The sequence below is a fragment of the Salvelinus namaycush genome, chromosome 1 (assembly GCF_016432855.1).
Source record: "Salvelinus namaycush isolate Seneca chromosome 1, SaNama_1.0, whole genome shotgun sequence".
In the NCBI taxonomy this organism is placed as follows: domain Eukaryota; kingdom Metazoa; phylum Chordata; class Actinopteri; order Salmoniformes; family Salmonidae; genus Salvelinus; species Salvelinus namaycush.
The window spans coordinates 34,723,407-34,848,794 of NC_052307.1; the positions used below are offsets into that span (position 1 = coordinate 34,723,407).

Genomic DNA, 125,388 nt, shown 5'->3' on the forward strand with positions numbered 1-125,388 from the left:
TCAAAACTATGAAATAACACATATGGAATCATGTAGTAACCAAAAAAGTGTTAAACAAATGAAAATATATTTTAGACTTTAGATTCTTCAAAGTAGCCCCCCTTTGCCTTGATGACAGCTTTGCACACGCTTGGCATTCTCTCAACCAGCTTCATGAGGTAGTCACCTGGAATGCATTTCAATTAACAGGTGTGCCTTGTTAAAAGTTAATTTGTGGAATTTCTTTCCTTAATGCGTTTGAGCCAATCAGTTGTGTTGTGCACAACTGAGCAAGAGGACAAGTACATTAGTGTCTAGTTTGAGAAACAGACACCTCACAAGACCTCAACTGACAAACACCGAATGCAACAAATAGTTCTGTGCACAAGCGTGCAACAAAAGTGACCAAGGTGAATCATAGCAACTTTGGAACGTTGTTGGGAAATTACAGAAGATGCACTGTGATTTCGATGCTAAATATCATATCTTTGATTAAAGCGGAACTGCAGCCGCTGATTTAGCCTTGTTTTTTGGCGTGCTCCTCAAGAAATGCTGGCGGCCATGACAGAAGTATAATGTCAGTTGGCTTGGGGGTGTGGTTTGATGTGGGTGTTTGTTGGGTGTGTCCTTGCCACCACTAAGACACACCCATCTGTCAGAACCTTTTCCGCAGCTGTTTCCCCCCACTCAAAATCAACAAACAAACCTCTACAGGTTGAGTTCAATAACTACCTGCATGTGCATGGTGAGATGTCGGAGTAAGTTTGAATAGGTCAGTAGCCTACAGAGTAATATGAGAAGAATGCAATTGCTGAATTTTTGTAGATTTTCTAAACAAAGTGTTTTGATAACTTTCAAATGTTGTAATGGGTCAGTAGAGAATAAACAACCATTTAAATAATACCATAGAAGTAGCATTCTGCTAAAATAACAATGGGCACCTTTCATCTTTCATTGTCATTCCCAGCTGATAAAGTTACTGTGCCTATCAGCATGTTGTCTGGTGGTAATTGGGTTAAATTGGCAAACATGTCAGAGTGGTCATACCTCCCTGTGTGGTGTCCCGTATACAACATGAGTTCGCTGATCATGCTGCAGAAACAAAGGGTTTCTCCGTCCCATATTGACTGATACCATTCAATTCAATAATAAAAAGGCAATAAAGGTAAAAGTTGTGTCTAGTAAAATGTTTGTGACGAGTGCCAGGTCTCTCTCCATTCAGAGACATCAATATCAAGCCCGTCTGTCAGTCTGGACTTCATCACATCCTCTTACAGGTCTCCATGTGCTGGCTCCATACATGTTTCTGTGAACAAATACCAATGGCATTTAGGATAGGTAATATCTGACACACAAACAGATACTATGTTGAAGTTTGAACATGTCAGACTAAACCTACCTAATTATTTTCTCCCTATTGATGACCGTTGATGAGCAGGCAAGAGGTGAGGCTGGAGGTGAGGTCTTTGCCAAAGCTAACTGGGAAAGACCTCAGCAGCATAGATCAGCTCCTGGCCCCTCATCAAAGATACTGGTTGCACACATACAAGCACACAGAGCAGTGATTGCATTATCAATGGTGATTATTATTAGCCTGGTGGAACCAATCTAATCCCTGTGTTCACCTTTCTATTTCACTTCAGATATCATACAATGTGAAGTGAAATAGAATGGTGAACACAGCGATCAGGCTGGTTCCACCAGGCTAGGTTATGCCCTGGACATTATATGCATCTAAGAAGTAGAAAATAAACAACAAATAATGTCAGTTTACATAAATGAGGTTTCACAATTGGGTTATCAAATGTATCAAAGTAATGAAGTGGGTTGCCTTCTGTATTTGTACAAATGATGCGCTTGTGAAAGCTGTTGCCGTTGACAGGTGAAGGTTGCTTGCCGGATACTTGCCAACATGTGGCTGACTGTTCCATTCATAGGAATGCTCACAGCTAGGGCATGTCTGCATGATGCTGATGAGGCCCCCCCCTGCTGGTCTTATCTATGCTGCATGTTCGGCTGCAAACTGGACATCTCTCAAACAACTGCAGCAGGCAATCTTATGAGGTGTTGTTGACTGGGACGGCATGTGACACTGTGATATAATAGCATTTTGTTCTAAAGAAAGGACAAAGCTTTTTGATGATGCTCTTCACAACCAAAATGACTCTACTAGTTGTATCTGCTTGGCTGGGGAATTTGCCTACTATTTTATCAAGCAGAGTATTTTTTTATACTTTTCACATTTCACCTAACACACATTACCTGTTGTTGTTGATGAAGCCATCTGTGTCCTCAGGGCAGTAACTCGGGTCACTATCAGAGGCCTCATGATGGCATGTCCTTTTCATAGGAGTCGGGGAGACTCTGGCAACAACAGAGGAGGCTTAACACGGGTTCTTGTGTCGCATGACACACTTTTATTCTGTGGTTTTGCCTGACAAGCTGTGAAAATAGCAAGTGAACAGTGAATAAAAATATCTTTGGAGGTCGCTAAACCATTGTAATCACATTGCTGGACATGTTATGAAACCCACCTTTTCTCCTTCTGATAGGTCCCGGCAAAAACAATGATTGTCAATGATTGTCATCATCCCTCAATTATAATCATAGCTCGAGAAGTAACGTAATCTCGTTTGGAAGCTAATTCTATGCCTTACAGATGTAGACTGACTGGCTCCAGATTGGATTAGATTCAGGCCGGTGACGCGTTACACTATGCAACCAACTGTGACATGTTTTGCTATGGTCTTGGGTTAGTTTGAGTTTGTTGCTGCTAGTTAGTACACTGTTGTAGTCAGACATGAGTTAGCTAGTACCATGATAGCTGCATCCAATATTTATTTGTGCCCTAGACATGGGTTGTACCTTTGAGGTTAGTGACTGTTTTGTCTAAATTACACTAATTTAGAGTGGCATGGAAATACGATTACATTGCTAAGGTAGGCATATAATTTGTAGGAAACAACTTTGCTATATTATGTCGTCAAATTTACTTGAGAGAGATGGCAATGTTCTCATTACTGTTACTAGCAAAGTTCCTAAAAAATAGCTAGCAATGCTAATGTTAGCCAGTTAAAATACAGTGGTCCCCTCAATCTAAGTTAGCTGGCTAAAGTTATACTGCATCTAAAGTCAATCTGGCGACATCACAATCATGGCAAAAGGTTTTCCTGCTAATTATCTGCCTTCTTTTGAAACACTCACACATTTGAGATACCTTATGTGTGTGGGAAACATTTGCTAATAACTTGAAAGAAAATAAAAGGCTGATACTGGCAAGAGCAATGTGTGGGTTTATCTTTTTCATAAGACAATTCCATGTTGAAGGATACCAGATTTTTTTACTTCTACAGATACTGTACATGCCATCTTGAAATGGATTAGTGCAAGCCCTATCCTTGTAATGAAGGTAGGCCATAAAGGGTAGGAAGCATGAGTTTTTACTCACCAATGTAACAACACAAAGTGGTCAAATACTTAGTAATTTAGTTGTAGTCACGATCTGGTTACCTATAAGTAAAAACATAGTTATGTTTTGGGGTAATTACATATTTATGAACTTATTAACAAATAACTTCTAAATTACCCACAATGTACTTTTTCTCAACGTCATATGGAGGATCTAATCTGTGCTACCAAGTTCGTATTCTAGCTAGCTTGGTAGCTAGCTGGCTAATGTTAGCCACACCTCATGCTATTCACAGACTTTGAGGCTGTGTAATCTAGTGGGAACCCGTTAGCACACCAGGCTCTGGTGCTTTCTTGCCATGAGCTCAAAATTTAAGAGAAAATTATACCTCCATGCATATATCCTTGTGTGTGTGTGTGTGTGTGTATCCTTGTGTTGGAGGAAAGGTTACAAGCCTATGATAATATTGTAATATAATGGTACTTCAATGGTAAAATAAAATGCATTAAAACACAAAAAAATAAATCATACCTACTTGCTCTAATTGTGCAGTACCTCGTTAGTTCTCCTTTTTGTTTCGTAACGTTTTCTGCATGTTCTCTTTAAATGTAGTCTACTAGACTTTTGTCACTTTTTCCACCTTGGCTTAGTGCTAGCACGTTAGCTGACGGATATCTGAAATCTATCTATTTTGGATTTCGGCCCTGTGAAGCGCCCGCCTCCCCCTCGCTTTGTAACTAACTCAGCCTCTTTTAAAAGTTTTACACCTGCCAAACTATTCCATTCCTACCAGCTCCAGGCCATCTGTGACCACAGATGGAAATTCATAGATACTGTATCTTTGTGGTGTTTACAGGCTCAGTACATGATGCCTATGTACTGAAGCACAGCCCTGTCTACCTCCGCAGCCTCTATCCACCACCAGGCTGGTGTCTCCTCAGGGATGGAGGATATCCCTGCCTGGCAGAGCACATCTGTCTGATGACACTCTACAGGCAGCCAGAGATGGGTGCAGTGGAGGCCACTAACAATGTCAAGCATTCCAGGGCGAGGAGTGTGGTGGAGCAGTCCTTTCGGGATAATGAAGAAATATACATCTAAAAGAAGGATACAGTTGATATTAACTTCATGAACCAAATTGCAGAGGTGTGATCAAGTCACCGCTGTCACGAGGCATGAGGTCCAAGTCGTAAGTCAAACTGGTCATGTCTCAAGTCCCACTCCTAAGTCTCAAAATGGCAAGTCCCGTCAAGTCACAAGTCAAGTCACTAATAGAAAAGTAGTAAATGGATCTAGAGAGTTGAAAGTCAACAGATAAGAACAAGCTTTGATTAAAATAAAAATATAAACAATTCCACTATTTGCGTATTTCGGAAAAACCTTCTAGGATCTTAAGCAGGCTACCTTCCCTCTTTCTATTCTCTTCCTCTCTGCACTTGTTTTCTTCATCCCTCCACTGCTTTAATTTATTTCCTCTGCTCTCTCTTTAGGTTTTCCTCCTCTCACATGTCCCTCCTTTTCCAGCTCTCCTTCTTTTGCTCATCCTTCTCTCTCTGTTCCTTCTCTCTCTGCAATGCATCTTGCTCCATTTTTCAATTTCCTTGGTTGACAAATCTCTGTCTCCTCATCTTTGTCTTGCATATCCTTCAGCAGACCGACTCACTCCGGCTCCCTCTTCCTCTTTGAAGACAGGTCATCTCTCTCTCTCACGCTCTCCTTCTGCACCTTCAACTTCTCAGAGACCACTACTACCTACCTCCTGGCTGGCCGAGGGAAAGACGACATGCTGTGTAATGGAGGGCCTGCCGCCTATCACCTCGTCCGTTTTAGCATACCATTTCCAGGAGACAGCAGTGGTCTCTCCTCCCTCTGTCTGGGCACATTTCAAATGGAACTCATACATGTTATGTGTTGTGAGCTGAAATAAAAGATCCCAGAATTCTTCCATATGCACAAAAAGCTTATTTCTCTCAGATGTGCACAAATTTGTTTACATCCCTTATAGTGAACATTTCTCCTTTGCCAAGATAATCCATCCAGGTGTGGCATATCAAGAAGCTGATTAAACAGCATGATCATTACACAGGTGCACCTTGTGCTGGGGACAATTAAAAAAAACATTAAAGCCATTTTTCTTAGTTTCACTGTTGGCGTGGTTACTGCGTTTTACCTTTGTAGGGCAGTATAGAGATGAGATTATGTTATTATTTCATTCCAATTCCTCTCATAAAACAAATGTAATATAAACAACTAAAATATTTTATTGATTAAATGTAAAAAAATGATGGTTAAGTGATAAGCAGTAATGGGTAGTCACTACCAACATGGGACTTTTATTAATTGTTTTATTTTGTGTTACAGCGTTCAACCCACATAATGCATTTAATGTAAAGGAAAATATTTGAAATCAAAATCGAAAACCGTGATTATTTTTTATAATTGAACCGACCTCAAAAAGCACTAAATCGCTCAGCACTACTTCAGTGTTGGCATTATGTACAACAGTAGATGATAGGTGAGTAGTTCAGTATCAGGTATGAAGGTAAGACCCAGATGCAGACAACGTCGAATTAACAATGGTTTAATAATCCAACAGGGGCAGGCAAGACAGGTCAAGGCAGGGAGGGGTCAGTAAACCAGAGGTGGGGCAACGGTACCGGATGGGTGGCAGGCTCAGGGTAGGCAGAGGTCAATAATCCAGAGGTGGGGCATAGATACAGGTCGGCAGGCAGGCTCAGGGGCAGGCAGAGTGGTCAGGCAGGCGGGCTCATAGTCAGGACAGGCAAGGGTCAAAACCAGGAGGGCGAGAAAAGAGAGACTGGGAAAAGCAGGAGCTGAGAACAAAGACGCTGGTTGACTTGACGAACAAAACCAACTGGCAACAGACAAACAAAGAACACAGGGGATAATGGGGAAGACAGGCGACACCTGGAGGTGGGTGGAGACAATCACAAAGACAGGTGAAACAGATCAGGGTGTGACAGTACCCCCCCCCCCCCCCCCCTCTAGGGGCGCCACTGGAAGTCGGCGATGAGGGCTGGGTCCAGGATGTCTATAGTGGAGACCATGTCGGAGACCATGTCCACCCGGAGTCCGTGAATCCGGGAGATGTGCTGCATCATAAGCTTGGCGGCTTTGGAAAACCGTTCGACCACAGTCAGGATTGCAGTGTTGCCCTCAGACGGGGGGAGACACGTGATGAAATCCATGGATATATGGGACCAGGGACGGTGAGGGATAGGCAGTGGTTGGAGAAGACCAGCCGGAGCTTGTAGAGGAGTCTTGTTCTGTGCGCAGACCGTGCAGGCGGCGATAAACGTGGCAACATCCGGAACCATAGTAGACCACCAAAAGCGTTGTCGCACGAAGGCCAGAGTCCGACGAGAGCCCGGGTGACAGGCAAGCCTGGAGGAATGGTTCCACTCCAGGACCACGGAGTGGACAGCGTCAGGCACAAACATCCAGTTGTCTGGCCCCCCCCAGGGTTCGGCTGGGACTGTTGCGCCTCCCGGACCGGTTTCCCTATACCCCAGCTGAGTGCCGTCGCCAGGCACGAGGTTGGAAGGAGTGGTAACCGCGGCGAGACAGGGCATCCGGCTTGACGTTCTTGGACCCCGGCCGGTAGGAGAGAGAAAAGTTGAACTGGGTAAACAGCAGGGCCCATCTCACTTGCCTGGAGTTGAGGCGCTTGGCGGTGTGGAGATACTCGGTCCACACAATGAACGGATGTTCCGCCCCTTCTAGCCAGTGCCTCCATTCCTCCAACGTCATCTTCACCGCGAGAAGCTCCCGATTCCCCACATCGTAATTCCTCTCTGTGGCGTTGAGGTGGTGGGAGAAGAAGGCGGAGGGACGCAGCTTAAGGTCCAGGGCAGAACGTTGGGACAGGACAGCCCCCACTACAACATCCGAGGAATCGGTCTCCACCAGGAACTTACAGGAAGCGTCAGGATGAACCAGGATAGGAGCAGTGGTGAAGTGGTATTTAAGGTCCCAGAACGCCCGGTCAGCGGCAGAGGACCACGTGAACGGAACCTTGGTAGAGGTGAGTGCAGACAGGGGGGAGGCCAGGGTGATGTAACCCCAGATAAAACGGTGATAAAAGTTGGCGAACCCTTGCAGCTGCACCCTGGACGTAGGCAGAGGCCAATCCACCACCACTCTCACCTTATTGGGATCAATCTGGACACTCCCAGCAGAGATAATGTAGCCCAGAAAGGGAATGGTGGAGCAATGGAACTCACACTTTTCTGCCTTAACAAACAACCTGTTCTCCAGATGGCGCTGGAGAACCTGTCATTTGTGGAGCAGGTGTTCTTGGGAGGAGCGGGAGAAGACGAGGATGTCATCAATGTAGACAATAGACGAACTGGTTCAACATGTCGCGGAGAACATCATTCACCAGAGCCTGGAACATGGCAGGGGCGTTGGTGAGGCCAAGGGGAATGACCAGATATTCGTAGAGGCCGCTGGTCATGTTGAAGGCGGTCTTCCACTCGTCCCCCTCTCGTATCCGCACCAGGTGGTAGGCGTTTCGTAGATCCAGCTTGGAGAAAACAGTGGCCCCCTGGAGCGGCTGATGAGTGGTAGCGAATAACGGTTCTTCACATGTAATGTCATTGACTCACTGGTAGTCAATGCACGGGCGCAGGGTCTTGTCCTTTTTCTCCACGAAGAAGAACCCTGCTCCAGCGGGAGAGGAAGAGAGACAGATAAATCCTGTAGCTAGGGAGTCCCAAATGTAGGTCTCCATAGCCTTGGTCTCTGGTCCCGAGAGAGAGTAAAGACATCCCCGGGGTGGCATTGTGCTAGGGAGAAGGTCAATCCCACAGTCATAGGGGCGGTGTGGCGGAAGGGAAGGGGCCCGGGTCTTGCTGAACACGTCCCGGAGGTCCTGGTACTCCGCGGGAATGGCGTAGAAGTCCGGAGCAACTTCCGAGCCCCCAGGAAGACGTCCCGGGGCAGGTTGCGCCGGGCTCAGAGTCAGGACAGGCAAGGGTCAAAACCAGGAGGGTGAGAAAATAGAGACTGGGAAAAGCTGGCGCTGAGAACAAAAACGCTGGTTGACTTGACGAACAAGACGAACTGGCACCAGACAAAAAGAACACAGGTATAAATACACGGGATAATGGGGAAGATGGGCGACACCTGGTGGGGGGTGGAGACAATCACAAAGACAGGTGAAAGATCAGGGTGTGAGTCAGTGCACCCAGCCCAGTCATAATTCTCTCCCTCCCTATGTCATGTAGAATAGATTTTTCTGAATTACAAAAAACTGTCATGGGTTAACACATCCATAGACAACATTCTGAAAATATCCTGACAATGTTGTTTCAACCTCCTGATGTGGGGAGGATGTCATAAAAGTCAACACGATGTAGGTAATTAGGCTAATTCGCTATAATTGAATCAAAAACATTGGACTACTTTAGTTTAACGGTGATATGGTTGCCATAGTGCCGTGAGGTAGCCTAGGCAGAATATATTGTAAATATTTAATTGTTTTTGAGTGTTTTTTTATTGCATTTTTCAACTTTTTTTTGTTTTTGATCCCTTTTTGAAAGATTTACTGAAATATCTGGTGGTGACTGATTATGGCAAGTCAGTTTATATTTGATTATATGATTTGAATGATGCAGCATCACCAGATCAACATTATCGGCTTTTTGGCCCCGTGCCCCAGTTCCTAGAGGGAAGTGGACTGCGGTGTGAGGGGATGTAGAGGCTCGCTTCGTAGGGGGCTTTTCTGGACCACTGCTGAGGTGTGGTGCTCTAACTGGTACTTTTACAGTTGCCGAAGCATCACAGAGGTGGGTGCTATATTTTAGTAGTGGACGATCCAGCCTACCTACGGAGTAGGGGCTGTGACTATCGAAGATAACGAGGTGCCCAACAACGGCCTCTCTACCTCCCTGCCTGGCTGTACCATCTATGCTCCCTCCTCTCATCATCTAAAGCTGTGGAGGACTAAGAACAGACAGATCTCTACGTTTCTTTTGTTAAATCGTTTAGGTCATTTTGTTTTTAAAGGAATTTAGAAATTGTACTTGTAATGAAAAGTGCTATATAAAATACATCTATTATTATTATTATTATTATTGTTATAACTGATGGTTTATTTGTGTGTGCATGGCCCAAGGGCAATTAGTGTTAGATAGAAGTACATCTCAATCATTGATGGTGGAATTGGCATCCAGTGTTCAATTAAATGTTATAGATTTATAACTGATGATATACATATGGTGCATTCAGAAAGTATTCAGACCCCTTGACTTTTTCCACATTTTGTTACGTTACAGCCTTATTCTGAAATGGATTAATAGTTTTTTTCCCCTTCATCAATCTACACACAATACCCCATAATGATAAAGCAAACCCAGAATTGCAAATGTGTTAAAAAAAAAAAACGTATATCAAGTTTGCAGAAGTTTTCAGACCCTTCACTCAGTACTTTGTTGAAGCACCTTTGGCAGGGGTTATAGCCTCGAGTCTTCTTGGGTATGACGCTACAGAATTGGCACACCTGTATTTGGGGAGTTTCTCCCATTCTTCTCTGCAGATCCTCTCAAGCTCTGTCAGGTTTGATGGGAAGCGTTGCTCCACAGCTATTTTTAGATCTCTCCAGAGATGTTCGATTGGGTTCAAGTCCGGGCTCTGGCTGGGCTACTCAAGAACATTCAGAGACTTTTACCCTCTCTGGGATAGCGGGACGCTTGCGTCCCACCTGGCCAATAGCCAGGGAAAATGTAGAGCGCCAAATTCAAAAATATTATATAAAATCAAACTTTCATTAAATCACACATATAAGATACCAAATTAAAGCTACACTCGTTGTGAATCCAGCCAATATGTCAGATTTCAAAAAGGCTTTTCGGCGAAAGCATAAGATGCTATTATCTGATGATAGCACAATGTCAACAAAGAGAGTGTAGCATCTTTCAACCATGCCGGCGCTACTCAAAACGCAGATATAAAATATAAAACATGCATTACCTTTGACGAGATTCTTTTGTTGGCACTCCAATATGTCCCATAAACATCACAAATGGTCCTTTTGTTCGATTAATTCCGTCCATATATGTCCAAATTGTCCATTTATTTGTCCCGTTTGATCCAGAAAAAACAGCTTCCACTTTGAAGAACGTCACTACAAAATATCTAAAAAATTACCTCTAAACTTTGCCAAAACATTTCAAACTACTTTTGTGGTACAACGTAGGTATTTGTAAACGTTAATAATCGATCAAATTGAAGACGGGTCTATCTGTTTTCAATACAGGAGGACAACAAACTAATGCTACTTTTCAAGTCTTGCACAACTCTCAAACAGTACACATGACGTTACTCTACTTCCTGATGGCCTTCTTCTTCAGTGCACACATGAATATCCTCAACCTATTTCCTAAGACTGGTGACATCCAGTGGAAGCAGTAGGAACTGAGAACAGGGTGATCAAAAATTTTGTATATCAATGAAAACTCATTGAACAGACAGTGACATAAAAAAATAAATGGTTAGTCCTCAGGGTTTTGCCTGCTACATAAGTTCTGTTATACTTACAGACATGATTCAAACAGTTTTAGAAACTTCAGAGTGTTTTCTATCCAAATATACTAATAATATGCATATCTTATATTCTGGGGATGAGTAGAAGGAAGTTGAAATTGGGCATGCTATTTTTCCCAAAGTGAAAACTCTGCCCCCTATCCTAGAGAAGGTAACGAAGCCACTCCTGTGTTGTCTTGGCTGTTTTCTTAGGGTTGTTGTCCTGTTGGAAGGTGAACCTTCGCCCCAGTCTGAGGTCCTGAGTGCTCTGGAGCAGGTTTTCATCAAGGATCTCTCTGTACTTTGCTCCGTTCATCTTTGCCTCGATCCTGACTAGTCTACCAGTCCCTGCCGCTGAAAAACATCCTTCACCGTAGGGATGGTGCCAGGTTTCCTCCAGACGTAACACTTGGCATTCAGGCCAAAGAGTTCAATCTTGGTTTCATCAGACCAGAAAATCTTGGTCTGAGAGTCTTTAGGTACCTTTTGGCAAACTCCAAGCATCCTGTTATGTGCCTTTTACTGAGGAGTGGCTTCCGTCTGGCCACTCTACCATAAAGGCCTGATTCCCCCTTCCCCAGATCTGTGCCTCGACACAATCCTGTCTTGGAGCTCTACAGACAACTCCTTCGACCTCATGGCTTGGTTTTTGCTCTGATGCACTGTCAACTGTGGGACCTTACATAGACAGGCGTGTGCTTTTCCAAGTCATGTCAAAATCAATTGAAGTTACCACAGGTGGACTCCAATCAAAGTGTAGAAACATCTCAAGGATGATCAATGGAAACAGGATGCACCTGAGCTCAAGTTCGAGTCTCATACGAAGAGTATGAATAATTATATTTTTATTCTTTATGAATTTGCGAACATTTTTAAAAACCTGTTTTTGCTTTGTCATTGTGGGGTATTGCGTGTAGATTGAGGAGGACATTTTTTTATTTAATCCAATTTAGAATAAGGCTGTAACGTAACAAAATGTGGAAAAAGGGGTCTGAATTCTTTCCAAAAGCACTGTATGTTATGCCCTGGTCAGCAAAAAGGCACAGTATGTGTGTGAGTGAAGAAATTCCCATGGTCACATGTAGAATAGTCACATAACTCATGAATGTTGATCAGTCAACCCTATCACCAACCAAACCAGCCCCAATACCAGTTGTCCTGTTATTGAGCCATCAGAGGGGGAGAGGGCAAGGTTTGAAAGAGAGAGAGGGGGTTAGGAAGAGAGGGTCAGAGAGAGAGAGAGGGTGCGAACTGAGAACAACTTTTCCCCATTGTTCGGTTTGGTGTTGTTATAGTTCATTCGAGATCCAGTGATAGGCTATGGTATCATTGATGCATTCCTGCAATTAACAGAAGACCTCTCTTTCTCTCCATTTGCTCATTTCAGGCCAGGAAACTACGCCAGGTAAGACACCTTATTGTACATATATTAACCTGTCTTCCAGGTGTAGTTTAGTACGGTTCCATTTGCAGAATCAAGACTCCCCTGCTGGAGATGGTAAATAGAAACAAACGCAACTCGGGCTGTTACTTCTTGCTGAAATATAGAGAAGCGATGATTTCCTGAAGTCTGTATAAATTGTTGAAACTTGATGATTTATGAAACGCATTTTGGAATAATGTTTTACTTGTAGACTTTGATTTCCCAGCATATAAATATACACTGGCGTCTGTGAATGTATCATATCTTTTTAATGTTCTTTGGGAAATAATGTTTGAACAGAAAATTGTTCTGAAGCAAAACTTCTAAAGCAATTTGGTTTAATGGAATTGAATCGCTGCTAACTGATTAAGAATGTACTCAAAACCATTTTCATCTCAATTACTAAACAGGCCTTATGAAGCAGATTTTATTTATTGTAATATTGTAAGCACTTCTCATGATACTTTTATTTTAATATTGTAAGCTCTTCTCATGATACTTTTTCAACAGAATTTTTTTCGGTGATAGGTTTGTGATTGTTTCAGAAACAGACATTGTAATCTGTTAGGCAGATGTGACAATTGAATGTACACCAGAGAGAGGTGGGGTGAGATTGGAGGGGGGAACTGTGCGTGACAGGACTGTTGTGTGTGTGGTGCACGTGTGAGAGAGAGAGGGAATGATAGAGAGACAACGATAGACAGAGAGCAGGAGGGCGATAGAGAGAGAGCGAGAGAGAGAGAGAAAAAGAGGGGGAGAGAGAGAAAGACACATCGTTACAACACTGTACATATACAGTACATACTGACATTTGAAATGTCTTTTATATTTTTACACTTCTGTGAGTGTAATGTTTACTGTTAATTTTATTGTTTTTCACTTTTGTATATTATCTACTTCACTTGCTTTGGCAATGTTAACATATGTTTCCCATGTCAATAAAGCCCCTTGAAATGAATTGAAAGAGAGACGAAGGGAAAGAGAGGCAGAGGGATCGAGAGAGAGAAACAGAGAGAGAAGGGGGGGGGGGGGGGGGGGGCATAGAGAGGGTGAGTGAGAGAGAGACCAAAGACCTACTGTTTGTATCTATCAGTGTGGCTGCATGTCCACATTAAGTGGGTTTGCAGTCCCATCGATCAGGCTGGCAGAGAATTGAGGTGATGGCCTGTAGGTCCCACTCATCCTGCCCACTGGGTGTGAAGGACACTGATGTGACAGAACTAATTACACACACAGGAAGCCAGCAAAAGCAAGAGCCACACAAGCTCAACACAGCCTCAACACAGCCTCAACCTCCTACGGCCATAACAAAGCTATTCCCCTAATCCACTTAAAAATGATCTTTTGGCATTTGTTTAATTCGTCCACTGTTGTTACATTCCCAAACTGTTTTGCATGACAACAATCAAGTTTAAGATATAGGACTTTAAAAAAAGCTAAATGTAACTTGCCTTATCATCGTGATAATGCAAAACGCATCATCATAATGATGTGGCATCATGATGATGTGTTCTCTGGGAATACTATGCCACAGTAACATGAGTAGCCTAAGTATTGCAAATAGCTTTCCCAGTTTACCCAATATCTAGTGGTCTGTCATGTGCTGAAGTACTCTGCTTATCTGTTTTAATTATGCATCTTTCCATTGAGTTGGCCTCCAATTTAATTATTTCCTCATTGATCTGTGATCATCAGCAGTCAATGCAGCTGGGTCTCTCTCTCACACACACATGCACGGACACACACACAATAGTAGTATACACACACACGCACACAAACACAATAGTTGTACACACACACACGCACACAATAGTTGTACACATACACAGACACACAAACACAATAGTAGTATATAGTCAGTCACAACCGGACACTCTTCTATATATACAGTATCTACACTCCCCTCCATAAGTATTTGGACAGTGAAAAGTTATTTTTTCAATTGTCTCTATACTCGTTAGATGCGTTTGCAGTTTGTTGTGGGTTATGTTTTGTGCAATAGGAGCTGAATCGTGAACGATGACTTAAGTCATTTTCTTTTTAAGTAAGTAGATAAGATGTTTCTGAGCACTTCTAAATTAATCCTGAGAATGCCATGATTAAGAAAAATCATGAATTCATAATGATGTGTGAGAAGGTTACAGAGGCTACAACAAAACATGCTAACCTCTCACCATTACCAATAACAGGGGAGGTTAGCATTTTTGTGGGATATGATCTTTGTGCCTCTGTAACTTTCTCATTCATCATTAATCACTATTCTTTCTTGGTAATCCAAAATGTTCCAAAATATAATATTCTTACTTCGAATAAAGGTGACTCCAAAATTAAACCAAAATTAAACATTATTCACCATTCAGTCGCTATCGGGAAAAATATAATCTGAAACACAACCCAATCAAAATGTAAATGCATCCAACAAGTTTGTCGAGTCACAAGCTTGATGTAGTTATTGAGTGCAAGGAATATGGGACCAAATACTAAACGTTTGACTACTGTAATGCATTATAAGTGAATTTGTCCAAATACCTATGACTTCACATGGGGGGACTAGATACAAGTGCATTCATTTCTAAACAGGACCACAGATATGTATGAAAAGAACCTGAAATAAAAGGTGACATTCTGTACTTTTGCCTCATGAAACACTGATCTCAAATCCAAAATGCAGGAGTATCTAGCCAAATTGAAAATGTTTTCTTCACTGTCCAAATATATGGAGGGGAGTGTATATAAAAAAGATATATATACAAATATATGTATATATAAACTCAGCAAAAAAAGAAACATCCCTTTTTCAGGACCCCGTATTTCAAAGACAATTTGTAAAAATCCAAATAACTTCATAGATCTTCATTTTAAAGGGTTTAAACACTGTTGCCAATGCTTGTTCAATGAACCATAAACAATTAATGAACATGCACCTGTGGAACGGTCGTTAAGACACTAACAGCTTACAGACGGTAGGCAATTAAGATCACAGTTCTGAAAACTTAGGAAACTAAAGAGGCCTTTCTACTGACTCTGAAAAACACCAAAAGAAAGATGCCCAGGGTCCCTGCTCATCTGCGTGAACGTGCCTTAGGCATGATGCAAGGAGGCATGAGGACTGCAGATGTGGCCAGGGCAATAAATTGCAATGTCCGTACTGTGAGACGCCTAAGACAGCGCTACAGGGAGACAGGACGGACAGCTGATCGTCCTCGCAGTGGCAGACCACTTGTAACAACACCTGCACAGGATCGGAACATTCGAACATCACACCTGCGGGACAGGTACAGGATGGCAACAACAACTGCCAGAGTTACACCAGGGGTGATGGTTGGATTCCCGTTTATTGTCGAAGGAATGAGCGTTACACCGAGGCTTGTACTCTGGAGCGGGATCGATTTGGAGGTGGAGGGTCCGTCATAGTCTGGGGCGGTGTGTCACAGCATCATCGGACTGAGCTTGTTGTCATTGCAGGCAATCTCAACGCTGTGCGTTACAGGGAAGACCTCCTCCTCCCTCGTGGTACCCTTCCTGCAGGCTCATCCTGACATGACCCTCCAGCATGACAATACCACCAGCCATACTGCTCGTTCTGTGCATGTAAGACAGGAATGTCAATGTTCTGCCATGGCCAGCGAAGAGCCCGGATCTCAATCCCATTGAGCACGTCTGGGACCTGTTGGATCGGAGGGTAAGGGCTAGGGCCATTCCCCCCAGAAATGTCCGGGAACTTGCAGGTGCCTTGGTGAAAGAGTGGGGTAACACCTCACAGCAAGAACTGGCAAATCTGGTGTAGTCCATGAGGAGGAGATGCACTGCAGTACTTAATGCAGCTGGTGGCCACACCATATACTGACTGTTACTTTTGATTTTGACCCCCCCTTTGTTCAGGGACACATTATTCCATTTCTGTTAGTCACATGTCTGTGGAACTTGTTCAGGTTGTGTCTCAGTTGTTGAATTTTGTTATGTTCATACAAATATTTACACATGTTAAGTTTGCTGAAAATCAATGCAGTTGACAGTGAGGACGTTTCTTTTTTTGCTGAGTTTATGTACATTTTTGTTAACATAATGGTTGTGTAAGCTGTGCTTAATATACACTGTTATTTTGCTAATCTTTCCCTTAGTCTTTTTTGTTCTCCAGGATGGACCATGAGCGAATGGGAGACCGGGGAATGGGGGGCATTCACCATCGATATGAGGAGGAGGGTGAGTGAGATACAGTACATCAGGCTTTCATCCTAATCTAAAAATACATTGCTGTTCCTCTTTAAAACAAACATGTATATTGTACAATAGGCCTATCATGATGGAATAGGGCAAACTTTTTCTTGCTTACAAGAAGACATGAGAGATGTTTTAAAAATAAATCGACAAGACAGTTCAGATCAGTTACAATTTGTTTTTAATTGCATAGCATTCATCATTTTACTGTATTTAAATATCTAATGTATATTTATTAGATCAATCATGTGTAAATGTGCAATTTATCTCAATGAAGAATTCATTATGTTCTATGTGATGATAATTGGCAATAACAAAGATTAAAGATCAACATGATTGGGATCGGCATTGGATACCATTTTATATGCAAACATGAATTTGCATGTGTGTGTCTGTGTGTGTGTGTGTGTGTGTGTGTATGTGTGTAAACCTGTGTGTGTGTTTGCATGTACTTTCAGTTTGGGTCACCGTGTCCTGAGCAGACCCATGTCTATCAATTTGCCAGCAGGGATGTGTGTTGTTCCAGCAATGATCTCTCTGTATTCAGCGTTGCACTGAGGATGTCACCGAGTTAGTTAAGACTAGGCCTCGCATGCTAGGATCATTTTTCTCTAGCTTCCGGGCTCCTTCATGCAAATAATATTCCATTATTTCAACAGTTTTTTTTTGTACCATTGGTTTAGAACAATGTTCTAATTGCCAATAATGTTTTATTGTAGTTCTTGCCTCAAGTGAACTTGATCATGCACTGATATTCAAAAAAGCAGCCCATTGGAAAGCTACAGTACAGTCGCCATCAAAGTAATATACAACAACACAAAAGTTGACATGGTTGTGGTTTGTAGCTGACAGGAAAACATGGCAAAGTATGTCACTTAGGAAAGATCATGTGCAGAAGAAGAGGGATCTTTTACAGTATGCAAATCATTAATAACAATGCATTTGAGTTGTCATTCATTATGTAAGTGAGTGGCTTTTTCATTAGAGAAACACACACGAACACTGTATCATCATTTATTCATTGTTTGTTTCAATGACTGAACATTCATGGAAATGCTCCTTTGTGTACCAGGGGTTAATGAATGATGTGATGGGACTCAGTTATTATGCGTTGGTTGTTGCTGGGCTCTTCTAGGTATTGTACTGTACAACTATTATTAGGCTTTGTTTGATGGATTTTTAATGATGTTCTGTTTCATGTTAATGTAACTTTAATACCGTTTGTTTCCAGACCATTAGTCCAACTGCATTGGTGTCCCAGTACCCAACTTTGTTGTTAACTTAGCATTACCGTTCATCCACAGACCAGCAGAACATCTACATCGGTGTCCCGGTGCCTCGTGGGTACAGACGGAAGCGCCGGCGAAGACGTTCTGCAGGGGGCCATGAGGCAGGGAACATGGAGAGGGGGGACAGTCACTATGACCAGCACAAACAACATGACCACGAGCATGATGACAGGGACAGATACAGAGACATTGAGGAGGGACTCGTGGACCCACACGACATCCAAGTCCCTCAAGACATCAACCGCACAGGTAAGTCATGGTCTGCATCCCAAATGGCAACCCTATTTGCTATGTAGTGCACTTATTTTGATCAGGGCCACAATCACATTACACTCCAGTGCCTATGCACCATAACAACCAATGGTCAGAGGTGATTTTAGCATGTAAATCTTGGTGAGGCAAACTCTACTTTTTTATTATCATGCATGCATGCCAGCAAAGCCACAACACAACACTAAACAATACATGAATTGCACCATAACGGTGGCAAACGGTGCCCACAAACGGTTATGGCCTACATAAAGTTGTCCCAAAAGCAGAGCTTTCTTTTCAGCACCATGGAGTGAATCCTTACCACTGCTACACCTGGCTATCAGCGGAGCCTTGTCTGGCAGTGAAACTGTCCATTCAGCCTCATTTAGTGACTTTCTAAAAAACATACTGTAGCTGACATTTTTATTTATTTAACCAGGTAGGCTATCTGAGAACAAGTTCTCATTTACAACTGCGACCTGGCCAAGATTAAACAAAACATACAGTCAATAACCCAATAGAAAAAAAGTATATATACAGTGTGTGCAAATGAGGTAAGACATGGGAGGTAAGGCAATAAATAGGCCATTGTGGCGAAATAATTACAATTTAGCAATTAAACACTGTGTTAAACACTGATAGATGTGCAAAAGATGAATGTGCAAGTAGAGATACTGGGGTGCAAAGGAGCAAAAAATGTAAATAAATAACAATATAGGGATGAGGTAGTTGGATGGGCTATATACAGATTGGCTATGTACAGGTGCAGTGATCTGTGAGCTGCTCTGACATCTGGTGCTTAAAGTTAGTGAGGGAGATATGAGTCTCCAGGTTCAGTGATTTTTGCAATTTGTTCCAGTCATTGGCAGCAGAGAACTGGAAGGAAAGGCGGCCAAAGTAGGAATTGGCTTTGGGGGTGACCAGTGAAATATACCTGCTGGAGCGCGTGCTACGGGTGGGTGCTGCTATGGTGACCAGTAAGCTGAGATAAGGCGGGGCTTTACCTAGCAGAGACTTGTAGATGACCTGGAGCCAGTGGGTTTGGCGGCGAATATGAAGCGAGGGCCAGCCAACGAGAGCATACAGGCCGCAGTGGTGGGTAGTATATGGGGCTTTGGTGACAAAACGGATGGCACTGTGATAGCAAAATTGGATGCAGTCTGAGTAGAGTGTTGGAGGCTATTTTGTAAACGACATCACCGAAGTCAAGGATCGGTAGGATAGTCAGTTTTACGAGGGTATGTTTGACAGCATGAGTGAAGGATGCTTTGTTGCAAAATAGAAAACCGATTCTAGATTTAATTTTGGATTGGAGATGCTTAATGTGAGTCTGGAAGGAGAGTTTACAGTCTAACCAGACACCTAGGTATTTGTAGATGTCCACATATTCTAAGTCAGAACCGTCCAGAGTAGTGATGCTGGATGGGCGGGCAGGTGATGGTAGCAATCGGTTGAAGAGCATGCATTTAGTTTTCCATGGTTTACTTGATTAAACCTCTTAAGGATCCGCCCCTTTTTTTCAATTTTCGCCTAAAATGACATACCTAAATCTAACTGCCTGTAGCTCAGGCCTTGAAGCAAGGATATGCATATTCTTGGTACCATTTGAAAGGAAACACTTTGAAGTTTGTGGAAATGTGAAAGGAATGTAGGAGAATATAACAATAGATCTGGTAAAAGATAATACAAAGAAATGTTGTATTTTTTGGTACCATCATCTTTGAAATGCAAGAGAAAGGCCATAATGTATTATTCCAGCCCAGGTGCACCAACTGAGAACTCTGGTAAAAAAACAAGGTTGAATCATGACGTCAGTGATCTTCAAGTCGGCGCTCTAGAAAGAGGCCTGAGTTCCCGACTTGGAATTCCGAGTTGGATGACCATTCAGAACGTATTTTTCCCGTCGTAGCTCATTTTTTTTCCCCCCCCAGAGTTCCCAGGTGTCTTGAACTCACTGAAGTCTGAGCTTTCCCAGTTCTGAGTTTCCAGTTGTTTTGAACGTGGCAGAAGTCATGCTGGATTGACAGCATGGCCAATGTATTCAACCTTTTCTGGCCCATGGCGTTGCATGTGAATGTTTATCCTTTTAAGCTTGGAAAAGAGACCCTTAAACCCAGACTTGGACCACACACCCTCTCCACTGAATAGCAGGCTAGTGATTGCTTTGCAAACTTGCAGTTAACCACTGATTCGTTCCAAACCACTCATTGTTGAATTTGCGATTTTCAACTTGTGTAATATTTATGTCCAATAGCCAATGAGCACCGATACGTTTTATCTCTAATTTCTCTTCATATGACAACTGCAAGGATTTGGCAGTAGATTGTCGACTTGATTCATGATAATGACTGCTTGTCTATATTGCTACCTAAGATTTTGAAAGTATGATGTTGACATGATCAGTCCAATCAAAGCTACGGTAGATATAACGTGATTTGATGTCATTTTATCTGTGGCCAATGACCTTGAGCCTTCTTGGATGGGCACTTCTAATGTAAATCTATGGCAGCACCCAAGGGGTTTGAATTTGAGCTCTCCCTGTAGATTTTGCAGTGACGTATTGTTCCCATGAGTGACAGAACACTGAGCCAATCACGGCGCAACTAGAGAACATTACCAACCGCTACGCTCAGTATTTTTCGCTGTCTGGCCCACCACCACAGAAAACACTAAGCTAAGCTGAAACACCTGCATTTTGGAGCTGCATTACTCAAGAAAGCAAAAAAGAGACCATGTTTTCCCCACCTGTCCTGAACGACGGGTCGTCATTGACAATGATGTATATGTATGGGCAATTCCATGGTAATGGAATTATGCTGAAACTCCGGATTTTTCACTTACAATGTATACCAAACAACTTTTTAATCAATTTTTAGCAAACCATACAAGTCTATGCACAATGACTACTTTTAACAATTTACACTGAACATTTTACAAAAACACATTTATTGGAAGAACTGTGCATATGCGAAGTGAGTGAAGTGGATTTACACCCGGCAACGGAATTGTGGTAACGCAATTTCATCATGGGTCCCTGATCTGTACTACACAGAAATGCATAATTAAAGATATGAATATCATTCATATGGTTATGTATCCTAAATAGATAGGCACACAAAAATGTATGAATACGCATTATCCTCCTTTGCATATTTGTGTATTATTCTACACAATGGCTATTATTTTAATGAGCTCTGTCCCCAAACAAGACCCAATTTGGTTGGTCTGGACCGGACCAAATCTGAACCAATCATAGACGTGTATGTTTCACAAGTTTGGACATCAACGTACAGCACAGTAAGGCTCTGTAGAGTCCAGCATAGTAGAGTTCAGTTCAGTACAGTAGACTACAGTACACTAGTACAGTAGAGTATAGTTCAGTACAGTAGAGTTCAGTACAATAGAGTACAGTATAGTGTTCTCAACTCGTGTGCTCTACTGTGTACAGTACTGAACTATTTTTAGAGTTCAGTGAATCCATATTATGGCAAGAACAGCTCAAATAAGCAAAGAGAAACAACAGTCCAACATTACTTTAAGACATGAAGGTCAGTCAATCCAGAAAATTTTAATTTTTGCTTATTTGAGCTGTTCTTGCCATAATATGGATTCACTGATCTCTAAAAATCATCAAGCGCTATGGTGAAACTGGCTCATGAGAACCGCCACAGGAAAGGAAGACCCAGAGTTACCTCTGCTGCAGAGGATAAGTTCATTAGAGTTAACTGCACCTCAGATTGCAGCCCAAATAAATGCTACAAAGTTCAAGTAACAGACACATCAACAGTTCAGAGGAGACTGTGTGAATCAGGCATTCATGGTCGAATTGCTGCAAAGAAACCACTACTAAAGGACACCAATAAGAAGAAGAGACACAAGCAATGGACATTAGTAGCGGTTCCAACCGCCATGTCTTCGTGAGATGCAGAGTAGGTGAACGGAGGATCTCCGCATGTGTGATTCCCACTGAAGTATGGAAGAGGAGGTGTGATGGTGTGGGGGTGCTTTCCTGTTGACACTGTCAGTGATTTATTTAGAATTCTAGGCACACTTAACCAACATGGCTACCACAGCATCCTGCAGCAATACGCCATCCTATCTTTTTTGCGCTTAGTGGGACTATCATTTGTTTTTCAACAGGACAATGACTCAAAACACACCTCCAGACTGTGTAAGGGCTATTTGACCAAGAAGGAGAGTGATGGAGTGCTGCATCAGATGTCCAAACCTCCACAATCACCCAATTGAGATGGTTTGAGATGAGTTGGACCGCAGAGTGAAGGAAAAGCAGCCAACAAGTGCTCAGCATATGTGGGAACTCTTTCAAGACTGTTGGAAAAGCATTCCTAATGAAGCTGGTTGAGAGAATGCCAAGCGTGTACAAAGCTGTCATCAAGGCAAAGGGTGGCGACTGAAAAATCTAAAATATTACATATATTTTGATTTGTTTAACACTTCTTTGGTTACTACATGATTCCATATGTGTTATTACATATTCACTATTATTCTACAATGTAAACTTTTGACTGGTACTGTATATAAAGTGAATAAAACACTAGGCCTATAGGCTATGCCTACACTGCGTTGGATGCTTTGAGTAAATCTGAGCTGAAAGACATTGTAGGCTATTCCGTTAAAATAAACTAGAGCCTATGAACACGTAGTAATAAAAATTCAAATCTTAAATTGGCACATTTCAAACTATCCTTTTGTGAAGCGCAGCAAGGGAACCAGTTCTGTATGATGGCAAGTGGTGGGGTTGATAAAACAGAATTGGAGGATCCTCTATCATCATTTAAATCTCCAGTTTGGGAAACAGTAGCACCCAAAATGAATTGAACTTAGGAGGTAATCAACTAAATGTTTAGAATTTATTAGAACATAAGATGATAGGACATGAATGAACAATATGCATAAATTTGTATTTTCTTCTACTTTCTGAAGAGGCAACAGCGCGGGAATGACCCATCTGTGTGTGATTGTTAGACTGCCACTACAGTGCATTTGGAAAGTATTCAGACCCCTTGACTTTTTCCACATTTTGTTATGTTACAGCCGTATACTAAAATGGATTAAATAAAACATTTTCCTCATCAATCTACACACACTACCCCATAATGACAAAGGGAAAACAGGTTTTTAGAAATGTTTGCAAATGTATTAAAAATACTAAAGTATTCATAAGTATTCCGACCCTTTCCTATGAGACTAGAAATTGAGATCAGGTGCATCTTGTTTCCATTTATCATCCTTGAGATGATTCTACAACTTGATTGGTGTCCACCTGTGGTAAATTCAATTGATTGGACATGCCTTGGAAAGTCACACACGTCTATGTAAGGTCCCACAGTTGCCAGTGCATGTCAGAGCAAAAAACAAGCTATGAGGTTGAAGGAATTGTCCGTAGAGCTCTGAGACAGGATTGTGTCGAGGCACAGATCTGGGGAAGGGTACTAAAACATTTCTGCAGCATTGAAGGTCCCCAAGAACACAGTGGCCTCCATCATTATTAAATGGAAGAAGTTTGAAACCACCAAGACTAGAGCTGGCTTCCCGGCCAAACTGAGCAATCAGGGGGAGAAGGACCTTGGTCAGGGAGGTGACCAAGAACCTGATGGTCACTAACAGAGCTCCAGAGTTCCTCTATGGAGATGGGAAAACCTTTCAGAGAGACAACCATCTCTGCAGCACTCCACCAATCAGGTCTTTATGGTAGAGTGGCCAGACGGAAGCCACCCCTCAGTAAAAGGCACATGACATCCTTCTTGGCGTTTGCCAAAAGACATCTAAAGACTCTCAGACCATAAGAAACAAGATTCTCTGGTTTGATTAAACCAAGATTGAGCCCGGACTTGAACACTATCAAACATCTCTGGAGAGACCTGAAAATAGCTGTACAGCAACGCTCCCCATCCAACTTGACAAAGCTTGAGAGGATCTGCAGAGAAGAATGGGAGAAACTCCCCAAATACAGGTTTGCCAAGCTTGTAGCTTCATACCCAAGAAAACGCGAGGCTGTAATCGCTTCCAAAGGTGCTTCATAAAGTACTGAGTAAAGGGTCTGTAAATGTAATATTTCATTTCTAAAATCCTGTTTTTGTTTTGTCATTATGGGGTATTGTGTGTAGATTGATGAGGGAAATCCATTTTAGAATAAGGCTGTAACGTAAGAAAATGTGTAAAAAGTCAAGGGGTCTGAATACTTTCCAAAATGTCCTGTATGTATCCGTTAGCAATGATGCTCATGACAACGCCTTCTGGTAGATGAAAGGCTTTCCCAAAAAACTTCTAAATTATATGTTAACTACAAAGTAGTCTATGCATACCTGGCTGAATGATATCATGATTATTTTCATCGTTCCAGGGGTGATTTGTTCGGCAAACTCTGCAAATCACGTGTGCTTCAGAAACATCACTAACCAAGCAAGGCTCTTGCCTTGGTAGCACCTAAATTAAAAAGGTATCTACACCCATAAATCTACATTTGAGATTCTTCCCAGACCTAAAAAACAAAATGGTCTCCTGATGTGGTTTAATCATTGTTGTGGACTTAGAACCTCAAAATGAGTTGTTTTTCTTTTTTAAAAAGTGTGATTGAGAGTGAAAACCTGAAACAGGGAAAATCTGAAACCTGGAAAACCAAAATGGAGAAAATGGAATAATGCAAAAAAATACAAACAATTTTATAGGGCCCTACAGCATATGGCTCAAGATCTATTCCTGGGTTAGTTTGACATCTTTTGCCAAAACAAAAATTAACTACAGTAACTGTTGGCATTTCATTTTCCCACTGTATCGAAACCGAACAGTAACCCCAAAACCACAATACGTACTGAACCTTCGGTTTGGTGAACAGTTACACCCTTAGTACTGAACTATACTCTACTTTACTTTTCTTTATTGTATTCTATTTTACTGTCCTGTACTGTGCTGTCCAAACTTGTGAACCCAACTGTGGTTTGTGACTGATTTTCCATTGTAGCCAATTGAATTGCAAAAATTGTTACCAATTTTTTGGGAAATTCTGTTACCAATTTGTTTTAAATCACTTAATAGTTCATAAACACAATTTATATCAGTATAAACACTAACTAATTGATATGTCTACCTTTACTTGGTACTTCTGTGAACTGTCATTATCCTTCTTTCTCATGAAGGAGAGAAATCAGAAAATATCATAAAGATGTGGGTTTCTGGTAACGGAATTAAGGCACACGGCAATGTTTGTTAAACTTACAGAAGGCACAAAATGTATCCAAAACTAAATATAAGTGTTGATAGTTGTTTAAGACCCCTTTTCCATACGTTTGACCAGAAATCAAAGCCTTTGTTAATTTCTCATTTTTAGGATGGAAAATAGTTATGCCTTAATTTCTCAAAAATATAGACTAGTAGCTTTTTTCATTTGACACCCAATTTGACATGCTCCTATGAACTTCACGTTGGTGCTCTTGGGTACTTTTACATGGAAATGTCTGTATGTCTAATCACACATTACATCACAGGCAAGTCATGATCACAAACACATTGTTTCCATTTGTTTGATACCATTCCATTCACTCCACAAATGAGTCCCATCACACTCCAGTGACGCTGAGCGCGTCATAACAACGCTAGCCAGCTGTTATCGCCTATGAGAAAGCTGCATGTGTTGTCTTGTTTGGGGGAGTGGATCTGTGACTCTTACAGTAACCAAAATAGAGAGTCTAAAATATATCATAAATCAGGTGGAGTTTGAAATGCATCCCTTACCCAGAACCCTCAGCTAGTTGAATGGAATTGAGGTACTCGTCACTATGTGAGGATGTCCACATGGCTCAATGTGGTGTAATTGAGTTCAATGCAGCACAATAGCTTGAATACACAGTTGTTGTCACGGCAGTTGAATGAAGTGGACCAAGGTGCAGCGTGGTGAGCGTACATGTTCTTTTTATTAGAAAAGACGCCGAACAAAACAATAAACACTACAAAACAAACCGTGACGCTTAATGCTATGTGCCACAAACAAAGTCTACTTCCCACAAAGACAGGTGGGGAAAAAGTTCTACCTAAGTAAGGTTCTCAGAGACAACGACAGCTGTCCCTGATTGAGAACCCTACCCGGCCAAAACATAGAAATACAAATAATAGAACACCCACCCCAAATCACACCCTGACCAAACCAAATAGAGACATAAAAAGGATCTCTAAGGTCAGGGCGTGACAGTTGTTATTTTCAGTCAGCTTGTTAGCTGATTTAAGAGGGCACCTACACAGCTGCAATCTTAGCAGAGGGCTATTATACATACAATAATAATAGGAACACTAAGTTTGAATATTTGAGAGAGGAAATACGAAGACCTCCAGGACAATAAAGTGTTAGGAGATTACATTTTATTTAACTAGGCAAGTCAGTTAACCACAAATTCTTATTTACAATGACGGCCTAGGAACAGTGGGTTCAGGGGCAGAACAGATTTTTACCTTATCAGCTCAGGGATTTTATCTAGCAACTTTTTGGTTACTGGCCCAACGCTCTAACCACTACGCTACCTGCCACCCCTCAATGAAAGCTTAGAAACCTTAAATAAAGAAAAGTAGAATCATTTTGGGAAATAAAGCAACGTTTTAAGAACTAGACCCATTGATGTCCCCAATTTCCCTTGTGTGAATTAAACTACTATTTTATATTATTTATATGTTTTTTATTTAACTAGGCAAGTTAGTTAAGAACAAATTCTTATTTACAATGACGGGCTAACAAAAGACAAAAGGCCTCCTGCGGGGACGGGGGTTGGGATTAAAAATGTAATTAAATTAAAATATAGGACAAAACACATCACGACAAGAGAGAAAACACAACACTACATAAAGAGAGATCTAAGACAACAACATAGCATGGCAGCAACCCATGGCAACACAGCATGGTAGCAATACAACATGACAACAACATGGTAGCAACACAACATGATAGCAGCACAAAACAGGGTACAAACATTATTGGGCACAGACAACAGCACAAAGGGCAAGAAGGTAGAGACCCCCATAAATCACGCAAAGCAGCCACACACTGTTTGTAAACTCTTTGTGTCAACAAGTTTCTTAGAGTTGCTTACAGTTGGTTAGGGTTTTTCAAAGTAATATATGAAATTAAGTTGACTATGTTGTATCAAATGTCAGTAGCTTACTTTGTTCTGCCTAATAAACGTACCTAACCACTTTGTTAAATGAGCCCTCTAACTTCTTAACCTTGTCCAATGCAAGTGGATAGAGAACAGAGCACACATCCAGGACCTCTATACCAGGCGGTGTCAGAAGAAGGCCCTAAAAATTGTCTAAGACTCCAGCCACCCAAGTCATAGACTGTTCTCTCTGCTATCACATGGCAAGTGTTACCGATGCACCAAGTCTGGGACCAACAGGACACTGAACAGCTTCTACCCCCAATCCATAAGACTGCTAAATGGCTTGTTAAATAGTTAACCAAATAACTACCCGGACTATCTGCATTGACCCTTTTTCACTAACTTTTATGACTGATCACATAAGCTGACAATACAGTGCCTTGCAAAAGTATTCACCCCCCTTGGCATATTTCCTAGTTTGTTGCATTACAACCTGGAATTAATTAATTTATTTATTTGGAATTCATGTAATGGACATATACAAAATAGTCCAAATTGGTGAAGTGAAAAAAAAAAAAACTTGTTTCAAAAAATTCTAAAAAAGAAAAAAACAGAAAAGTGGTGGGTACATATGTATTTACCCCCTTTGCTATGAAGCCCCTAAATAAGATCTGGTGCAACCAATTACCTTCAGAACTCACATAATTAGTTAAATAAAGTCCACCTGTGTGCAATCTAAGTGTCACATGATCTGTCACATGATCTCAGTAGATCTGTTCTGTTCCTGTTCTGAAAGGCCCCAGAGTCTGCAACACCACTAAGCAAGGGGCACCACCAAGCAAGCGGCACCATGAAAACCAAAGAGCTCTCTAAACAGGTCAGGGACAAAGTTGTGGAGAAGTACAGATCAGGGTTGGGTTATAAAAAAATATCAGAAACTTTGAACATCTCACAGAGCACCATTAAATCCATTATTAAAACATTTAAAGAATATGGCACCACAACAAACCTGCCAAGAGAGGGCCACCCACCAAAACTCATGGACCAAACAAGGGGGGCATTAACCAGAGAGGCAACAACGAGACCAAAGATAACTGAAGGAGCTGCAAAGCTCCACAGCGGAGATTGGAGTATCTGTCCATAGGACCACTTTAAGCCGTACACTTCAGAGTTTGGCTTTACAGAAGAGTGGCCTGAAAAAAGTCATTGCTTAAAGAAAAAAAATAAGCAAACACGTTTGGTGTTCACCAAAAAGGCATGTGGGAGACTCCCCAAACATATGGAAGAAGGTACTCTGGTTAGATGAGACTAAAATTGAGCTTATTGGCCATCAAGGAAAACACTATGTCTGGCGCAAACCCAACACCTCACATCACCCCGAGAACACCATCCCCACAGTGAAGCATGGTGGTGGCAGCATCATGCTGTGGGGAAGTTTCCTCGGCAGGGACTGGGAAACTGGTCAGAATTGAAGGAATGATGGATGGCGCTAAATACAGGGAAATTCTTGAGGGAAACCTGTTTCATTCTTCAAGAGATTTGAGACTGGGACGAAGGTTCACCTTCCAGCAGGACAATGACCCTAATCATACTGCTAAAGCAACACTAATGGTTTAAGGGGTAACATTAAAATGTCTTGAAATGGCCTTGTCAAAGCACAGACCTCAATCCAATTGAGAATCTGTGGTATGACTTAAAGATTGCTGTACACCAGCGGAACCCATCCAACTTGAAGGAGCTGGAGCAGTTTTGCCTTGAAGAATGGGCAAAAATCCCAGTGGCTAGATGTGCCAAGCTTATAGAGACATACCCTAAGAGACTTGCAGCTGTAATTGCTGCAAAAGGTGGCTCTACAAAGTATTGACTTTGGGGGGGTGAATAGTTATGCAATCAAGTTCAGTTTTTTTGTCTTATTTCTTGTTTGTTTCACCCCCAAAAATCTTTTGCATCTTCAAAGTGGTAGGCATGTTGTGTAAATCACATGATACAAACCCCCCAAAAATCAATTTTAATTCCAGGTTGTAAGGCAACAAAATAGGAAAAATGCCAAGGGGGTGAATACTTTCGCAAGCCACTGTATATGCTTAAGTCCCATGCCATTATTTTATATTGTATGATTTTATAGTAAGAACATAATTGAATTTAGCTGAATAAATTATATTCTGGAATTTGTGCGCATATGAAGTGGCTGTTGATCTTAAAAGGGATAATTTAAAACAGGCCCTAAATGCTACAGTGAATTCATAAACTATCAGACCATTTTACTTTTTCTACATTTTCTTACTTTACAGCCTTATTCTAAAATGGATTTCAAAAAAATGTTCTTCATCAATCTACACACAATACCCCATAATGACAAAGCGAAAACAGGTTTTCAGAAATGTTTGCAAATGTATTAAAAATACAAAAACAGAAATACTGCATTTACATAAGTATTCAGACCTTTTGCTACGAGACTCGAAATTGAGTTCAGCTGCAGCCTGTTTCCATTGATCATCCTTGAGATGTTTCTACAACTGGATTGGAAATTCAATTGATTGGATATGATTTGGAAAGGCACACACCTGTCTATAAGGTTCCACAGTTGACAGTACATGTCAGAGCAAAAACCAAGCCATGAGGTCCAAGGAATTGTCCGTAGAGCAGAGACAGGATTGTGTCGTGGCACAGATTTGGGGAAGGGTACCAAAAAATGTCTGCAGCATTGAAGGTCCCCAAGAACACAGTGGCCTCCATCATTCTTAAATGGAAGAAGTTTGGAACCACCAAGACTCTTCCTAGAGCTGGTCGCTCGGCCAAACTGAGAAATCAGGGGAGAAGGGCCTTGGTCAGGGAGGTGACTAAGAACCTCTTAAACTCTTACTTAGAGTCAAATGAAGTTCTTTCAGGGCCGTCGATGTGTCTGCTTGGGGGGGGGGGGATATACATGACTGATTATGATCGAAGATAATTCTCTTGGTAGATAATGCGGTCGGCATTTGATTGTTAGGAATTCTAGGTCAGGTGAACAAAAGGACTTGAGTTCCTGTATGTTGTTATGATGACACCACGTCTCGTTAATCGTAAGGCATACACCCCCGCCCTTCTTCTTACCAGAGAAATGTTTATTTCTGTTGCGCGATGCCTGAAGAAACCAGGTGGCTGTACTGACTCTGATGACGTATCCCAAGTGAGCCATGTTTCCGTGAAACAAAGAACGTTACAATCTCTGATGTCTCTCTGGAAGGCAACCCTTGCTCGGATTTCGTCTACCTTGTTGTCAAGAGACTGGCCATTGGCGAGTAGTATGTTCGGGAGCGGTGCGCGATGTGCCCGTCTATGGAGCCTGACCAGAAGACCGCTCCGTCTGCACCTTCTGCGGCGCCGTTGTTTTGGGTCGCCGGCTGGGATCCGATTCATTGTCCTGGGTGGTGGATCAACCAGAGGATCCGCTTCGGGAAAGTCGTTTTCCTGGCCGTAATGTTGGTGAGTTGACGTTGCTCTTATATCCAATAGTTCCTCCCGACTGTATGTAATAAAACTTCAGATTTCCCGGGGTAACAATGTAAGAAATAACACATAAAAAAACAAAATACTGCATAGTTTCCTAGGAACGCGAAGCGAGGCGGCCATCTCTGTCGGCGCCGGAAGTTATACTGTATTCTATCTATTGCATCTTAGCCTATGCCGCTCTGTCATTACTCATCCATATATTTATATTTATATATTCTTAATCCATTCCTTTACTTAGATTTGTGTGTATTAGGTATCCGTTTTGGAATTGTTAGATATTACTGCATTGTCGGAACTAGAAGCACAAGCATTTCGCAACACTCACAATAACATCTGCTAACCATGTGTATGTGACCAATCAAATTTGATTAGATTTTGATTAGATTTTTTTCAGCGGCAGGGACTGGGAGACTTGTCAGGATTGAGGGAAAGATGAACGGAGCAAAGTACAGAGACATCCTTGATGAAAACCTGCTCCAGAGTGCTCAGGACCTCAGACTGGGGTGAAGGTTCATCTTCCAACAGGACAACAACCTTAAGCACACATCCAAGACAACGCAGGAGTGGAATTGGGACAAGTCTCTGAATGTCCTTGAGTGACCCAGCCAGAGCCCTGACTTGAACCCGATCGAACATCTCTGGAGAGACCTGAAAATAGCTGTCCAGCGAAGCTCCCTTTTCAACCTCACTGAGCTTGAGAGGATCTGCAGAGAAAAATGGGAGAAACTCCCAAAATACAGGTGTGCCAAACTTGTAGCGTCATATCCAAGAAGACACGAGGCTGTAATCGCTGCCAAACATGCTTCAAGAAAGTACTGCATAAAGGGTCAGAATACTTATGTAAATGTGACATTTCCATTTTTTTATACAGTTGCAAAAATGTCTATAAACCATTTTTTTGCTTTGTTATTATGGGGAATTGTGTGTCGATAGTTTCCGAATGCACTATATATTTAGAGTTATTTTGCAACGTTAGTTGTGAAAAACAAAACATATATGGGCTGCTTGATACGACTATGGGCTATTGATCATTTGATAAAGTCAGAAAAAAAAGCTTGCGCTTTGTTCCTTGCCCCAGGCTGCACAGCTGTTCTCTCATCAAGTGATCATATTTTCTATTTTGAATTTAATCTTGTCTTTGCTAATATGTCATATTAGTTTAGATTTAGAATGGCCCATTACCAAATGGGCAGGAACAGGGGCAGGGGGGGGGTATTTAATCTGTATGCACTCCAACATCAAATGGAGGCCGCGCGCTTTCCCGCCGGTCCGTTTTTCTATGATGCCAGATAGGCTACTTCGGTTTTATAGCGGAGCTGTGCTTAATGTGAGCAGCTTATAAATATAACAACACTTATTTCACTTCACACATGAGCATGCTCTGGCTGTGTGTAACGGCAGCCTTCCTCCTCTTCGTCTGAAGAGGAGTGTAGCAGGGATCGGACCAAGACGCAGCGTATTCCGTGTTCAACATATTTAATGACAGACGAAAACGTGAACACTTACAAAACTACAAAATAACAAACGTGGCTTACCGATACAGTCCTTTCTGGTGCAGACAAAACACAGAGACAGGAAACAACCACCCACAAAATCCCAACACAAAACAAGCCACCTATATATGATTCTCAATCAGGGACAACGATTGACAGCTGCCTCTGATTGAGAACCATATTAGGCCGAACACAGAAACAGACAAACTAGACACACAACATAGAATGCCCACCCAGCTCACGTCCTGACCAACACTAAAACAAGCAAAACACATAAGCACTATGGTCAGGACGTGACACTGTGCGAGAGGTGACATTCTGTATGCCATTGGCTCTCCATTCCTGTTCCTGCAGCTACCCCAGTGCTTAATTTGGGAAACCAAGTGAAATCTGTTCGGGAACATCGATAGTAACATGTTTTCGCAATGAAAATATTTCACTAAACTGTTGACTGCCCCTTTGCGTGCTCGTGAAAATGAATAAAAGAGAGAGCGAAGGAATACTGTAAAGGAGAGAGAGGAGGAGGTGGAAACGCACGGTGGTGAGATATTCTGTGGCTAAAGGTGTCCGTCCGCCTATTAATTGTGAAAATATACACATTTCCCTATTAGGCGATTCAAAATCAAATTCACTATAATTGCTAATTGTAAGCCGCCCTACACGATCAATGAACTAACAGCATCCCCTAGGGCTGGCTGTTCTCTCCCAGACTCGTGGATAGAAATGTTGAAGTATAGCGTAAGGTAACCAATCCATCCAATGTGCATAATAATACAGTCCACACTCAAAGCGAATACTCAAATTTGTTTACTTTTGGAGTAAAGGCGAGACCAAGTTTGTAGCAAAGACATCTTAAATCAGTTTTGTTGTATGCTTTTCTGCTATGCGTAATATGTTGTAGGTTATGTATTGTGTAACAGCATCACAATAATCATTTGAATTCATGTTTTTCTTTCGTGCTTGGGCTCACAAGTCTATGCATATGCATAAGCTCCAATAGGCTATGCATAAGGTGTATTTAATTCATCATCACCGTAGAAAGCGCTGTCCATTTCGTTTCGTTGTGTTAGACTTTGAAACAACATCCGCAACGACCATGTTTTTCATTCGGTTTCGACCTGCTTTCGAACTTTCTTCAAATTGATCATCACCCAATTTGTAAGTCGCTCTGGATAAGAGCGTCTGCTAAATGACTTAAATGTAAATGTAAATGTAAATCACAGTGAGGTGAGTTTTTAAAGCATTATACTTTGGCATTGCTGTCAGAGTGGTTAGAGGGACAATAGAGCACTGAGTACCAGGCCATTAACAACCTGATGGTGGTTAGGGCACTATCAATGCATGTCCTGAGTGCATAAGAGATTACCTTAACTCACGTTGAAATTTTACTGCGGTCATGACTCCTGGTGTGATGGTAATACCGTCACTGCAACAGCCCTATTCTTATGTGACCTAGTTACAGTTTTGAATAAAATTGGCTTGAAAATCTATGGCAAGACTTGAAAATGCCTGTCTAGCAATGATCAACAACCAACTTCACAGATCTTGAAGAATTTTTAAAGAATAATGTGCAAATATTGTACAATCCAGGTGTGCAAAGCTCATAGAGACTTACCCAGAAAGACTCAAGGCTGTAATTGCTGCCAAATGTATTGACATGTAGTGGCTAGGGTTCATTATTCTAAATTGCCACTTCTATAAACACCTAAATACAGGTCTGGTTCCTTATGGGTTTCCATAGATGTGGCATTTTATCATCTGGAACCTTAGCGACTACATAAGTAGAAAACTATAGCTCTACTAGGTGTCTTCCATCAAGCGCAAACACCTGTCCTAATGAGTTACTGACACCATTTTTGCCCATAACCCCTCATTCTCTATTCTTACAGGTAAACCATAGGTGCCCACCTGGTGTCACAATAACATCCATAAAAGGCTTCTAATATACATACTGTATTTAACATAATGAACAGTTTACATACATTCTTCTACAATAATATGCATTCTCAATAGATTTCAATATCTTTCATAAATCAACCCAAATAAGTCTCTAACATCGAAATGGCTCTAACACTTACGTAAATGAGATATTTCTGTATTTCATTTTCAATAAATGTGCTAACATTTCATTACGGGGTAATGTGTGTAGATGGGTGAGGGAAAAAATCAATGTAATCCATTTTGAATTCAAGCTGTAGCACAACAAAATGTGAATACTTTGTGAAGGAACTGTTTGTCAGGTCGCTGAGTTCGCCTAAGCATCGACACCTCGTGGTAGAGATCAAGTCCTCTGGTCACAGACGTTCCTGTAGGATTGATAGAAATGCTGTCAAGCTCAAGATCAGATCATTGCCATTGAAGTGAAGGGTAAGACAGAACGACAAGTTTTTACACTTGCTGATCCAATTGATCAGCTTACATTTTTCAGTTTACCATCCCTTCATCCCTGTCTGTGAGGAATTATAACAACCCAGTAAAAATTCAAATATTCAGCTTGACCTTTTTAAATATTAGGTAATGTAATCATCACCATCTGTTGTTGCCCCATTGCTTGGAACTCCCCGCTTAATAAGTGGGCTCACAGGGAAGAGATTAAGCATGTTGATATTTCAGATCCACAAAAGTCAAAAATCTCCAGAGTAAATATGAGTCTGTCAAGCAGTGATGATGTCTGACGCGTGTGTGTGTTTGTCCCAGTGTCCCCTGCGGCGGAGCGTCTCCGCTATATCCTGGGAGAGGACGATGACATGCCCAACCCCACCCTCTTCACTGAGATGGACACGCTGCAGCAGGACGGAGACGAGCTGGAGTGGAAAGAGTCTGCTAGGTGACTTCTGACCCATAGATTACACACACACAGACATACGGAAACATAATAGAAACATACGGTAAAAGCCAGCCTTGACAGCCAATATCAAGCCTGTCAGGTTCATGCCAAGAAGTTGACGGTCTATGTTATAGTTCTAGCTATGAACTTCTGAGTCACCTGTAGTGTAGGCTCATTTATATTTTAACGTGCGTATGGTGATACCAAAAATACATTTCATAGAACAAATTATCCCATTCCTTTAGCATAGACAGATGTCATTCCAGAACCCACCAATTTTGTCATGAATTTCATGTTTATTATGGCATGCATGATGAATGAATGTCTGATTGTTGACATGTGTCATTCCCAAGACAAGCAGTCAGTGTTTACATCATACCAGTTTCGACGTGAGTGATTTGTCCCTTCCAACTCATGCCCTCTTTCTGTCCCTGGACTGGGGTGCAGGTGGGTGAAGTTTGAGGAGAAGGTGGAGGACGGAGGAGAGAGGTGGAGCAAGCCCCATGTGTCCACCCTGTCCCTGCACAGTCTGTTTGAGCTCAGGACCTGTCTACAGACCGGCACTGTGGTGCTGGATCTGGAGGGATACTCACTGCCTCAGATAGTTGGTGAGCATCACAAATTCCCCTTTACAGAGCGCTAATGCATGCCAAATAAGTGTTGTGTGATTCTTACCTAATGTTTAGAGTTAGTACTATTAACAGTTAGCCTAGTGTGTGCAGTGTATTTCAGTGATGCTAGCAGCATCCAGTAGTTGACAGGAAAGGCATTATGGTACCAACAAGGACATTAACTGTTGGTTGTGAGTGATACTACAAACAGTACTAAGACAACGTTCTCCTGCAGATGAAATCATTGAGCGGCAGATAGACGAGGGCATGTTGTCTCCTGACCTGAGAGAGAAGATCAGCTTTGTCCTCCTGAGGAAGCACAGGCACCAGACCAAAAAGCCCATCCACCGCTCTCTGGCTGACATGGGCAAGGCCAGCGGTGGTGGTGCCCGTGAGTGTCCCTCTGCTCTATGGTCAAGAATGGCCATCGGTATCCCTATACACATTAGAGTACTTCCGAAGGTTTACATTTGTAGCCTACGTATACACATAAATATATATATTATGCCCACTGCACAGGCTTTCTTATACTTTCTTTAATTGCAAATTATCAACAACAAAAAATGTATGCAGTCCTCTCAGTTTTATTCAGTTGAATTAAATCAACTTTATCCCCAAGGATACATTATAGTCTATCTCCTCAAACAGTCTCCTGTCTTCCTTACTTGAATTTCCTCCTCAGCTCGTAGTCCAGGTGCAGCGGCCGCATTCAACCGCTCCACAGAGGACCTACGCATGAAATCAGGAGGCTATGGTCGTCTGCGTGAGTCTCTCTCTCATCATCTCTCTAGAGCCTGTCTGTTTCTTTTTCTCTTTCTTTCACGCTCTCTTCCTGTGACTTCTTGTAATCGCTCTTAAAGATGCACTCTGCAGAAATCGCTCCTCCATTTCCTAGTTGCTAAAATTCTAGTAGTTTGCTTAATTTCAGTTTATATGACAAAACAAGCAAGTATAGTGTAGAGAATCATTGTACCATCTAAACGCTATGAAATATATTTTCCATAACTGAAAAGATTGTATTTTCAGCTGTTTGAATCTGGTGTACAAAACCAAAAGTAAAAGACGCAAAAACAAAACTTAAGAACGGGAAACATATAGCATATAGAAACTTGCTTTCAATGAGAATAACAGATCTAGAACATACATTTCTATGTGAATTTCGTTGGGTTACCCAAAAAGTGACATATTGCAGCTTTAAATATCAAATTATTTGCCGCTCTCTTTTTAGATGTGTTTGAAGCGATATAGAATACTACAGGGTTCTCCCTAAAGAATGTAAGAGAGGCGCTGCGCCACTATGTAAAAAAGTAAAAGAAGTAAAAAAAATATATATATACAGTACCAGTCAAAAGTTTGGACACACCTACTCATTCAAGGGGTTTTCTTTATTTTTACTATTTTCTACATTGTAGAATAATAGTGAAGACATCAAAACTATGAAATAACACGGAATCATGTAGTAACCAAGAAAGTGTTAAACAAATCAAAATATATGTTGTATTTTATATTCTTCAAGGTAGCCACCCTTTGCCTTGATGACAGCTTTGCACACTCTTGGCATTCTCTTAACCAGCTTCATGAGGTAGTCACCTGGAATGCATTTCAATTAACAGGTGTGTCTTGTTAAAAGTTAATTTGTGGAATTTCTTTCCTTAATCCGTTTGAGCCAATCAGTTGTGTTGTGACAAGGTAGGTCACAACACAACAACACACAAATAGATAGCTCTATTTGGTAAAGACCAAGTCCATATTATGGCAAGAACAGCTCAAATAAGCAAAGTGAAACGACAGTCCATCATTACTTTAAGACATAAAGGTTTCATGCAGAAAATTTCAAGAACTTTGAAAGTTTCTTCTAGTGCAGTCGCAAAAAACATCAAGCGCTATGATGAAACTGGCTCTCATGAGGACCACCACAGGAAAGGAAGACCCAGAGTTACCTCTGCTGCAGAGGATAAGGTCATTAGAATAACTGCACCTCAGATTGCAGCCCAAATAAATGCTTCACAGAGTTCAAGTAACAGACACATCTCAACATCAACTGTTCCGAGGAGACTGTGTGAATCAGGCCTTCATGGTCAAATTGCTGCAAAGAAACCACTACTAAAGGACAACAATAAGAAGAAGAAACTTGCTTGGGCCAAGAAACACGAGCAATGGACAGTAGATCGGTGGAAATCTGTCCTTTGGTCTTATGAGTCCAAATTTGAGATTTTTGGTTCCAACCTCTGTGTCTTTGTGAGACGCGGAGTAGGTGAACGGATGATCTCCGCATGTGTGATTCCCACTGTGAAGCATGGAGGAGGAGGTGTGATGGTGTGGGGGTGCTTTGCTGGTGACATTGTCAGTGATTTATTTAGAATTCAAGGCACACTTAAACAGCATGGCTACCACAGCATTCTGCAGCAATACATCATCCCATCTGGTTTGCGCTTAGTGGGACTACTATCATTTGTTTTTCAACAGGACAATGACCCAAAACACACCTCCAGGCTGTGTAAGGACATTTTGACCAAGAAGGAGAGTGATGGAGTGCTGCATCAGATCACCTGGCCTCCGCAATCACCCGACCTAAACCCAATTGAGATGGTTTGGGATGAGTTGGACCGCAGAGGGAAGGAAATGCAGCCAACAAGTGCTCAGCATATGTGGGAACTCCTTCAAGACTGTTGGAAAAGCATTCCAGGGGAAGCTGGTTGAGAGAATGCCAAGAGTGTGCAAAGCTGCCATCAAGGCAAAGGGTGGCTAGTTTGAAGAATCTAAAATATTACATATATTTTGATTTGTTTAACACTTTTTTGGTGACAACATGATTCCATATGTGTTATTTCATAGTTTTGATGTCTTCACTATTATTCTAAAATGTAGAAAATAGTAAAAATAAATAAAAACCCTTGAATGAGTAGGTGTGTCCACACTTTTGACTGGTACTGCATGTTTTACTTTATTTGTTATCATATAAGCTCATCTTTTGCTCTAGATTGCAGGAAATTGCAGTTACAGGTGTTAATAAAAGAGTCCAAAGGGGGGCATTGACTCCTCCTAGCCTCCTCCCCAGCCATACTAAGCAGCACCTCCTTGTTAAAAAGATTCTGAGGAGAAATGATCATATTTAATCCTCTTCAGGTCATGAATTCATTTCATTTGAAGAAGAAAAACTCAGTTGATTTTTACACGTGTCTTTGATACATAGAACACTCTCCATATCCTCAACATTGATATGATAAATTGTTCACATGTACTGTGTTGCTTTACAGGTCATGCCCATAGTAGGAGTATGAATGACATTGCAGACACTCTGAGCACAGACCAGGTGACCCACTAACGCAACATTACAACTCAGCAGGCTCAATTCAATCAAACATCCTTGCGGAGCGAAACTGCAGGTTTTACAGAATTATTGTCTTCTAATGGTTTTCTAATCTAAGTTAATTTAGGGTAGTTACATTACTTAAAATGTGCACTTCCTTTGTGCAGAAATTATATTAGTTTTCCGCAACGATGTTTGATTGAATTGCAACCAGAGTGTTTGTAGGAATTCATATTCCTTCTTTTGCAATGGCAAAACGTGTTGAGTTTGTGTATACATACAGTATGTGTTTGTGCCGAATTTTCAAAATCCATTTAACCAGTAAATGTGCAGAATTTTACATATACATTTTAATTAAGTGTGGCAAGCAGGTGTATGCTGCAAAGGATTTGTATTGCAGTTGTATTTCATTGTTGCCATGGGAGCCCCGATGAGAGTCAGCATTGTTATAATTCTCATAAAATATTTGATTGGGTTCGTTTTAGTGTTAGTGTCACAGAGCAGTTGGGAGCAGGCTGCCTCACAATTCAGTCTTTTCTTAGGGTGATTTAAAAGGAGAATTTAAACCCAGTGAGACAGACGGTCTCTTTAAATCCAGGAGAATTCCATTGTTAGCAGGGTTATTATGCTGTGAATGATGGAGGATGGGTCAGGCGTGTTGTGCTAAGCATTGGGTTGAAACGGATGCCTCTTTGACAATTTTATGCCCAAATAATTGTCTTGAGATAATGTTCTGGACAAATATGTTGGGTTTAACTCAGTAGATATGTGAATTAATACATCTCTGGGTACTTGACTGTTTCTGCATCTATTTGGCTAGCGTAAAGCAAAAACAGACTGGCTTCCAGGCTATCCCAATGTTTTTAAACTGCCCTCACTGTTTAGTCTATGGTTGAGTGCTTTATACTACACGTAGGGGCATACATACATACATACATACATACATACATACATACATACATACATACATACATACATACATACATACATACATACATACATACATACATACATACATACATACATACATACATACATACATACATACATACATACATACATACATACATTCATTCAAATCATGTACCAGTATGCTAGTGATACCGTTGGCCACGTTTCTTTCACACATTCAAGTCCCAGGCTACATTGGATTTTAGATTTTTTTTTTTTTTTACATGAATTAGAATTGACGCTCAGAGACCAGTTTTGTTATCCAGCAAAAACATATGCTGCCAGAAGAGTAGTGAGGTGAAATGTAATTATGTTTTTCAAACAGATCATTGAGTGGATAGATAGAAGCCTAAAGGCATTGTTAGAACACAATGACAATGTCAAGAAGGATAAATCTATTATAAGCACATATTGTATGGTTTCACTGTCATATTTGAATAATTTATTAGTGTCATATAGTGATATTTATGTGGGTATATAAAAAAACTACGACTTGAACTTGAAAATATGATGCAGTTTCACCTCAAATTTGTTTTTTCAGTTATGCTGACAAGAAATCCAGTGTCCATACCATACAGTATATGCCATGATGTATCAACTATTTTTGACTCCCTTCCTCCCTCAATAGCTAAGGAATAAGTTCATGAAAAAGATCCCTAGAGATGCTGAGGCATCAAATGTGCTAGTGGGTGAGGTGGACTTCCTGGATAAACCCTTTGTAGCCTTTGTCCGCCTGGCACAGGCCACCACTCTGGGAGGACTTACAGAGGTTCCTGTGCCCACCAGGTAATGGCTGTCTGCCTGCCTGTCTGACACATTACCATGTCTATTCATATTACCCCTTACTCCTCTCTGTCTGTCTATCTGTGTGTTTCTCTCGCTCTCTCTCTCTTTTTTTCTGTCTCTCGTCTTTTTCTCCGTATCTGTTCTTATACCCATGCAAATGTATTTTGTGAGCCCTAAACCATTTTTGAGGTGTCTATTTTATCCACACTACCTAATCTAACCTTAGTTGAATGCACTGACTGTAAGTCGCACTGGATAAGTGTCTGCTAAATGACAAAAATGTACAAAATGTGGTCTGTGGTCTAACATACTTTACACATACTGTAAATAATTGCTGCCTTACTTTCTCCTTTGTATCTGTTCTCATGCCCATGTGAGCACATCTTTTGACATTTTGTGAGCCATTGTTGAGGTACCTTTTTCCCCACACTACCACAGATTCCTGTTTATTCTGTTGGGGCCCACAGGAAAAGCCAAGTCCTATAATCAGATCGGTCGAGCCATAGCTACTCTAATGGTGGATGACGTAAGTGTCTGTCAATGTTTCCTTTTTTTCTTGAATACAGATGACATGGAAATACAGGCTTGATTGTCTGGCAACTTGAGTCAGCCAAAAATGTGTGGACTTTACATACTGATAATGAGGCCACCATGGCTTGCTGTTGGTAACGGTCAGCCTCTCCTGTCACTATCATGGGAAAAAACATTGAATGTCAGACAGGCAACAGCCTGTTATTTCACCATAAAAGACAGGTGTTTTGAACAGAGTCCCACCACGGTCATAAATTAGGAAGAGTTCCCAGGGTTTGCATCCCATTACTTTATGAGGGGACAAGACAGGCCCTAATATCAGATACGTTGTGCAGTGCATAATAATAATAATAATTTATCTTTCTCTCTCTCTCATCCCCCCCCCCCCCCCCCCCCCCCCCGCCGCCCCCCCCAGCTCTTTAGTGATGTGGCGTACAAGGCTAGAGATCGAGAGGATCTGATTGCAGGTATAGATGAGTTCTTGGATGAGGTGATCGTGCTGCCGCCCGGCGAGTGGGACCCCAAAATCCGTATCGAGCCACCTAAGAAGGTGCCCACGGCTGACAAGAGGTTGGAGTCATATTTAGGTTTTATAATCTAGTTTAATCTAGGTTAGTTCCGTTACCTAATAATTTCCACACACTTTAAAAAAGTCACCTCTAAGACCCAGATATGAGGTCCTTCTCAGTATTTCTGTCATCAACACTTCTCTTCCTGTGTGTATTCCCTCTGTTTACAGGAAGTCAGTGTACTCTCTGAATGAGCTGGGTCAGCCGAACGGTACGGCGGGAGGAAATGGAGGCCACGCTGAGGATGAGGAGATGCCAGTGGCTCACGAACTGGGAGAGGAGCTGGCACACACTGGGAGGTAGGCTACTGGTTGAGGACTGGGATTGACACCTTTTGCATGTATGTTAAGAGATTAGGAATAATGATAACATGAAAGGAACTGGGTCTGAACTAGGATAAGAGAGAAATGCTACTGAGTGAATTGAAATATGAGGTAGAGTACTTGAGTGTAACTGGTACTAGAGCTGGCCTTTAAAGAGACATTGGGACATCTAAATGTGCTTGAAAACGTCCTGTCTCTTGTTAATTCACATTGGGAACATTCACCCAGTGGATGGATTAGGGACAGATCCCAATTTACTGGGGGGTGGGGGTGGGTGGGGGGGGGGGGGGTCCAAAATAGGGGAGGGTTGTCAAACTTTTTTTCTTTGCTTTGGGGAGGGTTGCGTATTTTTTTTTATTGGGCACAGGGGAGGGTAGTGTGTTTTTCCCTGGTTTACATTTGCTCCTTTGGAGGTTTTACTATATAATTTATTCCATCATAGACATATTTCCTCATCCGCTTGCATGCGCCTCCCCAATAGAAAGGAAGGTGTTTTGGTACTTCCCATATGCATTGTGCTTTTCCGTGTGCAAATGTTTACTATACCACAGGTCAGTATATTCTAACAGTCTAACGGCCTATCCTGCCCTCTATCCACCATTCATAGTGACAATAGTGGTAGGTGGATATTTGTCCAGATCTGAAATAGGCCAACTAGCAATCATAACACACATAAAAACATTAAAAACGGCATCAATTTTTTTTATATGAATCGACAGGAACAAATAGGAATAGCTGATAGGCAGTGCAGAGGCCAGGTGTATCATTGCACATGAAAGAACAGTGAAAACATAAGACACACAGCTAAAAAATCTCCCCTATTCATCTTGTTTAGGGACAATTGTTACAAAATAATAAACGAAGTCAACAGACCTGAACAAACGAACTTACATATACACGAAGAACGCATGAACAGGTACAGACGACACAAACGAACGAACAAACGAAACAGTTCCGTGTGGTGCACAGACATTTTTTTACATTTTTACATTTTAGTCATTTAGCAGACGCTCTTATCCAGAGCGACTTACAGTAGAGTGCATACATTTTATTACATTTTATTTTTTATTTACATACTGAGACAAGGATATCCCTACCGGCCAAACCCTCCCTAACCCGGACGACGCTATGCCAATTGTGCGTCGCCCCACGGACCTCCCGGCTGCGACAGAGCCTGGGCGCGAACCCAGCCCAGCCTGGGCGCGAACCCAGAGACTCTGGTGGCGCAGCTAGCACTGCGATGCAGTGCCCTTGACCACTGCGCCACCCGGGAGGCCGTGACACAGACACGGAAGACAACCACCCACAAACAAACAGCCTACCTTTATATGGTTCTCAATCAGAGGAAACGTCAAACACCTGTCCCTGATTGAGAACCATATAAGGCTAATACCAATGACCTAAACATAGAAACACAAAACATAGAATGCCCACCCCAACTCACGCCCTGACCAACTAAACACATACAAAAACAACAGAAAACAGGTCAGGAACGTGACAACAATACAATTATTCTACCTAGACTAGCCTACAACATCACAATGCAATGAATAATTGCATTATTGTTTAAAAGTGAGTACAACATTCTATAGCCTACTCTAGGCTGCAGTGGAAATAGAATTTGAATAACAGACCAGTTGTGGGTCCACTCAACAGTTTATAAGGTCTAGAAAGACACAGTAGCAGGCCAGTCTGACTGTATTTTTTACTGCTGATACTGAATATGCTGTCTGTTGCACATCATCATTCTCCCCCAAGTTGTCCTATAATAATGTGGCCACATATACTCCCAGCAGGCCCGGTTATTCAGGAAAGCTTAACACATGCTCTACCTCCTCTCCAATCCGAGCGGTATTTACACACAGACTTTTATCTGCAACAAGTCAATTTGATGGAAACACAAGTCTGATGGGAAAATGCTCCAGGGTTTCCCTTAGCTGGTAAATGCTGGCATTTGGCTGATAAAAAATAAAAAGCTGATAAATTACATTGTAGCAGGCCAAATTGTCCAGGAGAGGTTGTCTATCATAGCCGACACCCCGAATTTGCGCTTCAGCGCCATTCTCTCACGCCTTGCGTACACATGTGCCTGCTTCTGAGCAGAGAGAGAGCAAGAGAGGAGCCTTGGCCTAGGCCACTGTTGATTTCAAAGATGGAGGCCCTTTTCATTGAAGTAAAACCAAAGATAGAGGAGAAAGAGTTTGCCTATAGTGAAAAGAGGGGGATATAATATTTTAATATTGTAGTGGACTAAGATGAGAAGAATGCAGGGTACTGTACAACTCCTTATTTATGTAGGATTCAATTTTAAAACTTACATTTATTTATAATAATTCGTTTTTTATCCTTTTTATTATTATCATTGTATGTCATTGTTATTATTGTAAGCCTATTTACTGAACAAAAATATAAACGCAACATGGAACAATTTCAACGATTTTACTGAGTTACAGTTCATATAAGGAAATCAGTCAATTGAAATAAAGTAATTAGGCCCTAATCTATGGATGTCACATGACTGGGCAGGGGAGCAACCATGGGTGGGCCTGGGAGGGCATAGGCCCACCCACTTGGGAGCCAGACAGTTTTTCCTCACAAAAGGTCTTTATTACAGACATAAATACTCCTCAAATTCTTCAGCTGTCCGGGTGGCTGGTCTCAGATGATCCCGCAGGTGAAGAAGCCAGATATGGAGGTCCTACGCTGGTGTGGTTACACGGGATCTGCGGTTGTGAGGCCGGTTGGACATACTGACAAATTCTCTAAAACAACGTTGGAGGCAGTTTATGGTAGAGAAATGATCATTCAATTATGTGGCAACAGTTCTGGTGGACATTCCTGTAGTCAGCATGCCAATTGCACGCTCCCTCCTAATCCAGGCACTTGTCCTCTCTTGTCTGGACTACTGAAACTCACTGTTGGCTGGGCTACCCGCTTATGCCATCAACTCTTATGTCACCCCGCTCCTCCGCACATCTGTTGTAAAACTGCACGTTTTAGAGTGGCCTTTTATTATCCCCAGCACAAGGTGCACCTGTGTAGTGATCATGCTGTTTAATCAGCTTCTTGATATGCCACACCTATCAGCTGGATTATCTTGGCAAAGGAGAAATGCTCACTAACAGGGATGTAAACAAATTTGTGCACAAAATTTGAGAGAAATAAGCTTTTTGTGCATATGGAACATTTCTGGGATATTTTATTTCAGCACATGAAACATGGGACCAACACTGTGTTAGTGTTTGTGTTTATATTTTTGTTCAGAATATTAATTGAAACCAGTTCTTTAAATATGCAAAACCTGTTTTGTTTAATTCTGTTTAAACATTTTAATTGGCTACATTCCATCTGACCTGTCTTTTTTAATTGTGTGCCCCATATATAGTTTATGATAAGTTATAAGTAGCCTATGTCATTTGCTGGGTATGGTAGGCACTTGCCTTTGTTGGTAGCCTAATTGCTGCAATATAGCCTGTTCAAAACTTTTATGAAGGTTTAAATCAGTTCGCAAGTGTTTTGTTTCATTTCATTCTGTTTCATTCATTTTCTTTGGCCAAATTAAGTTACAACTGTAATGCTGTGTTTGCCACAACATAATAGTCTACTCCTATTTTCCCAAAAACAATGGCTTAACTTATATTTGATATTACCCTAATAAAGTTTAGAAACTTTTGTGAAGGTTTGGTGTGGCTATTATTAAGCTTTAGCTACTGCAAGCCTATGATATGAAGACAGTGTGCAGCAGTGCTCCAACTGACTCCGACAGTTGAACTTGAGGTGAGGAAGACTGTGTCAGGCCTACCAGAGTTACTACTATAATAAAAAAATATATAATGCTTATCTTTATACAAAATATTCTGATAGAAAATGTACGAATTAGCCTCCTTCTGTACGTCTCTATCTGTATAGCAGATGCAGTAGCCATCTCACATAAAGAAATGTATGTCGGTGTCAAAGCATGCTGCGGGCATATCTCTCTATCTCTGCTGCTAGGCCAGAAAAGAAATTATTAATATCTTACATTGGACACATCAGCCTATTTTAAAATTAGCCTCTGACATGTTGCATATGCTACACATGGAAACACAAGGAATGGTGTTTTTGTAATTTGTTATAGGAGGATTTTAAGTACATGTAGCCTAAATGTGGCTCATTTGGCCAATATCCCTCGTTTATTGATGGATGGTGCTGGCTGCACCAAGTCGGATCTGAATGCATATGGATGTCTGGTAAAGTTCTCAAATGTCATGTTGTCCGGCGCCAAATTTTCCCAAAGGAAACCCTGAAATGTGCATATTATTTTTATGCTGATTTTAGAATACTTGCATGAAATTCTCTGGACAACACCCTGTCGTTCTCTGCAAACATCAAAGCGGTGACCCGCTCCTGCAGGTTCATGCTCTACAACATCAGTAGAGTGCGACCCTACCTCACACAGGAAGCGGAGCAGGTCCTAATCCAGGCACTTGTCCTCTCTTGTCTGGACTACTGAAACTCACTGTTCGCTGGGCTACCCGCTTGTGCCATCAACTCTTATGTCACCCCGCTCCTCCGCACACTCCACTGGCTTCCAGTCGAAGTTAGCATCCACTACAATACCATGGTGCTGACCTACAGAAGAGCAAGAGGAACTGTCCCTCCCTACTTTCAGGCTATGCTCAAACCCTACACCCCAACCCGAGCACTCCGTTCTGCGAACATCAGGTCTCTTGGCCCTCCCACCCGTACGAGAGGGCAGCTCCCGCTCAGCCCAGTCCAAGCTCTTCTCTGTCCTGGCACCCCTATGGTGGAACCAGCTTCCCAAAACATCTGAACAGTATCTTCAAACATAATCTTAAATAATCCCCCTCCTCCTTAGCCTCTGCTAAATGACTAAAATGTAAATGTGAAATCTGTTGCCAATTGGATGGAAACCTATAGACAACCTATTATGGTGACCTTAAAGACTCTGGCAAGTTCGCTAGTTCTGTGTGACTTTGATTATGCTTGCAATGCACATCATGGTTCACCAGCAGCCCCAAACATTAAAAAAATAAGCTACAGACTAGGGTTGAATATTTTCCTGGTATTTTCAATTGTTCCATCCCAAGAATAATCACTTTTCTCACAGTAACCCGGTATTTCCCGCCCAAACCGGAAGTGTCATTCATATAAAGGATATTAATATATTAATATGTCTGGATTTGATTAGAGCTTTGATTGGGATGAACATTGAAATCTAATGCTACCTGAGCCTGATGAGCCATACATTAAATATATTTTATGAGCCCAAGCCCAAATCATTGTGCCATTATCCAATACATAGCGTATGAAATAGGCTACCGCATATTACGCACGGCAGAAAAACATAAAAGCCCATAGATGTAGCTACTGTATGTTAAAAAATAACATAACGCCGAAAGCCAGATGGTGATGTGTAAATTAGACATGCATGCAGTCCATTACTGTTGCATATGCTGCAGCAAATGTAGGGACCACAATGGAATTAAGTCCCTGACTTTATTGTGCAGTCCTGGTCACTTTTTAAAATTAATTATGTATATATGTATTTTTCTAACTGACAATAAAATCAATCAATCAATCCAAACTGTGCATCGGCAATTAGATGAACGGAAATAGACATCTGTTCCAAAACACCAAAAAGTTGAATGACAATCAGAGATTGTCAAGCCAAGCCTTCCATACTGGGTAAGCCTACAAGGTAGGGAGGGATGTGTTTTCTGTTTGTCTATTTATTGTGGTGTTGAAAACGCAACCCGTGTCGGTATGTTTTCGTTATTGGTTGTGTTGGTGGAAAATTTGTTGCATACAGTATATTTTATATAATTATAAACATGCCATCAAAATGTTGAAAATCTGATTTACCCATAGAGGTTCATTGTCTGCAACCGGCTCTGATTATGAAGTAATGAATCATGCAGGGAGAGTGAGCTCTTGTGGTGGTCGGCGAACCCTCAACCTTCTGGCTCATAGCCCTGCGTGGCATCGACTGGGCAACAAAAGCAAAGTAGATATCCACGTTTATAAGCACAGGGTCGCTACAGTTATTGTTATTTGTGGTCGTAAAACATTATTTTGAGTTAATTCTATGAAGGTGGAGGGTGTTCAATTTATTTTACAGTACAAGGTGAGGGTCATATGAAAATATTTTTGCCACTGGGGAGAGGGGTGCATTTTTTTAAGGACACCTTGAGATGGACCCCTCCTGGTCAGGCGTTCAGTAATATACTGTTAGAAAAAAGGGTTCCAAAGAGGTTCTTCGGCTGTCCCCATAGGAGAAAAAAAATGTGGGTTCCAGGCAGAACCCTTTTTGGTTCCATGTAGAGGCCTCTGTGGAAAGGGTTCTACATGGAACCCAAAGGGTTGTACCTGGAAAGGGTTGTCCCTGGAACCTCTTCAAAGGGTTTTCCTATGGGTACAGCCGAATAACCCTTTTAGGTTCTAGATAGCAAAATCTAAGAGTGTAGCCAAGATAATCTCGTCTCCATTCCTCATCGGCCTGATATTATAGTTTTAAATCATCATCGGTTCAATTGGCCCATCCTGTCACACTGTGAAACGACAGACAGACTGAAATGAAGTGAGTCCGTGTGATGCATAAAACAGGTGATAATGCATTTCAAACAGAGTATGTGCACCACCATTACCAAAGTGTTTGTGTCTGTGACAAGCACTTTGTGACAATTGCTGATGTATAAAGGGCTTTATGAAAATACATTTGATTGATTGACTGTGTGTGTGGCAGGTTCTGCATCATAACCAGAGGGTTTGTGTCTGTGCCTGTGTCTGTGGCAGGTTATGTGGAGACCACAGTGTTTGTAGCTGTGTCAGGTTCTGCATCATTACCAGAGTGCCTCTGTTTTTGTCAGGTTCTGTGGAGGTCTGTTCCTGGACATCAAGAGAAAGCTGCCCTGGTTTCCTAGTGACTTCTACGAAGGCTTCCACATCCAGTCCATCTCTGCAGTCCTCTTCATCTACCTGGGCTGCATAACCAATGCCATCACCTTCGGAGGCCTGCTGGGGGATGCCACAGACAACTATCAGGTAGAGCTGATGTAGCCTGAAATCCAGAACTGTTGTGTTAACATTCTACCCCTTGTAATCTGTGTCAAATGCCAATGAGTTTGGCATATTTACGGAGTAAAATGAGTGAAACGTTAGCACAAACAGACTGGTACCCAAGTTAGGGCTTATGACCCTTGAATTAATTAAAAATTAGTTAATTTACTGATTCAAATTGTAAAAATTCTGAGTCTGTGATTTGCTAAAGAATGTTTTTAGTATGGAACATGAGCCAAAAAAATGGTATGGTAGCTAACTCACTCTAGGTGATATATGTGTGTGACGGATGGGAACAGTGACTGCACTAAATCCATTTGTTCAGCTCAACACATACTGAAACCATTTAGGATAAGTGCTCTGGCTGGCTGCTACTGATGATTCGCACAGACTGTCTGTCAGATTGAAATATAGCATACTGCCTTTCTCTAACACATTCACAACCACTTCTCTCTGTCTGTCTCTCTTCATTTTCCCTCTCCATCTCTCTCTCCCTACTCTCACCCCTACCCTGTTTCTCCCCCTGCCCTCTCTTCTCTCTCTCCTCTATATCAGGGTGTGATGGAGAGTTTCCTGGGCACAGCGCTGTCAGGAACAGTGTTCTGTATGTTTAGTGGTCAGCCCCTCATCATCCTTAGCTCCACTGGACCCATCCTCATCTTCGAGAAACTGCTCTTCGAATTCAGCAAGTGAGTGAGAGCTCAACCCCACTTCAAAGTCAGACACTGTAGCCAAGGGGTGTCGAACTCATTTTGCCCTGGGGGGCCGCACTCATTCTTCAACGAGGTCCGGAAAGCCGCACTGGCATTTTTATATATTTCCTTGCTGTCAGAATTTTCAAAACATTGTCCTCTATCCATCGTTTTTTAAATTTTCGATGCTCCCTGACTGTTTATTGATTATTAGTGAGCTGGACAGTCAAGAAACTGTATGAACATAGGTCCATTATCATTTCTACACAGTTTCAATTTGTTTTAGTAATTTTAAAATATATTGAGTTCCCCCCCCCCCCCCCCCCCAAAAAAAACACCCCTGCTGTAGCCTATACAGTATATAATATCTTGATACATATGGTTCCTCCCTTTGATTTGAAAGACAATTCAAACACCCACATCAGACATGATATACTATGAAAGGCACAATGGTGAGATTTGATATGCCATATTGGAGAGCGTGTCCGTTCCAGCTTTGTAAAAGGACGGTCTTACCTTTCACCTTCTGCCCTATATCAATGTTCTTATTTCTAAGGAACAATGGTATAGACTACATGGAACTGCGTCTGTGGATCGGGATCCACTCCTGTATCCAGTGCTTCCTCCTGGTCGCCACGGACGCCAGCTATATCATCAAGTACATGACCCGCTTCACAGAGGAGGGCTTCTCCAGCCTCATCTCCTTCATCTTCATCTCTGACGCCATCAAGAAGATGGTGAGTCACACGCAGGCACGCGGACGCACACAGACGCAGTCACGCTCACACTTAGGCACACAAGCACACAGGCACACAGGCGCACACTTAACTGTTGATGTAATGTGCTGCTACAGATGGGCTCCTTCAAGTACTATCCCATCAACACCGACTTCAAGCCAGACTACGTCACTGCCTACAAGTGCGAGTGCCTGGCCCCAGACCCCAGTGAGTCCATCCTTGGCATATAGTATATCATTATAGTACAGTAAGAATCAAGTTAGCCAGAATTCCCAACAGGGGTCATAGTGGTTGTCATATGGTTGGAGAGGGTAGTAATGGGGAATCAGGGCCTAGTAGCTTGGGTGCCAATCTGTTTCTGCTCTCATGTCAACTCCTTATGGAATTGTCATGGAATTGTCATGCCAAACATGGCAAAAGTTTGACTTGACACTGACAGAAATGGAGTTGGCAAGAGCACAAACAGATAGGAGTATAAACAGGACCTGGCTACCTCTAAGGGATTTGGGGATATAAAGATTATCGTATGGTTTGGTAATATAAGGAGGTATTATACCTTTATGCCTCTCTGGAGATGTTCATTGGGAAATCGTTATGAGAATTGACTTAAGATATTTGAATAATGTAACTGATTTGTCTTATATTTGTTTTTGCTGCCCTCACAAATGGCTGCTGTCTGATGCGAGTGAGTAACACTTTGTATGCATGAGCTTCAACTAGTTACTTTCTCTGTTCAAGGTCTCTGTTCAAAGTCTACCTGATGAATTCTTATTCCATTTTGCATTTCTCTTGTCCCGTGACTCTGACCTCTCACTGTTTTCACTCTCTGCATCTCAATTTTTCCTTCATAACCCTCCTCTCTCCTTCTTTCTCCCTTCTTTTCACTTACTAAACAGTGGCTTCAATGATCTTCAATGGTTTAGTGCCAGTGCCAACTGATAACACCTCTAGTCTCTTTGGAGTAAGTGATTTTTTTAAATTACGTTTTTACTTTGTCATGTCTAGCAACAACAACTAGCAACAACAACTGGGACCTAAGACACACAAGGCCCCTAAATTTGCCCAAGAAAGGCAAACAAATTTCAAACCCACACCAAACTTAAAGACATGAAGCAAACCAAAAAGTGGAGAAAAGCAAAAAAAGGAAGATCAGATAAACGGCAACGAAATGAGTTAACCCTCCACATCTGTCAAGCCAACTTGTGCACTGGGCCAGCTGCTCTTAAATATCACCTGTGCCAGCACAGAGGAAATACCTTCTGACTAACGAGGTGACTACAATCGGTGTGCCGACCGTGCTAACGTGCTAACATCCAACCCCAAAATATAAATGGAAAAACCAAAGCCTGTAACACCTTCCCCCTTAAGGCAACAAATATACCCTATATTTACACTACTGTTCAAAAAATGTGGGGTTACTTAGAAATGTCCTTGTTTTTGAAAGAAAAGCACCTTTTATGTCCATTAAAATAACATAAAAATGATCAGAAATACAGTGTAGACATTGTTAATGTTGTAAATTACTATTGTAGCTGGAAACGGCATCCCGGAGTTGCCTCTTCACTGTTGACGTTGAGACTGTGTTTTGCAGGTTCTATTTAATGAGGCTGCCTGTTGAGGACTTGTGAGGCATCTGTTTCTCAAACTAGACACTCTAATGTACTTGTCCTCTTGCTCAGTTGTGCACCGGGGCCTCCCGCTCCTCTTTCTATTCTGGTTAGAGCCAGTTTGCGCTGTTCTGTGAAGGGAGTAGTACACAGCGTTGTACGAGATCTTCAGTTTCTTAGCAAATTCTCGCATTGAATAGCCTTCATTTCTCAGAACAAGAATAGACTGACGAGTTTCAGAAGAAAGGTGTTTGTTTCTGGTCATTTTGAGCCTGTAATCGAACCCACAATTGCTGATGCCCCAGATACTCAACTAGTCTAAAGAAGGCCAGTTTAATTGCTTCTTTAATCAGGTCAACAGTTTTCAGCTGTGCTAACATAATTGCAAAAGGGTTTTCTAATGATCAATTCGTTTTTTTAAATGATAAACTTGGATTAGTTAACACAACGTGCCATTGGAACACAGGAGTGATGGTTGCTGATAATGGGCCTCTGTACACCTATATAGATATTCCATAAAAAATCAGCCGTTTCCAGCAACAATAGTCATTTACAACATTAACAATGTCTACACTGCATTTCTGATCAATTTGATGTTATTTTAATGGACAAAAAATGTGCTTTTCTTTCAAAACAAGGACACTTTATCATGTAGACACTTTATCAGCCAATTGGGAATTATTTGTTTACAGCAAATGGCTTTCCTTTGAGGAGTCTGAAAAATAAGTTGATTATTTTCGGCGCCCTTATGTTCTCTTGCACTCTCTTTCCTTTTATCTTCTCTCTCTCTCTCTCTCGCAAGAAACCTCACATCCTCACAGCCATTACTCTCCCCTTCACCTTATTCTTCGACCTCTAAAAACTGTGTCCTACTCCCTGCCCTCCTACATCCCTCTCTCCTCTTAGTTGAACATCACAGACCTGGACTGGAGCCAGCTCAGTAAGAAGGAGTGTGTGAAGTATGGAGGCTCTCTGGTGGGCAACACCTGTAAGTACGTCCCTGACCTGGCCCTCATGTCCTTCATCCTGTTCTTCGGGACCTACTCCATGACCGTCTCCCTCAAGAAGTTCAAGTTTAGCCGCTACTTTCCTACCAAGGTGAGACTAGAAGGAACTGAAGAGATGTTTATTCATTGACATAGCATCGCAAATAGCATCCTGATTCAGCCACAGTTTCATTTTTTTCAAGACAAAGATGATCTATTTAAAACACTTGAGGCAGATATGATTAGGTGTAATCTGTGGTGATTTGGGGTCATCTCCATGGAGATATGGTGTAAATAAGAGCAATGACCGAAACATGCTTAGATCTAAACTTTTGTATACAATTGTCTCCCCAAACTCCTCAATGTACATACTACAGTAGATGGTATCCTGAAACTGCATGTTCCTCACAGACAGGAATATTCTATTTCACCTATATTACAGCTGAATACAGCTTCAAATCAAATCAAATGTAATATTATTTGTCACATGCGCCAAATACAACAGGTATTACTGTGAAATGCTTACTTAGAAGCCCTTAACCAACAATGCAGTTTTAAGAAAATACCTTAAAAAAAAGTAAGAGATAAGAATAACAAATTAAAGAGCAGCAGTGAATAACAATAGCGGGGCTATATACAGGGGGTATTGGTACAGAGTCAATGTTTCAATGTTTCGGAGGCACTGGTGTTGTCGAGGTAATTGAGGTAATTATGTACATGTAGGTAGAGTTTTAAAGTGGCTATGCATAGATAATAACAGAGAGTAGCAGCAGCGTGGGGGGGGGGGGGGGGGGGGCACAATGCAAATTGTCTGGGTAGCCATTTGATTAGCTGTTCAGGAGTCTTATGGCTTGGGGGTAGAAGCTGTTTAGAAGCCTCTTGGACCTAGACTTGGTGCTCCGGTACCGCTTGCTGTGCGTCAGCAGAGAGAACAGTCTATGACTAGGGTGGCTAGAGTCTTTGACAATTTTTAGGGCCTTCCTTCCTCTGACACCGCATTGTGTAAAGGTCCTGGATGTCAGGAAGCTTGGCCCTGGTGATGTACTGGGCCGTACACATTACCTTCTGTAGTGCCTTGCGGTCGGAGGCCCGAGCAGTTGCCATACCAGGGAGTGATGCAACCCTTCAAGATGCAACTGTTGTGTCATCAGCAAACTTAATGATGGTGTTGGAGTTGTGCCTGGCCGTGCAGTCATGAGTGAACAGAGAGTACAGGAGGGGACTGAGTACGCACCCCTGAGGGGCCCCCATGTTGAGGATCAGTGTGGCGGATGTGTTGTTACGTACTCTTACCACCTGGGGGTGGCCCATCAGGAAGTCCAGGATCCAGTTGCAGAGGGAGGTGTTTAGTCCCAGGGTCCTTAGCTTAGTGTTGAGCTTTGAGGGCACTAGGGTGTTGAATGCTGAGCTGTAGTCAATGAATATCATTCTCACATAGGTGTTCATTTTGTCCACGTGGGAAAGGACAGTGTGGAGTGAAATATAGATTGCATCATCTGTGGATCTGTTGGGGCGGTATGCAAATTGGAGTGGGTCTATGGTTTCTGGGATAATGGTGTTGATGTGAGCCATGACCAGCCTTTGAAAGCAATTCATGGCTAGAGATGTGAGTGCTACGGGTCGGTAGTCATTTAGGCAGGTTACCTTAGTGTTCTTGGGCACAGGGACTATGGTGGTCTGCTTGAAACGTGTTGGTATTACAGACTCAGACAGGGAGAGATTGAAAATGTCAGTGAAGACATTTGCCATTTGGTCAGCGCATACTCAGAGTACACATCCTGGTAATACGTCTGGCCCAGCGACCTTGTGAATGTTGACTTGTTTAATGGTCTTGCTCACATCTGCTGTGGACAGTGTGATCACACAGTCGTCCGGAACAGCTGATGCGCTCATGCATGTTTCAGTGTTACTTGCCTCGAAGCGAGCATAGAAGTTGTTTAGCTTGTCTGGTAGGCTCGTGTCACTGGGCAGTTCTCACTGTGCTTCCCTTTGTAGTCTGTAATGGTTTGCAAGCCCTGCCACAACCGACGAGCGTCGGAGCCGGTGTAGTACGATTCGATCTTAGTCCTGTATTGACGCTTTGCCTGTTTGATGGTTCGTCGGAGGGCATAGCGGATTTTCTTATAAGCTTCCGGGTTAGAGTCCCACTCATTGAATGCGGCAGCTTGCCTGTAATCCATGGCTTCTGGTTGGGGTATGTACGTACAGTCACTGTGGGGACGACGTCCTCTATGCACTTATTGATGAAGCCAGTGACTGATGTGGTGTACTCCTCAATACCATCGGATAAATCCCAGAACATATTCCAGTTTGTGCTAGCAAAACAGTCCTGTAGTTTAGCATTTGCTTCGTCTGACCAATTTTTTATAGACCGAGTCACAGGTGCTTCCTGCTTTAATTTTTGTTTGTAAGCCGGAATCAGGAGGATAGAGTTATGGTCAGATTTGCCAAATGGATGGTGAGGGAGAGCTTTGTACGCGTGTGTGGAGTAAAGGTGGTCTCAATTTTTTTCCCCCTCTGGTTGCACATTTAACATGCTGATAGAACTTAGGTAAAACTGATTTAAGTTTCCCTGCATTAAAGTCCCCGGCCACTAGGAGTGCCGCCTCTGGATGAGCATTTTCCTGTTTGCTTATGGCGGAATACAGCTCATTGAGTGTGGTTTTAGTGCCAGCATTGGTCTGTGGTGGTATGTAGACAGCTACAAAAAATACAGATAAACTCTCTAGGTAGATAGTGTGGTCTACAGCTTATCATGAAATACTCTACCTCAGGCGAGCAAAACCTTGAGACTTCCTTAGATATCGTGCACCAGCTATTGTTTACAAATATGCATAGGCCCCCGCCCCGTGTCTTACCAGAGGCTGCTGTTCTGTCCTGCCGTGTATAACCCGCCAGCTGTATGTTCTTAATGTCGTTGTTCAGCCACGACTCCGTGAAACATAAGATATTACAGTTTAATGTCCCTTACAGTCGTCCCATTTATTTTCCAGTGATTGAACGTTAGCTAGCAGAATGGAAGGCAAGGGCAGATTAGCCACTCGTCGCCTGATCCTTAGAAGGCATCCTGATCTCTTTCCGCGAAACCTACATTTCCTTTTCCAGCGAATCACAGGGATCTGGGCCTGGTCGGGTGTTTGTAGTATATCCCTCGCGTCCGACTTATTGAAGAAGAACTCCTCGTCCAATTTGAGGTGAGTAATCCCAGTTCTGATGTCCAAAAGCTCTTTTCGGTCATAAGAGATGGTAGCAGCAACATTATGTGCTAAACAAGTTACAAACAACGCAAAAAAATAAAGAAATTGCATGGTTGGTTAAGATCCGATAAGATGGCAGTCCTCTCTTCCGGCACCATCTTGAACAAGCTTACGACTTTTAATGCATTGTGTTGAGATGTGTTTTTTATGTGTTTGTGTATCTGCGTTTAAAGAGTTTAATTCCAAAACACCATATATCCTTTTTCAGAAATATTGGTAAATTAGCTTTTAAAAAAAAAAAATATATATCAAAGAGATTGTGTGTTTTTTCACTATCTAATCATGGCATGGGGCTATTCAATGACAGACATGTATTTGTTTAAAATCTAAAACTTGATGGTTTCATTTCAGACATACAAATATGTTTTTTTTGCAAAATGCAATATATCCGCCTCTCTCAGAGAAATAAGTAGTACTGCTAGGTTTTACAGTCAAATGTAGCAAATAACTACATTTTCTATAAAGAAATTTACAAATGGTACATTTGTGACATCAATATTTGTATATTTTTATAATTCAATACAGTAATATGAGATAAACTGTACATGTACATTTTAGTCATTTAGCCGATGCTCTTATCCAGAGCAACTTACAGTTAGTGCATTCATCTTAAGATAGCTAGGTGAGACAACTACATATCACAGTCAAATATACAGGATATGAACATTCCATTCCAGCTAATCAATGGATATAGCGTTTTGCAAAAAAACATATTTTCATAAAGATCTATAATCTTTGAATTGAGAACAGAAATATTTGACAGACATGAAGGTGAGCAATCATTTCTGATGAAAAAACAAATGTAAAAAATGTGTGAACATAGTGTTTTGGAAATAAACTCTTTGTGTATTTCTTTGAGATATGATTTATGTTTCTCGCTAGACTTATATTGTATTTTTTTTCATTTGCTTTGTTCTGTCTGTCTGTCCGTGTCTCTGTCCTTGTCTCTGTCTATTATGTCTGTCTGTGTGTCTGTCTCTTGCTCTGTCTGTGGCTTCTGTAAACAGCTGCGGAAGCTCATCAGTGACTTCTCCATCTTCATGGCCATTATGACCTTTGTGGGTCTGGACAGGTTAATCGGGCTCAAAACCCCCAAGCTCATTGTTCCCACAGAGTTTAAGGTAAAGGAACGGGTTCAAAATAGCCACTCTTTTTATTAGTTATATTCCTGACCGTACCCTGGAACAGTTGTGTATCATTATACATGTATGTTTTTGTCCTTTAACCAATGAATGGTCACTCAGACACTGTCCCTTACTGACTCCCTTTAGCCCACACGTCCAGACCGGGGTTGGATAGTGCTGCCGTTTGGGAAGAACCCATGGTGGGTGTATTTGGCCAGCTTCGTCCCTGCTCTCCTGGTCACCATCCTCATCTTCATGGACCAGCAGATCAGTGCTGTCATTGTCAACCGGAAGGAGAACAAACTGAGGGTACTTTGAGGGGTGTTTTCATTGATTGATTTGACCTTTATTTATCCTGGAAGTCCCATTGAGTCAAGGAGACCTCTTTTAGAAGTCACACCTGGATGTTCTCTATTATATCCACAGCCAAGCCTGTTATAGTGAAGACATTGATAACAAGTTTAACCTCAGCTTTTTGGAGATCACACTGGGCATCACACATGTTTGCCATAATCTCGGTTAACCCAAAACTAAAATCTTGTGTAATTTGTGCAGAATCTGTCCATGAGAGAGGATGTTTGCCACAGTGAGCAATTTATATTGTAGATAAGAGATGTACTTGTAGGGGTAAAACATAGTTCCTAGAACCTTAATTGGCCTTTGGTGTCATGTTAGGTCCTACATGATGCATAGGACAATTACCTCAATGACATCCCCCAGTGTGAGTTTGTCCTACTCTGCTCTGTGTGTCCCTCCACCTGTGTGTCCCTCCCTGGCAGAAAGGGTGTGGCTACCACCTGGACCTGTTCTGGGTTGGGGTGCTGATGGCTGTCTGCTCCTTCTTGGGCCTGCCCTGGTATGTGGCTGCCACTGTCATCTCCATCGCACACATCGACTCGCTGAAGATGGAAAGTGAGTCCAGCGCTCCTGGAGAGCAGCCCCAGTTCCTTGGTGTCAGGTGAGGGAGCACTGAGCAGTGACCGTAGACTGTGACTATGGAGGATGTACTGGACAGTATAGTCCAGGCAGGGCTTGTCTCTTGTCTGCTGTCTATTATAGATGGAAAGGTTTGCTGGTAGTCATCCCCTCTCTGTTTCTCTCTCGCTCTTTCTCTATTGAACAGGGAGCAGAGACTGACAGGGATTCTGGTGTTTGTTCTCACTGGAGTCTCCATCTTCCTGGCTCCCATTCTACAGGTCAGTAAAATGTATTCATTTCCTCTGACCCAAACAAGGATTATGGATAAAGGATAAAAAGGAGCTGCGCCCCAAATGGCACCCTATTCCCTATGGGCCTTGGTCAAAAGTAGTGCACTGAATAGTAGTGCACTGGCCCTTTGGGGTCCAGTCAGTGTGTTTTCTATACCACCATATGACATTATTAAAGGGGATCAACAAGATAATGTGCTGATGTTGTCTGTGTGTTTAAGATGTGTGTTCTCTCTCTCTTTCACCCACAGTTCATACCCATGCCAGTACTTTACGGTGTGTTTCTCTACATGGGCATGGCATCTCTTAGCGGCATTCAGGTATGTATAGACCACAAAACAACGTAGACAGCCAGTGGTTGTGGCAATTGAAAGTCTCATGGTATGCGGGTTCTTCCTCTGACATGAATTCAAATCTCCAAATGAAGATGCATTATCTGTGATGTCGTTCTCTTCCTCATCAGAAACCGTGTGTCTGGAGGGAAGGTGACTGTATTCTAGCCGCGTCTAAAGCAATTTGGAGATGCATTTTGATGAGCGCGTTAGCTAGGCTGCTCAGAGCGGAGCTAGGATTTCAGTGAAGGCTCAGTGAGTCTGTTTGTGCTCTGTGTGTGGATGCTGTTTGGCTGCACCCTGCCAATCAAAGGGAAATGTCACAGACGAAAGAGTAAAATGTCAACAGCAAGGTGAACAAACATTACAGGGTCCTATTGCAAGCCCATTTACAAGCCTATTGCCCACAATCCATAAACAATTGTGTGTGGCTCAGTTGGTAGAGCATGGAGCTTCCAATGCTTTGGTTGTTGGTTTGATTCCTGCTGGGACCACCCATATGAAAATGTATATACACATTACTGTAAGTTGCTTTGGATAAGTGTCTGCCAAATTGAATATGTTATATAGATAAAACATTGGAAATTGAGAATAATATAGGCAGTGATGAGTGTGTGTTCTCATTGTCACTCCCCTGTAGTTCTGGGAGAGGATCAAGTTGTACATGATGCCGTCCAAGTACCAGCCTGACTTCCCTTTCCTGCGTCACGTGCCTCTGAGGAGGGTCCACCTCTTCACCCTGGTCCAGATAATCTGTCTGGCTGTCCTTTGGGTTCTCAAGTCCACCGTTCTGGCCATCCTCTTCCCTGTCATGGTATTATTCCTTACTCGCTTTTGATTGGAACAAGCATTAATACAGGGCTGTCAAACCCATTCCAGAGTGTCTGCTGTTTTTGTTCTTTCCTTTCAATTTGTGTCCAATTAAGACCGAGACAACCAGCTGAGGGGAGTTTTTACTAATAAATGAGCTTAACTGATCAATCAAGTACAGTACATGGGAGGAGCAAAACCTGCAGACACTCGCCCCTCAATGGAATGTGTATGAAACCCCTGCATTAATGCATAAAAAATAATGGTCAGCTCTCACAAGCTAAAGTTTCACTTTAGCGGACATCATTTCAGCTATGCATTCAAGCACACTTCAACATACAAATGACCTGATGTGATGTAAACGTTGGTTACTTATGAAGAGTTTAACTTTCATCTTCTTTCCTGTTGAGGTTGTTTTCTTGTCATGGAAGTTATGTAAGATTGGATAATGTGCTGGTGTGGTTAACAGATCCTGGGGTTGCTGGTGGTGCGTAAGATGCTGGACATGGTGTTCTCTCAACACGACCTGGCCTGGATCGATGACATCCTGCCTGGGAAAGACAAGAAGAAGGATAAGAAGAAGAAGGGCGATAAAGATGACACGAAGAACAAAGACAAGAAGAAAGGGAGAGCAGGCGACAGCAAAGACAAGGTGAGAAACGTTAAGATTTACTGCCACCAACTGGCTGGTTTAGAGCAAAAGAAAACTTGCTAAATAATGTATTTTTGATGGCTGTGTTTTGTGTGTGTGTTTGTATGCAGGAGAAGTACCACGCTTACTCCAACTGCTCGCCCAGCTCTGAGTCTGACCTGGACCGCAGGTACTGTGTGCTTAAACTACACGTCCCCTACAGAGACCTCCTTCAGCCTGCTGATGCCCAGTCACAGTGGGCCGCTCACTGCCAGCCAGGCAAATACATCCCCTGATACATAGATTACATAAACATGAAATCAGCCTGGCAGATATATGCAGACCCAAAACATGGACGCACACACACACATGGGCGCCTGACTTTGTCTTAAAGTTAAAAAAAATTAAATGAGTTAAACGTTTTAAAAACATTTCCTGCAATTGTACACTGCTTCTTTACAGGTGGAATCTATATTTATGGACAGAACACAACAATTTTTCTTAAGTTCTGCCACAAATTATATTGAGGTCGAGTACTCAAGTGTTTTTAGAACACAAGGCCAGAAAGAAATATGTGCACATTTAACTAGGCCTATATGCCAACAGTGTGCAACAATGCCCAATTTATCAGAATCATTACAGATAGCAAATCCTAATTTCTAAATTGCTCCATAGTCAATAAAACAAATAAGTGCCATTTAAGATTTTTTTTGAAACCGCAACATCAACTGGTTATGTTATATCATGGAATACATTCTTCAAAAGGCAGTAACCTCAGCAGTGGAGCTTGCTTGTAGAAGCATATGGCTGTGCAATGGCGTATCCTTGTTTTGTTAATTTAGCAGACAAGACGCTCTTATTTCCCGAGCCATTATAACAGTCAAGACACCTATTTTGTAGTGAAAAAAACAGAATGTATTATAACAGAATAAAATACAACAGAATATTTTTCCAAATGAAAAAAGTGTGAAGTGACTTGCATCTCGCCACTCAATTTGGCGAGTTGAAAGACAATTTTTTCATTCAGATGTTCGATTTAGTTTATTCTGCCTGTTTGGAATTTTCTAAATGAACAGTTCCAGGTGACGAATTACGCCCACAACATATGTTTACAGTAGGCATAGGCCTAATGATTCTGATGAAAATACAGTCTTTGTCTTTATCAAACGAATGTTTTTGCATATTTTCAGTGTGGAACCTGTGTAGCCTAGCCCTAGACTAACCAATTCAAAGGGCACTAGCAGGTCACAAAGTAGCCAAAGCGGAAAATAGAAGGAATGCAACTGTCATCATTTGGCAAGGAATGTAGCTTGTGTATCCCATCATTTAGATACTTTTTCCTCGGCATGTATTTCTAGGCCTAATGGGAGAAGAACCGCTTGATGCTTGGCTTAGTTTATTTTTAGTTTTGCCCCGCAAATGCACACGTAGGCCTATGGAACACTAGTGTCAAAGCAAATTAACATTGTCTCAAACCACATTCCACTAAATAGTATTGTATTTCATTATTTTTTATCTGTTTAAAGATGGAGAGACTGATGCCCGTCCATACCTACCTCCGACATAGAGTTTTTTTTAAAGCTCTGTCACAGTGTCACCATGACAATGTTTAAAACTTGTCTCAGCAGCATATATATTCTATGCAACGAGAGTCAATTTTACTTACCAAGCAAAGTGGAGCTATTTTATCGGGGTACAAATATTATGTGCTTTTTAATTTTGCATTGTAACTGCGAAGTGGCCACGTGTGCACTCGCACCGAGCACTCAACCAGGACTGTTACTTTTGTAACTGAATTAAAACATTATATCTATGTGATTTAACCGATTGATGTTGAGGAAATAGATGGCAAAAATGCAGAATGGTGTTAAATACAGCTTGGGGAGAAAAATTATTTCACAGATTTAATCATGTAATATGTGCCATTGCTCAGGCGCCTATGCACACACACACACACACACACACACACACACACACACACACACACACACACACACACACACACACACACACACACACACACACACACACACACACACACACACACACACGGTCTTATACAAATAACCTTGTGGACACACATTATTAAGTCCCATTCAAAATCCTATTTTCACTAACCCCTAACCATAACCCGTACCCTAACCTTAACCCTAACCCTAAAACTAACCCTAGCTCCTAACCCTAATTCTAACCCTAACACTATTTCTAACCCTAACCCTAAACCCCCTAGATATAGCATTTGACCTTGTAGGGACTAACAAAATGTCCGCAGTTGGTCAGATTTTTGTTTGTTTACTTTTCTTGTGGGGGCTTCTGGTCCCCACAAGTATAGTTAAACATGTCCACGCGCACACACACAGCTATAAATACACACATCTATAAATACACACATAATTTATCACAGACAGTGTTCTATATTGTTCTCAGAGAATATACCTTCATACCCTTCTCTCCATTCACTTTGATACAATGCAGATCGTTTTTGCACATGTTTTTTCCCCCTAGTGCTAAGGAAAAAACTAAACGTCCACCAAGGGGCAGCCCCAGGACCGAGTTTGTGGAAACCCTGTGCTAAGCAACCTTTGCTGCTGTTTTTAAGGCTGCGTTATGAAAACTAGTTGTGTAATTTTGTGTCAGTGTCTCTCGATATGTGTACACACATCACAGGCACATGCATGTGCATAATTCCAACATGCTAGCCAATAGCCATACACTATCTCCTATGTATTTTCACTTTCTAAGGCACTGGCTTGGTTTATATTCTGTAGAAATGTTTGACATATTGGAATAGATTCATAAAAGTTTACAATTATATTTGAAGGTAGTGGATACACAGTATTTGAGAGTGAACAGCGTTTGGCCCACTGTATGTGTGCATCCCCATGCCACATGCATCAGGCTTTTCTCAGAGTATTGGTTGTTTCTTTTTCCTCCATGTGTTGTATAGTCTAGTAGCCTATCTATGGGTCCCATTCACAAACACAAATGTTTAGTTTAGTTGTGTCGTCATTCCATATAGTTGCATATTCTTCCCTTCTATCCTTTTAGTCATGCCTACCTCTGCATGTTATTTTTGAATAGGAACTATGATAACAATTCATGTCTGCATTACGTTTAAGGAAGCATAGTTCAGAATAGACTTATTGAAGATTAAGATCAAGGTCCAACTGAAATTTGATTTCTGCTTTATCCCAACCCCTCCGAAAGACACACAGGTTATAGATGTTGGACCAGGGGGCTGCCACACTGGGCGCACGTGGAGCAGTTGTTCTGGGTGTTAAGTGCCTTGCTCAAGGGCACAACGGTAGGCAATGGCATCTAGGGTTTGATACCAGCAACCCTCCAGTTGCCAGCTCACTTCCTGACAGGTTTTTCCTATTCGACGTGGGTTTCGAACTGGCAACCCTCCGGTCACTGGCTCGACTCTAACCGCTAGGCTACCTGCCGCCCATGTTTAGACCTACGTCTTTGCTTGTGGTTTTTCTAAATAAATTAGGAAAGGGAAAACTGCAAAGTAAGGACAAACTTTCATTAAGTGAAGTTTTGCATTTATTCTTCACCAACTGTACATTGCATTCATTCCCACCCCTCACATTCCACATAGGGTGTGAGCTGATCAAGAAGGATGCAATTGCAGACCGCAATTAGAAGCGTTGTCTGATATAGGCGTTTCTTGATATCAAGTTACACCCATTGATGCTCGCCATTGGTCTGTGGCCATTTTTTTCACATAGAGGACAGCAGTTGTTGGCAACTGTAGCATTGTTGCTAACCCTAACCCCTTTTCTAACCTTAACCTCAGTCTCATAACCTTCCACGCTAATTCACCTAACCTGCCACGCTAAATCACCTAACCTACCACATTAATTATCCTAACCTGCCACGTTAGTTATCCTAACCTGTTATGTAAACAAATATTTTTGTGTCGAGAAACCATCAGTCTCGCAACACCAGAACTGACCAATGGCAGGTATCAATGGGCGTTTCCTGTTATTAGGGAACTAATATCAGTTTGCAGTTTGCAATTGCACCATATTCAGCTGATCCACAGAAAGGCTTGAAACACTATGGCATAAAGAACAGCCAGCCTAACTCTCTGTCACGTTGTCTCACATTAGTTTGCCCAACCTCTCTAGTCTAATTTACTCTAAGGTACTATGCATCAGATCCATATTACATCTAACAACTGACTACCTCCCTGTCTAACCCAAGGTTACCTTACCCCTCTCCAGTCCCTCCTTCCTTCTGTGTTTCTTGCCTCTCGCTGTGTATGTCATATATTTAATTTAACAGAATATTTTATCCAAAGCGACTTACAGTAGTGCATGCATACATTCTTGTATGTGTGGCACAGCGGTAATCGAACCAATCTGAGCCATGCAGGACCACATGTATGTATGATAACTGGAACTTGCCGTTCCTCAGCATCACCCTGCATCTGAAGATCTCCTGTCCCTCGTCCCCGACGGTCCCTATGGCCCATGGCCGTGGCATGGCCTTCCCCGTGCCCCAGGTGAAGATCGAGATGGAGTCGGACTAGGACACGGACACTGATCACCCCCGCCACAGGGACTTGGTCAGCGAAACAATGCTTTGGTCGATTGACAGACAGAGTTGTCACCTGTAGGCACTGACTGCTGTGTGACAGAGCACAGGCAAACGTGGGTCCACTGCGGACACTGTACAGTACATATACGTAAAATGCTGACCCACTTACATACCAAGACTCTTCCAGAATGCCTGCAGAGGACAGTACAAGGTGGCGTGGACTAACAGCTGACAGCATATGACACCTAACATAAATAAATGAACTGGGAATACAACATGCACATGGAGCAGTACATTTCACAAAGCTGTCAATTTCAATGTGTCCAAAATCCCAGCAACAGTTTCTGCTTTTAAACTAGGAGGCCCTTTGCTGAACTGTCATGGATATCTCTGTTGAGAACATGTTGACTGTATAATTTTCAGGATATGCATAAGTTTAGAAACACAATGGAGGGATATAGGAGAAAGGTGAGTGAAGGATCTTGTCTGTGCTGTATATGAGAGTATTTTGTGTCAAGATATTTATTTAGATTATAAAAGTATATAGTATGTATTTTTCACTGTTCATACAGAGATATATATATATATATATAGTAAGTATGAAGTGTGAGGTCCAGAATAACTTGAAGTGAAATCCAGAATTTCAATGTCAGTAAAAATGGCCTGCCTTTTCATGTGATAAATGAGTTCTTGAATATCCTTCTTCAGAAAATAATTGTGTTTTGGTGTGTGTGCATGTGTGTGTGTGTTGTGAGGATGTATGGTGCCTCTTCTTGTAGCATACCAGCTTGCCTATTCCCTCGTTCCTATTCCCTCTTGTGTTTTAAAGCCACTGGGGAAAAAAGAAACAGCCAAAAAATGTGAATAGCCTACTAGACTGAATATTGTTATTTTTGAAAAATGATTGATTTGTTAATAACATGGTTGAATACAGTGTTATCCAGTCGTTCTATTATCCCATACTGCAGGGGTCATCAACTAGATTCAGCTGTGGGATGATTTCTTTCTTGAGTGGGGGGGGGGGGGGGTTATACATTTGTACTTTGCAAATTGAAAAAATACTCTGCAGGATGAAGCAAGAAGCCCAAACCAGGGTTCATACACATTTTGACATATGGAATTTCATGACTTTTCCAGGACTCTTCCATGACATTTAATCAAATTTCCATGACAAATAAATGGTGGTCTCAATTGGTGGTATGCTTAAATGTGGTATCTACACTGGGAGGCACTTACACCCCCCCCCCCCCCCAACCCCATGTGTGCATGCTTTTGATCAAGCCCTGCTCAAACACATCAGAGTCAGTTGATCAAGGTCTGGTTGAGCAGCTCATGTCTAAAATGTGGTTTGTTAGAGGGGGGTTGGAATAAAAGCCTGCACACCCAGTAGCTCTCCTGGAAGATGGTTGACCACCCTTGATGTAAAACATTGCAACTTTACAACCAAATACATTTATGCCTTAATAAAACAATTCACTCATTCAATATATCAAAGATCAAATGGCTATGATAGGCCACAAATCTTTTGAGTTGTGCTCTTGGCTTAGCCCACATATTTCTTCAGGAAATGTACTTAATTAGTTTCGTCATATTTATCTTAGCTAGGCCTACCTTATAAGTGTTTACTTTGCAGGCTGACAAGCATCTATTGAGTTGCAATGTCCCAATACATTTGATGCCCAAATCCACTGGAAGTACAGTTGAAGTCGGAAGTTTACATACACTTAGGTTGGAGTCATTAAAACTAATTTTTCAACCACTCCACAAATTTCATGTTAACAAACTATAGTTTTGGCAAGTCAGTTAGGACATCTTCTTTGTGCATGACACAAGTCATTTTTCCAACAATTGTTTACAGACAGATTATCTCACTTATATTTCACTGTATCACAATTCCAGTGGGTCAGACGTTTACATACACTAAGTTGACTGTGCCTTTAAACAGCTTGGAAAAGTCCAGAAAATGATGTCATGACTTTAGAAGCTTCTGATAGGCTAATTGACATAATTTGAGTCAATTGGAGGTGTACCTGTGGATGTATTTCAAGGCCTACCTTCCAACTCAGTGGCTCTTTGCTTGACATCATAGGAAAATCAAACAAAATCAGCCAAGACCTCAGAAAAAAATTGTAGACCTCCACAAGTCTGGTTCATTCTTGGGAGCAATTTCCAAATGCCTGAAGGTACCACGTTCATCTGTACAAACAATAGTACGCAAGTATAAACACCATGGGACCACGCAGCCGTCATACCGCTCAGGAAGGAGACGCATTCTGTCTCCTAGAGATGAACGTACTTTGCGTTTAAAAGTGCAAATCAATCCCAGAACAACATCAAAGGACCTTGTGAAGATGCTGGAGGAAACAGGTACAAAAGTATCTATAGCCACAGTAAAACGAGTCCTATATCGACATAACCTGAAAGGCCACTCAGCAAGGAAGAAGCCACTGCTCCAAAACCATAAAAAGGCCAGACTACGGTTTACAACTGCACATGGGGACAAAGATCGTACTTTTTGGAGCAATGTCCTGTCTGATGAAACAAAAATAGAACTGTTTGGCCATAATGACCATCGTTATGTTTGGAGGAAAAAGGGGGAGACTTGAAAGCCGAAGATCACCATCCCAACCGTGAAGTACGGGGGTGGCAGCATCATGTTGTGGGCGTGCTTTGCTGCAGGAGGGACTGGTGCATTTCACAAAATAGTTGGCATCATGGGGCAGGAAAATTATGTGGATATATTGAAGCAACATCTCAAGACATCAGTCAGGAAGTTAAAGCTTGGTCGCAAATGGGTCTTCCAAATGGACAATGACCCCTAGCATACTTCCAAACCTGACCCCGTTACACCAACTCAGGAGGAATGGGCCAAAATTCACCCAATTTATTGTGGGAAGCTTGTGGAAGGCTACCTGAAATGTTTGACCAAAGTTAAGCAATTTAAAGGCAATGCTACCCAATACTAATTGAGTGTATGTAAACTTCTGACCCACTGGGAATGTGATGAAAGAAAATAAAGCTGAAATAAATAATTCTCTCTACTATTATTCTGACATTTCACATTCTTAAAATAAAGTGGTAATCCTAACTGACCTAAAACAGGGAATTGTTACTAGGATTAAATGTCAGGAATTGTGAAAAACTGAGTTTAAATGTATTTGGCCAAGGTGCAGGTAAAATTGCGACTTAAACTGTATCTACAAAAACAAGTTTTGCAGCCACATAATGCAAAATGAAGACTAAATCTAATATTTTTTCCTAAAATTAGTTTTCGTGATTCACAAATGATTATTTTGATTCACATGTCTCAATTCACAACGATTGAACAGAATCCCAAGTAACACAATGGTGAATTAGTGAATCGTTCATTTCGTCAATAACATTTTCAAATATTCATTTGTGTGGCGCTTTGTATGGCTTTTTTCACAATCCTGGCTGATATGTTTATATATCTATATTTATAAATTGATAAAATATTTAATAATTGCCTAAATAAAGTACCTTAACAGAAATGATTAAATTCATTTCCATTACTTTTTCCATACTTTTCAGATTTTATCATTTTTCTAAACTTTTCCAGGCCTAGAAAACACAATATTAAAATTCCATGACTTTTTCAGGATTTTCATGATGTACAAACCCTGTCAAGAAAAAATGGACAAAAACAATCATTTCAAACCTTGATTACATTGGTACATGATCATACATGTCTCTCTGTTTATGAGTGGAAATACATGGGAATAGATTTACTAAATTCAAATACTTTTAGTCTTTTATGTCCAAAAACGGAAATTTAACAAAATAATTAGTAATAATTTTATCCGCGGGCCGCCAGTTGACGATCCCTGCCCTATTGTGTGTAAATGACTGCGGACACTTACTGAGCAGACACCTAACAATAACCCAAAGACGATGTACAAACTGTATTCTTGTGATATTTTCTTTGTTGTTAAATGTTGATCCTTTCAATATGATAGATTTTATCAACAGAGAAATGCCTGTGCATTATTTATTTTTTTGTATGTATTATTACAGAATTAGTAAGACCATAACTACAGTTATGTATTCATTATTATAAAAAAATATTTAAACACAACATGCAACAATTTCTATTTTACTGAGTTACAGGTCATAGAAGGAAATCAGTCAATTCAAATAAATTAATTAGCCCCTAATCTATGGATTTCACATGACTAGGCAGGGGCGCACTCATGGGTGGGTCTGGGAGGGTGTAGGCCCAACCCTTGGGAGCCAGGCCCAGCCAATCAGAATGAGATTTTCCCCACAAAAGCGCTTTATTACACAGAAATACTCCTCAGTTTCATCAGCTGTCCAGGTGACTGGTCTCAGACAATCCCGCAGGTGAAGAAGCCGGATGTGGAGGCCCTGGGCTGGTGTGATTGCACGTGGTCTGCGGTTGTGAGGCCCGGTTGTACGTACTGCCAAATTCTCTAAAACGACGTTGGAGGACATTCCCGCAGTTAGCATGCCAATTGCACACTCCCTCAAAACTTGAGACATCTTAGGCCCAGCACAAGGTGCACCTGTGCAATGATCATGCTGTTTAATCACCTTCCTGATTTGTCACACCTGTCAGGTGGACAGATTACCTTGGCAAAGAAGAAATGCTCACTAACAGGGATGTAAACAAATGTTGTGCACAAAACTTGAGTAATAAGCTTTTTGTGCAAAATGGAACATTTCTGGGATCTTTTCAGCTCATGAAACATGGGGCAAACACTTTACATGTCATGTTTTATATTTTTGTTCAGTATATTTACATGATTTATAAATTGTACAGATAAAAAATCTTGTCAACTTTCTGTGAACAAGAAACAGGAGCAAGGCCACTAAAAGTAAGCTATAAAGGGGAAGGCAAAAGCTCAGGTTCTCCCCCAGTGTCTATAAACACTGGCTTTTGGATATGAAATACCCCTACCTGGACAAAATACCATTCAATTCACTAGCAACACATTTTTTGTATGGACATGATGTTTTAGGAAATATAGGAATACATGTGACACTGCATAATGACGTTTGTAGTGAGGTGTTTTGTAGAAGTAGTGATGAGCCTCCCGATGTTCCTAATGTCTATCACGTTTCCTCTCCACAACTCTTCTTTGGCACATGCGATAATCTCTACGATAAGGAAACATCCAGACAATAGTCACACTAACATACACAAATACAGATGGACCAGCAGCATTAAGTTAATGCAGGACACATTATACATTCTGTAGAAGAGACATCCCTATGTCACTCGTGAAGCCGTCTGCGAAACCCTCTCCTTCGACCAGGGTGGGCCTCTTGTTGCACATGGGGCACAGTTTGTTCCTCTCCTGTGAGGCTCTCATCCAGACGATGAGGTTCCAGCGCTGGCCAGAGGAGATGGGCAGGGCACCGTGCATGTGTTGTCCTCTGTGGAGGATACCCTCCGTCACTTTGTGCTCTACTTCTGTACATGCTGTCTCACTCAGAGGCACCTGCAGGGGCAGCAAAAACACCATCAGCAACTGAGCCACACTAGACTAACAATGAGAATGTTTACTAAAGTGCTGTGGTGACTTTTGTTCATGCAACTAATAAATCGGTGCGATTTCACAACCTAAAATGTAACAGTGTGTAACCTGTGTGTAACCTGGCATGGTTTTTAAACCACAGTGTGTGTGGAATTAATGAGAGATAGTATGAGTATGAATCTAAAACAAGAGCACAGCTCCATTTGTTATTTCATTCTATATAACACTATTGTGTTATCACACTTCCCCATCTGGCTCTAACGAGGCACCTGTCTCATGTCACCAAAGTAGAGATTCCCCTCCGTGAACTCTTTCCCCAGAGACACGTTGAGAGTGACCTCTGCGTTGTCGTAGTGGTAGCTGAGGTCCAAGTCTTCATGCATGTCATATTTCACCATGAAGGCCTTGTGGCTGTCCAGGTAGCATCCCCCACAGTCATGGTAGAGCAGAGATGTGAGAGGCTGCAGATACTGCTCACGGAGAGGGATGATGAAGCCTTCGTCAAACCCTAACTCGTTCAGGAGGATCTGTGTGGACAAAAGAACATCACCAACAAAAGGAACATGAGTTACCACAGGTAACACTTGATACATTGAGCATTTTGCCTGAAGTCTCCAAATCTAATATTCTACAGATTTCTCTCATATATAAGAGGACGTGTACCCCATAGTTATTCATGGTATTCGGTCTGCCCTTGGGCGATCTAGATTGTTCAAAGTGTTCCATCTCTTCTATCAGCTCATCACAGAAGATTTTCTTGAACACAGGAAAGCGGAAGACCCTTCCCGCTTTAGAAAATAAAAAATAATGAGTTAGGCCCTAATGTGGACAATGGAATAAAAATGTCTATGAAGTTGAACAGTCATGACAGGCACCACCTATGTCAAATATGAACTCTAAGGAAAACTCACCTGCTTCTGTCTGCATTAAACTCAACAGTCCCTCTTTACTGGCCTCATCACTTCGACAATAATCCACCATCTGTTTAAACTCTGGGGCCATATAGGACTCCTAAAGAGATAGACAATCTAAGTAAATTACACTGTACAGTAATACCACAGATCAAAGGGTTAATTAACAGTATCTGTGTATGGATTTGAAGATTGCAGTATTGTATGATTCCTACATGGAGATGGTAGACATGGTCATGGAGTGGTTTATAAATCTCCTTAATGGCTGCAGCTCTCTCAGCTGACTTCACACCAAGGCTCCTGCGCCTTTCAACTTCTTTCTCAATCTAGATAAGAAACATTCAACCCATACATTAAAATATAATGATAATTCAGTCCGATTTTCACAAAATACTCAAAATACATGGGTCTACTTGCCTTTTTCAGGAGGTCCTTGAATTCTGTGTCAGTAGAGCAGCCAAGATTTCTTAACACCTGGAATGTAAACAGAAGTAAGGTAACTAACTTTACACGTATCTAACAAGACGTGACAACCTTCTGTAGATCTACTGCCTAGCTAGGCCAGATACCCACCGCTTGATAATCAGATCTAAACTGGTGCTCGGATAGAAATCTGACATGAAGTTTGAACTCCTCGAGGAAAACATTGTCAGTGCTAAAACAACTACAAGTGTAAAATGTTGCCTTGGAATCCTTGTCGTGTTGCATGACTTGTCATATAAAGATAATACAAATCAACGTATTACGGGACAATTCATAATAATATTGGCTAATATAGCAGTTAAACGTTGGGGATTTTGCCCACGGAACTGTAGTTGTTTGTTGTGATCCAACTATGTTATGTGTCCGATGTGAAATGATACTCTCAGCATTTAGTTTCCATGATTTGTAATCAACAAAAGAGCTCAAACAGAGACACATTGCTGTATATAAAATAATCAAATATCAAACGGCACTCTATTATTTAAATATGTGGCCATTTTTCTATCTGTTTGTGTAAAATGGATTCAAGAGGAAAGGTAAACTTCGAGTTGCGTTTCCGGGTCCGTCAACATAAATCGTCCGTTCGCAGAATACTAAGGAAACATACGAATCTCTCATCCGTTGATTCATTATTTATTTGTTATTTTGTCATGTTAATATTTGCTTGCTCGTACATCGGTTTCTCCTTGTAATATGTCATTTGGCTCGCATATTTACAGTGGTTTTATGTCCCTTTTTAGCTGTTGAGATGTTGAGTGTGGATTCGTTGCAAGTGGTGGCTGAAGAGGAGGTGGTGGAGTCGAGCTCAAACCGACTGGGTGACATCTACACGTTTGTGGCCGAGGGCTGCTACCCCCAGACTATGAATCCTATACGAAAGAAGAATCTCAAAAGATATGCTCAGAAATTCATAATTGATGGTAAGAGAGTGAATAGATAACAAATAACAACAAGAACATTCTTAATGGGTAGAGGGCGGTTGAAATGTGTGTTGTTGACTAGAATAGCATCTCTTTCTAATTGCATGTTGTCTGTGTGGTTTTGTTGTTCTAGAGGGTCGACTGTATTATGTGGGGCCCAAGAAGGAAGAGAAGCGAGAGGTGGTGATTGAAGCGGAGCGTAAGAGGCATATATTCCTAGAGTGCCACTTCAATGACATCGGTCATCACTTGGGACAAAAGAAGACTGTTCACAAGATCCAAAGCAAGTATTACTGGCTGGGTATTGTGAAGGACGTCGTGGACTGGGTATGTGCGTCTCTTTGGACTTCAGTGTAATGCAATAATACAACTTGGAGGCATATCATTCATTTATTCTTCTTACAAATTGTGTTTGTGCATTTGTCTGCCTTAGATCAAGGTATGTGAAACCTGTCAACACACGGAGAGGAACAAAAACATGACAAGGACTGTTCGGCCAATCAAAGTGGAAGCCCCCTGGGAAATTCTAGGGATTGATATATTTGGTAAATAAACTCTCAGGAAAATTCAACTACTCATCTAGTGTAACTGGTGTAAAATGACTAGCTAGTTAGCTGTGCACGGTAGTAGTAGCGTTTCAATTGGTGTCGTCACTTGAGCTGAGAAATTGAAGTAGTTGTTTCCCTGTTTCCCGCGGCTTATGTGGAGCGATTGGTGATGATGCTTTGTGGGAGGCAGTTGTCGATGTGGTGAGAGGGTACCTGGTTCAAGCCGAGGGTGTGGCGAGGAGAGGGACAGAAGAAACACTATTACACTAGTCTCAGAACAATAGATAAAGAGTTCAAATGTTTGTCTGACTTTGTTGAATTTGTTCTTCTTTAGAAGAAAAGGAAAAGCCACACACTAATAGCGCCGATGGCAAATGAAATATGGCAATATTTTGACAGCAAGCTGTCTTCATGTCAAGCACTGCAGGTCACCAGTGTATATAGGTTTCCATTGGACACACGCAGGTGTTTGCAATCATGGCTGGCTATGGCATGACATCATTGGTCAATTTACACATAACAATAATATCGAGAAAAGCATGAATGGATACACAATGATCGTAGCCTACAGTTACATCATAAGTAGCCTAGAGTACACAATTTAATTTACAATCAATGGAAAAATCACAAATAGCCTACATCATAAAAAGCGTATACAATTTTATTTCAAATAGACAGAAAAATCACAGGAGTTTCTGATCAAACTCAATGTTCAGACCAAAGGAAGCGAGGGTCTTTAAATTAAAGAATTGGTTCTTCTTTTCACCAGGACCCTTCCCAGAAACCCAGCAAGGTAATTCAAGTGTGGTAATCGTCACAGATTACTTCAGCAAGTGGGTGGAGGCATTCCCCATTCAAAAGAGAGATTGCCTCTCTGTTGCCAGATGTATTTCTACATCCATTTACAGGTAGCCTAATTAAACACACACACATTTCAGTACTAATTTGAATATTATCTGCAAGATACAACAATCATCAACAACATGAGTGGACATGAGATGGCGCTCAATCACCATATTTTTCCCCCCCTACCAGGTTTGGGGCAGCAAAAACAATTATCTCCACACAAAGCGTTGACTTTTGTGATGAGGTGAGAAATGATTAGCCTGTGTCTATTTACAAACTTAACAAAGTGGATAGGCCGATATCAACATTTCTCCCGTAATGTTACTTCCAGGTGACCAAGCACCTGTGTGACAGGTGGAACATAGTGCAGAGTGTGTCTGCTGTGGAGCTGAACCCGCTACACGACCGCAGCAGTGGCCTACTGAAGGAGGCCATCACTCAGGTGGTGGCAGAGAAGCGGGCAGAGTGGGACGATTTCCTGGACCCTGTTTTATATCTGTTTAGGATGACCATCGACCCCACAACCAAGTTCACACCCTATTCACTCATGTTCAGCAAGGAAGCCATTTTGCCCAGTGAGGTGATATGTTTTTTTCGTGTCACTTTGTTTGGTTTAAAAAGGCATCAAATTGTGTTATTACTATGTAATTGTTCATGTTTAGTTACTAATTTTCGTTTTCTTTTGTCAAGACAAAAGCTGCTCCTTTCATTTACGACCAAGATACGGATTTGTATCACTCAAAGAAAGAGGCCTCTGCTTGTATGACAGTCATGCAGGAGCAGCAGATCTCTGTCAAGCAGCTGGTGAGTTTGAATTGGAAATGCAATATCTTCACTTTTGGGAGATGCTGTGCTACACCACTGAAGAGAGCCCGGTGAGCTTGTTTCACCGGGACTGCCACTTAATTTCTACTTCACTGCTGACTTACTTGACTTCAACCCTCTTGCTCTTTGGGAAGCATAGTTCATCAGGAAATACTGTAGGTCATGTGTGATATTCCCATGTGAGCTTTCTCTGGATTCCATTGGAAATGGTAAATAATTGTTTGTGTTTACAGGTGATCGCCAACATGAATGCGGCCTACAAACAGGAGAAGAAGAATGCCAAGAGAAGATCTCGGAACATGCCCTCCATCACTTTCAAAGTCACCGACCCTATGTTTTGCTCGGGAGAGTCACCCTCCCAGAAGAAACTGAAACCGAGCATTTACTTGTCTTTCCCTGTAGAAACAGTCCTCACCACTAAGCAAAGCTGCTCTGATGACAAAAAGAGTGACTTGGAGTACCCCCTGGTTTCTGATGTTCATTGAGGCCTGCTATGCTGGGGTTATGGTATACAGGGTACAGAATTGAGACTTATACAGTGACTGTATTGATGGCTCAACTATTTGGCTCGCTTCAGTGCTGCGATGGAGACATTATGTCCACATAGCTAAGCAGCCTCACCTCCGAGAGAAGATTGGTAAACATAGAGGCACCAACATCAAGAATCCTGACCAAAAATATTTATGAATTATTGGGTTGGTCACGTGTCCAAATACATAGGATCTCTCTAGCAGTGCCTGATGGATTTGTGGTCTTGTCATTGCTATTGTGACGCCTGTAGGTGCTAAAGGCCAATTTGTTTTCAGCAAGAGGTGAACGAAATTAATACTTTTACACTAGATAATGTAGAATACACCTGGATCTCCACCTCTGTTCAAAATCGGATATGAGGTCGCATTGATGTCATGGAGCAGTGCACTTGGAGCCAGCATCAGTTTTTTTGGGGGCCCACACTTGGGATACCTCATATCCACAATCAGTCATTCATGAATACTTTGAATGTCGGCTCTGCTACATGCTTTAGGGAAGAAACGTTATTCATTGGTTTGGGTCCATATCAAATGATGGCTTAAAAGTTTATTGCTGTGCATGGATCAAAATTCCCCGTAGGCCCCACATTCTACTGAATAATCTTTGAATAGGGACATCACCACACAACAAAGTCTTGTTAACAGACTCAGTACCCCTAAAGTGATAAATATGACTTTCACATGGAAGTTATGAATCACTTAATGCACATTGTAATAAATAAATGCAACAGTTCTCCTATGTTTTTCCAAATGATCTCTGTCGTACATACAAAACACACACACAATCTCTGAGACCCTTTGAATAAACCTCATAATAATACACTGTATGGCTCTGGCTATTTAGTCCTGTTGACGAGACTCACGTGATTTAGCGCAGGGAGCACGGTGTTAGAAGGACTCCGAAATACTGGCTCTCTGGATTGCCCCGACAGTTCCGTCCTGGGATGATCTTGTAGGAGGAGCCTCGCACACCATTTATATTACCGGTTTCCATATACATTGCATAATGGATCACCAGTGCAGCTCAAGTGCAAACCGATATGAACTCAGAATGCGACAGAGTGGCGAGACGGCCATGTCGCCTAAAATATAATAAATTACTGTATCAAGGAAAGCTGTAAAGTGATCGAACATCCGAGAGGAGATAAGAGCGCCGCACGGTAGGTCAATGTGATACAGTAACCTTGTCGAAACCTGATGTCACGGGTGCATTTGTGATCATTGATCACGGAAGGCATTTATACTGAACAAAATATAAACGCAACATGCAACAATTTCAAAGATTTTACTGAGTTACAGTTCATATGAGGACATCCGTCAATTTTAATACATTCATTAGGCCCTTATCTGGGGATTGCACATACCTGGCAATACAGATATGCATCTGTCGGCCACAGATACCTTTAAAAGAATGGGCCTCACTATGGGCCTAAGGATTTAGTCACGGTATTTCTGTGCATTCAAATTGTCATCGATAAAGTGCAATTGTGTTCGTTGTCTGTAGTTTATCCCTGCCCATTCCATAACCCCACTGCCACCATGAGGCACTCTGTTCACAATGTTGACATCAGCAAACCATAAGCCACATGATGCCATACATGTGGTCTGTGGGTGTGAGGCAGGTTGGACATACTGCACAATTCACATAGGAGGTGGCTTATGGTAGAGAAATTAACAGTAAATTATCAGTTAAGAACAAATTCTTAATTTCAATGACAGCCAGTGGGTTAACTGCCCTATCAGATGGATGGATTATCTTGGCAAATGAGAAATGCTCACTAACAGGGATGTAAACAAATTTGTGCGCCAAATTTGAGAGAAATAAGCTTCTTGTGCGTATGGAACATTAATAGGATTTTTATTTCAGCATATGAAACATGGGACCAACACTTTACATGTTGCATTAATATTTTTGTTCAGTGTAGTTCGGTGAACTTCCATTTGGGTTGAATTCAAAACACTTGTTCGAAGAAAAAAAACGTAATATAATTGTAATAGCCTATAAATGTATTGTAATAGCAACAATATTAAAACAAAACAATAGGCTACAGTTTTAGCTTTTTGTATTCTTGTTTCTCCCCAGACTTGTTAATTCTTCACAGGACACTATCTCTCCACGGATAGACTGAAACGGAATGGAGGTCATAGGAGTGGTGAGCTGTATCTTGTTATTTATCCTGGTGGATGTTATTGTCACCACTGTCCTCTACTTACATGGTTGCCAGACTGCAATATTCACAGAGGATGTGCAGAACTTTGACATTCTCCACTCCGTCCTGGACCTCTGGGGGACTATGCTGGTCAGAGTCTGCCTTCTGCTTGGGGCCTCCATAGGGGTGTTATGGAACAGAGTGGACGGCCCATGCAGGGTCTCTGCCCTGGGGACCCTGACTCTCCTAATCTGCCTGACCATCAGCACCTACGCCTTAGCTAAGCTCCTGATGCTCTCGGAGCAGGGCGATCTGGCGCACCAACCCTGGTTCCTCAGTCTGTTTTCCTGGACCTGTGTGTCAGTGCTGGGGACCGTGCTCCTCTGGAGGCTCCTGGGAAGGTCTCCAAACACTGTGACTGACGGAGAGGGAGATGGTGGAGGAAGTGTCTGTGAGGAGACTGAGAGGCTAGTGGAGGCAGCAGGAGAGAATGGCACTGAGGAGGTGGAGGAGCAGCAGAAGCATGGGGAGAAGAAGAGGAGTAGGGCGAGCAGGAAAGGAACAGAGGACCAGAAGAACTCAGGGGCCACACTGGGGCGTCTGCTGTCCTACTGCAGTAAATACGCTGGGCTGCTCTCTGTAGCCTTCCTCTTCCTCCTCATCTCTGCTGTGTGTAAGTGGCAACTTGTTTAATTACAATGCACAGACGACTAGGGCCCTGCGTTTTTCCTGAACACATGACCTGACCAGGAACAACTCAGGGCTCTAGTTACAGACTATAACTAGGGAACTGAGGATTTCCCTGGTCAGGTCACATCAGTTATTTGGCCTGGCCATGGTCAGGAATAACTCGTGGGCCCAACAGATGACAAGTCAAGTTGATTAATGTAGAGATCATCACCATTGTGAGGCTGGCATATTACACAGTGTTGCATGAGATAGTTACACAGAAGATGTGTAATAAAGAAACATAACCAGCCTCTTGGAAGTTCTGTTTGGATCCCATGCGTTTGTATTTAAGACTTTATTACTGAACTCATAGCAGCATGGTATTGCATTCAGGGTTGCAAGGTTGCTCTACTACTCATTATAAACTGGGTGAGTCGAGCCCTGAATGCTGATTGGCTGATAGACGTTGTATATCAGACCGTATACCACATGTATGACAAAACATTAATTTTTACGGCCCTAATTATGTTGGTAACCAGTTAATAATAGCAATAAGGCACCTCAGGGGTTTGTGATATATGGCCAATATACCACGGCTAAAGGGCTGTGTCCAGGCGGATAAGAACAGCCCTTAGTTATGGTATATTGGCCATATACCACACCCCCTCGGGCCTTATTGCTTAATTATAAGAGTGACAAATTACATTAATGACTCATGTACCATGAATAAAGCATGATGGGTTTCCTGAGTGGCACAGCAGTCTAAGGCACTGCATCTTAGTGCAAGAGGCATCACTACAGTCCCTGGTTTGAATCCAGGCTGTATCACAATTTGCCCAGCGTCGTCCGGGCCCGTGTAGGCCGTTATTGTAAATAAGAATTTGTTCTTAACTGACTTACCTAGTTAAATAAAGGTTCAATTAAAAAATACTCTACCCTACTCATTTCCTTTCATTACAGACAAATCAAAATATATCTATACATTTAACTGTATTTATATTTTACACAATTGTGCTTATTATTTTTCATAACATTTAATGGTACTATGTTATCCACTTTATAGGTGAGGCCTTCATCCCCTACTACACTGGGCAGGCTATAGATGGCATTGTTATTCACAAGAGTATGGAGTACTTCACCAAGCCCCTGATCACTCTCACAGTGTTGGCCTTAGTCAGGTAAGCCATGCTGAAGTGAACAGTGATCACAAGACGTGTGTTTTGTTAACTGGTTGTCCTTGTTGTGTGCCATATCTTCTTTGATGTCTTGCACATTCTGTATATCTATTATTGATTCTACAATATATACATTGATCTTGTGTGTTTGTGGCGTGTAATGTATCTCTGACTGCGTTTCATTTCTTGCGTCTCTCCTTAGCTCTATAGCTATTGGAGTACGAGGTGGCCTCTTTAATCTAACCTTTGCCAGACTGAATCTTCGCCTGCGGAATCTTCTCTTCAGATCTCTGATGCGTCAGGAGGTGGGCTTCTTTGACTCTAACCACACAGGTGAGCTCTCAAGATTTCTCTTTATTCCTTCCCTTCATGCTTTTCCCTTGTTCCTCTGATTAAATCAAATCAATCAAATCAAATTTTATTAGTCACATGCGCCGAAAACAACAGGTATAGATAGACCTTACAGTGAAATGTTTACTTACGAGTCCCTAACCAACAACTCAGTTAAACAAAATATGGATAAGAATAAGAAATAAAAGTAACAAGTAATTACAGAGCAGCTGTAAAATAACAATAGCGAGACTATATACAGGGGGGTACTGGTACAGAGTCAATGTGCGGGGGCACCGGTTAGTTGAGGTAATATGTACATGTAGGTAGAGTTATTATTGTGACTATGCATAGATGATAACAACAGAGAGTACAGCGGTGTAAAAGAGGGGGGGTGGACAATGCAAGTAGCCTTGGTAGCCATTTGATTAGGTGTTCAGGAGTCTTATGGCTTGGGGGTAGAAGCTGTTTAGAAGCCGCTTGGACCTAGACTTGGTGCTCCGGTACCGCTTGCCATGTGGTAGCAGAGAGAACAGTCTATGACTAGGGTGGCTGAAGTCTTTAACAATTTTTAGAGCCTTCCTCTGACACCGCCTGGTATAGAGGTCCTGGATGGCAGGAAGCTTGGCCCCAGTGATGTACTGGGCCGTTCACACTACCCTCTATAGTGTCATCTGCAAACTTAATGATGGTGTTGGAGTCATGCCCGGCTGCGCAGTCGTGGGTGAATAGGGAGTACAGGAGGGGACTGAGCACGCATCCCCATCCCTTTCGAAAGCACTTCATGGCTACAGACGTGAGTGCTATGGGCCGGTAGTCATTTAGGCAGGTCACCTTAGTGTTCTTGGGCACAGGCCCTATGGTGGTCTGCTTAAAACATGTTGGTATTATAGACTCTGACAGGGAGAGGTTGAAAATGTCAGTGAAGACACTTACCAGTTGTTCAGCGCATACTCGCAGTACATGTCCTGGTAATCCATCTGGCCCTGCGGCCTTGTGAATGTTGACCTGTTTAAACGTCTTACTCACATCAGCTGCGGAGAGCGTGATCACACAGTCTTCCAGAACAGCTGTTTCAGTGTTATTTGCCTCGAAGCGATCATAGAAGTTGTTTTGCTCGTCTGGTAGGCTCCTGTCACTGGTCAGCTCTTGGTTGTGCTTCCCTTTGTAGTCTGTAATGGTTTGCAAGCCTTGCCACATCCGACTAGCGTCAGAGCCAGTGTAGGACAATTCAATCTTAGTCCTGTATTGATGCTTTGCCTGTTTGATGGTTCGTCAGAGGGCATAGCGGGATTTCTTATAAGTTTCCGGATTAGAGTCCCGCTCCTTGAATGCGGCAGCTCTAGCCTTTAGCTCAGTGCGAATGTTGCCTGTAATCCATGGCTTCTGGTTGGGGTATGTACGTACAGTCACTGTGGGGACGACGTCATCGATGCACTTATTGATGAAGCCAATGACTGATATGGTGTACTCCTCAATGCCATCGGAGGAATCCCGGAACATATTCTAGTCTGTGCTAGCAAAACAGTCCTGTAGCTTAGCATCTGCTTCATCTGATCACTTTTTTATTGATCTAGTCACTGATGCTTCCTGCTTTAATTTTTGCTTGTAAGCAGGAATCAGGAGGATAGAATTATGGTCAGATTTGCCAAATGGAGGGTGAGGGAGAGCTTTGTATGCGTCCCTGTGTGTGGAGTAAAGGTGGTCCAGAGTTTTTTTCCCTCGGGTTGCACATTTAACATGCTGATAGAAATTTGGTTAAACGGATTTAAGTTTAAAAGCCCTACATATTTCTCCCTCTATTCTGCCTTCATAATTCTGCTCCTATCCTGTCATTAAATAAGGAAAATAATTCAGAAAGAGTTTGGAAAAAATACAACAAAAAAATGTTTGTCCTGCAGGTGACATCACCTCTCGCCTGACCTCTGACACTACTCAAGTGAGTGACCTGATCTCTCAAAACGTCAACATGTTCCTGAGGAGTATGGTTAAGGGCATAGGGTTCTTCATCTTCATGTTCGGGATGTCCTGGAAGCTGACTCTGGTCACCATCATGGGTTTCCCCTTCATCGCAGTCATCTCCAATGTGTATGGGGAGTACTACAAGGTATTCACTCTGCTGCTTGTATACACACGCACAAGCATGCACACCCACACATGCACAAGCTCTCACGCACACACGTACACACATACACACTTCACCCCAACCCATGTATTAAATTGTAATAGATTTTAATACTTGTTTATTAAAAGCTTCATTCATACAGTATTTAGTTTGCACTTTTACTTGTTAAACTTTCCACGGTTCTCATCATCAGAGATTGACCAAAGAGGTCCAGACTGCCCTGGCTCAGGCTAACCAGGTGGCCGAGGAAACTGTTTCATCCATGAAGACGGTACGCAGCTTTGCCAATGAGGAACAGGAGGCTGATTCCTACTACAGCAGGCTGCATGTCATGTTTCAACTGAACAAGAAGCAAGCGTTGGCCTACGCCCTCTACATGTGGTCCAGTTGTGTAGGTATTACCGTGTACAGCAGCTACCGTCTGTAAGACCGTCAACGTACATAAGAATGAAGAATTTGTTCTTAACTGACTTGACTGGTTAAATACAAGTGAAAAAAATAAAAGACAGCTCAGATGAGGACTGAATGTTAAGGAGCTCCCTCGTGTTTCGTGTCGTGTGTTTTTTATTGCATCCAGTGTATCTGCTCGCTTCACCTTGGTCGTTGGGCACATTCAAATGTGTTTCTCGTTGCTCCAGATCTCAGAACTTGCTCTTCAAGTGGCAATCCTCTTCTACGGCGGTCACCTGGTCATTACTGAGCAGATGAGTGGAGGGACCCTGATATCTTTCGTCATATATGAGTTGGAGCTGGGAGAGTGCCTGGAGGTATTTCTCATATGACTCATTCATATACATCTCTAACTGTACACATGACAATCACAACCTATCCCTCTAATCACCTTATATTACCATAAGTAAGACAGCTACCAAGCTAATTGTATTATCCTTGTCCCCTGTCTTGAATAACTTGTGTTACAGAGCATAGCATCGGTCTACACAGGTCTCATGCAGGGAGTGGGAGCAGCTGAGAAGGTGTTTGAGTATATCGACAGGGAGCCCAAACACCAACATGATGGGAAAGAGGTCCCCGACACCTGCAAAGGACTGGTCGAGTTTAAAGATGTCACGTTTTCCTACCCAACACGGCCCGAAACAGACATTCTAAAGGTATGTGTCAGCTGACCATTAGGTTTGGGCTCAAAGCTAGACTAATGAGTGGAGCTATAGACAGAAACAATGTTGTCAGGCAATTCTGTATCGTTTCATGCCAGTAGAAAGCTTTTATATCATCCCCATGCAGCAAAGCCAGCCAGTACACTATCAATCATACAAGAAAGCTACTGTATTGATCAATGTCGGAACTGTTAGGTTCTAAGTTCTGGTACAAATTCCAGTCGTACTCCGAAAAAAGCTCATGCTAGATTTATTCGGCACACTGGGTCATACAGCTGCAAAGACAAGATATGAAGTCACAAGCACATATATTTATGACCTCCAACTAGGCCTCAACCTCGCCCCCCTTTCCAAACAGACCCCCCTTCTGTGTGTAGGAACAATTCATCTCTGTGGCTAGGCAGGTGGTGCTATCGTACCAGCTCAAATCTGGAACCTTTGGTACACCTCCACGCATCTCACGGTTTTCTTATCAGTCAGGAGAACCCTTAAGTTTAGGGAGTGCATATTCTTGCAGCCTGCCGCAGTCCGATAGATAATTATCCTTATACACAAAGAGCTATTTCTGTGAATAAGCCATCTATTCATAATATAGGGACGCAAAACATATTGAGAGGATACAATGATATAAAACAGTAAAACTATAAGACAGTGTTATAGGGCAGTAGTTTACAATCTATTAGATCTAACGTATGGCTCCTATCTCACCCTTATGGAAACTTTTTGTTTCAAAGACAGGCCTCCTTTGAACTTTACCTCTAGCAAAATACAACTGCACATAGATCATTCCATCTAACCCATAACACGCTAATCACTATTGCTAGGCTACTTTTATGATTATAAACATACTAAAACGTGCTCAGGTCAATTAGTCAGTTTCCAACAGTGCTTTTTATCATGTCTAAACTTATATTAATGATATATGTATGCCTATGGTTGGGTATATATGAACAGATAGTTTGTTTTCTTCTTCTTGGTGGTCCTCTGTAGCTCAGTTGGTAGAGCATGGCTCTTGCAATGCCAGGATAGTGGGTTTGATTCCCAGGACCATCCATATGTAACAAATGTATGAACGCACGACTAAGTCACTTTAGATAAAAACATATCAGCGAAATGGGTTTTTACATTTTTCTTAATCTTTTTCTTCTTCTCCAGAGTGTATCCTTCACGTTGCGGCCTGGAGAGGTGACAGCCTTGGTAGGACCATCTGGCAGTGGAAAGAGCTCCTGTGTGGGTCTCTTAGAGAACTTCTACGCCCCACAACAAGGCCAGGTGCTTCTGGACGGCCGGCCGGTGCACACCTACCAGCATGGCTTCCTCCACTCGCGGGTCAGTGCTCCGCATTGCTCCTCTGGCATTTTAACTCCTTGTTTACAATGTGTACAACTAAGCCTCTGCGTTAAATCACAATCACTGTTTACCTGAGAAGTTTGCCATGAAATCTAAATATTCTGTCTCGTGCTAGATAGCTTATTCCTTTCAACCACCAGAGGGCATCAATATTCATTTTAAGATGAAGACTGGTAAAGATCCCCGTGCAAAAAGACTGAGCCTGTCTCTGTGTTGTTGTTGCAGGTAGCACTAGTGGGCCAGGAGCCTGTCCTGTTCGCCCGTTCTGTAGAGCAGAACATAACCTATGGACTGACTGACATCCCTATGGAGGCTGTGGTGCAGGCTGCCACCGAGGCAAACGCACACGACTTCATCACCGGTCTAACCAACGGCTATAACACAGGTGACATTAATGCTATTGCCTAAACTAATGGTTCGCAAACTTTTTTGGTTACTGTACCATTATCTGAATTTTGATCTGTCCAGAGTACATCTGAAGTACCCCCTCATGTGCATTTTACCAGTAAGCCTATGGTCTCCTGAGTCTTTTCAAGCACCCCCTGTGGATAGGCCAAGTACCCCCAGGGGTCCTAGTAGTGAATCTAAAAAAATAGCAAACTAAAAACTGCAAAATGTTATGTTTACTGCAACATACTGTATGAACATTGGCCAAATAATGTTTTGAGTAACACAAAATAATAGCCTCTCCTCACTATTTGCATATGATTTTGCATTTCTATTTTAAGATCTCGAACGCAATGAAATTGTTCCTCGTTCCTCTCTTAGGAGTGGGTGAGAAGGGCACCCAGTTGTCAGGGGGGCAGAAGCAGCGGGTGGCCATCGCACGGGCACTCATCCGCAACCCACATGTTCTCATCCTGGACGAGGCCACCAGTGCACTGGATGCAGAGAGCGAACATGTTGTAAGGAGACAGGCTAAATCAGTGTTCTGTGACTGTGATCTGGGTTTAATCAGATCAAGTCGTGAATTATAGATAAAGATACAGTATGGATTTAGAGAGGAAGCGTGTATATTCTGTAATATGCAGCTCCTCAAGTTTCATGACAATAACCTAGTTCATTAAATGCAGTCTAATGTTATTATAATAACTCTCAGCTGCTGGTGTCCTCTCTGCTCTCCATCTTTAATCAGATCAAGTCTTCAACTATACTAGATACTATTAACCCTGGATAATCCTTTTTAGTATAACCAAACTCTCTGCATTGTAACTATGCTGGCTTAAAAAGGTCAGTATTATTATTTAATCTTGGACATATTCTCTTTATCGGTTGTCTCTAATTTGATGGCACTTTATCTCGTTTTCTGAATGCTATCTCATATTTGACTTTTAGTGTAGCTTAGGATCTACTCTCTGTTCTCTCTCCCCAGGTTCAGCAGGCTCTGAACAACATCATGCGTCAGCACACAGTGCTGGTGATCGCCCACCGCCTCAGCACAGTGGAGAGGGCAGACAACATCATAGTCATCAACCGTGGCTGTGTGGTGGAGCAGGGACCACACAGCCAACTGATGGCCAAGGGGGGGCTCTACTGCAAGCTGGTACAGAGGCAGGTCCTGGGAATCGAGACGGGTGCAGAGGTTCTTAACCCTCCAGAGGTGGACATCTGAGGGTGGTAGTCAGCAGAGGCAGAGCGGACATGATAGCAGCAGTGCCAGCGAGTCAGAATATGAACACCATGCTACTGAGAGAGGTTCTAGGGCTTTATTGGTAGCCAACACTGACTGACTGGCACTTTTGGGCATTAATTGACTGAGCAGTGCCTCGAAACCAAGGCATTACATTACCCTTGATGTTTTATTTGCACATTAGGTTGAATAGATTCAACTCAAGTCTATTTTACAGTGTTCAAAACCTTGAATAATTGTTATTGAATAATCAATAAGAGTATACATTTTGTTTGTCATTTGACCAGCTCTTCTGGACATGAATGAGCAACACTCTAATTACTTAATCCCAGTGGTGATATTACACTGAACAAAAATATAAACACAACATGTAAAGTGTTGGCCCCATGTTTCATGAGCTGAAATAAATTATCCAAGACATTTTCCTATACACACAATAAGCAAATTTATTTTAAAATGTGTTTACATCCCTGTTAGGGAGCATTTTTCCTTTTTTTCCAAAATAATCCATGCACCTGATTAAACAGCATGCTCATTACACAGGTGCACCTTGTGCTGGGGACAATAAAAGGCCACAAATGTGCAGTTTTGTCACACAACCCAATGCCACAGATGTCTCAGGTTTTGATGGAGTGTGCAGGAATGTCCACCAGAGAAGTTGTCAGAGAATTGAATGTTCATTTCTCAACGATAAGCCGCCTCCAATGTCGTTTTAGAGAATGTGGCAGTACAGCCAAACGGCCTAAACCGCAGACCACGTGTAACCACCCCAGCCCAGGACATACACATCCGGTTTCTTCATTGGCAGGATTGTCTGAGACCAGCCATCCGGACAGCTGATGAAACTGTGGGTTTGCACAACCAAATAATTTCTGCACAAACTGTCTGTGCTTGTCATCATCTTCACCAGGGTCTTGACCTGATGGCAGTTCGGCATCGTAATGGTCTTCAGTGGGCAAATGCTCACCTTCGATGGCCACTGGCACGCTGGAGACGTGTTCTCTTCACAGATGAATCCAGGTTTCAACTGTACCGGCCAGATGGCAGACAGCGTGTATGGTGTCGTGTTGGCGAGCGGTTTGCTGTTGTCAACATTGTAGTGCCTCATGGTGGTGGTGGGGTTATGGTATGGGCAAGCATAAGCTATGGACAACGAACACAATTGCATTTTATCGATGGCAATTTGGATGCACAGAGATACCGTGATGAGATCCTGAGGCCCATTGTTGTGCTATTCATCCACGCCATCACCTCATGTTTCAGCATGATAATGCACGGCCCCATGTCACAAGGATCTGTACACAATTCCTGGAAGCTGAAAATGTCCCAGTTCTTCCATGGCTTGCATACTCACCAGACATGTCACCCATTGAGCTTGTTTGGGATGCTCTGGATTGACTTGTACGGCAGCATGCTCCAGTTCCCGCCATTATCCAGCAACTTCACACAGCCATTGAAGAGGAGTGGGACAACATTCACCAGGCCACAATCAACAGCCTTCACTCTATGTGAAGGAGATATGTCGCGCTGCATGAGGCAAATGGGGGTCACACCAGAAACGTATCTGTGAACAACAGATGCAGATCTGTCCCAGTCATGTGAAATCCGTAGATTAGGGCCTAATTAATTAATTTCAGTCCATAGATTAGGGCCTAATGAATATATTTGAATTGAATGATTTCCTTATATGATATGTAACTCTTTGAAATTGTTGTATGTTGCATTTATATTTTTGTTCAGTGTATGAATATCGATAATATCATTGATTGTATGATGTACAAAACAATAATAGTATTGTGATACTCTATTTCTAATTGCAATATTAGGTGGAAATGGTAAAGTTATCTCTGTGTACATCTAGGCCTTTCTGTATCTGGTTAATTTGTAAACATATACTGTATACAGGACAGAGAGGTGCCTTCACTGGATGAGAATGTGCAGACTGTATATATTCTATGCAAATCAATGGGAAGTGCAATGTCTTGAAACTATATGACACTATCATTGCTGAATAGATTAGATTTCATGTGGATGCTGTCCAATACTTGATTTTGCACAAGTAAAAGTGAATGTACTGAATTAACAAAGACATGGCTACAACTAGGCTACTGAAAACATATTGTTTGTTGCTGCCTGTTGGTTTTATCGTAGCAGAGGCCTCTTCGACTGTATTACATTCAGTATGACGTCATATATCCCCACCTCCAATCCTGTGCCAGAGACACACAGCTTCCGGTTACAGTCCGTAGCTTTCTCGTTTTTTCAGCCAAGCTGTTTATTCTTCGGAGCGCGTGAGGGTGAAGGTGCTTCAACGAAGGGGATCTGAGGGGAAGAAATAATCTTAAAACAGATGTGACAGAAATGTCTGGTTTTTGGAACAAGTTTAGCTCCTACTCGATGACGCAGCTCAACGAAATGCTTGAAGATGATGACAAATTTAACACAATTATTCAAGAAATGGAAGAGGTAAGCCACTGTAACAAATTCTCGAATCACTTGGGTTTACTGCCGCAATGTTTAAATTTTTCAAGCCTTTTGTTTTGCTTTTGCCAGCATGCAGGGTAGGTAACGAAGCATGTAGTGAATGTCGAGAATTAGCGCGAAATTATATTGCATACTTTCCAATACATTGTTTTCAACCTTTGGTGCGTGGACAGATAACGTTAAAGTAGACTACCGTCAATGTCAGGTGTTTAAAAAAAAAAAAATTTTTTTTTACTCTGAACACCTTTTAGAATTTTGCTGTCTAACTCGAAGTGGCAAACCTTCGTGGAACTCGAGATGGTTTGCAAAAACATGTTATCTTGTATAACCAACTGCCTTTTTAGCTATAAGGAACCTTGAATGAAGTTTGGTAAAACAACTGGCTATAAAGTCACTGATGACGACAATCATGAAATTGTCAGCTGCTGAATGAACTTTGCTGCCAGGTGGGCCGAGTCATTACTTTCAGTATGGTAGTTTATTTGTTAGATTGTCTTTAATATAAACTTCTCCATTGATGCTTGTTTATTAGGGAGGCAGGTAGCCTAGTGGTTAGAGCATTGGGCCAGTAACTGAAAGGTTGGTGAATCGAATCCCTGAGCTGACAAGGTAAAAATCTGTCTTTCTGCCCCTGAACAAGGCAGTTCGTAGGCCATCATTGTAAATAACAATTTGTTCTTAACTGACTTGCCAAGTTAGATAACAAATTCCACAGACTAAGTTCTCAGAGTTCTACTCATTGGGCAGGACTTCTAGTAGCACACCTGAGACAAGAACAAGCTGTGAGGGTGAATTTACATAGTTGTTCCTCGACAATTCCATAGATCCATCTGTAGGGGAAAGGATAATTCTATGTAAGTTGTAAGGTCTTTAACTGACCTTGTAAATTAATAAAGGAAACCAGCTAGCATTGATTTGCATGTGTCTCGATACCAGAGAACTGCTTTTTATAGTCCCAGTTACGATTTTATTCCTACCTGTATCTGATTCTAGCTGCCAATGGTTTCGTTTTCCTCGCTTTGTGGCAGTGGAGTAGAATGACAAAGGGCTTGATATCACAGCTGCTTGCTGTAGGTTACCAACCATAGATCATTTTTTCCCTCATAAATCTACACAATAGCCCATAATGACAAAGCGAAAACAGGTTTTTAGAATTTTTTGCAAATGTATTAAGAATAAAAAAAAAAAACAGTATTCAGACTAGGGATGCGCAATATATCAGTGAGCATATCGGAATCGGCCAATATTAGATAAAAATGGCGACATTGGCATCGGCCCGATGTCTAGTTTAACGGCAATGTGCAAAAGTCTAGTTTAACGCCGATGTCAAAGCTGATGTGCATACGTGTTTAACGTAAGTAGATGACGTAATGACGCCACGAAAAATACAGCGCTACACAGAACAAAAGCAGAAAAACTTCCAACAAGTTTAAGTTGAGCAGTCATTTGAGAGGCGAAATCCATTAACGCCAAGATAATGTAATTCATTATGCTACTTGCTATGGGCGTCACGACTGACATTTGGACCAGCGACGTCAGCCCCATGAGCATGCCGAGTCTGACAGCACAGTGGGTCGTCGATGATTTCGTACTGAGGAAAGCCTTGTTGCATGCTCAAGAATGTGCTGGTTGTCATACCGCTGCTGCCATTTCAATGACATTTGAGAACATGTTTGAAACATGAACACACTTCTAGCGCCATTCGAACAACTCACTTGAGAAATAAGCTAATCAACTGCTTCTGCAGCAGATGTGATACCCTCTGTCATGGCATTGAAACGCCTGCTCAACAATACTGCTGACACAGACCGTGGTGTTAAAACTTACAAAAGTACTCGAGGCTGTGAACAATCGATTCGATGGTATTCTGTCTGAGCTGCTTTACTGTGTCGCCACCATGCTCTACATACGTAAATGGGGGACATAATGTACGTAAATGCCAACAAAATAACCTTTTGTTCAGTGTGGTGTGTGTGTAACCTTTATTTAACTAGGCAAGTCAGTTAAGAACAAATTCTTATTTACAATGACAGCCTTTGAACCAGGGACTGTAGTGACGCCTCTTGCACTGAGATGCAGTTCCTTAGACCGCTGCGTCTGTGTTTGTGTGTAACTATTTAACTGTACTAGAATGCTTACAAGGCCGCTAAAATAAAAGATAACGGTGCGTTTTCTTTTTTTTGGCAAGGATTTCGGTATCGGCCAAAGATGTCATATCGGTGCATCCCTAATTCAGACTCTTTGCTATGAGCCTCGAAATTGGACGTGATTTTTAAAGTCACACACCTGTCTATTTAAGGTTCCACAGTTGACAGTACATGTCAGAGCCAAAACCCAGCCATGAGGTCAAATGAATTGTCTGTAGAGTTCCAAACTGAGCAATCGGGAGAGAAAGGCCTTTGTCAGGGAGGTGACCAAGAACCCGATGGTTACTCTGACATATCTCCAGAGTTCCTCTATGGAGATGGGAGAACCTTCCAGAAGGGCAACCATCTATGCAGCACTCCACCAGACGGAAGCCACACCTCAGTAAAAGCACATGACAGCCCACTTGGAGTTTGCCAAAAATGCACCTAAAGAACTCTCAGACCATGAGAAACAAGATTCTCTGGACAGATGAAACCAAGATTGAAGTCCTTGGCCTAAATGCCAAGCGTCACGTCTGGAGGAAACCTGGCACCACCCCTACGGGGAAGCATGGTGGCGGCAGCATCATGCTGTGGGGATGTTTTTCAGCGGTAGGGACTGAGCGACTAGTCAGGATCGAGGGAAAGCTGAACGGAGCAAAGTACAGAGAGCCTTAAAGAAAACCTGCTCCAGAGCGCTCAGGACCTCAGACTGGGGTGAAGGTTCACCTTCCAACAGGACATCGACCCTAAGCACACAGTCAGGACAATGCCGGAGTGGCTTCAGGACAAGTCTCTGAATGTCCTTGAGTGGCCTGGATCTAACATCTCTGGAGAGACCTGAAAATAGCTGTGCAGCGACGCTCCCCATCCAACCTGACAGAGCTTGAGAGGATCTGCAGAGAAGAATGGGAGAAAATCCCCAAATACATGTGTGCCAAGCTTGTAGCGTCATACCCAAAAAGACCTGAGACTGTAATCGCTGCTAAAGGTGCTTCAATGAAGTACTGAGTAAAGGGTCTGAATAATTATGTAAATGTGGTATTTCTGGGTTTTTTCTTTATACATTTGCAAAAATTTCTAAAACTGTTTTTGCTTTGTCATTATGGGGTATTGTGTGTAGATTGAGTGGGGGAAAACGATTTAATCCATTTTAGAATAAGGCTGTAACGTGACAAATGTCAAGGGGTCTGAATACTTTCCCGAGTGCCTTCTGTTTTCCCCGCTGCTCACAAGGATTCGTTAGAAGGGAGTGTGACCAATAACACACCTTATGACTGAGAGAAATTAATTCTCAACATACTTCCTTCAGACTGGAATTTGACATAGTATCTTTGTATTATTTATTGAGATGCTTAGTCTTCAGGTTAAAATGACCTAATTACTTTAGGAATATTTTAATAGTTGTCCTTTTCAACGATTATGAAAAAAAAATTGGTTGCACCTCGACTCACGTTGGTAGAGCACCCTCTGCTTCTTTCCTAATTACTTTGAGAAACATTTAATTTTAAGGAAAGTTCTTTATTGGTGTTTGCGTTGCTTTTTATACAGGTCTTCTGAAGAATAATAGCATGTGGAAAATGTCCACCCCCTCTGCAATTAACCTTTTTTTTGTTTACGTCTGGCCCCTCTAAGAATAGGGTTGATTAGCCCTGACGTACACAATGTAATCTGAGCAGGTACAGTAAGTAAGTGCACTGTACTGCTCCGGTATGGAAATGCATTGAATGCATACCTGTAAATATGGACACTTTTACGCTTCATGCTAGCTAACTAACCACTCTTTTTCACACTTGGAATACACACTCGCACACCTGCTCACTCTTTGTATGCAAATGGTGTTCAATGAGTGTGTGTTCCTATCATCTCAAATAACCAGAACAATGTCACTGCCTCTCGCTGGAATCACATGAATCTCTTCTCTATGGCCAACCTTGGTTAATATCATGGCTACATACTGACAGTTCATATTTGTCTGGCATGTGTGTGCCGTGCCAGGAGATATAAACCCCTTGTCCCAAGTTAACAGTAGTGCGTTATCATTTTACTGCACACTCTAATGGCATGTTTGGATTGTGTGCGTGAATGTACATGGCAGTCGGGGACAGACAGGAGCAATAGCTGCCAGACTGGTCTTGGTTAATGCAGTTGCTGGGCCTGATCAAACTTCAACTCAACACAGCCAGCTAAGAATAGCATATCAATCAACTAAAGTTCCTTTTCAGCAAATGTACCAGGTAGTATCTCAACACTGGGTGGCGGTTGACCTAGTTCTCCATCACCACATGATGTGTCCGCTGATTAACTTTGTGTTTTAGACATTTCACATGTGAAGTGAATTTGAGATTAAGCCGACTTTGTACAGTCATTCAGCCCCTCTGTGAATTCCTTCCATGATCAGTCAGTCTCAGTAGGAAAATCCTCCCTCAATAGAGCGCTGTAGAGAGATGTACTGTCACTTTGAAGTGATTGTGGTTCAAAAGAGAAATGGAAGGAAGGAAAATAACATAACCGCAGGTATGAGCAAGTGTCACTTAGTTGGGAAACTGTGATTTGCAGATATGTAGCTAGACCTATACCAGGCATGACATTGAGACATGTAGCCCTCTATATCTTGCTCCCTGTTTGGCAGAGCTCTAGAATAGATTCATCTCTTGGACTGGGCTCCAGAGGAGGCGCTGAATGAAAACCCTCTTTGGGTGTGATGCTGGCTGCTGATGCTGCTTCTGGCCCCCTGAGCTGTGGTCCTGTATTCATAAATCATCTGAGTAGGAGTGCTGATCTAGGATTAAGTCCTCCCTGGCCATGCTGTCTTATTTCATAATAACTTCATTATGTTAACTGGAGGGGTGTCTTAAATGTGAAGAAAAAAGGAATGTATTGAACACAGTATGTTTGTTGTGACGGTTTTGGTGTTCCCTCTAGTATTTTTCACTCAGGTACTGTCACTGTGAACAGAGAAAGTGGAGAGTTTTTCTGAAAGCATTTCCTTCCCCCGCAAAATGTGTTTGGTTGGACAGAATAAGCCTGCAGTTGTGGATGCTATTTAAGGGCCTACTTTTTTCGGTGCACGGTGTTGGAGTGGCTAATTGAGCTGTTTGGTCAGCTCAGGACATGGCAGTGCAGTGGCGGAAGCAGTAAAGCACAGTGGTAATAAGTGTATTTAGCCTCTGGCCTTGTCTGAAATGTTGTTTTCTCTCTGTCACCCTCCAACCCACAGCCCAGCGGCCAAAGCCCACACGGCTGTCTGGTTTGTGTCTTTCTGTTACAAGATAATCCGTTTTGGAAATAGTGTTCTACATAGTAGGTTAGTTTATGTATTTTCAGAGCTGGGTCACATGATTCTATTCACGCCCAAGCCACTTGCTATTTCTGTCCTTGGAGAAAATGTAGCTTGATGCGACTGTGAATTTGAGTCATGTGGGAAAAGCTCTTGAATAGTTAGTTAGTCATCAGCCACTGTTTAGATTCTTGGCTCAAATTAAACTTCATATTTTCTTCACATTACTAATTTGATTTTTTTTTTACATAATCCACATCCCGGGGGCTTGTTGTGAGAAGTCACACAGCGGGTTCTAGCTTTGAGTGTTGACAGGACAGGCACAAGATCTGATCCCTACCCATCCTGGTGTTGCCTTACATTGTGTTTGTGTAGCCGAATGTCTTACCGTGTGTGTCTTTATAATGTGTCATACAATGTATCTCTCTCTGTATGTCTTTAAATGGAACTGACAGCATTTTAACTACTTTGCAGATATGAAACACAGGCGATCAGTCAAATATCAAATTCCCAGTTTATGCTACAAAACCAACTTTATACAAGGGTTTTAAAAATAGGTTCTATTTGACTCAAAATTCCGTTATGTAGAGTAAGGCATTTTTGGCAGAATAGATGGATACCGTTCAATGCATGATTCATATAATTCACTAATACATTATTTGGAAGTCCAAAAACTATTGCTATCAGGTTATAAATCACAGCTGACCTGGTACATTGTTTGCTGCCTCCACCCATTCAGGATGCATGGTTTGTTTCAATAACTCAATATTTTGGACAAAAACTGACAAATGTAACCAAGGCTGGGAATGTCAATACAATCAAACAGCAAGGACAGTGACCACAAGTCAATCATATCATGGCCAATAGGTTAGCATATCTATTCATTTAGGTCTTTATTTAGCAAGCTTGATTAAAACACAAAGCCTACTTTAGCTACCTAGCTAGCTAACTAATGGGAGGTTGTCAGCTTTTTCCCCTCATCGTTTTTCGCTGGCTACAGCTAGAGATGCAGGTGTCATTTGGTTAGCTAGCAAGAAATGGCTATCACTTTGCTAGCTAGCTATGCTGAACTTCAATGACTATCCACAGTTAGCATGCATATCTCTTAGTTGTCAATCAAATGTATTTGGCATCGATCAAATGTGCAGGCAGGCAATTCCCATTCAGTTGTCACTGCCTGTAAACACACAGTCCAGTTCAAAGTGAATGATGGCAGGCCCGTGTGGCAACTAGCTGATTTGCATATATGCCTACTGTAGCTCTGCTTGGATATGGGGCACCGGTCTGCGTAGGGTCCGGTCCTGGACAAGACTAACAGTTTTTATTAGGATTTATTTACCGCAGTGTCTATTAATTGTCCGAACGCACGGCCGCTTTCCCACAATATTGCTGTAGAATTTCACAAATGCCTTACTCGACGTCATTACCAAACGTTCTGTGAATGTATGAAAACGTGAACAGGAAGATGTCTCAGTGCTCGCTTGTCAGAAAGGAGTCATATTCTTCCTGGGGGTGTACTGTATCTGAGCAGATTTCTATAAGATTTGATGTTGCTTAAACACTGTCAGTTTCACTTTGTTTGTGGGTCTTAATGTGTGTTGTAGATGCAGGAGGTGCAGCAGATCAAGGAGATGATCCTGGCCAGTAATCGGAGCCTGGCAGAGCAGAATCTTCAACTGCAGCCCAGCCTGGAACACCAGAAGAGCCAGCTCACCAAATGCTACAGCTCACTACAGGAGAGCTTTGAGGCCTACCATGTCCACAAGTCCAAACTAGGTAACGCATGTTCACTTGTCTTCAGATTTTGAGTACATTTCATTATACACTGAGTGTACAAAACCGTAAGAACACCTGCTCTTTCCATGACATAGATGAACTGGGAAGGGGGGGGGTGCACAACTCCATAAGGAAGTACCAAAACCCCTTACTATAGGGGAGGTGCATGCAAGCAGATAAGGACATTTGGCTAGGATGGAATAAATTATATTGTAAAACCTGCAAAAGAGCGAATGTAAACCTGGCGAAAAACTACCCTCCCTGTGCACCCTCCCCAAAGCAAAAAAAAAAAAGTTTGACAACCCTCCCCTATTTTGGACCACCCCACAGTAAATTGCGATCTGTCCCTTACAATGAAAAAGCAAGGTATTTTTTTGTAAAAATTATGCATGGCCATCATATTTCTAATGTTTATCATAGAAAGAATGAAGCCTGCTACATATCCTAATGTTTTGCTTAAAGTTAATCTTGCATTTTAAGTACCGGAGTACCGGAGGTGTAGAAGCACGGTGGCTAGGAAAAACACCCTAGAAAGGCCAAAACTTGGAAGAAACCTAGAGAGGAACCAGGCTATGAGTGGTGGCCAGTCCTCTTCTGGCTGTGCCGGGTGGAGATTATAACAGAACATGGCCAAGATGTTCAAATGTTCATAAATGACCAGCATGGTCAAATAATAATAATCACAGTAGTTGTCGAGGGTGCAGCAAGTCAGCACCTCAGGAGTAAATGTCAGTTGGCTTTTCATAGCCGATCATTACTAAGAGTATCTCTACCGCTCCTGCTGTCTCTAGAGAGTTGAAAACAGCAGGTCTGGGACAGGTAGCACGTCCGGTGAACAGGTCAGGGTTCCATAGCCGCAGGCAGAACAGTTGAAACTGGAGCAGCAGCACGGCCAGGTGGACTGGGGACAGCAAGGAGTCATCATGATAGGTAGTCCTGTGGCATGGTTCTAGGGCTCAGGGCCTCCGAGAGAGAGAGAGAATGAAAGGGAGAATTATAGAGAGCATACATAAATTCACAAAGGACACCGGATAAGACAGGAGAAGTACTCCAGATATAACAAACTGACCCTAGCCCCCCGACACATAAACTACTGCAGCATAAATACTGGAGGCTGAGACAGGAGGGGTCAGGAGACACTGTGGCCCCATCCGATGATACCCCCGGACAGGGCCAAACAGGAAGGATATAACCCCACCCACTTTGCCAAAGCACAGCCCCCACACCACTAGAGGGAAATCTTCAACCACCAACTTACCATCCTGAAACAAGACCGAGTATAGATCTCCGCCACGGCACAACCCAAGGGGGGGCGCCAACCCAGACAGGAAGATCACGTCAGTGACTCAACCCTCTCAAGTGACGCACCCCTCCTAGGGACGGCATGAAAGAGCACCAGTAAGCCAGTGACTCAGCCCCTGTAATAGGGTTATAGGCAGAGAAATCCAGTGGAGAGAGGGGAACCGGCCAGGCAGAGACAGCAAGGCCGGGTTCGTTGCTCCAGAGGCTTTCCGTTCACCTTCACACTCCTGGGCCAGACTACACTCAATCATATGACCCACTGAAGAGATGAGTCTTCCGTAAAGACTTAAAAGTTGAGACCAAGTCTGCGTCTCTCACATGGGTAGGCAGACCATTCCATAAAAATGGAGCTCTATAGGAGAAAGCCCTGCCTCCAGCCTGCGTCTTGTGACCGTAGCGTACGTGTAGGTATGTACGGCAGGACCAAATCGGAAAGATAGGTAGGAGAAAGCCCATGTAATGCTTTGTAGGTTAGCAGTAAAACCTTGAAATCAGCCCTTGCCTTAACAGGAAGCCAGTGTAGGGAGGCTAGCACTGGAGTAATATGATCAATTTTTTTGGTTCTAGTCAGGATTCTAGCAGCCGTATTTAGCACTAACTGAAGTTTATTTAGTGCTTTATCCGGGTAGCCGGAAAGTAGAGCATTGCAGTAGTCTAACCTAGAAGTAACAAAAGCATGGATGATTTTTTCTGCATCATTTTTGGACAGAAAGTTTCTGATTTTTGCAATGTTACATAGATGGAAAAAAGCTGTCCTTGAAACAGTCTTGATATGTTCGTCAAAAGAGAGATCAGGGTCCAGAGTAACGCCGAGGTCCTTCACAGTTTTATTTGAGACGACTTTACAACCATCAAGATTAATTGTCAGCTTCAACAGAAGATCTCTTTGTTTCTTGGGACCTAGAACAAGCATTTCTGTTTTGTCTGAGTTTAAAAGTAGAACGTTTGCAGCCATCCACTTCCTTATGTCTGAAACACAGGCTTCTAGCGAGGGCAATTTTGGGGCTTCACCATGTTTCATTGAAATGTACAGCTATGTGTCATCCGCATAGCAGTGAAAGTTAACATTATGTTTTCGAACGAAATGTACAGTTGATTTGTCAGAGGACAAACCATCCACAGAGACAAACTGATATCTTTCCGACCGTGTTTTACGTATCGTAGACTCGTCAACGGAGATGTTAGCTAAAGACTTACAGAAATCCCTGGAACATGCTGACACTCTAGGATTCTTCTCATTGAGCTGTGCTGTGCTCTTGCAGTCCTTTGCAGGATGGCTACTCCTAGGGAGAGTAGCAAGAGTGCTGAACTTTCTCCATTTATAAACAATTTGTCTTACTGTGAACTGATGAACATCAAGGCTTTTAGAGATACTTTTGTAACCCTTTCCAGGTTTTTGCAAGTCAACAATTCTTAATCTTGGTTCTTCTAAGATCTCTTTTGTTCGAGGCATGGTTCACATCAGGCAATGCTTCTTGTGAATAGCAAACTCAAATTTTGTGAGTTTTGTATAGGGCAGGGCAGCTCTAACCAACATCTCCAATCTCGTCTCAATGATTGTACTCCAGGTTAGCTGACTCCTATTAGCTTTTGGAGAAGTCATTAGCCTAGGGGTTCACATACTTTTTCCAACCTACACTGTGAATGTTTAAATGATGTATACAATATAGACAAGAAAAATACAATTTGTGTGTTATAAGTTTAAGCACACTGTGTCTGTTGTGACTTAGATGAAGAGCAGATCTAATTTTATGACCAATTTCATGCTAAATCCAGATAATTCCAAAGGGTTCACATACTTTGTCTTGCCACTGTAGCTACACATCACTCAGTGTTGTCTGCTTATTGAATACCCGTTTATGAATTCTCACCCGAGTGGAGAAGTGCAACTGAACATTTTTCTAATGCCGAGAAGAAATTACAATAAGAAGCATTAAAGGTCTGCGTTTACAAAACGCAGCATGATATTTCTTATGCGTTTTTTTCCCCCCACAGCTCGGATAACAAAATTATTTGTTAACGCGACCCCTAAATTTATCTTGCTAGTTATCTAAGTAAATGACTGAATAAATAAGGTAATGGGGCATCATATTGTGTTAGTTGTCTGTAGTGTTTGAGAAGTCAACGCCCTTTTGGATGAGTCATTTTTGTTCTCACCCATCTACACACAATACTCCATAATGACAAATTGAAAACGTGTTTTTAGAAATTTTTGCAATTTAAATACAGAAATATCTAATTTACATACAGTAAGTATTCACACCCCTGAGTCGATACTTTGTAGAAGCACCTTTGGCAGCGATTGTACACTACCCTTCAAAAGTTTGGGGTCACCTTAGAAATGTCCTTGTTTTTGAGGTGAAAATCTCCCAAAAATTGTCCATTAAAATAACAGCAAATTGATCAGAAATACAGTGTAGGCATTGTTCATGTTGTAAATGACTATTGTAGCTGGAAATGACAGATTTAAAATTAAAAAAAAATAAAATGGAATATCTACATAGGTGTACAGAAGCCCGTTATCAGCAACCATCACTCCTGTGTTCCAATGGCATGTTGTGTTAGCTAATCCAAGTTTATCATTTTAAAAGGCTAATTGATCATTAGAAAACCCTCTTGCAATTATGTTAGCACAGCTGAAAACTGCTGTGCTGATTAAAGAAGCAATAAAACTGCCCGCCTTTAATTGAGTATCTGGAGCATCAGCATTTGTGGGTTCGATTACAGGCTCAAAATGGCCAGAAATAAAGACATAAAGACCTTTCTTCTGAAACTCGTCAGTCTCTTCTTCTTCTGAATGAAGGGAAGTGGATGGTCGTAGGTGACACACCCCCCCCCCCCTTCAACATGCATGCTATAAACAGACCAAACTCATCTTGTCTCCTCTTATTATCTTTGGTTGATGTGAAAGTGTTTTACTCAATTATTTCGATCAATGGTGAGCTCACCCGTGATGTGATGAATTATAAATAGTAATTGCTATTAGCTAATTCAATTCAAATTCAAAACAAAGGAGATGATCGTGGACTTCAGGAAACAGCAGAGGGAGCACCCCCCCTATCCACATCGACGGGACAGTAGTGGAGAAGGTGGAAAGTTTTAAGTTCCTCGGTGTACACATCACGGACAAACTGAATTGGTCCACCCACACAGACAGCGTTGTGAAGAAGGCGCAGCAGCGCCTCTTCAACCTCAGGAGGCTGAAGAAATTTGGCTTGTCACCAAAAGCACTCACAAACTTCTACAGATGCACAATCGAGAGCATCCTGTCAGGCTGTATCACTGCCTGGTACGGCAACTGCTCCGCCCACAACCGTAAGGCTCTCCAGAGGGTAGTGAGGTGTGCACAACGCATCACCGGGGGCAAACTACCTGCCCTCCAGGACACCTACACCACCCGATGTCACAGGAAGGCCATAAAGATCATCAAGGACAACAACCACCCGAGCCACTGCCTGTTCACCCCGCTATCATCCAGAAGGCGAGGTCAGTACAGGTGCATCAAAGCAGGGACCGAGAGACTGAAAAACAGCTTCTATCTCAAGGCCATCAGACTGTTAAACAGCCACCACTAACATTTAGTGGCCGCTACCGACATACTGACTCAACTCCAGCCACTTTAATAATGGGAATTGATGGAAATTATGTAAAAATGTATCACTAGCCACTTTAAACAATGCCACTTAATATAATGTTTACATACCCTACATTACTCATCTCATATGTATATGTACACTGCTCAAAAAAATAAAGGGAACACTTAAACAACACAATGTAACTCCAAGTCAATCACACTTCTGTGAAATCAAACTGTCCACTTAGGAAGCAACACTGATTGACAATAAATTTCACATGCTGTTGTGTAAATGGAATAGACAAAAGGTGGAAATTATAGGCAATTAGCAAGACAACCCCAATAAAGGAGTGATTCTGCAGGTGGTGACCACAGACCACTTCTCAGTTCCTATGCTTCCTGGCTTATGTTTTGGTCACTTTTGAATGCTGGTGGTGCTCTCACTCTAGTGGTAGCATGAGACGGAGTCTCCAACCCACACAAGTGGCTCAGGTAGTGCAGCTCATCCAGGATGGCACATCAATGCGAGCTGTGGCAAGAAGGTTTGCTGTGTCTGTCAGCGTAGTGTCCAGAGCATGGAGGCGCTACCAGGAGACAGGCCAGTACATCAGGAGACGTGGAGGAGGCCGTAGGAGGGCAACAACCCAGCAGCAGGACCGCTACCTCCGCCTTTGAGCAGGAGGAGCACTGCCAGAGCCCCGCAAAATGACCTCCAGCAGGCCACAAATGTGCATGTGTCTGCTCAAACGGTCAGAAACAGACTCCATGAGGGTGGTATGAGGGCCCGACGTCCACAGGTGGGGGTTGTGCTTACAGCCCAACACCGTGCAGGACGTTTGGCATTTGCCAGAGAACACCAAGAGTGGCGAATTCGCCACTGGCGCCCTGTGCTCTTCACAGATGAAAGCAGGTTCACACTGAGCACATGTGACAGACGTGACAGAGTCTGGAGACGCCATGGAGAACGTTCTGCTGCTTGCAACATCCTCCAGCATGACCGGTTTGGCGGTGGGTCAGTCATGGTGTGGGGTGGCATTTCTTTGTGGGGCCGCACAGCCCTCCATGTGCTCGCCAGAGGTAGCCTGACTGCCATTAGGTACCGAGATGAGATCCTCAGAGCCCTTGTGAGACCATATGCTGACACATGCACATTTGTGGCCTGCTGGGGGTCATTTTGCAGGGCTCTGGCAGTGCTCCTCCTGCTCAAAGGCGGAGGTAGCGGTCCTGCTGCTGGGTTGTTGCCCTCCTACGGCCTCCTCCACGTCTCCTGATGTACTGGCCTGTCTCCTGGTAGCGCCTCCATGCTCTGGACACTACGCTGACAGACACAGCAAACCTTCTTGCCACAGCTCGCATTGATGTGCCATCCTGGATGAGCTGCACTACCTGAGCCACTTGTGTGGGTTGTAGACTCCGTCTCATGCTACCACTAGAGTGAGAGCACCGCCAGCATTCAAAAGTGACCAAAACATAAGCCAGGAAGCATAGGAACTGAGAAGTGGTCTGTGGTCACCACCTGCAGAATCACTCCTTTATTGGGGGTGTCTTGCTAATTGCCTATAATTTCCACCTTTTGTCTATTCCATTTGCACACCAACATGTGAAATTTATTGTCAATCAGTGTTGCTTCCTAAGTGGACAGTTTGATTTCACAGAAGTGTGATTGACTTGGAGTTACATTGTGTTGTTTAAGTGTTCCCTTTATTTTTTTGAGCAGTGTATATACTGTACTCTATCATCTACTGCATCTTGCCATCTTTATGTAATACATGTATCACTAGCCACTTTAAACTATGCCACTTTATGTTTATATACCCTACATTACTCATCTCATATGTATATACTGTACTCTATACCATCTACTGCATCTTGCCTATGCCGTTCTGTACCATCACTCATTCATATCTTTATGTACATATTCTTTATCCCTTTACACTTGTGTGTATAAGGTAGTAGTTGTGGAATTGTTAGGTTAGATTACTTGTTGGTTATTACTGCATTGTCGGAACTAGAAGCACAAGCATTTCGCTACACTCGCATTAACATCTGCTAACCATGTGTATGTGACAAATAAAATTTGATTTGATTTGTAGTTTGTCAGCCGAGAGTTATAAAAATATGACTGCTTTTGTTATGTCAATCTTTCCTCAGTTAGCGCTAGGATAAATGTAGCCTACATTTTTTCCGGTTTGGATGATTGTGTTATGCTGTAGGTACTTCTGTGAATGTCTGAGCATTGCATCCAAAAATAAACTGCTCACATTCTGGACATAACTTTCTAAGGACTGTGTTTGTGCAAAATGAAAAAACAGTGTGGCCAGCTCAAATGCTGATTGTTGCGCCATTCGAAACCGGATGTTCTAAATAAGCATTCTAATCACACTGGTTTGATCGTACGCTACAGGGACCGCTGTAGAATGATCACACCTGTGTGTTGGTACATGTAAAAAGGTTAGTCACTATTGGCTTTATGGTAAAATCCCAGAGCAGTTTCTTTCCTTCCCGGCAACTGAGTTAGGAAGGATGACTATCTTTGTAGTGACTGGGGATTTTGATACACCATCCAAAGTCAAATTAATAACTTTACCGTGCTCATAGAGATATTCAATGTCTGATTTCTTTTGTTGTACATTTTTTTTAAATAGTTTACCCATTCCAATAGGTGCCCTTCTTTTGTGAGGCATTGGAAAACCTCCCTGGTCTTTGTGGTTGAATCTGGGTTTGAAATTCACTGCTCAATTGAGGGACCTTAAAAATATCTGTATTTGTGGGGTACAGAGATGAGAGTTATTCAAAAATCATGCTAAACGTTATTGCACAGAGTGAGTCCATGCAACGTATTATGTGACTTGTTAAGTAAGTTTTGACTCCAGAACTTATTTAGCTTTGCCATAACAAAGGGGTTGAATACTTATTGACTCAATACATTTTCATTGTTCATTAATTCCACTTTGACATTATGGGGTAGTGTGTGTGTGTGTGTGTGTGTGTGTGTGTGTGTGTGTGTGTGTGTGTGTGTGTGTGTGTGTGTGTGTATATATAGGCCAGTGACATTTTTTCATCAATTTTAAATTCAGGCCATAAGACAAAATTAGCTAAAAGTCAAGGGGTGTGAATCATTTCTGAGTTTAACTTTATGAGCTGGATTGCCTGTCTATGCAATTTGTTTATTTTAATTTGTGCTCGTTAGCATATTTATATAAAGCCAATTCCTCCTTTGGCCGCCTCTCCTTCCAGTTCTCTGCTGCAATTGACTGGAACGAACTACAAAAATCTCTGAAACTGGAAACACTTATCTCACTCACTAGCTTTAAGCACCAGCTGTCAGAGCAGCTCACAGATCACTACACCTGTACATAGCCCATCTATAAATAGCCCAAACAACTACCACTTCCCCTACTGTATTTATTTATTTATTTTGCTCCTTTGCACCCCAGTATTTCTACTTTGCACACTCGTCTACTGTCAAATCTACCATTCCAGTGTTTTAATTGCTATATTGTATTTACTTCGCCACCATGGCCTATTTATTGCCTTTACCTCCTGTATCTCACCTCATTTGCTCACATTGTATATAGACTTATTTTTCTACTGTATTATTGACTGTATGTTTGTTTTACTCATGTGTAACTCTGTGTTATGTGTTGAACTGCTTTGCTTTATCTTGGCCAGGTCGCAGTTGTAAATGAGAACTTGTTCTCAACTTGCCTACCTGGTTAAATAAAGGTGAAAAAATAATAATATATATATTTTTTTTTAGCTAGCAGCCTCCATGGAAATGTGCTATTACTTGTGCTAACTTTGTTAGCATTCTAGTAATAGATGCCTAATGGGCATATTTTGCGGGGGGGGGGGGGGGGGTTTGGTGCCCCCTTGTGTAATAAGCTGGTAATACCGTAAATCATGGATGAGAGAAGGACGATATGAAAATCTGTATATCATCCAACCCTATTAATTGTGATGGCTTAATGGTTTGAAAAGGTTACATGCCTATTATCTGGAGTGCCAAATCAGTTGACAACTCACTCTGAACTTTTGAACATTGTTTACTGTCATGGATAGTTTGAGATGGTAGTTACAATGTTTTTCTCTTGTTTGTTCTTCCATTGACACACAGACCTGACCAGTTTCTCCATTTCCTGAATTTTTCTTTCTTTTTTTTCCCCCATTAGAAGACTCCAGGGGCCAAATAGTGGCCCTAGTGCATTTGTCATTTTCCTTCCCGCAGTAGCTGATCTCTGCCAGTATTGAGCAGAATACAGCATTGACTTAGATCCCAGCTATACTGCAGTAGGAGAGAGGTGGAGTACTGTATACCCCCATGTTGGCACACCTTAACAGCACTTTGTGTGGAGTGAGTAATAAATTGTGTGCTGATACCTATGACTTGGTATGACGCAACGGTTGCCAGTGAAGTCACTCTGAACAGCATGCCAACATTTCATTACTTACTTTGTTCTGGTGGGTGCAGTTTAGCACTCACTGATGAAGTTGGTTTAACCTAATTCTCCTGTAATCCAAGGAGCAGTGATTTGGAACTCCCCAAGGCATGTACACTGCTATTTTCCATCTTGTAGTTGAACAGACTTTCTGTCTCTCTCTGCCTCCTGTTGTACACAGAAGATGGTATTATGGTTTTATATTCCCATGCTTTGTTTGTGTGGCTGTTAGGCTATTTCATGGAATGGAGTAAACAAATAAACTGCGACAGACAGCGCCTGGCCTCCTGCCATTTGCTTGTTGAATGCGAGCAGGCTTTTGTCAAATGTAGATTTCCCTGTGCGCTGGCTGTCCTAGCAGCAGATGCCTGGGAAGGACAGAGCAGAACAGCACTACTGCGTCCCAAATGACAGCCTATTTCCTATGTAATAAACTCTATATAGAAAATAGGGTGCGTCATTTGGGACGCATCCCACAGCAAAAGAAAATCAAGGTCTCCAAGCAGAATCAACCCAGTATTGTTTGTTTCCTTTGTATACAGTGACTCCCCCACCGATCCTTCAAGGCAATGCCAAAGGGGGTTCTTCAGAAGAGACTCCCAGTTTGGCAGTGAGTGGGAGCCAGCATGACAGGACAGACTCTGCTCCCCTGCCCCTTATTACAGTAGTCCACAGTGAGCCATTGTGCTGCTGGGCATGTGAGAGTCAAACGGTGCTAGAGGGAAAGAGGGAGGTAGGGATAGAGGGAGGCTAAAAACTCTCCCTCAGACTATCAGTGGAGGCTGGCCTGTATCCATTACTAAATGGCAGTCTCATGATCCCTGGGTCGAAGGTGTGTGTGTGTTTGTGTTCCTCGCTGGTCTTTGAGGTAGAGAATCATTCCATTGTGTGGAGGAGTGCTGATACTCCTGTGAGTCTTTGTCGTTAGAGGGGGGGGAAGAGTCATTTTTCTGGGGCCTTAGCCATAGTGGGTGGAGAGACACTTGCTGTGCCAGAATACGAGCTTCTATCATCCTGACACCTCAGAATCAACTTTATTTGCCAAGTACATTTACACATACTCAGAATTTTACTTGGTGCTATGGTGCTGCTAGTGATAGACAACATTTAGAGACAGAATACAGACAGTGGAGTTTAAGCAAATTTTAACATACATTATATACAACTAGGTAGAGTGAGCATAGAGCTATAAGAGAATGAACAGATATCCAAATATACAGTGGGTATACGATTGATATACAGTATATTGGATGTACAGATTTACAGTATAATTTTTTTTGTATTAAATGCAGTATATTGTATCTAAATGCAGAGAGATAAACAGAATGCAAATGCAGTGTACACCGACATGGTAACTAGGCTGCTGACGGTCATTATTAGCCTACCAAACTTGCTAACTGCCTGGTACTCAACACTCTATTGTCCCTCTAATCACTCTGATATCAATGCAAATGTTATCGAAAATCGAATAAACTTAATGAGAGCCCATGAGCTTACGTTGCGCAACATTTCTATAGGCTATGCAATTGCGTGATAATTGTTTTGGTGGCCTCTTAAAAAGAGGATCCCATCAGCTTTCTAGGCCTACTATATTTATTTATCAACTTGCCTAATATTAACCACATTGCTTTGCTTTACAACAGGAAAATAGCTTACCTGGCTGGCATGAAAATGAACCACGGGAAAAGCGTCCTCCATTCGCTATTTAAGTATAGATAACATGTTTTTTTCCCCCATGCCGCTGTTCCAAGACAGTTGCATGATAATGGTTCATTCTAAATCAAAATAATTTCTCACACACACACACGTATATACATGTCTATATATATATATATAATTTACTATATGTAAAGACGACATTAAATTAAGAATATAATGATGGGTGACTATTAGCCTGTCACCTGTGAATGATGCCCAGCTTGTGCAGTAAGGCAGTCTTATACATTTTTTTTACTTTCTTCAAATCATAGTCGCACACCTCTGTAGCCTAGCCCATGGGCCTATATGTTTTGATAAGGTTTATCACAACTAAAGTGGCCAAATAACTTCTTAAAATTAAGCACATTAATCCGCTTTATAATCAGTTTAAAGCCTAACTGGCGTACCTAGTCTGCGCATGAGTTTCAAGTTTGTGGAAGAACATTTTCACACAAAAAATGCACCTTTATAATAAAGCATTACATGCATAATCACATTTGCTGTCACTTTCAAGAACGTTTTACCGTTAATTGATTACAGTATGGAACATTTGTGCTTGTGGCATACTGCCGTGTGCGCATTGCTGCACTTATAATGTGAAGAAATAAACTATTAGGCTATCAACTTTTGTAAGCTAAATGTTCTGATCTGTTGCATCAGCCTCATTGCTTTTAAAATGTTTTTTTTTATGGGAGTGGTTGTATTAATTTGGGATCTATCACATCCCACAACTGTCCCAGAGTATGTTTGGAATATTTATTTATTGCACAGAAGGACAAGTTGACCAATAGTAAAAAAATTGACCTATTCTATGGGGGATAGTAGATTGACATAGGCTAGTGCTTCTACTGTTCGTTAGGCCTACTCATCTTGTTGGCTGACAAAGTAGGCTAAATGTGGACATCTTCAATATGCGCCTTGGAATTCGATAAGAGGGACGAGCACATTTGTGTCTTAATTAACTTGTAGCATACTTAGCTGAAAGGCCTGTGAGAAGGACCGAATCACATGATGGGCATTTGCTAATAAGAATTGAGATATCTGAGAGTGCATCGGAGCCTGGCAGCCAGGAGAAAGGAATTATAACTGTTATATTCAGCCCAAGGGCACAACGGCCACTTTGGCCGCAAAAGACAGATTTTTTTTAGCGGGCATTATGGCCACACAACCGCTGGGAAATTCAAGTCCTGGTGAGAATATTATCAAGTGCTTGTCAAATTGTGAATGAGAGACTGATGAAGTGTGCAGCTTGAACAAGAAACAAATCAGAGCTCATGCCTTTTCATGCAACTTTTTTCAAATCATCATTAGAGTTCCCATCATGCAACCTTAGAATGTATTAAAAATCTGAACATATAGCCCAGCATTTTGTATCACCACAGAAGTTGCATAAATAACTCAAAATTAAGCATATAGGAGGACCAGTTTCTTTGTTAACCGCTCAACACAGAATAGACGTATGTGTGCACTTCCTTTTAAATCGTTTGGAGAAAATATCCTTTGTATTTTATTAAGCTATGTTCAATTGTATTCTTCATACTATAAAATAATAACAAGTAATGCCACGGAATTATAAGCAAATCTTGTCTGCTGAATGAACTCATGTAGCCCACAGCCATATTTCATAGCTATATCAGGGCCTAACATAAGGACAACTCATAGTATGCTAGTCTGTTCTTCTGAAATATAAATTTGATTCATATCATGTTTATTTAGACCCGTCTAAAATGTATTTATTGTGATGACTATATTCAATTGATTTATTCTACTTTTTTTTCATGAACACCACAGCAATGTTCACTCTAATAATCCATGAATGGCTATTTGCATATAGGTCTACTGCAGCTCTGATTTGTTTAAGGCGTAGTCTGTGTAGATTACGGGCCTGAGTCGTGCCTGTCAATGCAATAGGATCATACTCCAATTCACTCTTGCTACAAGAAAATCTCTTGCGCAGTTAGAATTGCATACTAAGTTTTCCATAGTTGGTTTTTGTTTCTGTATGTTACATTGAAAGTGGCTAATATTGCATTGATTCGATCACAATTCCCACAGTAGAGCGAAATGTTGATAGTGTTAACTGAAGGGAAGAACTCTAGAAAGTTGAGTGAAGTTCAATCTCGTTCTTCTCTGCGCAGGCTGATATTACTTCTGTGCGGCTGTCTGAGGGGAGCTGCGTGCAGCTTAGACGGAACATGCTTTTTGCTCTAGAGTCGTGCAGGACTTTGATGGAGGGCAGGTGGCAGCCGACGACCCTCTGCAGACTGGATAATGCGTTGCAGTTTGCCATTGCAGCGGGCAGATGCAGACCCAAACCAGACTGTGATGGAGGAAGTGAGGTTGGACTCAACGATTGATGTGTAAAACCGGAGCAAGATTGACTGGGAGATTTCAAGATTTTTCATATGCCGCAAGTAGTACATCTGCGCATGCGTCTTCTTGGTGACCGCCGTGATGTCCTCCCACATGAGGTTGTGGCAGATGATAGTCCTCAGGAATTTGAATGATTCAGCCGTGCCAAAAGCTGAGCCATCAATCTCTCGAGGGGGAGAGATGGTGGGGGGTGTTTTCTGAAGTCAACCACCATCTCCATAGGTTTGTCTGTTGAGTTCCAGGTTATTGAGACTGCACCAGGCCACCAGCCGGTCGACCTCTCCACGGTACATGGACCCATCGCCGTCAGTGATGAGACCGACCAAACTTGAGTAGCTTGACAGATGTGTTGATGCAGGTGCCGTCATTGGTGTAGAGTAGAGATGATAGCACGCATCCTTGCGGAGCTCCAGTGCTGAGGGATAAAGCGTTCAAAATATGTTTTCCCAGCTTCACGTGTTGCGTCCTGTTGGTCAGGAAGTCAGTGATTCACTGAGAGATGGTGCTGGACATGTTCAGCTGGGAGAGTTTGTCTTGTAGCAGTTCTAAGATGGTGTTGAATACAGAGCTAGTCCACAAACTATATCCTTGCATATGTCTTTGGGTGTTTGAGTATGTAGTTAGGCCCATGTTGACTGCATCGTCCACAGACCTGTTAGCTCTGTAGGCGAACTGCACTGGGTCGAGGGAGGCTTCATTAATGGTCTTGAGATGGGACAGTACCAGGCCTCAAAGGTTTTCATGAGGTAGAGCAGATGGGTGCCTGGAGAGGAGTGGGGTAGATGGGGGAGATGGGGAAGTGGCTCACACCTACAGTACATTTGGATTTAGGTTCTAGTACACTACTCGTAACATGTCTAGTGAAGGCCTAGTTCATCAAGAAGTTGAAATGCATTGCAGTAGACCCTGATACATATTAGTGAAGGCCTCAGTGAGAACAGGCTAAGACTCACAACATTCCATTTAACTAATACATTTTGATGGGTCTCATTGTTTTGACCTGAGGTTTCCTGATGTTTGCCTTTGAGTGAACGCGCATTACCATGTTTGAGTTTATGGTCGTGAGAATTCTTTATACTGAGCTTTCCTGATCAACTCTTTGCAGAGTTGATGTGACATTGAGTTGTACGGTTCACTGTTGTACTGCAAATAAAAGTTTCCGCAGAAACATTGACAGCTTGCGTAAGCACAATGCTCTACACATGTTTATTTACGGTAGCGATAGTATTTGGTTCAAACAAATGCAGTATTGATGCAGTCATGCCAGTTGGACCGACGACCACTTCCCCTGCCCCATACTCTCTGTTTTAATGTTTTCCTGTGATGTTATCAAGAGAGTGATGATGGTGGATAATGGACAGACAGTTCTCTCTCTGTATCAAAAAGGGGCTTAGCTGGTGAGCGTGGCAGGGGGGCGTGCCCACCATCGAGAACATGTTAGTCCTCCATCTTGGCGGTGCCAATAATTTTATATATATATATATATATATATATATATATATTTTTTTTTTATTGCATTTTTAAGGCCAGGCACCACAAGCAAAAACGGTCAATTTTCCGATTTTGGGATATTTTGCAACTATAACTTTCATAGAATGTACACATAAATTGTCAATAATGTATATACATACTTTATTTGTATCATTTTATCCCAAATTCGTCAAATACACCTACCATAAATGTCGTTCTTGATAGCATGTTTCATGTAGAACTTCAACCACTATTTTTAAAACACTCCATGTTGAATCATATATCATTCAAAAGCTTGTTTTCCGGATCATATTGTTAGCTATCCCATACATGGCTATATCCTTTGTAGACGTAGTACTTCGTGCTGAAAGATTAGTAATTTCCTGACATTTGATTGGTTACTGGCATTTTAAAGGCCCTTTCCGGCAACCTGATTGGTTAAAACGCCTCACGTGGCGCGCAGCACTTCCTTGTTTGAAAATATCTCCCGCGAAGAATCAATGTAAATGAGAAAATCTCGATGAATATACCTACAGTATGTGAATAAATAGGCGATCTGTTAGCCAATGCAAGAAAAGCAGTGATTGAAAGAATGTGCCTTATCCGCCAATCGAGGCAGTGGCAGTACAGGTAGAGGAGGAAAAGGAGGTCGCCCGCAGCAGCGCGTTGAGACGCAAATTAGTTGAGATGAAGATGACAACTAGCAGCAATCAACCAGACAGCAGCCGGCCAACAGTGGCTTTTATTACCGCAAAGTCCACTATTGTGGCTAGTCCTTATTGTAGCTAGCTTCACATAGCTGGGTCTGACCACCATTAATCAAATAAAAACGTATAAATTAGGGCTATTTTAGATGACCGCTAACTATAGCTACTGAAACAGATGTTGTGTTATTTGACGTGTATCTATTTTGACACGCAAAGACTCAAACGGCGTTCCATAGAAATCCTGGTTGAGAATGAAACGACTGAACAACGAAACAGCACAGCAAGTAAGTGAAAGAAATATGTTTTGATTTATGTTTTACTGGTAACGGGGACATATGTAAATGCCAATAAAATAACTTTTGTGTGTGTGACCTTAACTAGACAAGTCAGTTAAGAACAAATTCTTATTTACAATGATGGCCCGGACGACGCTGGGACAATTGTGCACCGCACTATGGGACTCCCAATCACGGCCGGATTTGATACAGCCTGGATTCGAACCAGGGACTGTAGCGACGCCTCTTGCACTGAGATGCAGTGCCTTAGACCGATACGTCCGTGTGTGTTAACTATTTAACTGTACTAGAATGCTTAAAAGGCCGCTAAAATTGTAAATATTGGGTATCAGTATTGTTTTTTTTTGGCAAGGAGAATATCGTATCGGCCAAAAATGTCATATCATTGCATCACTAATGCTAATATTTACAAGGGGTAACATGTTGATATTTAGTCCTGCAGTTATGTCTGTAATGTTGATAGACATAAGTACTTTTCCCCCTCACTTAAGTTGCAAAGATTCAGAGAGGGCTACAGTCAATGGAGAGTGCTGCAAAGATAATTAGAAGAGCATACGCAGATATATACCCAGACATAGCAGAGATGTTGGAGGATGAGGATGCCATCATAGATATTCATGTATCCTTTGATGGCACTTAGCACAAGAGAGGATTCACTTCCAACTCCGGGATAGGTGTGTGCGTTGCTGCTGGTACCAGCGAGCCATAGAAAATAGTGAAGATCCACCCTGTCACAAAAACCTTGGGAGGCCATACATTTTTTAATAGAGGTTGCACCGAAAATGGTACCTGTATATCATAGGCTCTCAAATTATAGCATCCTCAAAATAATGTATCACGGAGGAACCCAAAATGCAAATGAATGTCTGAACTCTAATATGGTCTCGATGCCCCAAAACTGTCTTAGTGGGAAAAAGCCTCATTGATGCAGAAGCCGTATGGCAGTAGCCACGTTCAATGAGGGAGCCACTACTATAACAAATTATGAACACATTGTGGCCTGACCGCACTTTGGTGACACTGGAGAAATCAGCGAGGAGTTGTGAGAGCTGATGCTGCTTCAATGGAGTGTGCCAAGCGTAGGCGCAGGTCCCATGACAGTCAAAGTTAAGTGGCACCAGCAACAACTCAGAGGGCCTTACATATGGGGCAGGCATAGCTGATTTAATGTTCTGCACATTTCAACAGCCATACAAAAAGCATTGTATGTGAAAAATTTAGCAAAGTTATATGATAATTTGCCCAAAACCACAGATTTGCCCAACAGACCAGTATTCAAAGCATATGGTCTTTGCTTGAAACAAATGTCTTAAATGTATGAATGTATTTGTAAAAGGTATATTTAATGTTTATTTGTCAGTTTAGAAGTGATATGTGAATAAAACATGAATTAATGTGACATAAATGGTCATATTTATGGAAAGTACAATTTAATTGCGTTAGCCTATCTATCGGCCATTTTCTCAAAATGACATGTTTCCTGTGCGCCAATACATTTTTCTCAGTCTTCAAAGGACATACATTCACATTATTCCACACACAGGTTCTTAGGTTTTATAGTCAGACTTTTACAGAGGCTTTTTGTTTAAGTGTAATTTTGTGTAAATATATGCAAAATATGCATCTGTCATACATGTGAAGTGTTTGTTAAATTATTCCATGAAATGACAAGATTTTGATGAACTGATCTGTAAAAGTCTGACCATTTGAGTGTCTTATTACAATAAAACAAAACAAAAAACATTCTGCCATGAAGCAATGTGTTGAAAAACAGATTCTCGTAATATGCAAATGAGCACATATTTAAGGACGTTTTGCCTCTTTGCATATTTCAATTTAAAAATAAATAACTTGTAATACAATAATATATTGTACTTTATGTATACTTTCAACTGGAAAAGTTTCAGTCAGAGTAAAGAAGAAAAACAAATTCCCTATTAGCCGGTGGTGCCTGGCCTTGAGCAAATTAAGGCAGCGATGCATGTTTGCAGTTTTAAAGCTAATTTCCTGCTATTCTTTGTATTTTGCCATGCCTAATGCTGTTATTTTGCTCAAACATAATAACAAAATATATACTGCTACTTTTTTTTCTCCCTGACTGTGTAGCTTTTATTTTGGTGTTATATTATTTGAAAGTAGTGTTTTATTATTTAATCTATCTATTTTCAATTTTTTACTGTTTTTGATTTACCTGCTGACCAGTACGTGCGCCATCGCGCGCATGTTGATTTAGTCCACCCACACCAGACACGCAGGTTGAAATATCAAAATGAACTCTGAAACATCTACATTAATTTAGGGACCGGTCGAAAAGCATTAAACATTTTGGGCAATTTAGCTAGCTGTCTTGCTGTGGCTAGCTAATTGGTCCTGGGATATAAACATTGGGTTATTTTACTTGAAATGCACAAGGTCCTCTACTCCGACAATTTATCCACAGATAAGTGTTAGAGTTTGTTTCTAGTAATCTCTCCACCTTCAGGCTTCTTTGGACTTCATATTGCGGTTGGCAACCAACTTTAAGGTGCATTAGCACTACTAACTGCGCTGGAGTGTGAACCTCAGTTTATCTTTCAATCACCCATGTGCGAATGCTATTCATTGACTACAGCACAGTGTTCAACACCATAGTGGCCTCAAAGCTCAGCACTAAGCTAAGGACCCTGGGACTAAACACCTCCCTCTGCAACTGGATCCTGGACTGTCTGAAGGGCTGCCCCCAGGTGGTAAGGGACGGTAACAACACACCCGCAACACTGGGGCCCCTCGGGTGTGCGTGCTCAGTCCCCTCCTGTACTCCCTGTTCACTCATGACTGCACGGCCAGGCACGACTCCAACACCATCATTAAGTTTGCTGATGACACAACAGTGGTAGCCTGATCACCAACAATGACGAGACAGCATATAGGGAGGAGGTCAGAGACCTGGCTGTGTTGCCAGGACAACAACCTCTCCCTCAACGTGATCAAGACTAAGGAGATGATGATTGTGGACTACAGGAAAAGGAGAGTAAAGAAGAGTAAAAACCAATGAGATGGGAGAAGCAGGACTTGCAGTGCGTTATGTATCTCAAATAGAAGCAATTTAAATTTTAGCGCATGGCTTCGCAGAGGTGTGGGTGCAATGATTGAGTAATGTATGTGTACATTTATTTTGCAACGCTTCCCCCTGTGATGCGAGTGGTGTAGTCAGCATGTTAGGCGACCAGAGGAAAATAAAAAAGCTTAGGTGGCCCGCCCAAGGTTTTCAATGGCAGAAAAATCCTTTCACTGGCTGGAGCAACTGTGAAAAGCCTTGCGTAATGCTGGTTAAATTAAGCCTCTTATTTGGCACTGAGCGAGGAGGAGCGTGCCAGGGCCTTGTCGCTCGCTCTCTCCTCCCCCCCCCCCCCCCCCCCCCCCCCCTACTGGTGCTGCCAACTTTAAAAAAGTTAGGAGCATAACATTTAGGAGCACCAGAATCTTTTTTTTTTTTTTAACTTGATATTCAGTTTCTTGTCGGTTTCTCACATGGAATAGCCTTAATTTCTCAGAACAAGAATAGACTGACGAGTTTCAGAAGAAAGTTCTTTGTTTCTAGCCATTTTGAGCCTATAATTGAACCCACAAATACTGATGCTCTAGATACTCAACTAGTCCAGTTTTATTGCGTCTTTAATCAGAACATTTTTCAGCTGTGCTAACATAATTGCAGAAGGGTTTTCTAATCATCAATTAGCCTTTTAAAATGATAAACTTGGATTAGCTAACACAACATGCCATTGGAACACAGGAGTGATGGTTGCTGATAATGGGCCTATGTAGATTTTCCATTTAAAAAATCACCCGTTTTCAGCTGCAATAGTCATTTACAACATTTAACAATGTTTACACTGTATTTCTGATCAATTTGATGTTATTTTAATGGACAAAAAATGTGCTTTTCTATCAAAAACATGGACATTTCTACGTGACCCCAAACTTTTGAACGGTAGTGTATGTGTGCTGTGACCTGGTTGCTTTGGTGTCAGGCCCTGCATGTAAACCCATCAGCTCCAGCTGGTGTTAGTCAACTTTGTCAGCAGACTGACTCCACACAGGAACACAAACCAGGCTGGCTTCTTGCTCGGCTTCCTTGGAGACTCCCTGATTGTGTCCCAGATGCCACCCTATTCCCTATACAGTGCACTACTTTCGACCAAGATCCACATACACGCAAGGGGGGGGGGGGGGGGGGGGGGGCTCTCACGGGCTGGGAGGAGGAGGAGTTGTTGTGGTTGTTGGCCTCAGCGTAGAGGGAGTAGGGTGCCATTTCAGATGCAGGCTCCAGTCTTAATTTACCACTCATTGTGAAAGACAGTCAGTCTCTTTGCTCAGATGTTCTGTCCTTGGTTTGGGTGTCAGAGGTTGTTGTAGACAATGAGTGACTGATGGAGATTTAGCTGTGTGTGCACGCATGTTTTCTCTCACTGGTTGACTACTCCCTCATTCTTCTGTAGCAGTCATCATGTGATTTAGTGTCATGTTATTAAGGCCTGCTAATAATTTTCATCAGTACATTTTCAACTGTCCTGTGACTGAGGCGACTGTTTGAGAGGATGAATTATAGTTGCGGTCATAAACAAAATGCTAACTTTTGTCTTGTCCCTTTTTTCTTTCTCTTTTGCTCACAGACCACACCTCTGGGAACAGTTCATTGGAAACATTGCTAGCTCTACTGCAGGCAGAGGGAGCCAAGATTGAAGAGGAGACTGAGGTATGCAGCATGAAAATATCTCTCTCTCTCTCTCTCTCTCTCTCTCTCTCTCTCTCTCACACTCTCACACTCTCACACTCTCACACTCTCACACTCTCACACTCTCACACTCTCACACTCTCTCACTCTCTCACTCTCTCACTCTCTCACACACACACACACACACACACACACACACACACACACACACACACACACACACACACACACACAGTGTCCTGCCTTTCCTGTTTTTTTTATTTACACTTTGGCCCAGGGGGCCTTCTATGGTTTATTAATCTAACTCTATGGTCCCTGTTGTTACAAGTAAGGTGGACACCTCTCAGCTTTTCTTTGTAGTTCTGTTACTGTCCAATCCTCACATCTTTTCATCATATTTGTATTTATTTTTTATAAACAAGTGTTTAAAAAAAGGTGGAAAAAGGCATTTGCATGGAATATCCAGAATGTGCTTTTATTTTAACGTTTTAAACTGTTCCTGCTTCTTCCTAAACAGAACATGGCCGACTCCTTCTTGGATGGCGACGTCACCCTGGATACCTTCATAGACTCGTACCAGAGCAAGAGGAAGCTGGCCCACCTGAGGAGGGTGAAGATTGACAAGTTGCAGGAGATGGTGCTGAAGGGCCATAGGCTGCCCCAGGTGCCAGTCTCTTGCTCCCATCCCCAGGAGGTCTCAGCCAGGCCAGCCCCCCTCTACACAGAGGTCAACAACCACTCCCCTGTGCCCCAGCCCAGGAGAGCCCCCCCTCCCCCTCCAGCCCAACAACCCCCAGGTGTAGCCCCCCAGCCTGCTGTCTTCTCCTATCCTGCCATCCCATACCCCCCTATCCCCCCCAGGGCAGCCCACCTTTTGCCCAGTGTCAACCCGGCACACCAGCACCACTTCATGTCTCAGTGCCCCCCTGTCCTTCCTCAAAGGCCTCCCCCTCGCATGGCCCCGCAGTCTGGCTTCATGATTTAGTAGTGAAGGGGGTACAGTACATGCAGTGGACTTGCACTGCAGTCTTGCTGGAACTATCTTCTGTGTTGTCAGGCTGTGAGCCTCTGAATATGGCACAGCGTAATGCAAAAGGGGTCGACTAACTTAGATTGAAGGCTGGTGGTCTGGGCATGTTCAACTGAAAAACAGAATCGAGTTTGAATTTGCACTCTTCTCACCAGAATCAGCACACCATTGCTACAACACCCCAGAAAGGACTTGACTGACCAGTGCTTGCATCTTCAAAGTTAAATCTCTCAGCGACAGGGCTTTAGATGTAGTCTAAAGTGAAATAAATGTCAATTTATGGTTAGCTGGCCTCATACAACTGGGCTGGCCATGACCCCAGTCAGATGAGGCCTATTTTTTTCAGCACTTTATGCACCTCAGGTGTTTCCTCAGTCCTCCCTCTCCTCTTCCTCCTCTTCTTGCCCGTTACAGTGAAGGTGCCTCTCATCATCTGTGGTGTCTAAAGCGAATGGGGACTAGAGCCATTCATTGTTTCTCATTTGATCTACAGTGTCATTTGAACTTGTTGTATTTATATTGTGTAACCAGAGACTTCCCAGAAGACGATGGTAAATCATATGCAAAATGAACAGAGACCTTACCGTGCACAAACCTGTAGCCATGATATTCTGACATATACTGACTTAATTCCATAGGGTACTTAGAAATGTTGAGACTTCATGAATTAATTAATAGATATTTAGAGTACTAATGTCATACAGCATTATTATTGCCAGGAAAGATTGGACAGACATTTTGAAAGAACTCATTTGTGAGGTGTGTGCATCTCTTCTCCAGCATGGATAGTTGTCAATAAAGTGTGTGGATCTCATGCCCAGTCCAATATGGAGGACAGTCGAATTGGTCTCTGTCGCTCAGGGCAGACAGTAGGGGTGGGTGGGGGTTGGTGTCACAAACACTCTGAAACCTTGGCCTCTTGGTCTTGCCTGCGAAGGATCTGTCATTGCCATATAATCAATTTACCTTAAGTGTGGTTTTAGTCAATAATATAATAAGCATACTTGATGCGCAACAGTTTTGGAAAATTATTTTTTTGTCCTTCCGTATATCACTCCTTTAATCATTGAATGCCGTTTTCTCTTGGGTACGTTATAAAGCTGATTGTCGTCATTGCTGTTGAAACAAGATTAGTCTATTTAAGTTCATTCGGTGATATAACCATATACAGTCCATATCAAATCAAGTATATACTGCAACTAAGCCAGTCATCCACTGTTGTGTGAACAGAAATACCCTCTGTAATTGAAGGTAATTATCACATTGACTGAACAACAAAGACTCTGTTATCTTAAAGAGATTATCCGGTACTTTTATATACTTAGCCAGGAGATCTGAAAGTAGTGCTCACGAGCCAGAAGTGGTCTGCGAAAATTGCGTACTATGTCACATATATGCCGATATGTGCACCGCGTCATTGCTCTGCTGTGTATGCATCTTGCTAGCTGTCTTTCAAATGGTGAGTGGCTTAAGCTCATTGGCTAGAACTCCAATTGCTAGGGGGCTGGTCCACATGTAGGGAAAATGTTGCACAGCTTCCAGAAAAACATTCTCTTTCAAACTAGAGATTTTGTGGCTAATTGAAGTAAGACAGTAATTCTGCTCATAGATTAGGAATGTATGAACTACACATTGACACGTCAATTCCAAAGCCATTTATTGAGAAACCATTGTGTATAATTACTATTTTCATACTTTCCTGCATCCATTTGTCAGGTTTATACCCATGTTATGACAGTAGTTTGAGGTGTGCACATTTTTATGTTTGATCCATATTGATGAAATATCAAAAATAACAGTACCCATCTAAAATGTTTCTTGCACCATTTGTATTACAAGTACTAATCCTAAAGAAGTCACATATCATAAGAGTGTTTGGTTACCTTGGCCTAAATTCTGCAGTTGTGTACTGTTTGAGCCACTGAGTGCCTACACTGAACTGGACTGATATGGAGGATCACACTGCTGACTGCTCTATGCCTCTTACCTGTGTAAACTGACCAGGCTTGACTGCTCTTCTGGTCTGGATCTCCTTAGTTAGCCCCACCATCAATGTCTACTTCCCCAGGCTGTTATCATTTGCTGTCTGCAACCGATGTGATGGTGGTGCAAGCCTGGGGGCAGGAGAGGCTTGAGTCAGTCTGTCTGCCTGGCTTCTTCTCTCCTAACTGGTGCTATGGGGCCGGTGCAGTTTTCTTCTGAACATGTGCCAGAGAGATATGTGCCTAATGCTTGTGGTACTCCTACAGCTTCTTTGTACCATCAATACAAACTGTGGTTTGCCTGCCCTGAGGTGGGTGACCGCCATTTTATATTCTTATGCATATCGGTGGTTCGCCAAGACAACAGGGCTCCTATATTTTTAAATGTATCTTAATATCAAACAGAAATGCATCTTTCTGAGAAACTGGCCAAATCGGCGCAATAACTGTTTGCCGTAAGTTAGGTTGAAGAAAAAGCCATGTCCCTATTTATTTCTCAAATGCAAGAAATGTTATGTATTGTATACCAATTGTTTTGATATACTTTAGCCTACCAGCATTTCTAAATGAAACGAATGATACACTATTAATCATTGTGTGCATGTTTTTATTTGATTGTGATTCATTTCAGAGTTTTTCTGCTGTAGCAGTTTGTTTATAACTGGCATTATTTGGCTGTTTGGGCTGCTTTAAAATACAGATTGATTTTCCATACTCATGTTCATACATGTTGTTCATTGTAATGTTGTAGGTATTTTGGCTTATGAAGATTGTAGAGGTGGTTGATTAGAATTATGAAACTTTTTTTAAGGAATAAAGAAATTGTTTTTTGTATTGATGTCTTTTGAGTTGCCTCATACCAAATCACAGAGCTTGATCTCTGGTTGTTAGGAGTCAGTTGGCCATTTCAAGTTATTTTTGAATGTTAAGGCATATTCCTACATTAAGTACAAATTGGGGGCGGGGGTGCAATATTAGGAAGGTGTTCCTAATGTTTGGTATACTCAGTGTCCGTTTTGAATTTTCAAACTAGTTTTAATTGGGAAAGCAGATGGTGTTTATCAAAATATATCACTTTGCATGTGAAAACACAGAATCCTACTCATTACTCCACGTTCTTAACCTGTGTCACTTTTGTTTTGAGACGACTTCGCTGTCGAACAGAGCGCGGCACGGCTTCCAAAACGAATGCAGTCACTTTTCACACGGTACAAACTACGCCCACCTGGGGACCTGGGCCAGATTAATCGAATCCCCTCATTGAATGCAACTTCACAACAAAATACATTGTCACATTTATCTTGATTATGTTAAATGTTATTATAATGTACATTGCAGTTCACTGAGGAAGGTTTTATTAAATTAATCAAAATTACAATAAGGTGCCAGCCTTGATGGTAAAAGCAGGCTCTGCAGGGTAAATTGAAACAAGACCGCCATCTACTGTTGATTTACTGACATTGCTATTTCTACTTTTGAGGCAAAGGCTAGGGGTTAGTATGATCAGTGGTGTAAAGACTTAAGTTGATGTTTTGGGTGTCTGCACTTTACTATTTATATTTTTACTCAAATAGTATTTTACTGTGTGACTAACTTAAATTTTCTATTAATGAATCTTTACTTTTACTCAAGTATGACAATTGGGTACTTTTTCCACCACTACATATGATGTTCCTTGGTATGATTGATGTCCCACCCTGGGAGAGTATTTAGTTGTATATTTTGATGTTCCTGAAATAAAGAAATTCCCAAAAATGAAATTGATAAGGATAGTGATAGAACAGGTGGGCTGCCTGGTAGATGTGTGCATTGAATATAGCAAATGTATGATTAAGACAAACAAATTAATTGTTAAACCCAAGGACCTTATAAAACAGGTTAAACCAATGACTGTATACCAGTATATGAAAACCTTGCTGGATCAAATCCCCGAGCCGACAATGTACAAATCCGTAATTCTGCCCCTAAGCAATTGCTGTTCACGTGCTAGTTGGAACCAAGAAACTCACATTTTCGACTTGCTAACTGGTTGTAGTTATACATGTGCCGCGTTCAATGAATCAGCAGGTCAGAAATGTCAAGAGTTTCCTAGTTCCGACTAGCATATGAACGCGGCATTGATGATGCGTTCAAAACAACTGGGAACTCAGAAAAATACGAGGTAAAATCATGACGTCAGTGACGATCGGGTCGGAAAGTTGGAGCTCTAGAAAAAGGCCCAAGTTCCCGAGTTGGAATTCCGAGTTGGATGACCGTTCAAATAGATTTTTCCCAGTCGGAGCTCGTTTTTTCCCCCGAGTTCCGAGTTGTTTTGAACGCACTGAAATCGGAAGTCAGAGATTTCCAAGTTCCCAGTTGGTTTGAACGCGGCATAACCCCCAACAACTGCTCCCCATGTGCAGATGACATGATGTTGATTAAGGCAGCCCCGCACACCTCTCTGATTCAGAGGGATTGGGTTAAATGCCTAAGACACAATTCAGTTGAATGCATTCAGTTGTACAACTGACTAGGTATCCCCCTTTCCTTATCCCTTTCTGATACAGCCAACACGTTGTGGATTTTGAATGCACCCCAAGTGACCTGCACGTGTACATACTCCAACCAAAAGCCATGGATTAAAGGCAACATCCGCACTGAGCTAAAGGGTAGAGCTGCCGCTGTTAAGGAGCGGGACTCTAACCCGGGCGCTTATAAGAAATCTCACTATGCCCTCCGGCGAACCATCAAACACGCAAAGCGTCAATACAGGACTAAGATTGAGTCCTACTACACCGGCTCCGATGCTCGTCGGATCTGGCAGGGCTTGCAAACTATTACGGACTACAAAGGGAAGCCCAGCCGCAAGCTGCCCAGCGACACGAGACGACCAGACGAGCTAAGTGACTTCTATGCACGCTTCAAAGCAAGCAACACTGAAGCATGCATGAGAACACCAGCTGTTCTGGAAGACTGTGTGATCACACTTTCCGTAGCCAATGTGCGTAACACCTTAATACAGGTCAACATTCACAAGGCCGCAGGGCCAGACGGATTACCAGGACGTGTACTCCGAGCATGCACTGAACAACTGGCAAGTGTCTTCACTAACATTTTCAACCTGTCCCTGACCGAGTCTGTAATACCTACACGTTTCAAACAGACCCCCATAGTCCCTGTGCCCAAGAAGACCAAGGTAACCTGCCTAAATGACTACCGACCCGTAGCACTCACGTCTGTAGCCATGAAGTGCTTTGAAAGGCACCATCATCCCAGAAACCCTAGACCCACTCCAATTTGCATACCGCCCCAACAGATCCCCAGATGACGCAATCTCTATTGCACTCCACACTGCCCTTTCCCACCTGGACAAAATGAATACCTACATGAGAATGCTATTCATTGACTACAGCTCAGCTTTCAACACCATAGTGCCCTCAAATATCCTCAAAAACGTTGACAGCTGCACCATCAAGAGCATCCTAACTGGTTACATCACTGCCTGGTACGCCCTCCATCCACAAGGTGCTATAGAGGGTAGTGCGTACAGCCCAGTACATCACTGGGGCCAAGCTTCCTGCCATCCAAGACCTCTATACCAGGCGGTTTCAGAGGAAGGCCTAAACATTGCCAAAGACTCCAGCCACCCTAGTCATAGACTGTTCTCTCGGCTACCGCATGGCAAGTGGTACCGGAGCGGCCAAGTCTAGGTCTAAAAGGCTTCCTTGAAAATAAAGGAGAGCCGCACACTCTAGGAGCTGAGATGCAAAAATGTAATATCCAACGTTTCGACAGCCAAGCTGTCTTCATCAGGGTATAATCACAAACACTGCGGGATGACTTGTTTATATAGTGTCAAAAGACACACAGGTGTCTGTAATCATGGCCAAGTGTGGCCTAATATCATTAGTTAATTCTCAAATATAAAAATGCCATACAAAGAACAGCATACAAAAAAGGCTTCCGAACAGCTTCCACCCCCAAGCCATAAAACTGCCTACATGTACAGTACCAGTCAAAACTTTGGAAACACCTGCTCATTCAAGGGTTTTTCTTTATTTTACTATTTTCTACATTGTAGAATAATAGTGAAGACATCAAAACTATGAAATAACACATGTAGAATGTGGAATCATGTAGTAATCCAAAAAGTTATAAACAAATCAAAATGTATTTTATATTTGAGATTCTTCACAGTAGCCACCCTTTGCTTTGATGCTTTGCACACTCTTGGAATTCTCTCAACCAGCTTCATGAGGTAGTCACCTGGAATGCATTTCAATTAACAGGGGTGCCTTGTTAAAGGTCATTTGTGGAATTTCTTTCCTTCTTAATGCATTCGAGCCAATCAGTTGTGTTGTGACAAGGTAGGGTTGGTATACAGAAGATAGCACTATTTGGTTAAAGACCAAGTCCATATTATGGCAAGAACAGCTCAAATAAGCAAAGAGAAACGACAGTCCATCATTACTTTAAGACATGAAGGTCAGTCAATGCGGAAAATTTCAAGAACTTTGAAAGTTTCTTGAAGTGCAGTCGCAAAAACCATCAAGCGCTATGATGAAACTGACTCTCAGGAGGACCGCCACAAGAAAGGAAGACCCAGAGTTACCTCTGCTGCAGAGGATAAGGTCATTTGAATAACTGCACCTCAGATTGCAGCCCAAATAAATGCTTCACAGAGTTCAAGTAACAGACACATCTCAACATCAGCTGTTCAGAGGAGACTGTGTGAATCAGGCCTTCATGGTCAAATTGCTGCAAAGAAACCACTACTAAAGGACACCAATAAGAAGAAGAGACTTGCTTGGGCCAAGAAACACGAAATGGAAATCGGTCCTTTGGACTGAAGAGTCCAAATTTTAGATGTTTGGTTCCAACCGTCATGTCTTTGTGAGATGCAGAGTTGGTGAGCGGTTGATCTCCGCATGTGTGGTTCCCACCGTGAAACATGGAGGAGGAGGTGTGATCGTGTAGGGGTGCTTTGCTGGTGACACTGTCAGTGATTAATTTAGAATTCAAGGCACACTTCACTAGCATGGCTACCACAGAATTCTGCAGCGATATGCCATCCCATCTGGTTTGCGCTTAGTGGGACTATCATTTGTTTTTCAACAGGACAATGACCCAAAACACACCTCCAGGCTGTGTAAGGGTTATTTAACCAAGGAGAGTGATGGAGTGCTGCATCAGATGACCTGGCCTCCACAATCACCCAACCTCAACCCAATTGAGATGGTTTGGGATGAGTTGGACCGCAGAGTGAAGGAAAATCAGCCAACAAGTGCTCAGCATATGTGGGAACTCCTTCAAGACTGTTGGAAAAGCATTCCAGGTGAAGCTGGTTGAGATAATGCCAAGAATGTGCAAAGCTGTCATTAAGGCAAAGGGTTGCTACTTTGAAGAATCTAAAATATATTTTGATTTGTTTAACATTTTTTGGGGTTACTACATGACTCCATGTGTGTTATTTCATAGTTTTGATGTCTTCACTATTATTCTACAATGTAGAAAATAGTAAAAAAAAAATAAGGAAAAACCCTTCAATGAGTAGGTGTGTCCAAACTTTTGACTGGTACTGTACATATTACCTCAATTACATTGACTAACCTGTACCCCGCACATTGACTCGGTACGGCCTGTATATAGCCTCGTTACTGTTATTTTATTGTTGCTCTTTTGTTTTTTTAACTTTAGTTTATTCAGTAAATATTTTCTAAACTCTTATTTTTCTTAAAACTGCATTGTTGGTTAAGGGCTTGTAAGTAAGCATTTCACGGTAAGGTCCAAACCTGTTGTTTTCGGCGCATGTGACAAATACAATTGGATTTGATGTGTACGCATTACGTTACCATAGCTACGTCATTTAGTTAGGGAGTCAATTCCGCCTCCGCCATATTGTAGGAAATCCGTCTATGGGTTGCCACTA

General features: G+C 42.1%; 4 protein-coding genes across 4 annotated transcripts; 3 read left to right on the plus strand and 1 right to left on the minus strand.

Moving 5' to 3' along the window:
- The first annotated feature begins 16,495 nt into the window (after positions 1-16,495).
- Positions 16,496-65,095, plus strand: LOC120051470 (electrogenic sodium bicarbonate cotransporter 4-like). The gene is made up of 26 exons (XM_038998352.1): positions 16,496-16,559; positions 17,879-18,112; positions 34,902-35,031; positions 35,479-35,639; positions 35,878-36,039; positions 36,325-36,405; positions 38,900-38,955; positions 40,532-40,689; positions 41,128-41,215; positions 41,636-41,790; positions 41,960-42,088; positions 48,982-49,156; positions 49,727-49,860; positions 50,420-50,600; positions 50,717-50,807; positions 51,497-51,561; positions 53,114-53,305; positions 57,458-57,571; positions 57,722-57,883; positions 58,354-58,532; positions 58,698-58,770; positions 59,034-59,102; positions 59,755-59,928; positions 60,394-60,576; positions 60,687-60,745; positions 64,981-65,095. The coding sequence occupies exons 1-26, from the start codon at positions 16,496-16,498 to the stop codon at positions 65,093-65,095; spliced, it is 3,384 nt and encodes a 1,127-aa protein (XP_038854280.1).
- Positions 65,096-69,808: 4,713 nt separating this feature from the next.
- ogfod2 (2-oxoglutarate and iron-dependent oxygenase domain containing 2) lies at positions 69,809-72,356 on the minus strand. The gene is made up of 7 exons (XM_039002874.1): positions 72,107-72,356; positions 71,951-72,007; positions 71,749-71,859; positions 71,534-71,633; positions 71,286-71,410; positions 70,892-71,149; positions 69,809-70,586 (listed from the first exon to the last, which is right to left on the minus strand). Exons 1-7 carry the CDS (start codon positions 72,239-72,241, stop codon positions 70,329-70,331), a joined length of 1,044 nt encoding a protein of 347 aa, XP_038858802.1. The 5' UTR covers positions 72,242-72,356; the 3' UTR covers positions 69,809-70,328.
- A 5,464-nt stretch (positions 72,357-77,820) lies between these two features.
- On the plus strand, positions 77,821-86,328 carry abcb9 (ATP-binding cassette, sub-family B (MDR/TAP), member 9). Its single transcript, XM_039002898.1, has 11 exons — positions 77,821-78,508; positions 79,568-79,682; positions 79,882-80,012; positions 81,911-82,116; positions 82,328-82,525; positions 82,773-82,901; positions 83,055-83,243; positions 84,405-84,578; positions 84,825-84,984; positions 85,368-85,504; positions 85,972-86,328. Exons 1-11 carry the CDS (start codon positions 77,821-77,823, stop codon positions 86,209-86,211), a joined length of 2,367 nt encoding a protein of 788 aa, XP_038858826.1. The 3' UTR covers positions 86,212-86,328.
- Positions 86,329-88,523: 2,195 nt separating this feature from the next.
- On the plus strand, positions 88,524-120,314 carry LOC120040476 (vacuolar protein sorting-associated protein 37B-like). The gene is made up of 4 exons (XM_038985637.1): positions 88,524-88,695; positions 95,724-95,895; positions 116,407-116,489; positions 116,986-120,314. Exons 1-4 carry the CDS (start codon positions 88,591-88,593, stop codon positions 117,451-117,453), a joined length of 828 nt encoding a protein of 275 aa, XP_038841565.1. The 5' UTR covers positions 88,524-88,590; the 3' UTR covers positions 117,454-120,314.
- The last annotated feature ends 5,074 nt before the right edge of the window (positions 120,315-125,388 follow it).

What these genes read in the sequence shown, in the direction of transcription:
- ogfod2 (XM_039002874.1), bottom strand. Translation starts at nt 72,241, where the DNA reads ATGCAACACGACAAGGATTCCAAGGCAACATTTTACACTTGTAGTTGT. An exon ending in ACCATGTCTACCATCTCCAT is followed by an intron (nt 71,634 to 71,748) that starts GTAGGAATCATA and finishes CTATCTCTTTAG; the next exon opens with GAGTCCTATATGGCCCCAGA. An exon ending in TTTAATGCAGACAGAAGCAG is followed by an intron (nt 71,411 to 71,533) that starts GTGAGTTTTCCT and finishes TATTTTCTAAAG; the next exon opens with CGGGAAGGGTCTTCCGCTTT.
- LOC120051470 (XM_038998352.1), top strand. Translation starts at nt 16,496, where the DNA reads ATGGACCATGAGCGAATGGGAGACCGGGGAATGGGGGGCATTCACCAT. An exon ending in CCATCGATATGAGGAGGAGG is followed by an intron (nt 16,560 to 17,878) that starts GTGAGTGAGATA and finishes GTTCATCCACAG; the next exon opens with ACCAGCAGAACATCTACATC. An exon ending in GTGCCTGGCCCCAGACCCCA is followed by an intron (nt 50,808 to 51,496) that starts GTGAGTCCATCC and finishes CTTACTAAACAG; the next exon opens with TGGCTTCAATGATCTTCAAT.
- abcb9 (XM_039002898.1), top strand. Translation starts at nt 77,821, where the DNA reads ATGGAGGTCATAGGAGTGGTGAGCTGTATCTTGTTATTTATCCTGGTG. An exon ending in ACAGTGTTGGCCTTAGTCAG is followed by an intron (nt 79,683 to 79,881) that starts GTAAGCCATGCT and finishes GTCTCTCCTTAG; the next exon opens with CTCTATAGCTATTGGAGTAC. An exon ending in TGTATGGGGAGTACTACAAG is followed by an intron (nt 82,117 to 82,327) that starts GTATTCACTCTG and finishes TCTCATCATCAG; the next exon opens with AGATTGACCAAAGAGGTCCA.
- LOC120040476 (XM_038985637.1), top strand. Translation starts at nt 88,591, where the DNA reads ATGTCTGGTTTTTGGAACAAGTTTAGCTCCTACTCGATGACGCAGCTC. An exon ending in TTATTCAAGAAATGGAAGAG is followed by an intron (nt 88,696 to 95,723) that starts GTAAGCCACTGT and finishes TGTGTGTTGTAG; the next exon opens with ATGCAGGAGGTGCAGCAGAT. An exon ending in AGATTGAAGAGGAGACTGAG is followed by an intron (nt 116,490 to 116,985) that starts GTATGCAGCATG and finishes CTTCCTAAACAG; the next exon opens with AACATGGCCGACTCCTTCTT.